At 39.2% G+C, this 144,179-nt stretch overlaps 3 protein-coding genes across 4 annotated transcripts; 1 reads left to right on the plus strand and 2 right to left on the minus strand.

Annotated features, from left to right (window-relative positions):
• The first annotated feature begins 2,781 nt into the window (after nt 1–2,781).
• On the plus strand, nt 2,782–28,876 carry MIER3 (MIER family member 3). Of its 2 annotated transcripts, none has more exons than XM_086479349.1 (13): nt 2,782–2,827; nt 3,603–3,627; nt 5,808–5,953; nt 7,877–8,011; nt 9,417–9,537; nt 11,718–11,803; nt 11,996–12,068; nt 14,527–14,678; nt 15,052–15,133; nt 22,514–22,605; nt 24,402–24,529; nt 24,713–24,858; nt 24,945–28,876. In XM_086479349.1, exons 1-13 carry the CDS (start codon nt 2,819–2,821, stop codon nt 25,400–25,402), a joined length of 1,653 nt encoding a protein of 550 aa, XP_086335475.1. In that variant the 5' UTR covers nt 2,782–2,818; the 3' UTR covers nt 25,403–28,876. The 2 variants fall into 2 exon arrangements, with proteins under 2 accessions (XP_086335475.1, XP_086335474.1); XM_086479348.1 differs by lacking the exon at nt 2,782–2,827 and adding an exon at nt 3,179–3,238 and having other exon boundaries at nt 22,511–22,605.
• A 6,279-nt stretch (nt 28,877–35,155) lies between these two features.
• Nucleotides 35,156–42,804, minus strand: SETD9 (SET domain containing 9). The gene is made up of 6 exons (XM_086479987.1): nt 42,719–42,804; nt 41,588–41,952; nt 39,733–39,856; nt 38,409–38,524; nt 36,986–37,091; nt 35,156–35,243 (listed from the first exon to the last, which is right to left on the minus strand). The coding sequence occupies exons 1-6, from the start codon at nt 42,802–42,804 to the stop codon at nt 35,156–35,158; spliced, it is 885 nt and encodes a 294-aa protein (XP_086336113.1).
• Nucleotides 42,805–49,493: 6,689 nt separating this feature from the next.
• MAP3K1 (mitogen-activated protein kinase kinase kinase 1) lies at nt 49,494–109,444 on the minus strand. Its single transcript, XM_086479482.1, has 20 exons — nt 108,969–109,444; nt 71,905–72,055; nt 69,178–69,384; nt 67,126–67,326; nt 66,128–66,244; nt 65,421–65,569; nt 62,942–63,063; nt 62,159–62,240; nt 61,849–62,026; nt 60,810–61,100; nt 60,262–60,383; nt 59,147–59,238; nt 58,722–58,911; nt 57,138–58,416; nt 56,055–56,207; nt 54,523–54,685; nt 52,861–52,992; nt 51,734–51,876; nt 51,126–51,257; nt 49,494–49,667 (listed from the first exon to the last, which is right to left on the minus strand). Exons 1-20 carry the CDS (start codon nt 109,442–109,444, stop codon nt 49,518–49,520), a joined length of 4,530 nt encoding a protein of 1,509 aa, XP_086335608.1. The 3' UTR covers nt 49,494–49,517.
• Nucleotides 109,445–144,179: the final 34,735 nt, after the last annotated feature.

Raw genomic sequence — 144,179 nt, forward strand, 5'->3', positions numbered from 1 at the left:
TCATGTATATATGCATACACATATTTTGTTCAGCCATCTCTAATTCTGAGTCACTGTAAAAAGGAAAGAGTAATCTCACATTGCCTTCTTGCTCAGGGAGGTGAGGCAGAGAGCAGAAGCACACCCGTGAAAGCTCTGGGATCCTGTGGAAGCTCCATACCAACGCTGTATCAGACTCCACAAAAGCACAAGGCCGTTTGGTTTCCAAGCTACCCTTTAAGAATATACCATGCTCTCACCTGTTTCTGGAAAAAAAATGTTAATTGAGAAAGAGGTGGTACAATGGTATCCTTGTTCCTTTCTAACCCCTTCAAATGAGCTTACCCCAGTAACTTCACCATCCTCACTCTCTGTCTTGATCTGTACTCAGTGAAAACCACTGGGAGGTAAAACATGTTGTAACAGCATAGAACATAATTGCACTGCAGATTTTGCTATCAAAATCCAGCCCCTACTCAGATATAGGATCATAGCAGCCCTTTTTCAAATCTTCAGGATCCAGATTTTCACAGTCATTTTTTGCAGGTATTGGAATCTGCAAATATTTGTGATCTTTTCTGTACAGCTGTAATTTCCAAGTGCAAAACCAAATCTCAAGGAAAGACAGGAAAGAAAATGCTTGGTTTTTTCATTGTTATGCTTTAGAACATGTTAAGTTGTTTTGTTTTGTTTTGTTTTCCCTCCTGTCTTGCAGCCCCCATCCATAACTCTGAGCACTAATTTTTCCAGAATTCTTGCTGCAACTTATATGACAGCTCTGGAACACACCTCATAATCTGCTGCAGTAGAGCTATGAGTTCATAGTATTTTATCAAAGTGGTCTGAATTATAATAAAACCCCCTCAGTTCTAAATCTGACAAAACATCTTCAGTGCCAAATTAACAACAGAAGATTTTTCTGCGAAATTGCACACAGTTGAAAAACTTAATTGTTTAAACAGTTGAAAGACTGTGAAGTAAACTACTTCAGAAGTTAGGAAATAGCTACTTGCATCCAAATCGGGAAGAATTTCTATTAAGAAAATGTGTATTATAGCAAATCTATACTTCCCTGAACTGGGGATTCTTCCCGCTGCACTTTCTGTCCTACATTGTTGATAAGATGAGCAGGCCTGTGAACATGTTACACATTCTGTGTTCATGAGAAGGTATTTTGCCCTACCCGAGCTGAGACGTCAAGGGAACAGGGATAGGAACTGGGTTTGGTGTGTCCAGATGCAACAAAACTGAAAAAGGCTAAGGAGCGTTAGTGGGTTATAATGGCATTTCAGACCAATCAAAGGTGGAAAGGATTAAATCTTCCTTCTCAATTTTTGGGTACATGCAGTGTGCTCTGACATAGCCTATCTGTTTGTCACTGACCATTTTTACCAGATAACTCCCTAATCTGTGCGTATAACTTTGGAAAAAGGCAAAGACTGATCAGGGATCTGAGGATGAGGTACTGCTGGAGCTGCTGATTGTGACAGGTTTCCTAACAAATGCATTTCTGCAAAGTCTTGGGATTTTTATGTTGTCAGCATCTTACCCCAAGTACATCAAGAGCAGGTATGTCTACATCTCAGGCTGCTGTGTAGTTTGAAGGCACACAAACTGTTTATGTGCTGGAATTAAGACTACACTCAGCAGTGCAACACAGGACACAAGTTGCTCAGAGCAACAGGTCCCAGCAGAATAAATTAAACAGTATAGAGCTCCACTGCTCGAGTACTTAAACTAGCTTGACATCTCTGCAAGATCTGCAAACCCAACTTAGGATGCATCCAAAGCAGCCATTCACTTTGTGATACAGCCTTGAGCTGCCGAATTCTCCAGGTGGGATACGGTCTGATGCACTACTGTACCTGAGTGTTGCTGTGACACACGCCACCCCTCCAGCAAAGCAATATGTGGTATAGCGGGTATAGCAGACACTATTTTGGCCTGAAGCAGAAACATGTGACTCTCAAATTAAAAGCATGAGTCTATAGCCTGGGATGAAGAAATCAAGCTGAAAACTGCCCGAATCCTACTTCGTGTGTACTGGGACAAGAAATACTGCTAAAAAATTGGGTATTACTTGCACGTAAAATGCCTCCACTTTTAGATAGAAGAACACACTGCAAAGTAAACTTCACTTTCTTTGTTAAGCCACAGCAGGCAACCAACAAGAAGGTTTGAAGGCTTCGGCACTGTGTATCGCGGTCCAGACACTTGGGGTGTTGGGTGTCAGTGTAACTGCCAGCCCTCCGCCACACCAGCACCTCGGAAGGGGCTCGATACCGAGCGAAGCGCAGGTGACACAGCCGGGTACCGTTCTCGCACAGGACCCTCGGCCCCGGACGCGACGGCAAGCCGCAGCAGTCGAGAGACACGCCGGCCCGGACAACAAGCATCCGAGTCAGCCGGGCTCCAGCCGGCCTCGGGGCCCCTTAGGCAGCGGGGCAAGCGCCCCGCCGGCTCCCGCTCGCCTCGCCCCGGGACGGACAGCCTCTAACGGGCGGGGCGGGTGGGAGGCGGCGGCCGGCGCGGCGCCCCTCCGGCCTCGGCTTGGCGGCGGGCGCCGAGCGCCCTCTCCGGGCGGGGCAGGGCCGGAGCGCGGCGGGCCGGGGCGGGCAGCGCGCCCTCGCCGGCCGGGGCGAGAGGCCGCGGCGCTGCCGGGGGTGGGGTCCCGGCGCTGCCCCTGCCCCGGCGCCGCCTTCTCCGCCCCAGCCCGGTCCCGCCGGCCCCTCCGCTCCCTCCCCGGCCGGCTCCGGCTGGGGCTCGGCGGCTGCCATTGGCTTAGCGGCCCCATCCGGGCACTCGGCGCAGCGCTGTTCCTCAGCCCGATCGTCCCAATATGGCGGAGGTGAGCGGGGAAAGCGGGCTGGGGCGCCGGGGTTCGGCCGGCTCCCCGCGGGGCCCCGCTGCCGGCAGGCCTCCCGCGCCCGCCTCGACATCCCCGTAAGGCGCCTCCGGTACGGCCTGGCGGCGGGGGAGGCCGGCGGGGCGGTGAGGCGGCCGGCGGCGCCGCAGGCGCCGGGGCAGCGGGAGTCTGCGCGACTAGGCCGCACGGCGGGCGCCGCGCAGCGCGGGTGCCGGGTTCGCAGCCCGCGGGCGGCCGACAGGCCGCGGCCGGGCGCGGAGGGGGGCGCGGCCGCCACACCGGGCCCCGGGGGGCACGGGCCGGGCCGACGGGGGCGCCGCCGCTGCGCGGACGATGGAGAAACGCCTGGCGGGAGGAAGGAGGAGCGAGCCCCGGGCTGAGAGCGGGGAAGAGGCGGCGGCCGGTCCGGCTGCCTCCGCCGCTGCCTGTCCCTGTCATGTCCCGGCCGGCCGGGGCCGGAGGGAGCGGGAGCGCCGGCTAAGCCGCTGTGGGGCTTCTGCCGGAGGAGGAGGAGGGAAGAAGAGCGGGCGGTGAGCGACCGAGCGAGGGAAGGAGGGCTGGGAGATGGTGAACGGGTTGGAGGGGCCAACAGGGCGGGACTCAGGGGCCGAGTCCGGCGGGGATCGGCGGACAGGGGAGCGGCGGGGGAAGGGGGCAGCTCCTGGGGCGGAGGGAGTCGAAGCATGAAATGAAGACCCCTGCCTGCTGCTGGGCCGGAGGGAGCCTGCTCTCATCTGGCTTTCTCTTCTCTCCGCAGGCTTCATTTGGGAGTTCGAGCCCAGGTTCGTCCTCGCCCATCTTCTGCTCCAGCACCCGGCCTGCCGCCCGCGCACCGCTCTCCTTCCCAAATTTATCCCCTCGTACCTTTCCTAACGCTTCATGTGCACGCAGTTAACCGCCTGCCAGATTTTTAAGAGAAGGAGATGTGCGTTGTGGAGTCCTTTCCTTAACTCCAGTTGCAGTTAGTAATTGGCTGCTTGGAACCCAAAATGAAAACAAAGTTTTGTAGCACTTTTAAGTCAGCATCTCAGTAAAGCCATATAGCCTGGAGAGAGAGACTGCTTCTCTTGTTGCTGATAACTACAGGCTTGTGTAAATTTTTGACTTCTTGGTAATAACAGAAAATGTTTAAAATCATAATGATGAGCAATTTTTAAAGCTTTAACTGCTGTTAAGGTTCTTGCGAATTCTGTACACAAGGAAGCATAGTTAACATCAGGAGGGCTACTTTCAAAGAAGTATTTGGGGAATATATTTGCTTCTGTGTAACTGCCTTCTGCATTGGCTCTTTGTCATCTTCTTTAGCGATTCTTATGAAATTTATTGAGCTTGTATTTTTGAATATGGTTTTACATGTTTTAAATGGGATATTGAGTGTTCAGAGCTACTAAAGAAGCGGGACTTTTTTATCTAAACTCTGTGAGTGAAATAGAACTTCCACTTGAGTTACTCAAACATAAAATGAGTTAGAACAGCAACTAGAAGCAATAATCTTGAGTGCGCACACACATATATTAGATTAAGGCATTTAACACTTCCTTAAAGCTGGATGAGGATGCAATGGTCAACAGCAGGAGAATTCAACATTTAATGTAATTAGTGTTATCAGCTATACTGAAAGTTTTATAAGACCATAATATGAATAGCATGTGAATAAAAAGCATTTTTGCCATGAATGTTTCTCTGCAGTATATTATGAACTTTCACAGTATTGTCTTAAGTGAGCTAAATAGATAAAAGTTTACTTTGATTTCCTGCATAATTGCCAAAAAATTGCTTAGATGCTCTTGGACTCAGGAGGTTTAGTATATACTACTGTCTCTTTCAAGGCTGGAAGCAGTGCAAAGAGGAATACTGCTTTATTTTTTTGAAGAGGATTGAAAATTTGTAGCTACTTCCTTCAAAACTTCTGTTGGAGTCCTTACATGGAAATAATTCCTAATAAACCTTTTCTTTGCTGCTTGTAAGCCAAGGATTGCAACAGAGCGCTAGTGTGCAAGAACTAGAAAGGGAAACGAGAAGTGAAAGAGAAATATCCAAATCTGCTTCATTCCTCCATCCTGAAAGCCATAAGAAAGTGAACGTTAAAGAACAAAATAACCCTGCAATTCAGTGATTTTCATTGTAGAACACTGACTTTGTGGTGCAGAGTGTTTGCATCTTTAAAACTTACTGAATCTAATGATAACCTTACAGTTGACAAAATGCATTTAAACTAACAGCAGTACTTTTTTGTTGACTTAATGATTATTCTCTTGAGTAATGGAAAAGTATCTGTTGGACCACAGAGCTGTCACAGTGGCTTGTTAATTAATCCGTTAGAAGCATTTTGTTATTTCTGGTATATTTTCCTCAATATTTCTTGAAACTCTGCTATATTTATTCTTTCTTTCTAGATCAGGTGCTAAGAATTAAATTAGTTTTAATAAAAGATCCATCTATGAGGCTAAACTAATCTGAAGCGAGTGTTGCTGTTTACTTTGCTATTAGTAGGAAGCTGATTCATAACGTCAGTTAGCTGTTTACCAGTGAAAAACTGCTGATTACCAAATAAATCACATAAATAGAATCAGAGTCTACAAGTCACAGTCTTGCAGCATCTGAAATCTTGTGATGTGTGTGCTTTGTACCTTAACGGTGATTTGAAGGATGTTAGAACTCTCTCTTATTCAGTAAAATATTAATTTGGGATTGTACTTTCTGAAACTTTGTTGTAGTAGTTTAGATACTTCTCCCAAGTACTGCAAGGGAGAAAACTGCACCTATTACTTAGAGGTACAAAAAGGGAAGGTCAGCTAAAACAGCTGAGTTGGTCAAGTAGTTAGGAGTTTGTTCCACTTGTTCCATGGCCTTCCATATGACCCTGTATATAAAAGAATTCATGCAACTGTATTTTTTTCTGTGATGTGATTTCATATGTTGGTATAGACAAAAAAATACTCAAATTAAGTTTTTTTGATAGTTGGCTCTTTATCATCTGAGGATCATGACTTTGACCCATCTGCTGAAATGCTGGTACATGATTATGATGATGAGCGAACTCTTGAAGAAGAGGAAATGATGGAAGAAAGCAAAAATTTCAGCTCTGAAATTGAAGATTTGGAAAAGGTAAGAGTGACTTGCTTTCTTGTAAATGCGCATACATGTTGTGACTTTTACTGAAAAGAACACTCGACCTGTTCTTCAGTATGTATTGTATAATGCAGTTTCCTGCAACATACCTTTGTAGCTTGTTTAAAAAAAGAAAAGAAAATCTGGTTTAGTTAGGATATAGCAGTGCATTCTCACAAGAAGGCTGAACTTGGCTCCTCAAAGATATTAGTGTTCTGTTAAGTTCATACTCTTTTCATTTAGTTGTCCTTTCACTTTGGTAGAGGAATCACTGAAGCAGGGTTTAGAGCCCTGTCATTTTGTATCACTTGCCACTTCCAAGTTTTGGGAGTTGGATATAAGTTGAAACTACGTTTTGCGTACTACTGAGTGGTGTTTCATTCTGTTGGTCAGGTTTTGCTTTTCCAATATACAAACAAACAGTCCTGGTTTAGGCATGATGGATCACATTCATTTGCTATGTAAATGGTAGTTCTGTGTCTTAGTTTCATCAGCTTGGCATTTGTTGAGTGTACAAAGTGACCAACGTGCTCCCTGACTCCTCCTATTCCATTTTACACTCTCTAATTACATGTTTTTCCTATTTACACCTCTTGTTCATGTGTGGCAGTACATCACCAATTTTAAATGACTGCTGAATGCTGAACAGCCACAAATTGATGCTGTTTGCGTTACTCTTTGGTGACCCACTTACACCACTCAGCATGACTGGAGATTTTGGTTAACAGAGTTCCAGGAAAATGTAATTTTTAGTATCAAATATGAGGCTGTATTTTTGTAGTCCATGTAAAAGCAAATTTTCTAAATGTGGAGTTCACAGTGTTTATACTCCTGATTAATTTTTTTTTGTTGTTCTGCTACCTTTACGATTAGATTTTTGCTGATTATGAACGTGCAATTATAATAGCGAAGCAGCTTGCCAAGTCTGGTGGTTAAAATGGAGTTGTAACTCCAGAAAATTATCTTACTGCTTCTATAATAAACAAACTGAGAGCCATTAATCTTAAATGCACTATTACTTTAGGTCCTGATCCTGAAAAGACTTGATCGCAAGTTTACATTTGCCCATTGTGAAAAGTCTTAGCAGGACTAAAGCCTTAGCTGACTAAAGAAAACAAGTAATTTATTCAGTGTATGAGTTCAATAAGAAATTTTTAAAGGTAATACAGCTTTTAAACGTATAAATACTGGAAAACATTTTTAATATTTTGATGGCTTCAATCAGGTAACTAAAAAAATCTCCACTGTTTATGTGTTTTATTAATTGTATTAGGATGCAAGTATGATGATACTTACTAAAATCACTTGATCAAAAGCTGTTGGAAAAAGCAAGTTATAAATCAAGCTTTTCTCTTGATTTTTGCATTCTGTATCATTAGTTGTCTTTCTGCTATTACCTTCTCAACGGTCATTATAAAATATAGAGTGCAGGAGATGGAAAGGAGGGCTTAAAAGTTGCTATATTGTTTTACTTTTGTGGAGTTTTGCACGCTTGCAGCTGTAACTATGTAGGACTAATGTCTTAGAAGTTTTTCTTCTGTATTTCTCTCTTGTAGAGGGGTTGTTAGTGTTTCTAGGATATCTTCCGTCTCAAAGAAATAAAGGCAAATTACGCTCTACTGTATGAATTGGAGAAGGAGCAGGTTTTTAATAATTACGCTTTAGTTTCATCCAGTAAACAGTTTTCTTCAGTAGCTTAATGGCACTTCACTATATGCCAAGAGACATGGTTATGAATTAATTTCAGTCCTGTTCCTGAAAAGATTTTAAATCTTTAATCAAGATTCCTACTTTCAATTAAGTTTTTGTTTGGTTGGTTTTTTACTTTTGTTCTTCAAAATATGTCTTGTCCTTTTAGGCCTGAACTGTTTACAAGTGTTTGGCAATATGTTGAATTGTTTGTAAATGCTCTTATATTAGGAAGGAAATATGCCACTGGAAGATTTACTGGCATTCTATGGCTATGAACCCACGATTCCAGTTATAGCAGGTGCCAGTGCGGATAGCTCGCCAAGTGAACTTGCAGATGAACTTCCGGATATGACTCTAGATAAAGTAAGTCAGAACCGTTTTCCCCTGTATTATGATTTAAAAACAGAAATCCAGGTGACTTCAAATTGTATTTAACTTATCTCTCGATGTTACAAAGTATGTATCTTTGTTCATTTCAATATACAATATTACTCTGAATTTATTCTTTTTCCAGGCTATTGAGGATTTGATTCTAATTATAATTATCACACTTACAAGTGCATAGCAACTTTAGTGGCACTATATTACTACAAATGAGAAATGAGTAAGTTAACAGTTCTTCTAAAACACATCCAAAGAACTTTAAATAGATGGGGATTTTTAATAGAGGTGGGGTTTTTTGATAATGTGTGCGATGTCCGGAAATAATAATTCTGGCTTCCAACACATATGTCAAGTATCAAAACTTTGTGGGTAACTTTAAAAAGCACTCCTGAATGCTTTGGAATGTTGCTTTCAAATGCGTATCGTTTGGAAGGGTCTGAAGTCTGGAGAGTGAGAGAGATATGCAGCAACTATGTGTGTTGCATTGCTGATGTAAAAACCTGAAACTTCAGGTTTTGTGCTTTGCAAGCTAACTTTGAATTCTGAAATTTTAATCTGATGTTTGGCTGTAAAGTATATGCAGCTAGTAGTTTGGATTATAAGGTATGTTGGTAGTAAGTATATGTCTTTTGGTTTGTTTTGCTTTCTGTGAGTGTGATGTAATGGTAAACTCCACAGAAAGTAGGGTATAATGATGGCTCTGCACATCTGATTCTCATTAGGATTCACAGTTGTGTTGAGGCTACAAAAAATGTAGTCGGTTTGTTGTCTAATGCAGTTCTTTCCCTTCCTAACCTCTATACAGAGGGATTCACACATGTCTGCTAGTGGAGGAAGTCTGCTCTTTATTTCTTAATATCTGGGGGTTTTAACTTCAATTTTTTTGTGTTTTGGGAAGATAACAGGTTGTCTGTTATCGGTAACAGTCCTCTCAGCAAAAGTCTGCAAATGTGCCTGGCTGTTGTTTTTTTTTTCCCAGAGTTTAAGGGGTAGCAGCCTTTTAAAGCTTTGGTATATCTGTGATGCAGAGAGTGAGAGAATTCTAAAGATTTGAGGCAGTTTCCACTGGCATTTTTCATTGGAAGCAGTTGGAGGAATGTCTGAGACTCAAGCTTGCACAAGTTACTTCTTGTGTGTTTATTTTAATAGAAGAGAAAGGGGAAATGAACCCTTGTGTACAACTCTGAAATAAATGGTTATATTTGTTCTTAGATTTACGAGGAACAAACTAGCTTTTTAATTAAGTGAGTATGGTCTGCTAAATTTACTTATGGTGAAATAATTCATTTTAGTTAATGAGACTTACAATTTGCTGGATCTACATGGTCACCAGTCTATACTTAATAGTCAGTCTGAGGTTTTGTTTTTTATTTTAATGATACAGGAGGAAATCGCTAAAGACCTCTTGTCGGGTGATGATGAAGAAACACAGTCCTCTGCTGATGACTTGACACCATCAGTTACTTCACATGAGGCTACTGACTTCTTTCCTCGGCCATTAAGATGTAGGAAACCTAATTTTTTAATAGTACTCAAAAAGTCATAGCGTTATATGTATCTTCTTAGCTTAAAATACCAAAATTGCAGAGTAGTGCTGACTACCAGGAATTGAGAAGCAGTGCTTTCCAGGATGTTGTACATGAATGTTGTCTTTGGTTGGTATTACTGATTCCCTAAAAGACTTGTATTTGGTACTGTGCTTAAAGCACAAGTAAAATTAATTTCTCTACAAATACAGTAACTTCATAATTAATGGGGTATTGAGAGGAACACCCTTCATGATTTTCAGTATGTTAGTGAGTTACGTGAGTATGTAACCTATTTTTTTAAATTAGTGTTTCTCTACAAAAATTTTTGCTGCGGCTTTTAAGCCAGTGACTCTTCCGTGCAGCCTGTGGATGTGAACTGGGACATGATTTCTTTGTGATTATTTCCCTTCACACATTCAACACTTTTCTATAGGACTTCATGGGGTGGGCCTAAGTGGTTTCATATGGGATGGAGCCTATAAACCGACAACCACCAAAATTTCACTAACATGGAACTATTATGGGAAAGAACCAGTGGTTCAGTTATCCAGCCTCGACGGGATATTCCTCACTGCCTATTGCAGCTTATTTGTCAACTGGTGTACTAGAGCTAGAGCAATGTGGAGGATTTTTATCACAGTTTTAATTTGACAAGTGTCTTCAGCTATTCCTGGGGGATTTCATTCTTCTAGAGAAAGGGAGATAATAAAGGGGATGTGCTGCCTCAGTCATCAGCAATTGTAGCCCTTTGTGTCCTGCTGAATGTGTAATAAATGTAAGACATTTGTGTTGTAAGAAATACAAAAAAAAACCCCATGCTTAAAAATTATAATGCCCTTTTTCTAGTTAAGCAAACCCAAAACTTGCTGGCACTTAAACACTGCTGGTTAATGAATATGACACTGAAAGTGTGGCAGCTTTATAGAAAAGAATATCAGCCATTTATCTTACTGAGGATTAAGAAATGGTCATCTTTGTTTTCAGTTATTACGGTTTTCTATCAGAATGTTACTTTCTCTATTAGAACTTCTGGCTGGACATTTTAAAATCGAGTATCCACTATTTCAGGGAGGGTAATATCAGTTTTCAGTGCTGTTGGCAGTTTCATCTTTTTTTTTTCTGATTTCTGTTCATTACTCAGATACTAAGTTAACATTAAATTTTAAGATAAACATTTCTAATATATAATATAGGCTATTTTATTAAATTTGCATTAATTGGAAAAAATAATTGCCTGTGATTATGCAGGCATATTGTTATTTCATGCATTCATGTTAGCTTCTTGCTCGCTACTTCTAAGAACAAAAAGAGATAAACTGGTGATTGTCAGACAGAAGACGACCTTCAGTCCCTACAGTCTTGGATATTGTCTCTGACGTTAATGATTCTGTTCTGTTGCGGTGAAGCTAAAATGTTGCTTCTGAAGTTTGAGAGTACAAAATGGCTTTAATTGTATCCAAACTGTAGATTCCATTCTGCTGGAGATTATACTGCTATTAAACCAGAATTACTTCAGAACCCAGTACCACAGTATTCCAGATTCTAAAATATGAGTTATTGTGTGGAGTGCTGTATTTGAATTCCTTGGAGTGCTCTGCTGTATTTCTTCCTAAGACAAAAAAAAGATTAAAGAGGAATAAGCAGTCTTTTGCTGTCTTTGCTTATTCCATTTTTTATCTCTCTCCTGTATCTTCACTCCATGCTGAGGCAGCCTCGTTTAAAGGAATGTTTTGAGTGCCCATTAAAACTTCTGATGAAAGTTTTGAGCAGGTAATAAAGACATGCCTTCAGCTTTACTTTCTTTGTGATTAACCTGAGGCTAAGTCCTATGAAAAACGTTTTCTGTTTTTCTCACACTTTCCTGTAAGGTATTAAGGATTTATTGAGAAAATTGATGAAGAATAATTATCTGATTTCCTTTTGACTGTTAGAAATACAGTAGGTTGTCTCAGTTGCAGTGATGATAAATGTTTCAGTTCTGCAGTGTACAAGTACCAGAGCCTTCAGGCTTCTGATAGAAACATAGATCAACAGACTCATGATAAGTGTCTCCCAGAACAAAAGCAGGTGCTCCTTTCAAAAGTAAAGGGTATCTTGTAGTACTGTTGGAACTGAAAATTCTTCCTAGCTAAAACCAAACTTCTTTGTGTCTGAAGCAAACACTACGTGTGATGGAGATAAGGAATCAGATGGTGAAGATGTAGAGGCGGACAATGGTAATTCATCTGAAGATTTGAGAAAGGTAATAATTACATCTTCAAACAGTTAAAAAAACTTTACTGTTGAGAAAAATGAGTTAAGATTTATAGTATGTATCAAAAATAGTACCTCAATTCTGGAATTTTATGCCAAATGCCAGCTTAATGGCATTTTTAATGCTTCCATGCACAAAAATATTAATACCTTTCTCTTTTCATTTTTGTTACATCTTCAGGAAATAATGGTTGGTTCACAGTACCAGGCTGAAATTCCACCTTACCTTGGCAGATACAGTGATGATGGAAAGGGTAGGTTTTTCTGACTGTTTTTATTTTATGTTTATACATAACAGTTGATGGAAAAATGTTACTTAAATTTGTAAGGTAAATTCAATGGCTCACTTAGTCTCAGAGACCTTAAAAAAAAAAAAAAAAAGGCACTAGAAAACTGAAGTAACACAACCACATAATTATATCTCAGAAATGTGATTCTTCACCTTTGAGAAGACATTCTCAAGAAAACATTGGAAGGTGAATTACAGTGTTAATTCTGACATATCTAGTCATTGGGAGGCAACAAACCATAGGTCAGGAAGGAAATATTTTCATCAGAATGTCATAACTGGGCTATGAGCGTGTAAACTTAGTTCACATTGAAGATCTTAAAAAGAGTATTTTTCTTTGCTTGGGTTTTCTTGGCAAGCACAACAGTGTGGATTAAAAAATTGATACGGAAAACAAAGTAATAAACTATTTTAAATTTCCGTAGCATGAGTAGAAGATGTAGGTCTGGATACACTGTCTGTTAAAAAGATGAGGAGTTACATATGGTGTTATCCCAGTGTAAATTTCGGTGTAAAACTGCAATTGTGCTAGAGTAGAAAAAATAACTTATTAAATAGTTTTATTTTATACGTTTAGAAACCTTCACTATGGGAAAAGTACAGCACATATAGCTGTGGAATTCAAAAATCAGATAATGAGAGAAATTTGCTCACAGTTGGAACAGCTGTGAAATTAAGGAACAGTCTGGGGGATATGTTAATCTGTAAGTTACTTGTGTTCAAACTGTAACATTTCATGGGAATATTATTCTAGTGATGTATATCAAGTCTTGTCACCATTACTGGCTGCTTTTTTGAAGAACGATCCTTTGCAATAGAAAAGAAGAACGTTTGGTATGGATGGAGCTGGAAGCATTAGCAAGTGAACATCTCTTGTGTTGCTTAAAAGACCTAGGGAAGTCTCCTGTTCGCTAAGATTCAAGCATGATGCTTATGGTTTATGAGAAATGGAGTAGTAAGACCCATATTTATCCTTTTACTATTTACACATCTTGACTTCTCCTCAGCCAAGAACTAGAGAAGTGCTAATAACCAGAGAATGGCCAGGAAGGAGTTAATCTGACAACTTCCTCTGGAATGAGCTGGTGCCAGAGAGAACCAGTGAGATTCTTGTCTGCTGGCATGGCCAAGAGCAAAGAGGTAGCACACATATCGGAGATTGAGGAGCTCCTCTTGCAATTATCAGTCATGGCCTCTAACAAGAAGTGCTGGGTGTCTTGGTTGATAAAGAAGGTTGAAGCCGAGCATCAGCAGTGCTCAGAGAGGTTGGACCTGACTGTAGGGGTGGAGGATTCTGTGAAGGCTTCTTTTGTACTCCCTGAAGAGCTTGTGGTGGCAAGCAGGGACTTTTATTTCTGCTATGTAGTCCCAGCTACCAGAATTGTGGTAGAAGGCAGTTCTGCTGTTTTGTAATCCGTACACTTGTAACGTGTCTGTTTGAAAGCTTTCCACGTTCTTAAGCCATAACAGAACTTTCAGAGGGTATGTAATTTTATTCCTCACCGTAGCTTAATGTTGTTTCCTGCAGTTTTGTGAGAGATCTGAGATCTTCATCTCTTCTACTGTAACAACTGTTATGCTCCTGTGTTTGAATTGAATAACCCTCATTTTGTATCACCAAGAGAGAGTACATGAAACATCATATGCAAAGTTAGTCATATCTGTTGGTCAGAGTAAAGGATTTATAGTTTAATCTAGAATTGAAACATGCACAGACTGGCAAAGGTTCAGGCCAACTCTTGTGTGTTTTCAATATATTGTCTTTCAAATAAGCTACTTAAGAAGTGCACGGATACATTATTTGAGTATGCTATGAAGGAGGACTATACATCCTGATTGCTTGTAAAGTATGTAACACAAGTTCTTAACAGCATTCAGTTGTTAGTGAATGGGAAAACAAATTACCTCATCGAGACTTAGACTTCCTTTCTATTAAGTAACGTTTGGCAAATTTCAGTTGAAAATGACCAATTAGCCACCTCCTTTTTTTATATGTAATATTTGAAATATTAAAATAATATCCTCCACTGTTTTACTGTAAACTATAGTTTATTTTTTTAAACAGCTGAGTAAAACTGAAGGGTTTTGCTAGTTTGTTTATATGAAGATGATGAATACATATGCATAATCTGACTTGAATCATCTCACTGTCAACAAGCTGCTCTTCGGTAAAGAGTCTTTGTCTCAAGAGTTCAGTCCCTTACCTCATCCCGTGTAACCTGAATCTCTTAGCCATATCACGCTGTAGAGTCTGTCTTTTAACTGAGGCTTTTGGGCAAAAAGTGAGCTGCAATTTAGAAGTGGCATGATGGTGCTTGATTTGATTACTTCTGTGTTCCTGTTCTTTGTCTTTGTGAAGTAGCTTTTAATGTTACAGGCTTTAAAACGTCACACCTGCCATTAATGGATTTCTGTTTTAGCAGCCTATGAAAATGAAGACCATTTACTTTGGAAACCTGATGTGATCTCAGAAAGTAAAGTTAAAGAATACCTTTTTGAAACCTCCTTAAGAACAGGAAATGAAAAAATGATTGGCAGAATTCCTGAAGGACTACATACACGGGACAATGAACAAGTATGTTTTATATCCCATTCCATTTGTGACACATTGCTTTTTAATTAACATGTGTTCTCTTTCTCTGCCTTGTATTATAAAGGCAGCAATACTCCATTTCTTTTCTTTTTTTTTTTATTAGATGTTATTGGGGTCAAGATCTTATTTGTAATTTTAAGCACATGCTTAAAATTTTATTTTACACTTTCTTAATTAAACCTTTCCTCAACTTTTGGATGGTTTTATTTTTGATTGTTGCTTTAAATTTTTCATCCTGTATAAAGATAAACCCTCTTTTTTTATATTAGATTGCTCACTGAAAGGCTAATTTTGGAGATCTAGATTGGCTATTTGCAAACTTTGACTTTTTCTAAAGACTTTTTCTATTTTATAGGCATTGTATGAACTTCTTAAAAGTAGCCATAATGTTAAAGAAGCAATTGAGAGATACTGCTCAAATGGAAAGGCATCTCAGGGTAAGTGGGAGTACTTGTTTTATCAGAAATGTGTGTTTGAAAAAAAAAAAAAAAAGGAAAAAAAGATTGTATAAAAAAGCCTTCAGTAAGAATCGGCTTGAGTGCATCATTTTCTATGATGTCTTTAGCACAGGTTAGGTATAATCTGACTGTTGGCCAGTTGGAAATTCCTGCTAAAGTAGTTGGCAACTTGTTTAAAGGTTGAGAATCAGCTTTTCACCTTCCCTTCGTTCCTCCATTGCTGTTACAACAACGGGACAGACTGAGGAGAGGGGTGGACAGAGCAGTGACTTTTGCTGCCGTAAGGGAGTGTATTTACAGTATCTTTTTCAGATCATGATCAATTATAATCTGGTTACATTTATAGCACAATCAGGAGAACATAGCTGGCTATATAAATAAGCCCCATTGTCTTCCTCAATGTGCTAATGTTATGCTATGCCAACCCTAAACTGGTTGTACTGTATAGTATACTGATCTTCAGTAAAGCGTGGAGAGCTTTGCTCGAGTTTACAGTGGAAAACAAGCTTCCGTCTCGTTTGTCCGTAACTTTTACTCCCTTAAATGAAAATCAGAGTTTATCAATTAGTAAAGACAGTTCTTTTTCCTGTATTTTAACATACATGTTGCATAAAGCAGAAATGCAGTATGAGGCCTGGTATAGATTGATATTCTGGCAGATATTCCCTAGAATATCTGGTGACGGCACCCAAAGGGAACTTGAATGTTTACAAATTGGGTGCTGTGAAAGCTAAGTATCCAAGGTAAAGCTGAAGGGGACAATAAAGACTATCGGAGCAGTGCTTCAGAAAGCTTGTGTACAAGAAAAGATTGTGTAGGCCTAAACAATAAGGAAGTATCAGTTGCAGGGTTGCATCCTAAATCCCACACCTCTCTAGGATTTAGATTCCTGTTTTGAGATTGAAAAATATCTCTGCCCTTTTGTGGTTCAGAGCCTAAAACTCTATCTTAAGGACTAGTAATCACACTCCACGCCCCGTCCCAAGTCAGATGGGACTTATTATACCCTCATTACAAATGGTAAAGGATGATAATACTGTCAGGGCTTGTCTCTTGGACTAACTGTTATGCTATGATCTACTTTACTCGGTGAAGTTCAATGCTATTCAAGTTGAGAGTTAAAAGTCCACCACTCCCAAGATAATTTCTCAACAGTGAGACTTTACATGGGGATCTTCTCTTTGAAGCTTGAGAACTCTAGTAAGGAGTGCGAAATTAAGGAGTGAGAAAGAAAGAAAGAAAATGGCTTGCAGTGGAATGATTATCACCTTCATCAGGGAGCAGAAAGGTCTTGGTTTCACTGTCTCTTCCAGAAAGGTTTTGAAATGTGTTTTTTCCCCCCCATTGGCTTTACTTGTCAGCTGAACAGAAGCTTTTTTGGATCATCATTATGAATGTAATGTGCCTGAAATGCCCCTTCTTAATTATATATAGGCCCAAAACCATAATCAAGATAGGAAAGCGACAATACTTGAGACAAAAATGACCTATTCAAATATTTTGCCTACTTTGTTTTGAAAGTCTTACTTGGTTTTAGTTATTTCTTTGTTGTTTGTAAAACTAAAATTCAGTTTTAGAAACTGCAGGTTTTATCCTAAAAAAAAAAAAACAAAACCAAAAACCTGCAGGTTTTATCTTAAAAAAAAAAAAAAAAAAAAAAAGAAAAGAAACTGCAGGTTTGATCTTAAAGAAAAAAAAAAAGAAAAGAAACTGCAGGTTTGATCTTAAAGAAAAAAAAAAAAGAAAAGAAACTGCAGGTTTGATCTTAAAGAAAAAAAAAAAGAAAAGAAACTGCAGGTTTGATCTTAAAGAAAAAAAAAAAAGAAAAGAAACTGCAGGTTTGATCTTAAAGAAAAAAAAAAAGAAAAGAAACTGCAGGTTTGATCTTAAAGAAAAAAAAAAAGAAAAGAAACTGCAGGTTTGATCTTAAAGAAAAAAAAAAAGAAAAGAAACTGCAGGTTTGATCTTAAAGAAAGAAAAAAAGAAAAAAGAAAAGAAACTGCAGGTTTGATCTTAAAGAAAGAAAAAAAGAAAAAAGAAAAGAAACTGCAGGTTTGATCTTAAAGAAAGAAAAAAAGAAAAAAGAAAAGAAACTGCAGGTTTGATCTTAAAGAAAGAAAAAAAGAAAAAAGAAAAGAAACTGCAGGTTTGATCTTAAAGAAAGAAAAAAAGAAAAAAGAAAAGAAACTGCAGGTTTGATCTTAAAGAAAGAAAAAAAGAAAAAAGAAAAGAAACTGCAGGTTTGATCTTAAAGAAAGAAAAAAAGAAAAAAGAAAAGAAACTGCAGGTTTGATCTTAAAGAAGGAAAAAAAGAAAAAAGAAAAGAAACTGCAGGTTTGATCTTAAAGAAGGAAAAAAAGAAAAAAGAAAAGAAACTGCAGGTTTGATCTTAAAGAAGGAAAAAAAGAAAAAAGAAAAGAAACTGCAGGTTTGATCTTAAAGAAGGAAAAAAAGAAAAAAGAAAAGAAACTGCAGGTTTGATCTTAAAGAAAAAAAAAAAAAGAAAAGAAACTGCAGGTTTGATCTTAAAGAAAAAAAAAAGAAAAAAGAAAAGAAACTGCAGGTTTGATCTTAAAGAAAAAAAAAAGAAAAAAGAAAAGAAACTGCAGGTTTGATCTTAAAGAAAAAAAAAAGAAAAAAGAAAAGAAACTGCAGGTTTGATCTTAAAGAAAAAAAAAAGAAAAAAGAAAAGAAACTGCAGGTTTGATCTTAAAGAAAGAAAAAAAGAAAAAAGAAAAGAAACTGCAGGTTTGATCTTAAAGAAAGAAAGAAAAAAGAAAAGAAACTGCAGGTTTGATCTTAAAGAAAAAAAGAAAAAAGAAAAGAAACTGCAGGTTTGATCTTAAAGAAAGAAAAAAAGAAAAAAGAAAAGAAACTGCAGGTTTGATCTTAAAGAAAGAAAAAAAGAAAAAAGAAAAGAAACTGCAGGTTTGATCTTAAAGAAAGAAAAAAAGAAAAAAGAAAAGAAACTGCAGGTTTGATCTTAAAGAAGGAAAAAAAGAAAAAAGAAAAGAAACTGCAGGTTTGATCTTAAAGAAGGAAAAAAAGAAAAAAGAAAAGAAACTGCAGGTTTGATCTTAAAGAAGGAAAAAAAGAAAAAAGAAAAGAAACTGCAGGTTTGATCTTAAAGAAAAAAAAAAAAAGAAAAGAAACTGCAGGTTTGATCTTAAAGAAAAAAAAAAGAAAAAAGAAAAGAAACTGCAGGTTTGATCTTAAAGAAAAAAAAAAGAAAAAAGAAAAGAAACTGCAGGTTTGATCTTAAAGAAAAAAAAAAGAAAAAAGAAAAGAAACTGCAGGTTTGATCTTAAAGAAAAAAAAAAGAAAAAAGAAAAGAAACTGCAGGTTTGATCTTAAAGAAAAAAAAAAGAAAAAAGAAAAGAAACTGCAGGTTTGATCTTAAAGAAAGAAAAAAAGAAAAAAGAAAAGAAACTGCAGGTTTGATCTTAAAGAAAGAAAAAAAGAAAAAAGAAAAGAAACTGCAGGTTTGATCTTAAAGAAAGAAAAAAAGAAAAAAGAAAAGAAACTGCAGGTTTGATCTTAAAGAAAGAAAAAAAGAAAAAAGAAAAGAAACTGCAGGTTTGATCTTAAAGAAGGAAAAAAAGAAAAAAGAAAAGAAACTGCAGGTTTGATCTTAAAGAAGGAAAAAAAGAAAAAAGAAAAGAAACTGCAGGTTTGATCTTAAAGAAGGAAAAAAAGAAAAAAGAAAAGAAACTGCAGGTTTGATCTTAAAGAAGGAAAAAAAGAAAAAAGAAAAGAAACTGCAGGTTTGATCTTAAAGAAGGAAAAAAAGAAAAAAGAAAAGAAACTGCAGGTTTGATCTTAAAGAAGGAAAAAAAGAAAAAAGAAAAGAAACTGCAGGTTTGATCTTAAAGAAGGAAAAAAAGAAAAAAGAAAAGAAACTGCAGGTTTGATCTTAAAGAAGGAAAAAAAGAAAAAAGAAAAGAAACTGCAGGTTTGATCTTAAAGAAGGAAAAAAAGAAAAAAGAAAAGAAACTGCAGGTTTGATCTTAAAGAAGGAAAAAAAGAAAAAAGAAAAGAAACTGCAGGTTTGATCTTAAAGAAGGAAAAAAAGAAAAAAGAAAAGAAACTGCAGGTTTGATCTTAAAGAAAGAAAAAAAGAAAAAAGAAAAGAAACTGCAGGTTTGATCTTAAAGAAGGAAAAAAAGAAAAAAGAAAAGAAACTGCAGGTTTGATCTTAAAGAAGGAAAAAAAGAAAAAAGAAAAGAAACTGCAGGTTTGATCTTAAAGAAAAAAAAAAGAAAAAAGAAAAGAAACTGCAGGTTTGATCTTAAAGAAAAAAAAAAGAAAAAAGAAAAGAAACTGCAGGTTTGATCTTAAAGAAAAAAAAAAGAAAAAAGAAAAGAAACTGCAGGTTTGATCTTAAAGAAAGAAAAAAAGAAAAAAGAAAAGAAACTGCAGGTTTGATCTTAAAGAAAGAAAAAAAGAAAAAAGAAAAGAAACTGCAGGTTTGATCTTAAAGAAAGAAAAAAAGAAAAAAGAAAAGAAACTGCAGGTTTGATCTTAAAGAAAGAAAAAAAGAAAAAAGAAAAGAAACTGCAGGTTTGATCTTAAAGAAGGAAAAAAAGAAAAAAGAAAAGAAACTGCAGGTTTGATCTTAAAGAAGGAAAAAAAGAAAAAAGAAAAGAAACTGCAGGTTTGATCTTAAAGAAGGAAAAAAAGAAAAAAGAAAAGAAACTGCAGGTTTGATCTTAAAGAAGGAAAAAAAGAAAAAAGAAAGATTTGCAGTTCCTCCTTAAGAAGTCTGAAAAGGTTGTTTGTGGGATCTTTAGAAGCAGATGGTTGTTTGGTTTGTTCTGCATTCCCTGATACCACTTGTTTTTCAAAAGCCTGGATCAGACTCTGTGTAGTCCCAGTCAGTTGGCCCTGTATGGCTGCCCGAGGTAGGCCTAGTGCTAAGGCTTTGCTCTGCGGTTCATTATGCCTTTTCTGGTGGTCTGCTAACTCACCAGGGGGTTTATGAGATCGAGGAAAGTGTCGGGGGGTTCTGGGGAGCCTATCTTACTTGCCAGATTTGTCTGCTGCCTGCATCAGCTCAGGATCACCCTGCTGGTGTCAGTTCATCCCACCCCGTTTCTTGACTGTGACTTACAGTGCCATGCATCAAGTCTGTCCAGGTTGGAATAGGCTGGAGGTGGGGTTGGCCATCCTGATCCTCCTGAGTGTTGTGTTCCATGTTTTGTCTTACTTCATCCCTTTTTGCAATGAGGTATGATTTTAAAACAACCCGGACTCCCCTTATTAGTGGTCTCATGGCTTTGGGGTCCTTGGGGGCAGAGGTGGGGTAATCACCATGTGCAGTTCATAGCCTGAAGGCAGGCTGCTTTTGTAACAGCAGTAAAAAGTTCATTTAACAATCTTACTGGAATAGCAGCAGGCTCCCCTTTATCCTGAGGGTCTGTGCCTCCTGCCCAGTCACTAGTCGGTGGGCAGTAGGGTGTGTTGTCATCAGTTAGGGGATGGTCCCTCGTTCAAGATCTCTGTCCCCAAAAGCCATCCTGATCTAACATAATATGATCTCCTCCAGTTTAGGAGACATGCCAGAGACACTCAGTCTTGCTTTTACCAGGCTTCTGTCCATATTTTTTGTGCAGAATGGCCTGTTGAAGGGGGTCCCATGGAGTGGTCTTCATAGTATTTCTCCAGTTGCCCCCTTGAGGTCCAGTGCATACCTCAGTTTTTAATAATAGGGGCTACTTAAATTCTGATTCATCCAATTCACTCTTATGGCTAAGTTCCTCATTGGGGTCCTCCCAAATATCTCCATCCCAGTCTTCTGGGGAAATGATTAGCTTACCAATTTTTACAGGATCAGGGAGGGGGTTTGGGGCCCAAATTATTGTGAGTTCTAGTTTATCCTCTACTTTCCTGCGTTCTTCTCTTTCCTCTCCCAGTCGTTGAAGCAGTTGGTCTGTTCACAGAGGCAGCAGCATTCCTTGTCACTTTCTTTGTTCAACCTTATCTAGTAACATTCTCATTTCTTGTTCTGCAGATTCCTTATACTGGTATGCAGCCTCTAAATACCTCTTCAACTTTTTATGTATTATTATTACCTTCTCTTTACCATCTTTCAGTTTCCCTCTTACAGAGTTCAACTGTTCTTTTATCTTATTCCGACTGTCCTGCTTTTCACACACCCAGTCATCTGAAAATTTCAGTGATGGGTTAACTCTGCCTCTGTAAGTAGTCAGTGATTTAATCTGCCATCCTGCCGTCTATGCCAATTTTTGTTGCAGGGGAACTGTTAAGAAAAGTCATCATTTTGGGGTTAACTAAAAGGTTTTATTAATGATTAAATGATCAAATGTTAATTAATTGATTATTGGTAATCAGTTTGTAATTAAGCAATAGTTGAATAGTAATTAAGTGGTTTAATGATTTAATAATTAATCAATAATTAGCAGTGAAACACTCTACTACTTACTACACTTACAATGATTAAGCTATAGCTTGATATATATACACGTCACTAGCATGCAATATACTTTTAGGCTTAATGTAAAATGTCACTTACCTTGCTGTAGGCTCAGGTGCTGGGTAAGGGGTGTCACAATCCTGAGGGGGTACCATGAGGGCTGTCGCTTGCCTGCTCAAGGGGAGATCTCCTCTGCAGCCTGATGCTGTGCAGGAGAACTCAATGGGCTCAGAGGGGCTGCAGATATTTATAGCATAAAGAGACTGAGTCATAGTCAAACTCCCTCTTTGTTGTACGTGCAGGTGTGTAGCTGTAGCAGTTTTAGTTTTGTCTAGTCCCAGCTCAGGCTGGTACACTTAGCTCCTGATAAACTGTGGCCTAGACTCCCTAGTTCCTCAGAAGATAAGGCCTAGCATGGTTCCAACAGTTTGCACAGCAGGGATATCTCAGTCAGGCCTTCCTTGTAAGTAATGTCCTCATCAAAGTACTGCTCACTCAGTCAGAGCTGGGCTGTCAGTCACAATAGGTTGTTCCTTCACTGTTTTTTCCAACAACCATGGTTCTTTGTATCCTACCTGAGAAGAAATACTCAGAAAAATTCTCACTCACACCGCAGTGATTTTATCAAACCTTATTTTTTTGATTACAAACTTACTAAGAAATAATAAATCTTTTGAACGTCCTTTGCCCTCAAGAATAAAAGTTTCAGAATTCACACTCTTCTATGGCTCTTTATAAAGAAGAATGTTAGATTTCAGGTAGGATATCTGTACAGTAGAGGAAAGAACATGGATCTAAATAACTGAACTATTGTTTTTTTAAAATGCATTTAGTTAGTCATCCATTAGCAACAAATATTTTATTCTTTGTAAAAGGCTAGTGAGTGAAATCAGGTTTATCATGCTACTTTTGTAATTGTTTAGAAGAGATGACAGCATGGACAGAAGAAGAATGCAGAAGCTTTGAACATGCACTTCTGATTTATGGAAAAGACTTTCATCTTATACAGAAAAACAAGGTTAGTATTTTACAGTTAAATGGAAGAATTAGTACATGATATGATGCTGAAAATTTGTAAAACATTTCTCCGAAGCCATGCAGAAGAGTGAAATAAGAACCAACATACTAAAACGAACGTGGCATTTTTTTGCTAATTTTTCCTCAGATGTCATTGGAAAAGCTAGGCATTGCAAGATGAGTCAGCGTATTATCTCTGAAATCAACTTATGTTGACATTACTTCCATTACACATTTATGTTATAATTTAGTTTAAATGTATGCCTCTCCTAGAAGTACACTGTTTCCATACCATGGCTGTGGGAGGGGAAAGTGCAACTTACTTTTGTCACTAGGAAGGTATAATTTTACAGCAACAGGCTTAGCTTTTTTGTGTTTTCAGAAGGTGTAATCATCCATCGGTATTCTGTTTTCTGGCTAGCAAGGCTTCCGAATGGCTCCTCTGTGCCTGTAGAATATGGATTTATTTTTTTTTTTGGTGGTCAAAAAACAATAAGACTATATGGATTTTTTTGAATTTTCTGTATATCTTTATGCTTTGATACCACCTTGAAGGTTTTCTTTTGTTTAGGAGTCTGGTGGTTTTGTTGTATTTCAGGTAAACTTTATAGAGTTGTGGTAGCTGTTTAACAGCAGTCAGCTAGTCGTGCTCAGTACCTGGTTTAACCTGTCCTAAATAATATTTGAGTGGTTCATATTTTAAGTGGACCTTACCAATAAACAGTAATTCATCAGAGGTGCAAAGAAATAAATTTAAAGTATTTTTTCCAATGTGCAGGAAAGTGCACGTGTTGATGTGTCTGTCACTATGGGCCAGAATTTATCGAAGAAATCTGCTGGGTTTTTTTCTAAGTAGATAAAATGCCAGAAAGTTTAGGGGAAGTTTTGGGACCCAGCATAAGCTGGTGTCACTTGTATGTGAATTGTATCATCTAGACAAGGTTTTGTCCTTGGAGAAATTAAACAAGAGATGTTTCCTTATCACTGTACGGCAGAGCATTGTAAACTGGGACTTCATGTCTAGCATATGGACACGGGTTCATTTCCTACCCTGCCTGGTACGTCTCTAAACAAGCAAGGCTTACTGCTACACCCAAGGCATTTTGTATTTTGCCTCTGATGTTTCTGTAAGTTTGATTAAGCTCAGGCACAGTTTATCACCAGACTATATCTGGATAGAATGTATATTCTAGTTGTAAAACTTAAACTGGAACTGATGATGAAGTGTCTAAAAACGGATATAGTTTGTGAGAATATAGGTGGAAGCAATGACTTTTTCTCCAAGAACCTGACTTCACATAACAACCTCCATTTTGGGGAAAGAGATGAACAGTTAACCTTCTCAACAAGACTACAATTTTATTTTGTTATTGGAAGAATTTACTGTTGTGATTATCTGTTGTCAAAGCCTCCACAGTTTTGGTGTTCTCCACAGTTTCCCAAAAGGAATAAGTACCCAAAGTGTTTCCTGCTTCACTTCTCCTTAGGGCATTGATTTGCTCAGCTTTTTCTATCTTAAGAGAAACTATCTTATAGTTTTAAAAAGTCATTATATTATATACATGCTTCAGTTGTAGATACAGTTTCAAACTAGTTTTAAAAAAGCCAGTAATGGATACAGAAGAACAAATGTAACACTAGCTTGAAAGTGTAGATGTCTTTGAAGTCTCCTAGTTGAATTGATTTGTAATAGATACTAGAGTAGTAAAAGTAACAATATTGCAGGAATGGGAATTGGGGAGATGACAAAACAAAGCCTTTGCATTAATCCTGTCAATTCTTCTTGCCTTCTTTTAGGTAAGAACCAGAACAGTTGCTGAGTGTGTGGCTTTCTATTACATGTGGAAAAAGTCAGAACGTTATGATTACTTTGCTCAGCAAACAAGATTTGGAAAGAAGAGATATAACCATCATCCAGGAGTTACGTAAGTAAAACATTCTTGGAATACGTTTTCTGTTGCAAATTGTAGAAGGCTTTTTTTTTTTTTTAATATTCTGTAATTGCAGTGTAATGCTGCATGGCTATGGCAACTGAAATTAAATCCATCATGATATTTAGGCCTTGTTTTCCAGTTAAATAATACATTATGGATGCACTATTCTTTTAGGGACTACATGGATCGTTTGGTAGATGAAGCAGAAGCCCTTGGTGGAGCAGTGCATTCTTCAGCCTTATCATCTAACAGTCGAACAGAAACCATTCCTGATCAACAGCTAAGCATTCTGAACTCCATCACTGCCAATGAGCTGACAGGTAAATCAAGAAAAAAAACAGTATCTTTTTGTCGTAACTATGCAAACAACTATTTCATTTGCATTTGTGTTCATCCTTTTTTCCAGCGTTGACAAATAGTGTAGCTACGGTCTGCCACACTTCAGACGTGAACTGCCTGGATGACACCTTTCCTCCTATGGACAGCTTACCCCGAGCACCAGTTAATCATGTGCCTGTTGGAACAGAAGAATTGCTTAACTTGCCTAGCAATGGTGAAAGTGATTGTTTTAATTTATTTGAGACTGGCTTTTATCATTCAGAGCTAAACCCAATGAACATGTGCAGTGAGGAGACAGAAAGACCTGCAAAGAGATTGAAAATGGGAATTGCTGTTCCAGAATCTTTCATGAATGATGTCTCTGTCAATAACCTTGGTGTGGACTTCGAGAACCACACACACCATATTACCAGTGCCAAAATGGCTGTTTCAGTGGCTGACTTCAGCAGTCTGTCTGCAAATGAGACAAATGGTTTTATCAATACCCACACTCTTCACCAACATGCTGCCCTTCACTCAGAATGACTGTGGAAAACTAAAACAGTGGGTACTTTATGCAGTAGTAGTAGTAAACTTGATGGGAGCTATCAGGTTTGCTTAGTCTTTCACTGGAAGTTTGAACTTTATGACATCAGTGATGTCTTTGTATGTATAGAACTATATCTTGATTTATCAAGAGTAATTTCTTTTTTCAGTCCATAAATGTGGAAATGTCATAGGATGTCTGGCAGAGTTTGGGACTAAGAGAACTCTGCGGTGCAGCTTTAAGCTCTGCTTCAGTTTTTTTTTTAAAGCCTGTAGACGGAGGCCACCATTTCAAAACCAGCACAGAAGTTCTGAACGGATTGGAGTGGCTTTTTAGTCTTAAGTTACTTTTGCCGTAACGGATGCAGTGGAATAACAATGTTTACAGGTACCGATCCTGATCCCTGCTCAATGTAGCATTTTTTTTTTCCTCTTATAAAGGCAGGGATGGGTTTCTTTAATTTAAACTGCACAAACATACAAGGATGTTTTTTAAATGGAACCTTCTCTCATGTGATACTAAACTAGAGCACTTCAGTTTACAAAACAGCAAGTCCATCTTGGTGGAAGCTAGCACAAGGGACTTAACGTGAGCAAAGTGTGAAGACCTACACTTCGATGCTGTTGCAAAACTATAGGCCATGGCTACCTTACACAGAAGTAATTATGCTGCCATAGGTGTCTGTGTACTTTAAACGTACCGGCTTAAGCAGACGTGGTTTAGGCTGCATTGTACTCGGATGGGTTTTGTCCACGACTTTGAAGAGTAACGTATTCGTGTACCGTAACTTTGCTAAGGCAGCTGGTGTTGTATAAAGCTACAGTCTGCACAGCTTAGGATTTACCACTAAACAAACAGTCTTCATTTGGAAAACATCTTAAACTGTTCGGAGCTCTGCAGTTCAAAGCGTTACAGTTTTGAGGGACTATCTAGTTTATATAGGAATAGTAGGACCTTGAAGTATGTATTTGAAAGTTTTTCTTTAGTGTGGATTGCATTTATTTGTTTTGGCAAGTCATTGGTTCAAAAGTGGCACTTCCCTACCTTGGTAAAATAGGAAAGGATGAGCAAAAATGTTTCCCATAAAAGCAATTATTTAACTTGGGTAATTTTTTTATTTTGAACACCGAGTGCAGTTTAGCCATCGAGGAAGTTTGTCTTGCAAAACTTTGTTCCAAATCTTGCAGGAGAGTCAAACCAAACATAGTATTGGCTTGTAACCTGTTGTCGTAGCATACAGCTTGCAGGGTTTTTAAATGAGAATCTGAACCTTACTTCAATAGGATTACCCCTTTCCCTCCGTACTTTTTCTTTGCACTGTTTGTATTACAAATTTAATTGCCACAAATTGTTTTTCATTATTCAAGTGATTTAAGTTTGCGTTGTTGATACATGTAATAGTTGCTTCAAGGTTATGCAGAGTAATTAGAAAGTAGTGACTTTAATATTTGAAAGGGAAGAGGGTATTTATTATGCATACTGTGAACTGCATTGACATCCTGAGTTTTGGGTGCACCATGTGGAGTTTTCTTTACAGCATTGTAATGAAGATTGCTTTGAATTTTTTACACCATAGCACACTTACCATATTAAAAACAAATTAGTTTAGCACAGTGGACAAAAGTATAGTGATTTTGTAATCAGTTCTTAACTTACACATCTGAAATATGTAACTTTAGTGAGTACACGGTAAGTAACGGGTAGCCTGGGCCCTGTGTTCTACTCTGACGTTTTAGCAAAGTTGTCAGCTTCTTGTTGCTGTGTTTTGTGCTGAACTTTGTACCTTGTTTCTTTTGTTTATGAATCAACACATTTTATGTAATGTTGTAAAGTACTGGCCATAACCCTCCATTGTTATGCATTCAAGTTTATCTATGGGTTTACAGTGAGTGGCTGGTCTGTATAAAAATCGTTATACAAAGATGACTGAATGCTTATACCAGTTGCACTTAAATGAACATGCCCATTCTCATTAGCTGATGCAGTAATATATTCAGTTTATCTATGCATTGCTGGGCTCTTAATGTAGACAGAGACTTGTCTAAGGTTTGGGTTGTCAGCAAGATGAATGGACACTTTAGTTATTTAATAAAGACTTTTGACCAAAATTCAGAAAATGATATGAGAGAAAAATGGATTCCGGCTAGTCTAATAGATTTTTAGATGCTGATCTTATTTAGCCTGTTGGCTAGCTAGCTGGTATCGTTTACTTTAATTCCTTGTTAAAATGAGGCAATAATTTGCAAGATTTTGTAAATATGTAAATTCTTCATATCTTTTTAGATATCTATTTCAATATTTTCTGACTACTTCTGTGTATAGTAACATTTTTGTGCATGCTTGATGTGACATTCATAAATTTGTACCACTATGACTTTATCCATGTAAAATAGCTATTTATTGAACTTTTCTTTTAAAAGCTGGACTTACTTATTTTTCTCTCAGTTTAAACATATAAATGGAGAACTTGTTACTGTTTATTAAAAGAATTGCGTTTTGAAAGTTGGCATGAAGATAACGGAATTGCAACCATATGAAAAAATTACATTGCCTTGGTTCTTAGATGGTGAAGCACAATTCTTATAACAAACTGTGATGAATTCTTTGTCCTTTGCCACAGTTTTTCTTCATACAAACAAACCAAAAAATCAATAATGGGCAATTGCAGCGTTGGTAAATGTATCCTTTCTGTGTACAGGGAATCTGAAGAGGGTAGCTGATTCATTTAGAAGTGTAACTGGTGCTGTGATTATAGCAATACTTTTACTTTAGTTAATCGTACATCATCTTCTCATGCTAGGTTTTTAAACATTCAGTTTTCCTCTTGTCATGGTCAAACTGCTGAATTCACTTGAAAGATGTACAATACCGTCTGAAGAGTACTAAATTGTGTACTATTAGGTCAATGATTTGTGCAATTGTTTCCTGTTTTTAATTTTTAAAACTGAGGGTCAAAAATACAGGAAGACTTCAGATCAAGTAGAGCATAGTGATACTACTTAATTTAACCAAAGTCTCTAGTGAACATTTCAACTTTGAATGTAAACTAATGGATAAACTGACCAACAGGGATACTATTTGCCCAGCATTACAAGCACATTGTCTACAGACAGGGAAACTAAACACAGTAATTTATAAAATAATGACAAGGTTACTATTTTTTTTATTCCTATTTTTCATTGAAAGGAGGAGGAAGATACGATCAATTGTAAAATACAGTAGGAATGGTTATAGTCATCCTAATAAAACAGAGATTCAGTTATTCTCAGTTCAAAGTATGTACCCTGTTCATAACAACAAATCTAGTGACAATCGGAACATGTTTTATTTTCAGATGTTCAAGAGGAAGTCGCTGTTGTTGCATTGGTTTTAATATTTGTACATAAACACTGATTTTTTTGAGCATTATTTTGTATTTGTTGTACTTTAATACCTGGTGTACAGTTCCAGAAATAAATGTCTGGAAACCTTTCTTTAATTGTAAAGCTTGTCATTTGCGCTGTGTTTGCTACTTCATTTTCAGAAATACTTAGCAGTAACTCTGCACACAGTTTAAGAACACCACTGAAGTGCACACTACCACACTACCTAGTGTTACACAGAGAAGTGTGAAAAATGGAGCATTCAGCAATGCAGGTACAATAGTAAGTAATGATTTCCCTCAAACATTAAAACATTATGGCTTAAGTATAGCAAAATCTTAGGTGGGACTTAAATGTAGCTTCACAGTAACGCACTGCAGCAGTATAACCCAGTATCCAAACTACGTGGTAGGCTGTGGGGAACACATTCCTGTTCTCTGGTGTAAGAAAACTTGCCCAAATCCTTAAATCCATGTCAAGCTAGATTACAGGTGTGAACACAAAAATCTCACTCGGTTTAGGCCTTAATGCTGAAGTATTTTAAATGCTTTTTGTCTTGGTTTTCCTTTCCCTCAAGAAAATGAATGCTAATCTTGGAACCTTAAAAGCCCTGTATTCTAAATTCTTGCCTACCAAGTCCGTCAAAGGCCAGAATTAGTGCTGTGCCTTCCTCAGCGCAGTGTGCTTGTTTTTGCAAGGGCTGGCACAATAAAGCTTCAGGTAAATAAATTATTTTTTCATTAGATAGGAATGAGAGCCAATATAATTCTGAACAGCAGAAATTGTAATTTGCCAGGTAATGTAATGAGCTTTGCTTCCCCTGATGAGATGCAAGGTGTGTCTTTGTAGTGGTGGTTAATGCAAGATGCAAAGCAAAATACCTGTCCTAAACGCCTTGGTGACAAGCTGCAGCTCCCTTTTTCTAGTTGTTTAGCATAAGGATCGATGCTGTTAGAACAAATCATAATGACCAACCCCATCTAGTCCTTTCTTGTTTCGATGCAACTAATTGTTAGCCATGCAATGCGTCAGTCTTCAAAACTGTTTTAATACGTGTATGTGTATATAATGTAAACCCCCCCCCCCATTTACTTTAACTACTTAGATTTCCATTAATCTCAGGACACATCCACCTCTGCTATTAAAAAGATAAGCAGCCCCTGAAGTCCTTATGGTGCTTGGCCGTTTGGTGCCTAAGTCGTTGTTTTGTCAACAAAATGCAGGGCAGCAAAAACTAGGAGCATAAACCCTATTTTGCTAACACACTTTTTACTAGTTCTTGGATTTCCCTTGCCTCTTTGTAGCGAAGAGTAACCTAGAGCTCCCAGCAAATCTTGGCCCTGTGATACAGGAGGAAGCCGGGATGTCTCCTGCTACCTGTGTGCTATGCTGAAGCGGTGGGGTGGCCTCCTGCCCACCACTTAGCCCCATTTTCTCCCTGGCCTCAGCACTGGCACGTGGCTGCCTGCTCAGATTTGACGCAATTTGTTAGCAGCAGAAAAACATCCCTCCCTTTTGCTGCCGTTACTGACTTGGTTTTCTGTGTCACCAGGAAAGCTCCAGAACAAGCACTGGGAAGGTGCAGGCAGCCAGTGAGCAGAGCAGGCCGGCAGGTAACGAGCAGCTGTCAGGTAAGCACACCGTCACCTCCACAGGCAGAAGTGTCTTAAAGCACGGCTTCCTAAGATCCCTGAGTTGAATTAGCAACTCGCAGCCACCACTTAGAGGCTTCCTGCTGGCTGGCTCGCTTTGGCCCTTCTATGAGCTGTGTCAGCTCACTGCAATAGCAGAAAAGAAAACAAGTGACAAAGCCAGGGGTCCGTGGTGGTGGTGTTACCGTGTTTAGCAAGTCGGGAAGGATGTGCAGGAGCATTTACACACACTCGCACCTTTCCCCCTTCCCTCCTACCGGAGTACCATGGGAATAGCCTGCGGAACTGTAGCCCCCACACCAAGTCCCACATAGATACATGTAAACTTGCACAGAAACACACCTCTCTGTGTGTATGAATATATTCACACACACACTATATGAATATATATATATATATACACACACATATCCTTCAGTAGTTTAACATACTGTATTTTTTTCAGTGCCTGACAAACTTACTCTCAGTCCTTCCAGATTGGAAGTGCCACAGCAGAGAGATGTGGTTTGCCTTGATCACACCATGGCCACAAGCAGTGGTGACAACTAAAACAGCCTCAAGAACAAAGCCCTGAGGGGAGGGTGACCTCTGAGCTGCCACCAATTGCCCCCCGGCCCAGCCCTTCAGGGTGGACACCCCACGTGGACAGGCATTTCAAACACAAGTGTACTAACCCGGAAAGCTGACCCAGGCTATTTCATGTCCACCTGCTCTGGATCATACTGGTCATACTTCAGAAACCTGATTACTGAGTACTTCAGCAGCTTGATGAAGAATTGCCTTTTTAAAGCGAGTTTTTTATTTTTGTGCTGACCCCTTGCAGCTCCTTCCCCCAGCAGACACGTCCCTCTCCTGCTGTAGGCCATCTCTCTATTCTTTCTGGGAGTCTGCAGCGCCCCTGCAAAGTTTGTTAGCTCATAACTTGGACTTTCAAGCACCTCTGTTCTCCTGTCATGCCGAATCAACAGGGATTCCAGCTAACAACTTGACCTCCTGGAGAATTACAGTTGACTGTTACCACCAGCTTCGCCTTTTGAGCTAAGAAGTCAAGAGTCAGAGCCTTGCAGACCAATTTGCTTCAGAAGAGTGTGGTGAGACCACCTGGGTGTCTCTTGATGCAATCATCTCATTTATTCCAAAATCTGATTTCACCATCTGAACAGCAGCAGCTGGCTCTCAGTGTTTCCAAATCAATACTGTAGTGTCAAGGGCTCCATCCTCCTGCTCCTGCTGAGGAGGCACATGGATTTGGCCCAACCTGAACTTCTCAGCCTTTCAACCCCCCATAAACTGGCAAGATGCACTCCTGTGCTTGCAATCAGGGGACTCCCCCCGGCAGTGCCAGGACTACCAGGATGTTTACAACAGGGGTAAGGACTTCAGACACATCCAGGAAAAACAAGCCTAAAACTCTCTGTGCAGTGCTGAACCTTTCCATTCTCCCCACACGCTCCTGGTTTTGCTCTTATGTTGATGTGGCGGGTTGACCTTGGTGGACACAAGGTGCCCACTCAGCTGCTCCATCACTCCCCTCCTCAGCAGGATGGGGGACAGGAGAAAAAAAAATGGGGAAAAAACCCCTTTGTGACTCAAGATAAAGGCAGGTTTATAAGCAAAAGGAAGGGCTGTGCAGAAGCAAAGCAAACCAAAAATATTTATTCTCCAGTTCCCACCAGCAGGCGATGTCCAACTGCTGCCTAGGAAGCACAGCCTCAGCATGTGTAGGAGCAGATCCAGAAGAGAAATGCCTTTCAGTGACGATGCCCCCACCCCTCCTCCTTTCTCTTAGGTTTTGTTGCTGACCATGATGCTGTGCAGTATGGAGTACCTCTGGTCACCTTGGGACAGCTGCTCTATGCCCTCTACCAACCTCTTTCCACCCCCAGCCTGCTGGCCTTTGGGGCCAAGGGGGCTGGAGAGACAGCCTCGATGCCGCGCAGGCACCGCTCAGCAGCGGCCAAGGCACAGGTGTGTTACCAGCACCCTTCTGGCTGCCAGTGCAACGCACAGCACAGGGAGGGCTGTGGCAGGGAAAGCTCCATCCCAGCCAGGCTGGAGGCAGTTGGGCCTCACTGAGGATCACACCCAGTGCATCACAGCTGGCCATAGATTTAAACATAAAAATTCTTTCCTGGATAAGTACGGTATTTTAATGCGGGCAGACTATGGGTCCACATCTGAGAGAGGGAATTTGGGGATCTGGCCTGTCAGTATTGAAACTTCCTCAAATTTTAGTTTGATTTTCCTTTTCTTCTTCTACCACTAAGTGTAGAGGCATAGAGAGATAGAGGTAGCCAAATAAGTCCCTATTTTTAGGGAATTTCAATGAAAATCACCCAGGCAAATAATCTTTCAACAGAAAGATTGTACTTACTGTAATGAATAATTTATTAACAAACTGTAAATAGATTGCATTGAGAATTTTACTGGGTTATTGTCAGATTGCATATTACATCTGAAATAACATCCGAACACATCCTCTTCACAGCTACTGGTGTCAGTTTGGTGGTAATGAACGCGCACACAGGGAATCAGGATGACTTTCACCTTTAATGAAGAGATGGGAATCTAAAGATGACAAGGAAAAGTCTGATATACCTGAAGCCCTTTCACAGGCTGAAGCACTTTCCTGGACCATTCTTTCTGCTCCTCCATTTTCCTTTCTCCTGCTCACTCCCCATGTTTGCTGCTTCTTGCTCAGAAGTACCACCCGACTGTACCTCCTCCTTCTCCTGCCACTTTTTGGCTTTCTACAGCCACCAGCAGGCAGGAATCAATTGTGGCTGCCAGCTGCAGACCGCATCTTGCTTTCCCTCAGGTATGAGCAGTCCCTGAAACAGGCTGTCAGGTTTCAGTATTTCAGCCAGAAGCCAGTCCCACAGACCCTGTGAGTGACAGGCAGCCAGCACTTCAGTACTGCAACTCTCCACCACCGTGCAACACTCGCGTTCAGGAGGCAGCAAGTGCAGGAAAGCAAACCTTTCTCGATCGATGAGTTGTACACTTAAATTCCATAGTCATCAGGCAATTTCAAGTCTGGCCATTTAAAAAGTATTAACAAGCGTGTAACGAGATGGCTGAAGTAATCCATGCCCTCCCATGACAGCATTTCAGCCGGGAGAACACAAACAGCACCTGCCCCCTCTGGCGTGCTGAGACTGGTATTCCCCACCTACCCCTAAACCCTGACTGCTGAGCTAATCAGCGCTGCAGGCGCCCTGACAACCAGCCTCCTCTGCCGAGGTCAAGAGATGCCCAATTACCTCCTCCCAGAGAGGGAGGGAGAATGCCCAGCTCAGGAGAGAAGGGATCCTTGGTGCTGGAGGAGGAGAGTCCTGGTCCTGTTCGGTAGACTGGAGATTGCTGCCTGCTCCCATCTGCTACCACCCAGTGAAGACATGAGGGCTGTCACTAGAAGTTGTCTCCAGCGTCTTCACAGGGCTCGTGCAAGGCATGCTCGGCCAGGTGCCACTACCGCACAGCTCTGCTATTTAAATCTTCCCGAAAAAGCCAGCCTTCTCTGGCTGAGAAGGACTTCTGGATGAATATGAAAGACAAGGTTCAGGCTTGGAAAGAGACCAAGTAACACAGACACCAAAAAGCTTTGTATTCTGAAACAGAGACTAGATGCTTCTGCAGCTAAGCAGGGCATCCTGGCTGCCCCAACCACTACCAGATTTGTTAGAGCACATCGTTTCCCAGCTCCTTCTTTCTCACGAGCTTATACCAACCACAGAATCACTGTGAGGCTTGCTTGGACTTTTGCAGTAAATACTGGGATGATTTTTTTCCCCCAAGTTGTTTAGTCAGACAGAAAGACTGACAAGCTACCTCGTTTAGTTTCTGAAGGCAGCTTGCAGACAGCAGCAAGAATTAACATGGGAATGGCTGGCTCTGCTTATGCCAATAACTCATTAAAAAAAATACACAACACACTTGGTTGGCATTATTTCCTCCAGCTACACTGCAACATGAAGTTCTCTCTCTTTGAGAATAAAGGCTATGAAAGTTGCAACACGCCATTTAACTTTCACTGAACCACTGAACCTAGGATCGGACAGAGCTTCAAGACACATACCATCTTTCCTCCTGCCCCAGACAGGCATGGCTGGAGCCAGCCGCTCAAGTTGGCCTCATGATGATAGTGCACCGTGCAGGCACATCTGAAGTGCGTATCAGCACTGTTGCAATGTGGCTTCATAAGAGATCTGTACAACTGGCTACAATGAAATACTTTCTAAAAAGAAGCAGGTACCGAAGGGACCAACACGAACAAAACCAGAACAAGAGACAGTAATTACCAAGGACTATGAGGATTACCTGAGGAATAGTTCATGAGAGGAAAGTAATTTTTGCTAATTGGGTCCATGATAAGCACGAGAAGTGAAATGGCAGAATATTAAAACTGAGCCCCAGTTAGACAACTGTGCAAACTAGAAGATGAAATGACACATCCAGAACTCAGGTTTTTATTTTATCATCTATTGCATGGACAGCTGAGTACCAACAAGCAATAATAGCAACAACAGTAGACAGCTGAGAACTTGATGGTGTAAATGGTTAAACCTTCACCTCTGCATCAAATGTAGAGTATTTTCAGGCAAAGACAAGCCTGCAGTTTGCTTTCTAAATGGTAAAGGTACAGCCCTCCGATATGTAAAATTGCTCATGATGCTTGAAGTACGCACACAGTAAGTATCTTAATGACACAGATTTCTCCAGCCTTGAGTCCATTAATTCAGCTGACAACAGTATAGTAATTAGAAAAAAGTTCTTCTCCCTGCTTGACGTCCCTGAGAGTGACAAGCACTACGCACCTCGGGTGGCTGTAAAAAAACAGAAAAGCAAAACGTGGAAGTGAACAATTGTATTTCCCTTTGATTTTTTTTTTTTTTTAATTCTTCACGGCACAGAGCTGAAACAATGGCTCTGTCTATATTACTTTTGGGAGTAATATGCATAATGTAGGACAGGGAGCCTGGAAAAACCACACTGAAATACAGATAGCAAATATAAGCAAAAGCAATTACTAAAAAAAGCACAGCCTGGGTGGGTATGAAAATAATGTTTCCACTCACCCAATTATTCAGAAATGAAAAGAATTAATCAAGACAAAGACACTCCTACAGACAGGAGGAGAAAGTGCAGCAAAGTTCAAGGAGCAGAAATCGTTCCTCCAGACACACTGACCCACAGGTGCCAGCTGCCTAAACCTCCTCTCAGCCAAACCACATCCAGAAAAAGACAGCTCTGAACTGCATCAGAGACCTGCTGCCACCCGTGCTGACGGGTAAGTTCTCCATAACCCCCAGGATGAAATCAGTGGCTGGCAAACGGTGTTCTTACAGAGAGATTTAGGAACCCACCCCCCTAAACTTCCTTTAAGTAAATGACCATGTCCTAAAGCTGAAGTATCTATTCTAGGACGGAAAGCACATTCTTCTGATCCTGATGAACATGAAAGAGAAGAACAGCATCAACCCAAGCAGTCCACACAGTTAAGAAATTTAGTGTGAGGCCATTTTGAAACAAATCAAACAACAACAACAACAACAAAAAGGTAAACAAGTACTAAAACCTCTTTTTTTTTTACAAGACAGAAGAATATTTAGAAACAAGATTACCTATGCTGACAGCACTGTGAATATCAGTATCAAAACAAGCAGCTAGAAGCAGACAGGATCTTTCGTCTAGTGGCTGTGCACTGGGTGAACTGGTGACTGGAAGACCATATTTTCTTGGAAAGATTCCAAGGAAGAGAACAAAATTCCCCCTTCCTGAAACGGTCCGAGAGCTTAGCTCTCCTCACTGCTCTTTCATGCTTCAAGTACAGCATCCAGGATTCCCAAAAGTTCAGTCTTCCTACTTCATCTATTAGCACTTATTTATTTACCCGTAGATTACAAGTGCATCTTTAACCTTGCCTCAACAAAGTCTAAGTGTAATCAGAAAAGGCGTTCTTCCAAATTTCAGAGTTTTAAAATAGCTCTATATGACACCAAAGTCTAGATTATCTGCTCTAAAATCCTTACACATCCCCTAGATGTAGAAGATTATTTGGTTCCTGAAGGTAACCAGTGGACCAGAAGCACAATTTCTTTGGTGTGTTAAATTCAGGAACAACATCATAGCTCACTTTCTCACAGTTTCCACGTTATTTTTGACTATATCCCAGTACAGGACACTCACTCACAGACATATTGTCTGTCCTTGTTGTCCATATTGCTCCTTGTACATACTCATCTAATCATCACTGTAATACAACCAAAATATAACTAGTGCTCTGTGGAATTCAGAGGAATCACACTATAGTGTAACCACTGCTTGTAAAAAGCATGTCTTCAGAGCTGTGCTGATCTCATTTGCGAAGATGTGGAAAAACGAACAAAAATAAATAGTCTTTAAATCACTTAAAATTAGTCTACTCAAAGAGCCAACAAAGGTGCACATTATTGTGTAACTCATCTTCATATGGAATAGTATCATTCTTCAAGCATGTTTGTCTTTTTTACACATACAGTATGCTTTGTATCATACAAATCTATGAGCTCTTTGGTTGACTGCTAACCTCTCTATGTCGTGGCTGTAGACGATGTTTGGAAGGTACTGTTTCAGTTCTACTGGAAAATATTCCGGCACATCAAACTCCTGATAACACACATTGGCTGCTTTTTCTAGAAATAAGAAAAAAAAAAAAAGTCTCTGTGATACTGACAAAATCTTAGATAGGGTTTAGAGGTGTGTAAAAATACCAAATGTACTGCTGCAAAAGCACCAGGTGCTTCAACAAGCCTGAAAACCACGCCTCTGTTGGGAGCTACTACACTCCTCTAAAGTCCTATTTGAATTTACATGAGATACACAACCAACTACACGAGCTTTACTTCATCCTTATTGTATTAAACAGGATGACCTAATTATCAGCAAGTCTATGAAAGGGCACAACTTGCATAGTGCTAGGAGTAGCTTATAACATTGCTAAATGTTCTTAATACACAACATTTTACAGTTAAAAAAAAAACTTGAAAAAATTTTCATGGTGGCAAAATGTGTAATAAATACAGCCAGCGAGAAAATCACCATCTGTCCTAGGAAGAAGGGAATTTTCTTTACATGGACACTGGACCTGGAAGAAACAGTTTCATGGGACAGCCCTCCGTCTCCACGCCAGTCAACATCTGGTTCGCTACTCCAGAAACCTTTCTGGATGCTACTTGGAGGCAGGGTATCTAGTATGAGGCAGGTTATCGATATAATGCAGGCTCTGAAATAGCCACTTAAAAGCTAGGTATGGCAGCAATTCACCCTTCTGTACCTCACAGCCATTCCCATGAGGCGTTTATTCCGCCAAACCTTAAGACCAACACAAACTGTGCGAGACAGAATAGATAAATAGTTCCCTTCTTCACGTCCAACAGCTAGATCACACCAGCAGTTTCCCAGACTCTGCACATAAACTTGAGGCAGTCTTAACAAAGTATTACAGTTCAAACTGAGCAGTGATAGAATTTTACTGTACACGTTACTGCGCATGTGCTCTTCTCATGAAGACTGCTGGAACCATACTGGGGAACTTGATCTGCAACTCTGTGTACTGCCTCAGCCCTGTGGTCCTTTGCCAGACGTCCTTTCCCACCATCTCACATTTTGGGATGTGTGCCTTTCATTCGACATACCAGGAGGGAGACTGGGCGAAGTCAGTGAGAGAAGCACAAGGATATTTGAAGCGTTTCTGTGCTGAAGGATTCTAACAGCCAGCTGTCACAAATGGCCTGAGAAGCTCTTTATCCTGTAAGTGCTTATCTTGTTTTAAACAGCACTATTGTCCCCCAAGACCAGTATCTGATTCTGCGTCACCTCCAAATTTGTATCCATGCTCCATCAAGCCTGAAAACCACGCCTCTGTTGCGAGCTACTACACTCCTCTGAAGTCCTATTTTGAATTCACATATTGACAAACTCAAGCCTTGAAAATTTACTTGGCAACTTACCATATGAGCAGTTGTTCACATACTGTCCCACCGCCAGTGGGTTTTGCAAGGCAGCTGTGAGCCAGCTCTCATCGCTCATTTGAAATGGGCCGAGTTGATCTCTCCTGCTGCAAGACCTGGAATGACCAACACCATTAACGTGAATCACTGCTCCTTCACTTAACAGGTCCTAACACTTAACTTCCTCCTGCAGAAATGGCCACAGTCGCCAGGGAAGGTTACAGCTGCCCGACCCACGTGGGAGACAGGACAAGACTGGGGTCGGGGTATGTGTGCACAGACCAACACCTTGATGATACTTTAAAAGGTGCATTTAACCTCCCACCAGCATGTGGTGCCTTTCAGACTGGTGGAAGAACCGCACAAAACCATGTGCAATTCCAGAAATCCAACATCAAACAATACCATTACAGCAGGTTCAACACATCTCGTCCACCTCTAAAGATGTGAAGGCTCATTACAATATCAACTTCAAACTCATTCCCAGAATTAAAATCTGGTATTAATCTATTATTATAATATTCAAATTAGGTATTATTTTAGATCATTTAGCTCGTTTTTATTTTCTTTTCATGTCATATTTAAACAGAAATTACTACAAATTTTATTTTTAAGGTCACATAAACCAGTCCAGGCTAGCTGCACCAGGGGGGGTTCAGACTGGACGTTAGGAAAAGGCTCTTCACTGAGAGGGTGGTCGGTCACTGAACAGGCTCCCCAGGGAAGCGGTCAGGGCACCAAGCCTGTCAGAGTTCAAGGACAACGCGCTCTATCATGTCGTTTAGCTTTAAGTAGTCCTGCAAGAGGCAAGGAGTTGGACTCAATGATCCTTACAGGTCCCTTCCAACATATGATAACAGGAGTAACAACAACAACAATCATTACTTTAAAAAATAAACCAGGGTTACTTCTCCCTTCTTAAGTGCTACTCATCTGTAGACCAGAGTGAGTTACCAGATTCACCCTTTTGGCATTAGCAAGTCCACACAGAGGTTTGGGGTTTTTTTAATCCACTAAGCAGACATCATTACAGCTCAGAAGCATTTAAACAATTTTATGCTACAACCTGCTCCTATCAAAACTATTTCCTTTACAGGAAAGTCTCTGTACATCAAAAGACATCTCAATGGCATTACAGATGAAGACACAAGTCTTCATCTTGTGTAAGCAGCTCTTACCCTTGTGGTGTTTGTGTTATGAGATACACATACGTGGATGATATTCAAATATAAGTCCATTTAAGGTAAGACAAGAGAGAAGTGAGACTATTAGTAACCACTGTTTTAAATCAGTTGAGTAACAATCCCCCGTTTCGACTGCTTACCTGTACACTGATCTTGATAGCCCTTTGTCATTCCCATCAATAAGGACACCATCTATGCACCTAAAAATAAAGGGATTGCCAAGGGACTGGAAAAAGATGGGCTCATGCTTTCTGTATACTGTACCTGTTGCAAGACAGAGATTATTTCAGAAGGAAAGTTAACTGTCAGAGTGGACTTACAATACCACTTAGTCCTCTCCACACAGGAACCCAAACAAGACAGAGGGGGTAGGAGAGAACTCCTCTCTCAGTTAATGACATTAACATTCGTAAATCTACAAGTTTAGACACATCTTTGTGGGATGCAAAAAAAGCCACATAAGCTGAGATATTCCAGAGAGAGAAGCCATTGAAAGGAATCATTAAAGAGAAGTCCTGTGTCCAGTATCCATGTGAGAGGTAGATAAAGCACCACAGCCAACTGGACAGCTTCAGAGAGGAAAAGGCTAAGCGACATTTGTTCAGGAAAGCGCACTAAGCTGTTTTGTTACTGCTGTGTTGGGACTCTGAAAAGCACACACACAGACTGCAGACCTTGAAACACCCCCCTCCACTGTCCTGATCAGAGATTTTGTTTGGTACAGGAGGGGGAACATAACAAACCAAGAACAGATAAATCATTTCAGCAGACTGCTTCCCAAATCTGTGGACAAGATTTAATCTGCCCTGGGTTCCACACACAGAAAAGTGACAGCAGACTGGCTTGCAATTTTTCATGATATTGTAGTTGTGCATCCCTCACATCCTACTACACCTTCAGCAACCCTCTGCAGAAATCCTTCACTGCAATCCGAGTTGCTAGGCAAAGGCCTGCCGGCAGGCTGCTCTCACTACCAACCAACCAGCAGGAGAGTGCTGACCTGCTCTCTCCACAGAGTCCCTTCCCCAGCCAGCAGTTCTGCAGTTACCTTCATACCCCTGAAAAACAAAGGCATTTCAACAGCTCATCCTCTTGCGAGGTGCTACAGGAGACTCTCAGAGAGCCTACGCTCGCATCTAGTATGTGCCTGAAATCTAAAGTGTGCTGTAAGGTCGTGGACTTATTCCCTGTGATTGTCATTTGATGGTTTGGTCAGTTTAACAGTCAACAGTCACGGCCAAACACCCCTGCTGTGTCATGGCAAAACATGCTCTGCTGCCCAATGCTTGGACTGGTCCCGATCCCGCCATGCTGGCACAAGCTAGACACCACATGCAGTGAATGATTCTGTTGACAGACGAAGCAGAAACACAACCAAAGCGTTTCAGCAGAGCTGTCCTAGCTTGGCCATGCTGACAGAACTGCAAATCTTTTTAAGAAATGTAAGAAATACAGTTCCAAGAAATGAGGAGGAGGAACAGAGAAGTGCTGATTTCCCAAATATGCTTTATGGAAGAGAGTTCTGCTAAATAAAGGTTTTATTTTCATCCTCCAGTTTGTATTTTTGTGCTGTGAAAAAGTTCGTTAAGTCTTGTCTGCTGATCTGTGCAGAGACCTCAAAACCTCATTTTTCAGATCTTTATCCAAAACAGAAACCCCAAACAATTAAACCGTATTGTTCAGCTACTGGAAATTGCTTCCTCACAGTTGTGTTTAAAGTATCTGTAACAACTTTTCTAGAAGCTGAAAAATCAGACTTTGAGTACCAGAAGGTTTTTTAATAAATGAAATTATCCCCGCAATGTTACTTTATTTCTAAAAGAAATCTAGTCAGTTTACACAGAAATAGTCTCATTCACTGTAACTTGTGATTTTGTTAAGGAATGATAGAACTAAAACCTGTAAAATAAAAAATTAGTGTAGAACTTTAGTATTCTATAATTAGAAGGTTAGAAACGACATCTAATTTAATCAAAAAAAAGAATGTCCCATTACCAGGATACATGGATACAACTGTCCCTTTCGGTACAAAACCTTTGGTAACAAAGACTCCAGTTCCAGCAGACACCAGGGAACTTCGGTCTCGACTAACAGTGAATCCTAGTGTATTAAACAGAACTTCCTCTGGACTACACACATGTTGACTCCGATGGTTACACGAATTTACTTTTGATCGTTCCTCCTCAATAGTCAGTAATTCCAGATATTTACATTTGATTTCTGGAAGTAAGGCCAAAATATGTGCTTGTCTACTGAAGTCATTTATGAACAGAGCTTTAAATATTTTCAGTAGTGTTTCAAAGACATCTTCATCAGGGATAATTTTGTCTTGGGAGCTTTCAGGAACATATCGGAGGGTTCTGTAAAGAAAAAAAAAACAACATTTTATAGCAGCAACTTGTATGCATTGTTGTTTCTAACAAACCCAAACTCTAAAGAATATTCCTTCATACCTGTCCTACAATAAAACCATCATCTGTGCATCTGCAGCAGGACAGGCAGGTTAAAATGCCACTGAGCTCTTACTGACAAGCATATCAAAAATCAAACAGATATGATTACCAAAGTTTATTTAAAAATCATATATAGCTCATTACACTTTAAACGAGGCAAGGATGCTGACTAGGGAGACTTTAATTTATGCTACTTATAACAATGTCGCACTCATTCAAGAACGAGTTTTACCTTTAAAAAGAGAGCAAACAGAACCTACCGGGAAAAAAAAAAAACAAAAACAAACAACCCGTATTTGGTTTTACTGTTAAATACCATCTTAAAGCACCCAAGAGTTCTGCGTCAGCGAAGCGTCACACAAAGCTCCACCGCTTTATCAGAGCAGCCACCTCCCACCGAAAAAAACCGAGTCAGCTCCTGCGGCGGCCCCGGTCACTCCCGAGAAGGGAGGAGGAAGCTCTCGGCCACGACAGCTCCGCGCCCCCAAGGGGGAGCTCTCACCCAGCTCCAGCAGCCAACTCCAGGCCGAAAAACCCTGCGGAAAACCTACTAGGCGGCACCGACTGCCGCCACCTCACCCCGCCGGACGGCGGAAAGGGCGGCGGGGCGAGTCTCCCCCTAAGCAGCCTCGCCGCTACCCAGTATCGCCCAGGACCTGCCCCTCCGCCTCACCTGCGCTTGCGGCGGAGGTTGAGGGCGAGCCAGGGGACGAAGCGGTACTTGTAAACGTCCCACCGCCGCCGCAGACCTCGCAACATGGCGGCAGCGAGCTGCGCCCCCTCCCTCACTACCGCCCTCCTGGGCACCGCCCTCTCTCGACCCAAGCCCGCGCAACTGGCCCAGCCAATCCCCGCTCCGGACGCGCGACCGTATTTGTGTCCGGAGTTGCCATTGGCCGGTGGGGAACGAGCAGCCGCCGGGGCGCCGAGGGCCGGCCGGCCCCCGCGTTCCGGCCCCTCCGGGCCTGGCCTGGAGCCGACGGAGAGCGGCGTCCGGCCGGCCCTCGGCGCCCCGCGGGGTGTAAGAACAAGCAAAACCCCACCTATGAGATTAAAAAAAAAAAAAAAAAATCACTGAGGAGCATAAATAATGTACATTTTAAAGTAGCAGATACCAACTTCAATGCAACATGGCTGTCTGCTTAACACACATGAAGGCGTAATGGCAATCCCAATGTTTCAACTTTTTTTTCCTTAATTAATTTTTAAAAATTTAATTTTTAAAAATACAATTGACATAGCTCATGAAAAGTGATCTGCGAAAGATCCAAGTGGATTGTGAAGCAGGTATGTTTATTACAGCTCTGCAGCGCTGGGTGCAGCGAGGGTCAGGTGCCCTAAGGATGCTTGCACCCCGGGCCGCGGTAATTGCGTCCTATTTAAAGCAACAAAACGTACATATTTACCCACTCTGTCCCTCTTCGGATGTAAATTAGCGCTCCCCCTTGCGCAGGCGCAGTCTTCCCCTTCGGGGGTCTTTGGGTCGTCTTGGGGAGGAAGTGAGAGTTCCTCGATAGTCTTCATCAAGATTGTCCTTTTGAACCCATCCTCCAGAGTGCGCAGTTCAGGGACAGGTGGGCAGTGTCTCCCCCCGCGACCACAGCTCAAGGCAACATCCCCCTCCGTAGTCACGCTCTGTTGCACAAATACAATTCCTCCCCCATCCCCATCTTAACCTAAAACAATGAAGCAGGCCTTCAAGTGATAAAGACCCTACTTAAGCCCTGCTAAGGGCGGGGGTTACACTCTTGTTTACCAAAGACAAGGCTAGCTAGCAGAGACTAAAGCATATCACATACTTCAAAAAAAATATTTTCAGATATTTTCTACTTTCCCATATCAAAAGAAGCTCGTATATTTAAATAAAGTGAAAAAAAAGTCAGCCCTCAGAGCTGACTGACCTGAAGGTGCTCCCTCAGGCTCACCCTGTGCCATCTTGTCACTCCCTGAGGAAAGATCCCCAGCGCAAGATGGCTGGGTGGGCCTGTCCAGCCCGGCCTGCTGCTGGGCAGGGAGCAGCTCTCACACAGCTAATGAGAGGAGGCAGCTTGCAAGAAACAGGAGAAACATTTTAATGCAAATGCGTAGAGTTCATAGATGAAACTCAAGCGGAGCTGGGACTCCCTACTCTTCAATGGCTGACAGCGTATTGGTTAACTATTGGTAGTATAAAGGCATGGTACATTTGCACAAAAAAAGGGAGAGCTGGGGGCACTGGACAAGAAAACTCCTATCCCCTAGTTGCATATTTATATGTGTAAATACACCCCACCCCCCCACCCCCCCATATCTAAATAATGTAGCATGCCCCTTGGGTGTGTTATTAAACAGTCCAAAAAGGCAAGATCTGATACCAAAAGGAGATGCAAAGATTACGTGGAAGCAGCGGTTGAACCCCACCTCCTTGACAATTCTGCATCCAGGAGCAATCCCAGCACTATGAGATCACCTTTCCAAAATCATCCTGTGCCTGTCTCTAGTGACACTAAAGGCTGTTAGTGCCTCAGATGATCCCACGGAACATATAAAGGAGTGGATCAGTAGCACAGAGCTTAAACTTGTTACATTTCTGTCCCCACTTCTGACTAGTACTTGGCCCTGGTGACAAGGAGATCTGAGTTGTCCTTCGTAGCTGCAGCTTGAAAGGTGCAGCCCACTTACTAGTGTGAAGCAGTTTGCAGCATTTACTACTAATCTGGTAAGCCACACAGAAGGGATATATTACAAATCATGCGCATTTGCGACTCAAGTGCATGTGAGGTGGTGGCATAAGCTCTTTTGGTGCAATATTCTACCATCAATTGTCTGAAAACAAACAAACAAAAATCCAGCGAAGAAAAGACAATTGCTCAGCAATTGATCTTTAAAAATTAACAATGGCCCCCAAACAATTCTTTACAAACCATTAAGAGAAACCAAGATAAGGGTAATGTTATCACCTCCAAGGCCACTATTGTCCCTGTTCTCCCTTTTCTGCTTGGGTACCTACTTTCATAAAACTTACATTTTTGGATGCTGCTCTTTATCTGCAGTTTTAGTTAAAATATGCCAATGAAGTGAAAAATTACTGGGAAAATGAGACAGAACATTGACAGCATGTATCTTACTTTCTTAGGAGACTACTTTAAAAAATAATCATATGGAGCTAGTGTTCGAGAATTTGTTTTGGGGTGAACAGAGAAATCAAGCCTCAAACCACTGTCAAGGCTTATACTCCTACATCTGGACCTGAACTCTTGCCAAAGAGTTTAGGATTTTGTGAGGCAGGCTCACCAAAGCAATGAAATAAGCAGGATTAACTTCCCAACTCAGAGCCTTGCAAGTATTTATAAACTACTTCTTGATTTTCTCTGTATTCACTTTAATTCTGTTGTTGGCCTCGCACATCCTTCCCGAGAACAGGAACGGAGTGATGACACACTGCAAACTGAAGTAATCGAGGGAAACAGAAGGGAATGGCAGAGTGGCTGCCTCAAAACGCTTTCCTGCCATCTTCTGGACTTTCTTGGTTATGACAGGGAAGAAAGGTCTCAATTTACAGATTAAATTCTGGATTTCAGCAGTTGTGTGCCACAATGAAAAAACATGCACATTTGCCACAGTATATATACATATTGTGGCTCTTAAAAGCAAGGCTGTGACATCTGTGATACAGCTCAGCAAGTAAGAGAAATACGATGAGAGAAAAGTTAGTAAGGGAAATACAGTGTCTTGGAAGGTGGGCAGTCAGGCTAGAACAGGCACACACATAAGTTGCCCACTCAGATGATGAAGAGGAAGCCTTGTGACACTCCTGCATGTTCTGGAAGCAATCATCACCTTTCAATGAGAACTTGCAAAGATAAAACATCATCAGACTTCAACCTATGACCGTCATGTAGAACACAATGTAACATTATTCCCACCAGAGACACCAAAATGGGCATAGCTTACTATTGCCCGCAGAAGAACTGAACATGCCCTTTAGAAATGAAGACATTTAGTTCTGTAAGTAGGTGTCTGACATTTACTGCCAACTGCTGGGGACAGGTGATGTCTGTCATCCCTTCTTCCTAAAAAGGAGACTGCAACATTATAATTACCACACAGTACTGTAAGATTCAGGAGTTCTATAGTAAATCACATAAAGGAAGATATATTACACTCAATTATCTTTTATTTAATCCTTGTCATATATATATTCCTCCTTGACTTTTCAGTTAGTACATTACTCTGATTTTAAAAATTAGATATTAGAATTGATCTGAAGATTTCTCCTGCCAGTTTTGCTGGTGAATATGTTCATCTCTATTTGAGAAAATCACATAAGTAATGGAGACTATAAAGACAGTGATCCCTCACTAGTTACAAAAAAAGGCTATAGAACAGTTAAACTTGAATTTTCAACTATCAAAAACTTGATTAATTTCAAAAATGCCAAAAAATCAGAAGACAGACAAGGAACTGAAACAGGCCCTAGCTTTGCAGTATGTATTCAAACTGGCTGAGTAAGGAAAGGCTTATGTTTGCTATTTAAATGATAAGCAATGGCATAATTTCACTGAAAACAAAATAGATTAACTTCCAAGATACACCTCAATGGCTCCAGAAATGATCTAACCAAATCAGCTCACCTGACTTTGTAATTAATAGTTACATTTGCAGTAATGCAAAATTTAGACATTTAATGTTTGATCTAAGGGCATAAGCAAGTGAGATTCATAAGAGAAGTTCCCACCTTTAGTATTGATTAAAAAAAATTCAGTGTTTGTTGCTGCCCTTTATCTAAGCATTCTTTACCAATGTACTTAAGAAATACATGTATCAGCCAATACTCATTCATGCATGTAATTTAATATTAGAAACTAAATCTTGATCTATTGAGTGTTGCATATGAAATCATGTATAAACAGTGAAGTTTACCAGAAATTTTATTCACATCAGTAAACTGAATATGTTTATATTACAATAAACAAAGGACAAAATTTGTTCAAAAACTTTTATTTACTATAAAGACAAAACCACCAAAATAGGTACAAATTATACTATATAAAATTGGTTCAATGGGGTAAAAACTTTTAATTAAAATATCTTGATATATTTAAAATAACAAAGAATACAATGAAGCCAAATTTCTTAACCCAGAGATTTCTGTAAAATTTGCTTGCACAGGAAGGTGCTAATAGAAGTTAGCCCTTAAGCCCTGGAAGTCTTAGGAATCAGTCACATAGCAAATATAATTTCATTGTGAAAGTGAACTTTGGTAGAAGAAACTCTATAGGACACCTGAGGTAGTAGAAACTGGAATAAACAGCAGTAGACGTTATTTACAACTTAAGTACCAAATAACATTAAGAACACAAAAAAATAATTACACAATACAATTTTCAGTCCAGCTTTGATCCAAAGAAAATAAGAATATTACATCACATCTGCATTTTAAAAACACCACAATTACCAGCAAGCTGAGGGAAACGCGAACAAACTCAAACAAATGCATTTGGACACCTAGAGGCAGTTTAAGTTTGAAATGTGGTAGGCATGGTGATCTACAAAGTAATACTGATTAGCTGAGGTTCAATCAGTTTATACAGTTTACGTTTCTGCCAGAAACAGTATTAATCTGACAACTGATCTTCCAGTACATGAATTGGCAAGAGTGCATCCTTTAAAGCTTGCACATAAGAAAGACTAGGAAACAATCTTATCAGAACGAGAAATTCTAAAGTGGTCAAAAAAAAAAAAGGTCAAGTACAAAACAGTTAGAGCTACCAAACTTCACATTTCGGTATTATCTTTTTAACTCTTCAAAGTCTGTCAATCTTTCAAAACAAAGGAATGTAAAATTTCCAAATGAAACACATTCACAACTAATGACACTGCTTTGTTATTAGTATGAGCACTATCATTCCTGTAAACTTATGTTTCAGATGTTTTACTTCCAATTCGTATTGTACATTTTTAATGTACTATAGCTTATTTAGTTTGTCCTGAGTCTTTGAAAATAACCAATTCTATTTCAGTCCAACAATCCAACTGGCTTCTGAAGAGTTAAAACATGAACAGTATTTTTCCAAATGGATTAAACACAATCAGTATTTAAAAATATCCCCTTAAAAAAAGCAAAAGAAAAGCTGCCATTTTCCTTCAGAATTACATGCATCAGAATCTAAAAACCTGCCTTTAAAATAATTTTAAAAACCTGTTTTAAAAAAACACCTGCTAAAAATCACAAGATTTGCACTACAGGTGAAGCTTTACTTCACACTTAACTTTACCTTGCTTTTCAAGTCCAAGTTTGTCTCTTGTTAAAATAAATACCTTTCTTATGGTAATATCTTTAACATTTTCAAATTAAATTATCACTAATGACTACAGTAAATAGATGATGTACGGCAGAAGGAAAACAGCAGGTAAAACTTGTTATCAGTAGAGAATGTGAACACAGTTTTTTTTACACACAGAATGAGATTTCCTCATAGTTGGCACCTGTTCCCACTGAAGTACAGCAAAGTCTCACATAAACTTTAATGGGAGCTGGGTTTGGGGCCTTTGACATGAAACTTCTCTACGCGATTTGCCAGAAGAAACTGCTATATGAAAAGAAGGCTCAACAACTTTGAGCATGATTCAGACCAAGTTGTTTTATGCAGAACAATCTTGATTTTTTTCCATTTTGTTTTTTAAATAACCTATACTGAGCCTTCTACACAGCCCTGTTGAAGATGGCTTTTTTTTTCCAGATTTCCAGCAAATCTGTTTTTAAAACTCTTGTGTCAGCAAGATGTTCCATGACACAGCTCGCATGTTTTTCTAAAGACTATTTCAAAAGATCACCTTTCCCTGAAAGTTAAAAATACAATGAAAACAAACTTTCATTTCAAAAGAAATTACATGGCCAGCAGTAAATGCACAGTGAACCACAACTGCCTACTCTTAAAGGTAGGCAAAATGTTTGTTTTAAAGTATCCATCGATGTTTGGATATGCTACTCAGAGAACTTTATGTAATTAGAAGGGACAGATACAGAACTTTCTTTTAACCAGTGCTGAAAACTTAACTGCAGAACCCTCTGCTTACATCTGCATGATGTGAAATGGAACAGTGATTGCTATATTAAAATAGATCCTGAGCCCCTCAGCTGCTAATATTGCTGAAAAAGTGCTCCAAATAAAATAAAAATCACTTCTCTGCTAAATAATCATGCAGATTTAAGGAAAAATGCTTTTGTGTTCACATAGAGCCAGATGTTTGAAAGGCACAGTTTATAAATCTTTGCACAAGTTGTGAAATGTTGCATACTGAGCTTAGGTAAAGATCTCGATTTGTCAATCACATACTTAGGTAGGGTCTTCCACTGGTCTTAAATCCATGATGTATCTATCATTAAGGCCAGCAGAATTACACAATTTACTGTGCTTAACTGCACTGCAAAACAGTTATTGTATATTCAGTAGCATCTTCTTCAGTGTATCAGCCTTACGTACAAGTAGCTACCATGTAGTACGGAAGACTGGGTGTTTCAGCAGCTCCCTTGATGGGGGTCTGTCCTGAGGTTGAAGTTCTAAACACCGAAGAGTCACATCTTTCAAGCCAGGAGACAGATGTGTAGGGATTGATGGAGCAGTAGTTGCACTAGCAATCTGAACAAAGGGAAAAATAACTTTTTAGAAGTCAGTTACCCTTAAGTTCCCTTTTCTACCCCAAAAACCTTCCACAAGCTGATAATTTTCAGCTGATGAGTTACATTTATGAGCTTTCCTCCACTTAGCAGATTTGCTACTGCTGTTTGGACATTACATTACTGCTTCCATTTTATAAAATGGGTCTTCAGTTGCCCTTATGCCTATTGGCTTTCAAAGTCTGCCTCTCCTTGCACTTCTGTATGAATTTTCTTCTTACTGCAAGATTCTGCAGTGACCATCACTGAGCAGGCCATAAGAAAAGCTCTTATGCCATACATACAGGTGTTCTTTAGTCTACTAGTTGCTATCACTGTTAACTGGCACAAGCAACACAGAGATATATTAAGTTGAGCTCTGTTACATTATGATATGGTAAGCCGAGTATGCTCTCTTGCATCACCTTTACTGTATTTCTGTTACCACCCCAAGGGCAATCTTTCTCAGAGATGCAGATCGCTCCCTTATGACTTAAATGACAAGCAATGGAATCATTTCATTGAAAACAAAATAGCAGATTAACTTCCAAGATACACCTCAATGGCTCCAGAAATAATCTAACCAAATCAGCTTACCTGACTTGGTAATTAATAGTTACATTTGCAGTAATGCAAAATAGCTCTCTGAATCAAATTAAGCAAGATGATTGAGCACACTGGAGTGGCACCACCAGATTCACACAGACACAGAACCAAGACAACTACAGCTCTTACCACAACTTATTTGTGCTTAATTAGGGCATATTTGAATACTGCTGTGCTATTTCTATTTTGTGGAAACACTTTCTTCACTCATGCTACTGAAAACACTAATAATCGCTTTTTTCACTTCTCGCAGTATTTTCTTCATTCATGCCTATAGTTCAACTAGACTTAGAATTAAATATACCTAATTTTAGTAAGAAACATGAAGGCCAAGATGTATGACCTAGAAAAGGGAGGGGCAACATTCACACACAGCATGGCATAATGGCAAATATATTTCAGCAAAGTCTGAATGTGGAACATCAGGTTTTTACGAAAAGACATTCCCCACTATGAAATATAAATACATACATGTTTTATGGTAGAAAACCTCATTTTGCTCCTGTATTTTACAGGATTGTACGAAAGCATTCAAATCCTAATCTTCTGCCCAGAGTCAAGATCAACTCTATCGCAAAGTTTTCTTTTAGCCCGCTACACTATATATTTATATCTTAGAACTTTTTCAATATATTATTGTGTTGGTAGCCTTTATTTTTTTGAACAAGCAAGTATGACTATGTTGGTATCAGTATTGCTTTTGTACTAACAGCTCCAATGCAATGAGCAGCTATTGCCACAACACTACTACTTGTATACTTTTCTAAAATTCACATTGCTGTACACGAAATTAGTCAGTCTTCTGTAGCATATTGGTAGCAACATAATACCTCACCTTAAATATCAGAGCAAGATGATTGGAGTGTTTCTCTGCATTCCAGGGAGGTTTAGCACAAGCCATTTCTATAACAACACAGCCAACGCTCCACACATCACAGCTCCTACCATACTGTTGACCTCTCAGAACCTGGACAGACAGACCAAAGCTCAAATTATCCACTTTAAAGTCTCTTAACTAAGTAATTTAGATGCAAAAAAAAAAAAAGAATCATCAGCCAAGTGCATTCTGATTAACATTTCAGGCTGAGTAATCAGTCATGTAAATGCCATAAGATTTATACAGCTGTGGAGAGCTAGCAAACAAAATGCTTGCTCAAAGGCAAAGCAAAGTACCTTGCAATAGTTAGCTTTTGACCAAACGGTCATTTGGGCTTTAGTAACAATACTTATGATAGCTATAGCTTGTACCAAACTACTTGAAATAACTGACAGCGAGAAAGAAATGTCATTATCACTGTGTTGGAATTGTACCTATTCTTTAAAACAGATACACTTAAAACATATTTGAGGCATTTACAGTGATTTTCTGTTATTTGGCTGTATGAATTAGCTTAGAGAGTTCAAACAAACTTTTTGAAGTAACTTCCAAAACTGGTTTCTTACCTCTGGTGCCATAAATGCAATAGTTCCCAACAACTGTCCCTGAAACTCCCCAGCACCAGTTCCTTTTGATGCCAACCTGGCTGCAGCTCCAAAATCAGCAATTCTTAATCTATGACCTGTGCTGTCAATTAGCAAATTGGCACCTGTCAACAGCATAATAAAAATACTGATAGTTGGCTTTCTATTAAAGGCAAATGGATGAACAGACACACTTCCTCCCTCCATTTCAAAACTATAAATAGGTTGATGTTCCCCACCCCCAATTATCAAGGAAATCTGAAAATCAAGGACAAAGCCTAATAATGTAACTTTTCTGTTATGCCTGAATGATACTGCACACAGCTTGAGGCTGTCCAAGAGATTTAGGAAAGCAAACTTTCAAAGTAGGGCAAACACAGGATTCTGGAACAATGCCTGGAGATGGAATAATGAAAGAAAATAGTGACCTAAAACCCTGGAGGTTTTCATTGCCTGCAGCTCCCTGTGAAATTTAAATTTATTTCATCCTTAAGCAACTTTGAATTGTCTTGAAGAGAATTATAGAGCAATTGAAAGTTTTCCTATTTTAAGAAGAAATCATAAGATAAATATTTTCCATTGCTACATTGCTACTTATCTGGATATCTCGCCAGTTCAGGGACAGCTATAGTGACTAAAGGTAAAACTTCAGTAAGACTGGTATTTCTCAATAAAGTCCATATTTTGCTCGAACACAGTACAACTGTATTTATGTTCGTTTAGGAAAGAGGAAGAAAACTCATCACCATACTCCTATAAATTAGAAATCCGACTGCTTTATCTTGGCTTGTTCACAGATTTTACTATCATTTCAGTGTAAATATTTACATTAACTAGCAATCTTAAAATATGAAGTTGCCATATAGCTTTAATTTGAGAAGACTGAGAAAACCAATTTTTCAAAACTATCAGCAGAAGTAGCAAACATCCCCAAGCATGCTATGAACATTCTGATTAATTCCAGTAATTAAGGGTTCTTCAGAATGCTCAGACAAACCCAACAGAAATACCACTCTTCAGATGGTATGAGAGAAGCAATAGGTCTCAAGCTAAAACAGATGCTGCTTTCTGAATATTTCTTTTTAGAAGACATTCTAAGTAATTCTCACCTTTAACATCTCTATGAATTATCTGATTCTCATGGAGGTAAGAAAGGCCACGTAACAGTTGTTCTGTGTAATTAATAATAACCGATTCTTTGAAGGCTCCATATTTACTTAACAAGTGAGCAACTGAACCACCTAGAAGATAAAAAAACATTTTATCAACACATTTTGTATTAATAGAATGAAGCACTGCTGCTTAAAATTGGAACTTGGTATTGGTATTCCTAATTTATAACTATATTCCTCCCCCTGCAAAAAACATTAAAACATTTCATAGGCAAAAAGTAATATACTTGGTTACTTAGTTACTTTGTACCTGGAACTGTAAACATTAAAGACATAAGTTTTCATGCTTCCTAATAATTTTATACTTCCTTAAAAGAAGGTACAAATCCCTTCAGGTACAAAGTACTGTTGCTGATAAAAACCTACATATATTTATCCACATTTTCCATTAACATTTAAGCAGCAGAACGCTAGCTTTCTTTGGGGCAATAACTATACACAGCCTCTGGTAAGCATTCCCTTCAAGGATCTTAATTTAATTGTTACCATCCAAGTAACAATACATAGAAGCAAGTAGACAAGAAAGGAAAAGCAGTATTTTCCTCTGTTTTCCAAAATCTGTTTATAGATCCTCAAGATTTTGGATTTCCATTGTGCCTCTCAAAGTAGTCTAACACAACTTGGGCTTGAACGAGGTAACGACAATTCCTGACATTAGCTAAATAATAATATTTAAAAAAATATATACTTAAAAAAGTTAAATGATTAGTTTTGAGAAAATATTTTCTCCAGTACTGCTTGTAATAAGACATACTTGGGCTTTGCTTGTTAGCACTCTGGTATTGCCAAGTGGTTTCTGCCAAAGAACGCAAGTTAAGTTGCAATGCTTTCTTTTATAAGTAAGGATGTATAAAACACTAAATCTAATTCTTGGTAACTGGATGACAACAACATATAATCCCATTCATAAAATTAATAAAGCTCCTTCTAAAAAAAAAAGGATATAGACTTTGTTGTCTCTGGTCTATACAATAATGAAGAAATTTCACTATTTGTTACTAAATTACCACTTAAAATATTTAACATGTGACCACTTTTTTCCCAGAGCATCCTACTTGCTACCTATTATTAGAAATTTACTTCAAGTTCTTAAATGTCTTTGCATGTCATCTTACACAATTTTTATGAAAAGTGCTTGGGACAAAACAAAGTAAATGATATTAGAGTCTAATAAAAATAACCAGCAGAGTCTAATAAAAATAACCAGCAGAGTCTAATAAAAATAACCAGCAGAGTTATTTTTAACAAAGTTACACAGGTACACTGAAAATGCATCAGTTTGAGGTATTTCCAGCTGAAGTGCCTGTCTCAAAGTTTCTAACTCCTCTTTTAGATTCAGAAATTGAGGAAGAAGTAGTACAATTTTTGTTCAGGGCTTCCAACTGTTTTAACTGTAAGACAGATTAGGTATGGAAAATCCCAAATCAAAGGATGCACCAGTAAGAATATTGCTATGACCACTTAAACTGTTCTGTATACTGGTTACCAACAGCAATGAAAATACAAATTTGCGAACTGAAGTGATGCAGAATGCAGTATAAAACTACACAGTTCAAGACAATTGACATTTTAATTTTCTTTGGCATAGTAGTTGTTTACCTGCCATCCATTCAATAAAGAGATTATAGTTGCTCTTCTCACATGTAGCACCCAACATTCGAATAATGTTAGGATGGTTCAGATGACTCATCATCCGTATTTCTTCTCTTAGTGCTTCAACTACCTCTTCTTGCTCAGCTGATGTGTTCCTGACATACGTCACCTGTTTTAAAATACGGTGTTCAGATTTACTGCATGTAATTACCAGTCCTGTAACCACCCCTTCAGTACAGTAACAAGAACAGATGGTTTTCCATCCCTTTTCACCATCTGGAAATATCAAGTATTCTTTTATCTCAAGCCCCTTCAGCTGAGAATGTATCTCCATGTGAGACAGTCATAGAAAATTAAGAGTGAACTTCTAGGGAAATACCAACAAAAGCCTCTCCAATTACGGAGTGGGGAAACTTCCCTTTTCACTCTCCTCTGCTTAAACTAAGAAAAAAATACTTTTTTTCAGATGTTGGAGAAAAGGAAGAAAGGTAAGCCCTGAAATAGGATTCTGACAGTTGTTGGTGGTAAGGTTTTTACCAGTTTAGTCATACTATCTGTTTCATAACTAAACCTCTTATTCCAGAAATTTGATGGCAGCAGGGTGTCAGAAAGCAGATCAGAAGTCCTGTAACGGAACTGGAGCCAACCCCAGCTCTGATCCATACTCAATCTGAAATAATGGTATGCTGCAGAGAATGCTCCCTGGGCATCACAATCATCATCATCATCTCCTCAGGAGGAGTCTCAAGGACTACATGGACAGTCCTACACTTTCACAAGCAAGAGAGTTTCAAAGGAGGAATAGCTGATGACAGATATTCTTTCCCCAATTAAATGTTTTGAAATTGCTCAACTCTCTAGGTGTAAGTTCATTCTAGAACTAGTACGAAAATATAAGGGCTAAGATTCCCTCTATGTTGGTATCAGACCTAGGGAACCTTAAATGTGAAAGATTTATTCACATCTAGAACCTTAAAAAAAAATCTTGAGTGGAACACATGCATTTGGGCCTCTTTTCTCAGTCACACTTCTGTACCTATTAATTTAAATATTTAAAATACTTGCCTCAAAGTTGGCTGTTGAATCAGAGGAATCAAGCATTAACTACACTGCTTTGATTAAACTATTTTAGGAAAATGTCTTGACAAGAAAGGGGAAACTGCTTTTAATAGCTGCCTTGCAAATAGCGCATTAATTTGGAATCGAGATCTAGGCTCCGTTCCTAACTCTGTCACTGATTTATGGACTTAAAAACATATTTGAAGAACTATGAAAGAAAATGGGCATATAAAAAAATACATTTTTGGTGTTTTTTTTTTTTTGTCATTTTAAGGAGAATTGAAAAAAGCCTGAAAATATTACATTACTACCATGCCCATAAAGACCTTTTATTATATATTATGTGAGAACACATGACAGGGAGCAGAGGAAGCAAGGAACACAAGAAGTCTGTGAGAGCAGAGAGTTTTAATACTCAAAAAAAATACTGAAGAATAAACACAGTATTTTCAAGAAATTGAAGTATTTGAAGTGTTCACCTGTTTCACAGCCATTAACGTCCCCGTTCCTACATCTTGAGCTTGGTAACAGGAAGAGAAAGCTCCAAGGCCAATTTGCTGACCTTTAAGCCATTCTGCATCTTCTCTGTAATGGTGTTTTGCTTTGGTATGTCCAGGCAGAGTTTCTGGTGTCTGCAAATTAAATTCCAAATAAATTCCACGTTTATTAGTAGGCATCTAAACTGTAGACATTCTGGAAGCTTATACACCTCTCCGCTCCCTTACAGCTCTTTGTATGGCACATTACACATTTCAGCTGAGACCAGAACGCCACTGTATTCCGTAATCCACATACTCCTACTTGTACATAAGAACAGAGAGCATCCTCTACGTTACTACCTGAAGGTGAAAGGCAAGATTTACGGACACAAGGAGCAATACTCTTCTTTATTCCTGATCTCACATCTAGTTAAGGTTTTAGTTAGCACCTATAGTAAACACAACCAAAATCATGTTGTTTCCTACTTAATTTATTTCTCCCGTGTTAGGCTTCACATGTTATTACCTCATTTATAGGATCACAAATAAAATACTCCTTTCTCTACTCTTCTGTGCTTTTGTCTATTTACGAACAAATATTTTTCTAATATTTTATTAGAAAATTTTCTAATCTGTTTTCTAATGTATCTCTTCTAAAGTATCTTCCCTCTCCAGATGTGCCAACAAAAAGATCTCTTCCAACTCTGCCTTTTCTTTCAGAAACTAGTTTGGTTTTGTACAATTGCCTTCAAAGTAAATCAGCATTAAGACTCAGTCCAGTTCTACTCCTGCTTAAAACCTTTGTTCTCATTTTCTCATCTCCTCACTTTTACACTTCCTTCTTCACTATTTTAAATACATGAGATAATATTTATCTTCCAAATACTTTCTCTAAACTTGTTAATAGCCACAGAAGGATTCTGTTAGCACCCACAACTAACAGACTGTTTATACTCCAACTCCTAGGAAAAGGGTATTGAGTACCTGTGTGTTTTATGTAACTTTGGAAATGTAACAGCACTGCTTTATAAATTCAGTGAACCTCAGTTAAGACTTATGCTAAATTCCCATAGGTATACTTACATCCTGCTGAATAATTATGATATCTTCACCATTTTCAACCTGTAGTTGGGGAATTATTGGCAGGGCATCTTGAGACGCTGACATTGCCATAGCAATAGCTAAAGCTTCCTCCTCTTCAGCTTCCATCTTTTCCTTGCATTTTTGATTATGACTTACATCATCTTTGTAAGTATCATCATTTTCTGCCCGCTCAGGAGAAAGAACTGCAACTTCAGACTTGAACGTAACTGTGCCATCACTCGTCGGCATGGAGGCCTCGAGTAGGTCCTCAATACTGGAATTGAGCTCTGCATTAACATCCAATCGACATTTTTCATCTACTGGTGTGAACACTGTCTCTTCACTTGGTATAACTGCACTGCTACTACTACTACTATTGCCATCGCACTGTGAAATATCATTCAGGTCAAGTGTCATACTGTTTTTTAAGGTTTCTCCCTGCTTGTTCACATCACTTGGGGTGGGTCGTGATGGCTTTGGCCTGTGTATTTGACTGGATGGCAACGGCCTGGCTTGAGTAAAAACTGGAGAAAGTTTCTCTGGTTCTTTACTTTCAGAACAGTTTCTCTGAAACTGGAGAGAAAGTTTTCGCTGTGTTTGAGGAGAAGGTGAGGGGATTTTGCAGGGAATGAATCCCTGAGGTCTGAGTTTAGAGACATCTGTTACAGTGCCAGCTGGTACAGATGGGTTTGAAGGAGACAGAAGTGTTGGGAATAGTGACTGGGAATGACTGGATGAGGGAGAAGAGTTCAAACACTGACTGTGGGGTTTTCCTTTTGTTTGAATGGCTGGCTTTGGTTGCTCAGTGGTTATTGATGATACAGGAAGCCCCACAGCAAGGCCAGCCAGCACCTGAGAAATGTCCTCTGGACTGGCACTCAGTTTTTTATCACTTAAGCATCTCCCGCTTTTCCCTGATAACTGGACAGTATTGTTAGGAGTATTACTTTCTGTAGCTTCTGGAGAGTTATCTGGTACAGGCAGCTGCAAAAAGTCTTCATGTCGGCATTCCCCAGAGAGCATTTCTTCCATGCCTAGCTGGATGGCTTCTGCAATTTCCATTTCATCTGCTATTGCCATCAGACGTCGACGCATCCTTGCATAATGAGTTGAGCTTGTCACACTCAACATTTCTAGCAGCTTTACAAAAACATGGGGCACTCTTGCCACCATTCTTGCTGCACTCAAAAATACTCTCCGCGATAGTTTACCAACCATTGAGTGGGAATTGTCAATTGACTGCAAGGCGAAAGTTAAGAGGGAGAGAAGTTTCTTATACCTACGAAAAAGAAGAGAGGTGGTTTATACACTGGTATGTTCTAGTTAACTAATGCCAAGAAGGCCATGTAAAGATAATATGTTTAGCTGTCAGTTCTGCAGTAGAAAGGAGACTTATTGCTGCTCTAGTGCTTCAGAATTGATCCACATGTCAGAAGTTTTTTAAAATGGCAACCGTTGACTCCTTAAAGTAAGTGCACTTTTGCATATAAATATATACTGTTTGTTTACAGGAATTTTTTTCAAGAAATTACCAACACCACATTCAATTACAAAGAGCAACAGTCACATAGTGTAAGCAAGTACCTGTCTACTACAGTATCAGCCTGTAAAACATCTCCACAGACAATGTGGGGATAAAATTCACCAGGAAATTCCAACAGGAGTCTGTCTATTAGACAAAGTCGCCCCAGTAGTGCTTGCCAGTTGCTAGATTCAGTTTGGGTTCCAAGGATACAACTTAAGACATAATCAACACCACCAATGCCAATGGACCCTATAAAAAAAGTTAATAAAATAAGGATTAGATATGTTCACAATCTAAATAAAGATCAGAACTGTATCATACAGAAATACATGTTGTGTGCTGAAACTATCCCCACTCCCAAACTGCTGAGAGAAATACTCTTCTCTTTGCCATGCTAATATTGGATAAATCCTGTTAAATGTAAAAGACTTCAGTATATTTGCCTGTAATTGTAATTCAATTATATATGAAGAGCTACTATTACCAGATTTAAGTATTTCTCTCCCAACTGCCAGCTCGCCCGCTTGGCCTTTACACATCTCCAGTAGTGTTGAGACTGAAAGTTGACTTGTTCGACTATAAGAAATTAAAACAACAAAATAACTCTTCTAGCATATGCTCTCAAAGAAAAACATTCTAATAATTATATTTCAATAATCATTAGCTTGGAATTGTGTGTGGAAAATTATTTCACATCACTTTATTCCGATACATTTCTATGATCCTCTATCTATAAACTACCAATAGTTGTGACATTTTTTACAAGGGTACTTCCAGAAATGTAATGTTTATCACTAAAAGAAATAAAAACCTGAATAGGACCTCAGCCTCTTGCAAAAACAGGCCAATCCAGGAATCCAGAAACACAATGAACACTTCTATTTCACTCATTCCTTTACTTTAGATAATCTATTGCTGGACTACTGCTTGGGGCATCTCTAGCTGCAGTTTCAGAAGAAATGCTGCTTAGGAGCTAAACCTGAAGAGACAAAAATCAAGCTGGTGGACTTTTGCATCTAGTTTACAGTACAGGTGAAGAAATGGTTGGTCTGGCAGAACAAACAGGGTAGCTTGGGACAGGAAGACAAGGCCTACTCAAGCCAGAAATACCAAGGGCATTCACTCAGAATAGCCATCTCCTAACATTACACCGTGAAATAAAAAGTAGAAGTGTTATGTTAACACTTCATGGCACAGATGAACAATAGCTTTTGTTGAATTAGGAAACTTGGTTTGATTAGTACTTGCTGAAGGGTACTGGCTGACTGCTTAAAGGCCAGTCATGAGAATTAGACTAAAGCAGTATCAACTGAGATGGAGGAGACTGTTGATGACCGCACCTAACATCATCCTTTATCTTAAGGGAGGAAGTGTTGGAACAATACAATCAGGTGCCTTCAAAACCTACATCTTTCAAGCCAGAAGTTTGTTGGTAACAATTAGACTTGAACAAAAACATGATATATTTACACTTATGATCCACATATTTAACCACCAACCATAAATTGTCTCCTAGTTCCACATAAATAACAACAGATGAAGCTTCAAGACATTTCAGTAACAATTTAAAATCAATCTGGAGTTCATGAGACACCGTACCTGTTGGCATCTGCACATTTAACTAATATTGTCTCTACAACTGGCTTGAGAAGTCGCTGTAGTTTAGTCCTTTCTGCCAAAGTATGACAGGGAGTATATACCAGCATGGCTCTTAAAGTTTTCTAAGAGAAGGGGGAAAAAAAATACACACGAAATCAAACTAGCTACACAATTTTTATTTTTTTAAAGAGTTGTAAATAGTTTTATATAAATTGCATTCAAAATATCAGTGAAATGTTCAAAGCATAAGTAGCTTACTTATGAATTTGTCGTGTATTCTTTGAGATTGGAAAGAACCTAGTCATACAAGTACTGTTAACAGTTAGCAAGCATTTCCTTGCATTTGGCCAGTGGAGTTGTGCCATTTCACTCTTGTGGAGGATTTTGTTCACCCCACTTTTCGGTGACAGTTAAAAGTTAAGTCATCAGTGGTGCTCAACAACAATTACTAGGATTCCTGACTTCACGTATCTCCTCCCTTTCCCTCCCCTTCAAAAATAAAGTAACATCAAAATTACTAGAATAAGTACTAGAAAACAACTACTTACTAAAGCAGCAACATACACTTTGTAGACAGGGTCAGCACAGACCATGGACAGCACACTGCAGCAGGATTCCACCACCACGTCTCCTGAGATACTGGTCTGAGATGACCCACTAGCTGCTCCCAGAGCTCCAGCACTTGTGTTGTTTCCACTGCTACTTCCAGAATTCCCAGTGCTTTCACCATTAGCCAGTAATAGAGCACCACTAACATCATGGGAAAGACGTCTAAGTGCCATCTCTCGTATATTCCAGTTTCGAGAAAACAAGCAGCCAACTAACTCCATTCCAAATACCTGCCAAGGAAAAAGCAACATTAGAGGAGTCAAACTGAATAATATTGCAACTTAAGTACCTAAGAAGAGCAAAGAAATGTTTCTGGTGAAAAATCACCTTAAGAAGTCTGACAGAAAAAAAGTGTGTCAGAAGGTAGTGTCTTAAAAAAAAAAAGATTCCATGGTAGAAATGAAACATCATAAATGCTAAATCATCAGTTCTCCAAAAACTCTGTTAAGAGAAGTTTGAGGATGGTTCCATTCACTTTGAATTTTAATTATTCAGCATGGGGTTTGTTTCTAGACATTGATATAAACAACCCTGAAACCAAGGTCCAGCTATACCAGACAAAAATTACAGCAGAAATATGGGCAATACAAGTTCTCCCACTTTGAAGTGTGCTCAGCTGAACCCACCTGTAGACTCTAGAAGTTATTTAGGTCATTCAGCTCCTGCAACACAGCCTGGGTAACAGTAAGTACCAACTCTGTATTTATATGACACTTGCAAAACCAAAACTAGAGTTAAGAATACTACATTTATTTACATGGACCTTTAATATGAAGCCTGAGATGAAGTTCAAAACTGAAACCCCAGTTAAAACAAGACTAGAAAACCTTCTCTTCTGATGCAAGTTAAGTATAATTCTTTCCAATAATAATCAATCATAAAGCTGGTGGGATTCAGAATAAATTTTTGAGTTGTTGATCTGACAAATCTAGCAAAACAGTTCGAAATATTTTTTTACATTTGAAGCAGTAAAAATACCTGAATCCATGGCTCAGCTAAATCTTTATAGGCAGAAGGGATCTGCTGGACCCCATAATGAGTAAGGTTAAAATTGCTGTCTTGGGTTCTTCTCTGTGATCCAGCTGTGGATTGCTGCTGAGTTTGTTGCTGAACCACACGGAGAACAGAAGAATCCACAGGGCTTGGCAATTCATGACTACAGATTGACAACAAATAACATGGATTTACAAATGAAAGATTTACTGAAGTAAATACTTCAGCATATTCAGGTAACACTGACTAAGGATCCAGAAACAGATAGTTTGTTATACACAGTCTAAATCCTTACCTATAGAAATCATGAGATCTCCATTTAGACCTACAAAGAGGACAGATAAGTGGCTCTCTGTTTCTTCTACATTCTTCTGCCCCTGGAAAACAGCAACAGGGTAAAACATACTTCACTTTTAAAGTGTATAAAACCAGAAGATGGCATTACTGAGTCTTACTGAAGAATGTTAGTTTCATGATAAATGCTTCTGAACTGAGCCATCTGCAGCAACCTGATAAATATGGGCATATGAACATTTTTGCCTGCAGAAATGCTTCAGTTTAGCAAGAAAATTAAGTTATGAACCAAAATGCTATTGTTTTTGTACATCAAACACAGGCGACACTTTTTCAAAAGTAATATGGGAGATGGAATTTATTTGTTAAAGCAAACTGTAACTATTTATATACGTTATTAAACGTAGTATGTAAACATACTCTATAATTTGCTATATAATCCTAGCTGATGATGACTCTCATGCACTCTAATGGCAAGTCATGGGACTAGAAGTCTGTTCCTAGCCTTGCTCTAATTGGACATAATCTTTTTCACTCAGGTGAAAAAAGGCTCAAACCTCTAGTTCTGCAATTAACTTCCTTTCTCAAAGCATCAAATTACAAACTTGAATTGCATATAACTGATAAATTAAGGCATATCAATAGTACCCAAATGATACCAAACTCTCACAAAGAGCTACCAGCCATCACTTAAGAGCAGGTTTCTCTTTACTTTTAAACCAAATGAAAAACTCATATCAAAACAGAGTCACCAGAACTTAACAAGACAAAGATGACAACATACATATTGACATGCAGTGGTGGTGTAATTTGTTCCTGCAGCCATCTTCACACACAGTTAGGCTCTCTTCATCCAGCATGCCTAACAAACAAATGGGGCACATCTGTTCTTCTTCATCCTTCATACTATAAAAGTAGATATTTGTGATTGTAAAGGTGGCATATCAGAATTCGGAACAGGCTTTAACAGTGAAAAAAAGATTAACTTCCAGTTTGGAACAGTCACTTCTGAATAACTATAGGCTATTCATGAATCATTCTCCTAAACCTTGGTCTGAATAAGTAAGCAACAAAATTTTTAGAAGCACTGAGTACAGACACCACTTTGTTGAAATGAAAGGGAAAGTCACAAAACGCATGACATCTTTTCAAACTAGGTCAGATACCAATTAGAGATTGAAAGGCCCAGCCTTGGGCACTTACATTTGTTTTCCCCTAAGGCTTCTTTAAACTAACCAACATTCGCTTTTTTTACTTATCATTTCGTTTTGAAAAACTAAGAAGTTTTTGTATTTTGAAGCTACCCACATTTTTTTCCATGACACTCCTTTCAGTTTATTGAGTCACAAGGAAGTCTTTAGCCCATAACAGGAAACCGTATATACTATTTGATGAATATATGTAAAACTCAAAGAATTAACAGAAGACAAAAGCCACTCAAGAATTTTCTGCCACTAACAGAAACAGATGCAACAGATTCACATGAACATGAACATACCTACATGTCATATGCAGATTTAAAAAAAAATCCCTCATTTAACCTGTTGCTTCCATTTCATTTACCATCATCTTAATTTTTGAATGAATATAAACATTTTGCCAGAAAATTTTTCTGAACTTAAACAACACTTAGTGAAAACGACAAATTTTGCTCTTCTGTAATATTGTTTAAATGTGCAAAACTTATTACTACCCATAGCAAAAAATTAAGTAATAGCTGGCGTGTGTCCGAAGTTTGCAGGAACCTTGTATTTGTTCACCCACAGTATATTTTTAAAATAAAATTAATTTGTATGTACATTATTTCTATACACGTATATTCACTTCTTCCTTGCAAATGGTTAACACTATTTTTTCCTTGAAAAATCCACAATAAGCTTTACCATGAAAAATTCATTTCCACAGCACATATAGAAACACAAATATTAATTTAAAATTTATTTTTGAAGAATTAGTAGTAAACCAAAAATAACTGCAAGTCACAGTAATTATCAGAGCTGAGTGAACTTTTATCTCAAATGCATCTGATACTCAAGTGTTCTCCAGTATTTACATCACGCAAGATTAGACTTGCATAAAACAGCACCGTATCTCATTGAACCAGTAGGGCTAGGAACTAATCACCAGGTGTACTAGCAAACAACTGAAAAACCTTTTCTCCTGTGAAAAATTAGAACTGCAGTGAAGTTTACAATCCAGTGAAGCCAACTCTATTAAAAAAAATACACAAGGTGTATTCCATTAAAGGAACTGGCTTGCCAGGTAAATACATAATCTACCCCGGATCTACTTAACTGCTTTGTTTATGTTTATTTATTTACAGTGACACAATTTAGCAATTTGGAAAAATAAGTAAAAGACGATGGGAAACGAAGGTTACAATCTGTACATCAGAATTATAAACCTCTGTATATATTAATATTTACTATATGCTTATTATCATAAAGTAACATATCAAGGTACTCCTGAAGTCAGGTTTCACTTTATACAAAAGAAACCTTCAGTTTAGGTTGCCTTCTGTGGTTTGACCTTTCTCAAGGATGTCTAGTTCTCCCACTAATGCATGCACACACAAATCACTTGTTTAAAAAATTAAGCATTATCTTTTCAAAAATGCAAAAGTGCTCAAGTGGTAGAAGTCAGGAGAAAAAAAAAACAACCAAGAATCAAACATCACTTAAAATTGATAAGGCATCGTGTAATATAGTATAAACTGCTCCCTTAATTTAATCAACCATTTTACACTAAGTGTATTTTTTAAACATACGCTTACTTATATTTTTATATATAATTTTTTTATGTATGGTTGCACAAACAGAATGCATTTACCCCAAAATTTTTCAGTATATCATCATAGGCACAAGCATTTCTCCAAAGCAGGACAAGAGAAAAAGAAAAATCGTGTTTCTTCATTTGTCAACACTTGCACAAGTGCTGTCTTTGAACAAATGCACACAAATAGGTTTCCAAAGTTAATATATGCTTGTCTTGCACTTATATTTCAAAAGTTTCCCAAATTAAAGGGTCAAAAAAATTCTTTTCACAACTCTACTCAACATTTTCCAAACAGGAGTTATAAAGCACATATGCCCACTTGCTCCCACAGTGACTAACGTATGCTTGACTCGATTGCAAATACAGAGACTTAATGTGGCTTGAAATGAAAACTGCTTCAAACAAAAAGAATGTAGGTGATTCTAATCCTCCAAAATTAGAAGAAAACTACAGAATAAAGCTTTTAATTCCTTTAGAAAAATACTAACCTGTTTTCTGAACTAGATGTAGAAGTACTAGATGATGACAATGTATGAGAATTTGACATGCGTGAGACAAACTTCTGGATGGTGTTACGAGATGGAGCTTTGATCCTCGAGCTACGCCTACTGTGATATTTCTGGAACAAACTCTCAACCTAACATCAGAAAAAGACAGCAACAGTCGTATTTATGCTATGAATAGCTTGTAATTAAGAGTAATATTACTGAAGCTTAATTACTGCTAAAAAAACATCTACTCATCTTCAGTAGCAGCAGCAGGGATTTCAGAAGTTTTACTAATAAATAGATCACAAGAAACACTTTACAACAAAAACTTACTTGCTTATTAAAAATAACAGCTTTAAGTATACACAGTATTACTTCTGAAGACCCTCACTCACTTTACCTTTCAGGTAATCAGCGTGACAGATACACAAATTTGAGTACAAAATCCCAAACTCAAATTACTCACTAAACTACAGCTCTCTACTATACTTTCAGTTATGTCTTTTATTGGCAGCTATTTTTTTTTCTTACTTACAGAGCTCTAAATTAAGGATATAATGAGAGACTGAATTAAAGATATAATTAAAAATATATATTCTTGTTGCTTTGAAAAACAACAGTTTCCAGCACTTTTAAGATACTGTCCTAGAGACTTTTACCTGGAGCGTATTTTAGATTTGCTGTTAGATCTATTAGAAATTGATTACCTCAAAGTTCTTCAGTGTCTTTCTCCAGAGCATTGGGTCTGAGGGTTCAAGCTGGAACACCCGGAGCATAACAAACAGTAGATGAATACAAAACGTCCCACGGCCACAGCTACAAGTCTGCAAGGAAAAGTATATGCTGAGGCTGTACTGAATTGATAATTACATAGATAATTTTTCCACATTTAAGTGCATCATAGAACATATACCACTACCCCCTCCGCCCAAAATATTTGATATATAGGCATAATATCTTCTTATATGGCCTTATACAAAATGTGAATTCCCAAAATAGTATTTAGGAATCTATATGGAAAAGCAGACAATTATTGCACCAATTTTCATTTTACTTTTTCTTCCCCACCCATTTTTTAACTTTTTAAATATCAACTGAATATACTGCTATGCTTCATACTGGAGTCCATGCATATAATCATTGTATATGCATAACATGACAGCAAACTTAAATGAGATGCTTCTGTTTACTCAAAACCCTAGATGTCCCCCAATGCAGCATCACATTAGTAGTATGAAAGTCTATGAAAAGGACCTCACTATGGGTGTTAATGACATTATCACACCATTAAAGGAATTATGTCCTGTGATTGTCATTTATATGTATCTCCCATGAATAGAAGAAAAAGTGTTTCAGAGTAAGAAACTAGAAAAATGAAGTGGCCAAGTTTTAGTCAAAATACTTAAGAACCGTAATTCGGACCCACTTCTAAGAATGAGAAACAGACAGGACAATAGTAATTACTTCCAAAGTAGCCCATTTTTTTGTCTTTTTTTTTTTAAAGTGAGTCTTTAGACAAAACTAATACACTTGCTACATATTTGACAAAGCTGATCATTATATTACATGAGTACAGATTACAACATCACTTTATAGAACCATTATCATGCATTGGCAACTAACTTGATGTAATTTAGTTTTGAACAGTTTTCCAAGATTAACTATAAATTAAAAAAAACTACAAACAACAAAAAACATTCTCTACCTGAGGCCCAATAAACACTCTGTATTTATTATCAGGGCTGTCTCCTCCAATTAAGAAAGAGTTGGGTCCTATCTGCTGCAGCAAGTACAGCCTGGCTCGCATAACTTTGTTGACACGACGGTTTGTTTCCTCAGGGCTGTATGGAGAGAAGCCATCTGGAGATGGGGCTCGTCGAGGTGGTGTTATTCGTCCACTCTGGAACTACATAAGCGTTTCCAGGACAACAGTAAGTTTAATTAGGTGTTGGTTTTTCATTGGTTGGTTTTGTGGTAGGGTTGGTTTTTTTGGGGTTTGTTTGTTTGTTTGTTTTTTTTGTTTTGTTTTTGTTTGTTTGTTTGATTCCTCCAAATGACATAGAACATGATAGTCCCCAAAACCTGAAACTACTACAACCTGCTTAAACTATGTAGCTTTAAAAGGATTGCTTTTCTTCCATGCCTGGAACTCAAGGACAGAAGAAAACCCAAATTTCATAACTGAAATTTTGTCTGACATTATGACAGAAAAGGAGTGCTTTAAATAGTTTCTATTTTCAAGTCTTCATTGGTTGCCTTACCATATTATGACCGAATTAGCAAGTATAATTCAATCAGTAGATAATAATATTGTATTATTATTATACGTATGAGATTATAACGCTAATATATTCAATAAATTAAGAAATCCTGTGACTACAGTTTACAAGAGGGAATATATGGTCAAAGAAGAACCAAAGCTTAAGAAATTCCAAAGAAAAGGCAAAAGGACACAACTTCCTCTCCTTTGCAAAATTAAAGCAACCTTAAAGCTGGGCTAACCTAAAAGCCCAGCTTAGGATGGGCTCTTTTGTTTTGTTTTGTTTCCTCATGATCAAAAATTCAGTGGCCCAAATATTTTATGAAAATTGTCTTCATTTAAAATTCTTCACACTTCTAACATTACAGGATGCATTAGTGGCTCTGTCCAATTCCAAATCTTCTGCTTTGATTTATATCCACTCTGAATTTCATGTTATGATGCAGGTTGTAATTGACTCACTGTCCATCAGTTAAATAAAAGACAGCCTGAACTTCTAAGGTTTTTCATGTGAAAGATTAATATAAAACAAAACAAAACAAAAAAATCAAGAAAAAATGGATCAAAGGCTAAATTAGATAGTTGGGTGGGTTGTTGTGGTTTTGGTTTGGGTAGTTTTGGTTTTTTTAGCTTCTCTTATCAAGAGGAAAGGAGCTGTGCTGCAGTGCTGTAAGTTGTGATACTCATCCCTAGTTCAGAGCAACAGCAGTACACGTTTTAATCGATTTTTGAAACCTCGCTTAGAGCATTGGGACAATAAAAGCAATTAGAAACTATTCGTACTCTAATTGCACTGTGAAGTTCTAGACAAGTCAAGTGAAGCTTAAGTGTGGATGAGCATTTTTATAACATGCAAACCCATTAGATACTATGGGCTCAAAACATTATACTTTATCTTTTTTATGAAGCCAGTTACTATTGCTCAACACATTCTATTCCAGATAGTCTCAAATGTAATGACAGAGATTTTAGTCTTCTAACAATGCACATATTAAAATCTTTCCTAATCTCTATAAATATATATATATTCAGCTGTGGAATAGAGGATCACAAATAGCATACTAGTAACACTTTTCTGAAGGAATCTTAATCCAGTCAACAATCCTATCCCCAACAGAATATACCTGCCTGGAGAACTGACATGCAAAACTACAGGAAAAAAAATAAGCAAATCAAACCTCTAGCACCTCTTCAAGCAAATCAAGCTAAGAGAACACACATATCTTCATAACTATCTATATTTCATCATCTATTTCCTAGAAATACAAATTGAAAACAGGACTGAATTAAAAAGAAAACACACTCCTAAGAGTAAAGAATAAAATTCCACACATGAGAAACGTGACATGAGATACGCTTTGTGTGTCTAAAGTGATACCCTGTCATAACCCCTTTGTATCAGCATCTTGCCCTACACAGGGAGGATTAACTGCCTCTACAAGCAAAAGATTGCAGGATATAGCCAAATTAAAAATTACATAAGAGCTTGCAACTTACAGGCACTGGAGATACCCTTTTTCTTCTGACACCTGGTGATTCAGATTTAATAGTCCTAGAAGATGATGAAGAGGAGCTACTAGGAGAAGGACTACGTCTTCCTTTCTGTGTAGGTGAAGAAGCAGTGCTTTGTCCTTCAGCTGGAGGTTCCAAAGAGAGTTTGCTCATTTCTGATCCATCTCCTTTCCCGGGGATGGGCTTCACCACCTTGCAGGAATTAAACCATGTTTTAGAATTACAAATTGATCATTTTACACTAAGGCAAAAGAAATTAATCAAAACATGTTTTTCTAGCATTATGTAATTAAGCCATTACACAGACAGCCAATGTTTGCGTATTCCCTAGGTTCTAATATTAACATCTAATAGCGGTTATCTTGTTAATCTATACACAAAACAAAAGCAAGAACCTTTTTTCCTGTCCAGTTGTGCTGCTTATGTTAGTTGTGGCAGCAACTGATTTGATTCTCAAAGTACTTTCATAATTGTCATTCATAATATCTCAAAGGACAGCCTTTCCTCCATTTGGGTAGTAGGACCTAAAAGAATTTTTTTCTACAGGCATTGTCTGCTTATTAAGAGCTGTAACACTGGATCCATCTGTTACATACGGTAAGTATCAGTTGAGAAATATCAGAGTTGCTATTTCTACATCACCTGTTGCAAAGTAAAAGTTACTTCAAACCTGGAGGCAATGAAGCAAAATTAAGGTGTGTGGTGCCTATAAGAATCACACCTGGGTTTTCTGCCTGCTGTACAAGTGAAACCGCTACAGCACATCTCGTATCTGAGGTAATCACTGTGTACAGTGACGCGCTACATGAATAGACACATGTGCTCAAGCAGAGTGAGTACACACACTTCTAATACAGTGCTTTGTTGCATGATAACTGGATTTTGACACTGGAATACCTCAAGACAACTTTCAGCTGCCTGCCTCTCAGACCCACATAATCCATGAGAAGAGTAAGGCCCCTGGGAATCAAAACTCAGTCACAGCAGTCAGATTTAGTTTTAGTTCTACATTTCTCCATGTCTTAGAGGCTGGACGTGTAGCTGGAAGGATGGTCCAAATAACACTTCAGATTAACAGCACAGACCCTCCTAGAAAGTTCCAGAGGTCTCTGGTTTAGGCAAAAAATGGGAGAGGCTTGCCCTGCTCAGGGTATGGGCAGGAAGAGACATCCAGACTCAGTGCCTTTCTACCTGATAATCTGGACTGCATCCACAAGGTCAAATGCTATTTTAAACTGAAGCACTTGACTCATCCAGATGAAGCTATTCCACTATCCAGGAATGCAATTCACCTTCAGCAGGCTACAGGGAGAAGGGGACAACGAGGTGGTTATGGTCTAGCAGTTAGGCACTGCTAGAAGTGCAGTAAAATAGAGAGAAAAATCTGCATTTACAGCCTTGATCCAAGTGCTGTTCATTTTACTCTAAGAAGTTATCATATTTAATGTATTGCAAACCTGAATTTTTGTTGCTATAGTTTTTAAACATACTGCTATCTGATTATGAAAGTGAACAAAATAAAGGAGAAGTATGAAAAGCAGTACAGCCTTTTTTGCCCTCCTACCAATTACTGTAATGCGTTTTCTTTCCTGGAAGGTCAGAGTGCACATTCATGTGCCTATGGACAAGTTACACTTACCTGCTAGTGCCTGAAACTTTTAAAATGTAAAATAGTAGTAACTGAGAATTTGGAACATTGAAAGTTGCATTAAAACCCCCAGAAATCTCAAGGGAAGTAGGCTGAGCAGGGAAAGCTATGCAGTAAGCAAGTTAAATTTAAAAATGTTTAAAGTAAGAACTGGTTTGTGTTATTTGACCCTTTGAGGTATGACTTTTTTGGTGCACTTGTATTTTCAATGTTCTTTCTCATCACAGAAAGTTACCAACAGAACCCTCTTGTTTCTGTTCTAGAAAAGCTGTCCTCAAACAGTTGTTTACTGCATCCGACGATCTTAATTTTAAATTAGCACTCCCATCAAGTGGTACATGAGTCAGATCGACTAATGCAACTACACTTACAAGGAACTAATGGCTATTAATTAACCAGCATTATACTCAATAGAATTGTAACTGTGCTTCAGAAGTTTCAGGTTTGATCTGCCCACAGCTTCTCAAATCCACTTCCAAGCCATTTATACAAAAGCATTACCCAAAAGGCTAACAGAATACTCTGGCATCTAAAGTTTAGCAGAGTTGAGACTTGCGTGAAGGAGTTACTCAGCTGTCGTTTTTTCTAGTTTTTGTAAGACTGCAGTTTGTTTTCTCATCTAGCAAAGAATTCCACACACTTCCACTACAATACATAGAAAACTTTAACATTTTCAAACTAAGGAAAAGTGAAGTCATGAAACTCCTAAGAATCAAGGGAGTAACAAAGCACCACAGTGCAGTTTTACACTCAAGCTGAAGTTTTCACCTAATGAACAGGAGCTACTTTTGTTGTTGACATTAGAGGGCAGTATCATCACAGTATATATTTTATACTACACAAAGCAGCAACAGCTATATGCCTTTTTCTTAAAAATAAAGCTTAATAAACATGTACACTTCAGAAAGCCAGCCAGTTTCTTGTTAAACAGCTCAAAAAAATGAATAGGCGGGCCATCATTAAGAGTATGCAAATTGCTGAGAAAAAGATGTTTCTAATAGAAAGAAATTTAAGGGATTTTTATTTTTAGTAGCTTTTATTGCCCTTCCATCAGTGCTACTTACCACAGGGCCCCTCCTGCTTCTTCTTTCCAGCCATTCATGCTTCCAGGCTGGCATACACGTTGCTTTAAGTTTCTCCCTGATCATGCGCTCTTCTGGGCGGTCATCCATCTTCTGCAACCCCCTGAGGGTTTCTTTATTCTCCATGTCACGACTACAGCAAAGAAAAAAAATACAGTCATAAGCAATTAATTTTAGTTAAAGAATAATACCACCACATTCTTAAACTCTCTGCCATCCTATTGTCACTCTCCTTACAACACAGCTGCTAAAACATTACTTCCAACTGACTGCAGCAAGCCTTAAGAGTTATGACTAATTTGCTAGTCTGTCATTTGCACCACACCTGTTTTGAAGGCTATTTCTTTAAAATGTGTATACTGCTTGCAATATTGGACACCCAGTAAAAAAGGAGGGTCTGGGCAAATATTAAACCAGTACAAAAGTTATCCTGTATGTCATGTCACTCACCAAAGGTTTCATAAGTGTTGTGATGATTCATGCATTCCTTGGCAATTCAAGGCTTGCAACTTCTATTTTAAAAAAAATTACAAAATTAATATAAATTAATGGTGAAAATTTTCCATCTTCATGGGATGCACAAGAATGAAACTATATATGTAGTGCCTCTTCCTGTACAGGAACTCTCCCTCAAAAGAGAGGACTTGTAAACTAATACACAGTAAGTGCGTTTAAACTAGACACAGAAGTCATGAAAGTAAGGCTAGTGGCCTTGAGAGTTGCTTTCTGAGGGACTGATGACTCAAAAGCCCTTCCAGTCAGCTAATTATAGCACGATTCACAGCAAGTTCGTATCTGTAAAATGAAAGTGTAATCCATCTGGGCTTGTACTTTTTTGACCTACAGCAAAGTAGCTGCTTCTGATTGCTGGCAACAAGCAAAAAATACTGTCAGATACTGAAAAACAAATATGAACAGCTTGGAAGATTTCCTGATTCAGATAGATTGAGCTATCTGCTATATCACCAAGAAAACCACATTCTTAAGCAGCAGCACATGATCCCCACCCATCTTCTTGAAGGTAGTCATCTTTAAAAAACAAGTAAGCTCAATTAAGCCAACTCTCAGAATGGAATTTTATTTCAAAAATAAAATCACAACTTGAAGTGGAAGTTAAGGCTATATAATAATTTAGTTACAAACACTGCTTTCATGCACTCAGCTTCAGCTTCTAACATATTCCCTGTACATTCACTGCAATAAAATGATGTTAAAATTACAATCCATACCTTCATCAGCAATGTACTAACGTTCATTTATCACAAATCCCTGCTTAGAAAAATGAGAATTTTTTGGTGGTCAGGAGTACTCCTGTTATTTTTTTTCCTCTCAGTGTAGAGACAAAGGAAACAAAGTATTGTGAGGCAGGAAGTAACTCTTCCTGTTCAGTGCTGAAGTGTCACAAGCAAATGGATACTGTAAACAAAATACATTTTCTTGCAAGTGACATCTAAACCTACTGCTAATAACTGGTTTCAGACACTCAGAACTGTGTCTAGCGACTGAAAGCTTAAAAACATTTATAAATAGAAACACAATCCACCTAAGAACGAATGTTTTTTCAGAGGTTAAGCATTAATGCCTGCTTAACTTCAAAATTATTGCAAGTGACATAAAAATTACTTCTGTCCCAGCACTGAATTCTGTACTATTGCTTTCTAGAAACAGAGACAAAAAACTAGTGATAATTAATGAAAAACAAAGGTGATACAGCAGCAAGTAGAGTCCAAATGGAGAACGTGCCTGAAAGTTTAAAACAGGGGAAAACCTATTGTGTAAAAAAGGTCAACTTTACATTTTTTTCCCCTCGGTCAAAAGAATCCGTTCAAAGACAAAAATCTTTGCATAAGAACAGTACAGCTCTGAAATAATACAAGTGCGAGTTAAAAATATAGAGTTACTCTGTTTTTTGTTAGTTATTCCACGGCATGAACCAACTCCGTTACATGAATACTTTGTATACAAGACAGAAAACACTATCCCAGCAGTGAAAGAATGACACAGTATTTCATTTGCTCATATAACCATGATTAACTCCCCAACTGATACAAAAAAAGTCTTTTAGAAGCCCGTGGACTTGAATTTATGAACAATGTAATACAACAGTGCAGGCTTCACAATCTGTGCTTGTTCTCTAAAAAGCAGAAGCAGCTATCTTCCTCTCATGTGACAGCAAACCGATCTACTCTCGCCTGCACAAAGAACTCTTGTGCTTTTCCTCCACGCAGGTGGGAAAGACCAACCGAGTCTGACAGCTCTTCCCTAGTAAACCACGGTTATCTTTTTGCAGAATTTAAGTATTATATTTAAGTGTATTTTTATAGAGCACAGTTTCTGAAGTGCTCTAGAAAACTTCCTATTTTAATTCAAGCTTGGCTAAAATATTTACCAAATATTCTTATACTGTTGCGTCTGTGGAAAAAATATTTTTTCCTGTGACTGCACGGCACTCCTGCATACTGCAGGACATCCTCATTCTGTGGCTCCGAATCTGCAGGGGTTTTTTATTATTATTATTTTTAACCTAAAGCAGACCCCTTCGTCTATTCCAGGCAAGCTGAAGTTTTACTACATTAAAACTGGCTAGGTTGCCAGTCTCCATGTCACTGCACCTCAGCACAAAATAAAAAAATAAATCTAGAGCATGTTCCACCACAGACTGGAACCTACATGGTACAGAGCATTCTGATCTTCATATAGCAAAACCCATTCAGGATTCAAGGTAACCATATGCTTAAGTGGCTGCCAGGTGGTGCTTTATTTGAACAGCCATGACAAAGCTAAGGAGTAGGTCAAAAAACACATCTCAGAACATGCTAGCTCGGACCAGGAAGCCTGACATTTCGCAACAGCCCACCCCTCTGCTTCACCAGGAAGTAAAGATTTTGCTCTTAAATGATTCAGCTTCTCATGAATCAAGCAAAAAATATACAAGATTTTTTCCCAGATAAATTTTAACTTTTGAACTTTGGGCTCCCAAAACGGCAACACTAAGGATCTTTGATTTTTTTTTTTTTTTTAAGTAGTTTTAAACCAACAGACATCAGGTCCTGTATTATTAGTCAAGAAATTCTGAAGAAACTGATCCAAAATGTAATTCTAAAGTACCAAGCAAGCACAACACTGATGACTACCATTTTTTAATGCATAAATCTCAGTGGTCTTCACATTAATAACTGCATTATCCACTTTGGATTGTTTGCTTCATGAAGTATAAAACTAAATACAATAAGATTAATGTACTGCATAGTAAGAGTCTAACTGCAACTTCTTGTGCAACAGAGAAGGCAAAATACTCTCCTTTGTTTCTGCGTCTTAATTTTGAAGACTTGCAAATAGTAATTGAATAGCTTATTAACAACTTGTTCTGTATGGACCAATAATTTAAAATTTTAAAACAAAGCATGGAATATATATGTTATTTATCAAACCATTGTGAAATACATAAGCAAGATTTACTTCTTAAAAACTCAGTGAATTTAATACTAATTCTCTGCAAGTATTTTTCTTCCAAAAGGCAGACAATGGTATACGAAAACTGAATCATAGCTTGAGTTCATTTTCCTGTGGTTCTCAATGTTTAGAAACAGTTAGATGTCTTCGCTTCTCTGCTATCTTATTTGGGCAAACAGCATTATCCAACAGCCACCCTGGACCAGATTTTATTAGCAGCAGGAAAACAGGAAAAAGGCAAGTTCTGAAACAGGAAAGAGTCAATTCACCAGTAAAACGGAAGCCGTTTACTATATCCACAAATATCCAATCACAGGGAGGAAAAAAGTTATTAGCTGATGAGTAATTTTTTTTTTTTAAGCATTTGTCTGAAGCAAGCTAGCAAAGGTAAGTTGCATACCAGCAGTGGTCAAACCATGGGTGACCACAGAGAATATTCATGAACAAAACTGGTCACACAGTAGCGCTATCAGAACAATCAATGCATTCAAGAACATCAGGTTGTCAGGAGAAGAGCCTGGGGTCTGATGGAAAAGCACTGAATGAGGAGGAATGAATATGGGAGATATTACATATTCTGCTCAGTGCAAATGCCTTATATGGTAGCAATCAACACTGGGGGAGCTTAGATGGGACGTACAGAGCTCATTTGGGGGACCTTAAGAACCAATTAAAAATAGGGGCACCCAGCCACCTGCAAACCAAGCCTAAACAGGTCCTGAGAACACTGGGCCAGTCAGCTGGCTTGGAGGCACAGCAGGAGCAGCCCTGAGTGTAGCGAGCAGGGACAAAAAGACTTAGACATTCACTGAATTAAGGTCAGCTATTAGTGTTTTAGATAACTTCTTGCCACTAACAGTTCCAGCACTGCTCACAGTTTTCACTTGCCATTAAGTATTAATGACATCAAGATCAGTAAAAGAACCAGATCAAGATGGGCAAGGCATGGTCTGTCCTCCTACCAGTCTCCCATTCCTCCTCCTCCTGATCCACCACCATTGGGATCTATCATCTAACCATTTGTGTCCATTCTAACAAAGCAAAAGCTCAGGTATGGCACGTTCTATTAAAATGAACATCTTAACAGGGAACTTTCTCAACCTGGTACTATAGGGCAGCAACTGCCACTTTTAAAAAGACAGTACTGAACACACTACTTCATAGACAGCAATGGCTTCATAAAATAGTTACAGGGATTTTAGCCAAAGGTTATGTAAGTGTGAAATTAAGTTCTATCCTTCTGTTAGAGTACCTGACAAACACAAAAGGGAAAACAATAACCCTATGTCTTTTTTTGAGCTGCCTCAGCTTCTCCAACAGCTCTTCATCTTCCTTTCAGAATAACATCGGCTTTCTTCTTTTGGCCATCCACTGAAGCTCACAAGGAGTATACATGGAGTGGTACTGTTCACCTTTCACTCACATTAAAAACTGCCATTTTATTATGTCATTTAGATGAACAACTAAAGCATACCACAACAGAACATTCTTCTATTTACCTTGCACCTTCTACGTATATTTTGAAACATACTTATATATTATAAATACATTTATATATTATAAAAATACAGAAAAAGCTTAAGTGGTGCCTAAATGTAGTTAAACAGAGAAGCATAACACCCAGCAGGCTCCTGTCGAACCTCTGCTGCGCTGGGGATCACAGGCTGCAGTGCAAGAGCCCCTGCTGGAAAACACCATCAGGTGACAGCTACTCCACCTTTACATCAAAGTAGTTTTAGAAGCTAAACCATATACCATTTCTTCCAGCATTTTTCCTGTAAGAGAGAAACAAACTTGTACAGAATGTGAAAACATGAAGGAAAACCCATTCTGTTATTTGGCCCTAAAATGAGAACTACTGAGCCTTACACTTCTACCAGTTTGGTAATAATTGTTACTTAGTCACGGTTTGATACACCCCTTGTCTTCTCTCCCTGTAAAGTCATTTTACCAAGGATGTCTCTTGAAGACTACTATGTCAAAAGGTACATTTGTCAAAGAGAATATTTCACTGCTAACAGAACAATATTCACTGAGCTATCACCTTCAGTGGAGCCTCAAAGGCCCTGGTCAAGAAGGATCAACCCCTCAGTGATGAAGGCTCAGATCTCCAAGGATGGATGTCTAAAGTCACAGAAGTAAATTGCCTGCCTGGATTTTCTAGCTCCCAGGAAGTCAAAACCACCTACTTGAAAAGTATTGGTTGGATTGCTTGCTCTGAAGCCACCTAGCCACACTGAGATTTTGGCACTATTCAGTAGCCACTGAAGTCCTCCTACAAAAAAAGCCAAGAAATACCAGCCTATGTTTGCAAAAGATGCTTGCTGCAAAGCAAATGAAATGGGCTTCTCTTCTGCATGTCTCTTAAGGCGGCTATCAGACATCTGAAACAAGTATTACAAAAGCTCCTAGGGCTCTCTAATCCTTCCTGCTGTTATTTAGTCTCCCAGCACCAACTAACATGAATCAACATATACACATACTGTGGTATTTTCAAGATGTAAAAATTGCAGTTACATTACACGATCTCTCAGACTCTTCACTTTCATACTCAAAGGTTTGCAGAGAGAATCTGGCACTTTATCTCTATAAAACTAAAAATTTATGCCATTACTGAGCAGAATTTCTAGAACTTTCAGGACATAGATAATTTATATTGCTGTGTGAGACCCAAACCTACTAATAATTGTGTAGCTTAATTATTTTCATAATTTAGTGTTTTTGGACTAATATATCTGAAGTGCAATAATACAGCTTACGCAAAGATTATTACTATATGACAAACTTTAGTATACCAACAGAGAACAGAATCCAGTATGCCCCGTTCACATTTCAGCAACTGAAGAGAATACACGTCCTGACCCCATCCCGGTGCAACATACTACTGGGCCTTACTCCAAACACAGTAATAATGTAATTAAAAAGACGAAGACTGGAATATTATGCTCACTGACTGTTAACTATGTGATTAGTTAATCTGCACCAGGTTACAGGTTCTGAAGTGTAGGTGTTGTGAAGTGAATTTTTTTTCCCCCAGGTTAGCCCACAAGAGCCCTCCTCTATCTCTGGCTGAAGTATAAGGCCAAAATTTACTTGATCAGATATGACCTAAGTCAACTGCCTGTTTAACAGAATCAAATTCTTCACTTGTAGTATGCAGTTTAATCTCTTAGGCACCAAAGTGAGCTTTGAATTCAGATTCTTTAAGCCTGTCATACCCCAATACAGGAGCATTAGGTGAAACGCAATTAGCCAAGACGTAGAAAGCATCAAGTCAGAACAGATATGGTCTTTGCTGATGTAAATGTCTGAAACCATTAACAGGAAGATGGGATTAAAAGCATGATAAAACCCAAAATAGAAGTCCTAAAACAAAGTTATCATTGCAGATTATTTTTATATGTCCATATATTTGATATATGAGAACATTCATACGGTTTTGAGTTAAGTGTCTGTCCTACTTTTAAACATTAAATTGCTCAATGCATATTGGATTACTGTCAGAGCAGAGTAAAACATCTCCACACATAATGCCTAGCATAAAGAGTTTCTTCAACAATTTAACTCCCCTATCCACAACAGAGAACATCATCAGATATTTTATACAAAAAACCTATACTTTGAATCAGCTTTAGATAATGGGGATAGCAGATAAAACTGTGCACACGACATTCTCCACCTCCAATTAGAATGGTGGCATTAAGATAGCATATAAACAAGTAACTAGGACAGGATGAGCCTTGTAGAATTTCAAAAGCTACAACCTATTAAATCATTTCTGGAGGAGTTATAAATGAGAAAGGGCATTTAGATCATTGTGGTACTGATTAAAACAAGATAATTATCAGCTGATACCAAATGTTCAGAGATCACTACTGGAAAGAGAATTTTAAAGTTACCTCAGCAAAAGATGATCACAGAAATAAATGACATAAGGAAAATAAAAAATTAAAGGCTTATAAACATGTTATTTCTAGCAAGAAGAAATATACTCTAAAATTTTTAAGTCTTAGTGACTGGATAGGCAGTGAATCGTATGTAAGGCAAATGGAGAATGAAACCTACTTTTTCCAAAACAAATAAAGTCATTAAACGATTTAAAGATAAATCAAAGGTTTAAAACGCAATAGTCTCTGCCCTTACAGAAGGGGACCAGGGACTCAGAAAGATTGCCATGCTTCCATGATAAAAATCATTATTTCTCACCAGGGTTATATTTGTTTCTTAGCATACACTGCTGACAATTGTAACAAATTAATATTGTCATCTACTAGTTGTGCTGAAACAGCATTCAGGAGTCAAGAAGCAAGACTCTAGTATGCTAATCATCCCAATTTGGATTTTTATTTATCTTGTCTAAGTCTGGTTTACTTGATATTAATCTATTTTAAGCTTAGGCTCTACTTTGATGAATATGTGGAAAAGAAATACGAAAAGAAGAAAAAGCAATCATAAATATGCTTTCTAATGATATAGGAATAATAAGCTGAACTAAATCAGCACTAAACCTTGCTAGAGAGATATCTGTCTTGCTCATTGACACTCAAGAGACCCATTCAAAACGTCCTTGTCCTGCAAAGACTCATGCATATGCTGGATTTTGCTCCAAAAGCCAAAGAGGACTAAACTTTTCCACACCTATTTCCGGTTCTGGCACAAAAACAACCTTCCTGTGGTTCAGAAATAAAGTGAAAAATTCCTTGCAAACTTATTTTGAGTAACTGCTAGGTGAATAAATACAGCCCTATAGCAAGACGCTAGAACCCTTCACCCACTTACGGTAGATGCATAGTGGACAGCATATTTTGTATCCGCAGAAGGTCACAGGAGAACTGCCTCTCACCACGAAGACCCAAACTTAGGCTCTTCATTTCCTTAGCTTTCACACATATAACGCCCTTGCACGTATACAGAGTGCTCTGTGCTGTGCAGGGAGAGCACTGTCTCCCTGTGCAACAAGAAGACCTTTCGGTGATATCTGTTAACTAATCTAGCCACAGGCCAAGCATAGAGTAACTACACCCACTTTAACAATGGCAACTACTACTGCAAATGCTTATTTTTGTAAGATAACAAGTTAGCATGACAAAAAAAATGTCAGGAAAAGGCGTTCAAAACTTCTTCAAGCATATGTCTAACAATGGTTGCAGTTTCAGTAATTCCTCTTTCGGCCTCTTTAAAATCCATAGCATAATGAGAAAATAAGCACAGGACTGTTATTGGATGAGGAGGGGAGTATTTGGTGAGGTAACAAAAAAAAAATCAGCGTAGTTAGCAAACAATAAAAAAGCAGCTGTACTAACCAATAGGTCAGTGACAACAAAGCAAGGAAGCCAGTTACAGGATGGCAAGTATATACACTACTCCTTATCAAAAAGATACCATTTTTTCTTACCATCCTCCGCGTACTCTTGACTGAGATTTTATTTCAAATTTTTGCTGCATTCATATCTCACTTAAAACAATGTACTTAAGTTTTTAATTTATAGTAATGCATACTTCTTTAGAAATGTAATTCTTGATACTAATTACAAATTAACATACTGTCAGAGTAAAAATGCAGTGAGTTCACAACCCTTTGATACAGGCCTGGCTAAAGAAAAAAGGGTATCTTCAGTATTTGCTTAAAAATTAACATAAAAATTGCGGACACATTCACATAGCACTGTAAAAGCATAATACTAGAGAAGCATCACTTCACAAGAGCTCCAACTTGTCCCCAGTAATCTAAGGAAGAACAGAATGTTCCATGTGAACAGAATTTGATCAGAAAGGTTTCGCATTCAAGTTTCAGTTTAGTCATTCCCTCCAAGGCTCTTAAGCACAATATATTCTCCTGTAAGCAAGGACCTGGGAAAAATAGTTTCAAAAACCATGGGCACCCTGCCATAAAAAGATAAAAATAAAATTGTATGAGCACGAAATTATATATATAGATATTACTCTCAGGCAAAACATTCTAATATACGAAAAGGAATAGTCTAATTTCATCAAGATCTACCATGCGACAGCAATAAGAAGTATTAAGCATTTACGCAGTATTTGAGAGAGGTTGTAAGAAGTAAGAGCTATTGGGTGAGCTGGACATAATTTTTCCTATCTGTGAAACAATCTTAAATGAAACAAGCAAAATTAATTTACTGTTATCTACTGAGTTGTATGTGGTCCTACTAAATCCACATTCATGAAGGAGTAGCAGTATTTGACATAACACTGGTAGCTAATAAAGATGCCTTGATTATCTTCAGATTTCAGTTAGAACACTGACTTCCAGTGGACTACTGCCAACCTTCAGCCGGTTTTGTGGGCCAGCAAGCACTCTTGTCATCCCTCTGCTTACTAAAATCAGTGCTCAGTACATACAACTCTACACACCGGCTCCCTGCATCCCACTTTGACCACACTCCTGAGTTCTCTAGATCAATGACTTTAGTAATCATTCCAGGGAAAGTAGTAAGTGAAAAAATAAAATAAAATAAAAAAGCAAGCCTACATTTCCTACAAAAAGTCATCAGAAAACATTTTGAATCCAAGTCAAGTGAATGCTATGGGGGTGCAGGGGGTGGTGCCTTCACTTCTACCTTTCAGCAGTCTACCAGAAATCTTTGGCTATTTCTCATTTCTTGCACTTATTTTTAAAATTAACCAGCAATTTTTTTTTTTTTTTCAAGGATAGCACAGGATTTCCATGCTTGCCAGCTACAAGGAATCTTTTCCTTCCACCAAGATTCTATAAAGTGATTGTTTTGTAAAAATTTGTAAAATGTCATCACTTTACTGATTACACCACCATGCCACTTTACACACTGAAAGCAACTCTGTATCTAAGGAAGTATAGAAAGGTTAAAAGACATGACTGACAGGACAAAATAAACCACGCTGTAGAACAACCCCAAATCTACACTGATATTCACCCATCTCCCACTACTGCATTATTCAAACATTCTGGTATACGTACTTATATGGTAGTTGGAATAAATCTGTCTCTAACCTCATGTGGGACTTTAAGATCACAAAATATATTGAAAATAAGTAATAGGATCTTCAAATAAGTAATGAACTCTAGATCATGCCAACTGTATCTGTGTTTGGCAGAATGATGAACAACTTCTTACTGCTGTTAAAAAACTCTTTGAAGAATGGAGGAAAAAGTTTTCCAGAACTGGAGAGTTAATCTTTCACTGTGTTTTCTAATCAGAAGCACAACTGAATAAAAGAGTAATTCCAGTTCGTAACTCCATTCTGAGATCTCCTCCCCAAGGTAACTGTATGAGTTTTGGCCAGGAAGGGGTTACAACAGTAACTCAAACTTTCATATACTCTTGTTCAACAAAATCAGAGTAGCTAAATTTAGCAATGTCATCTTTTTATTGATCCAAAAGAATCAGGGAAGGAGGAAAAAAGTTGTGAAACTGATGGTATTTATAAACAGGAGTAAGTACAGACAATCATGGTACACAAATTTTGTGTACATACAAGAGAGTTCAAACAACTGTAAAACGTCAAACAATTCAAACTATCAAAAATCCCAAAAACAATTACTTCAAAAATATCAACAGCAGCACTCAAGCAGTTTTCTTTATTGCCATGCATAGGCATCACATTAAAGTGACTTGTAAGAAAGCTTTTTCATTTATCCTAACTCACAAGCGCAGAAAAAGAAGTGCCCATTATCTTAGAAGAAGAAATCTTACATTGCTGAAGCTTCAAAATAAGCATGATTACCAAAAAAAAAAAGCCTTCACTTGCTTTTTGAGAGAACTGTATTCAACAGCACTGGTTATAAGATAAGTAGCAAAGGTATTTTCAGTGGGATGCATGCCAAGTATGTCTGTAAGGTAATTATCTAGTCCACAGGAATATAGAGATACATGCATATTTCAGGCAGAGGAGACGTTTTCAATGACAAAGATCTCTCCCTCTCACACACACATACTAAATTCCTTTAAAAAGTTAACTGAAATGGAATTACAATGATGTACTTAAAATTTGAGTTTGGCTTTATTTGGGACTCGATGTCAGATACTTCTTTTAAACTATCTGCCCATTTAAAGATCTTACTTCATCAGAAACTTACTGTCAGCATTCAAGCTAATAGGTTCTGATTTCCTGGATGTTGTTGACCAGTTAAGATACCAATTACCCTTTAAGACCAGTGATACCAATTTTTCTTCAATCACATATGACTTAAAACTACCCTGATTCACTATTCAGGTAGCTAATAGAATGAGCCTGAGGCCTACTCAAGCTTTTCAATTAAGATAGTTAAAGCAGAACTGCAAGAAAGCCACAAACCAGCAACCACAAAATTCAGTTAAGAATTGCCATAGAATTCATCCATGCTAAAGGTATAGATAGGATGCCACTATTAACCATTTGTGCAGTACCCTCAAGCATTGCTTCAGCTGAGACAGCAGCACTCAGTGAAGTCCATAGCTTCAGGAAAAAAAAACAAAACAAAAACCAAACAAACCCAAAGCATTAACACACAAGTGTACTTTCAGATTTTTAAATTGCTCTCCCACATAGCCCAAAAGACAAAGATTGTGTTTGTTCTGCAATACTATACACTAGGCTTTTGTGGACTACTCCTGTAAGCTCATCAATGCAATCCTCAAGCATCATCTTCTGTCCACAATTGTGTTCGCCCTCTACAAATCAAGTCTGAAATTTAATGGAGCAGTTCTCTGGAATTTTGACACTATCCATAAACTTACATTAAGAAAACTAAAATAATAACAGCAAGGCCCTTTAACAAATATTCCCAATATAAAGAAAAATGCTGGGATGCTCCCACATGAAGTTCACAATGCCTAAGTATTCATGTACAGCAGCGACAAGGTTTCCTTGCAGCATCCCTGACTCCCCACCCAAAGAAACTAATTTAAAAACTGATATAAAACCTATGGTCAAGCCATCATTAATGCATTAAAGCTTACCTGAGTTTTACAGTGAAATGAAAGCAGTATACTGCTGTCCTGAGACCAGAAAAACAGAATGTACTAATGCTTTTACAAGACTAACTATAATAAAAATTAAGGTATTAAAAAAGTAAACTTTATTCAGTGTACCAAAATTATAATAATTTAAAACTTCTGATAGGTTAAACAAACAGTTACACATATGAAGTTCCACAGTTTTCTCAAACTTCTCATAGTACATGTTCAAGAAAGTTGTATAAACAAAAGAGAAACCTCCTACCATCCATCTGGAAGATGACATTTCACTATCACACATGAAAAGCAAGGCCATATTGAATAGAAAATGACAAAGAACGAAGTTTTCTTTAGAAGGCTTTCTTGCCAAGCCCTAATTTACAGCATGGTTTTCAAACACCTTTTTTTGCAGACTTTATGTTTAATTTTTAAAATCATACCTTAGTATAGAAAAGCCTCGCTTTTCTTATTTTTATGGAATTTGTGAAATATAACTAAGCCATAAACCCTGCAGAAATGTGTAGGCCCCTGGTTCGGGAGTGGCTGCTCTAGAACATAAAAACAAGAGTCAAATATCAACATGCACTTTTTTTTCTTTTAAGGTATCTTCCATCACTAAGCTAATTTGGAGACTAATAGTATAACTTACACGGCTGCATTTCATTCATTTATATTTGACCCTTGAAATCTTTTAGCACAGAAGTCCACTGACAACAGCATAATCAACTAAAAGCACTTCCTTGTCCCAACTATTATTTTTCTACATTTCTCAGCATGGCTCCCTAAAAAAGAACATGCACCAGATTTACCATCTGGAAGACATTTGAAGTAAGGGAAAACCAAATATTTTGCTTATATACCTCTGCTTCCTAGCTGTTACTACCACACCACCTGATTAACAAGAACAATTATCAGGAATTAGTGAGATTGATTCAGGCAGCAGTAGAACTGAAACATTTTTGCATTTTATTTAAAATGGCTGAAGAGAAACTTCAGTCCCCAATAGCAAAGTTTTTATTCAAATTATCCCTGCATGCTTTTGGTTTTGCAAAGTGAAGAAGCATCAGTGCTTTGAGTTTCAGTTTCACATATATTAGCACTGTCCTTGGAAATTTTTTTTTTTTTTTGAAGAAAGGTCTTGCAGGGGAAGTTAAAGCTATATGGGAAAAGCATGTAAACTGCATCAGTCCCTGGAATAAGTGTCTCATTTATGAAGGGCTCATAAGTACTTCATCTTAAATTTTGTTGCTGCCAATACATTAAACATTCTAGAAATCCACACGCTAAGCAGAGAGCCTGCTGCACAAAGGTCTATATACAGGATAGTATTTTCACAGCTCTGTCAAGTTTCGAAGAATTTTGGATGCTTCTGCAAGCATATCACATGTACCCCTCCCTACAGGAAACTAACACAAATACTGTTTCAATGCACAGATTGTTTTACTCATGACCTGTATCTGCCTACATATTAAGCTTTAACACTGCCCCCCAACAATGTTGGATTTCGGATACTTTCAATACAATTAATTCACAATCAACACTAATGACAAAAGGTAAGAAAATGTGGTCTTGCTTATGGCAACACTTACCTGCTCCAGAGGGATACAACAAAAATTGCAGCCCTAGCCTCCTAGAGCTGACCTGTTTTCAACTTACCACTTAACACTGTCAGGGCAACCAATGTAACACAAAATTCCGAGCTGGGTAGACTCTGCAAACACACAGTTAGACTAGGAGTCCATCCTACAGTAAATGCCATCCTTAAATCTAGTTCAAGTATTTATGAGAAAATGTAGTTACAGTAGCTTGTGACAGGCATTTAGACTCACGAAGACTGCTGTGCTCCCCTTTTCAGAGAAGAGGCCATTAGAGGTGATATATTGTTGGCCTAGAGCTAGGTACTACATGAAAGCAGCAGATTTCAAACTGAAACCTCAATTGAAAGCTTTGTTTTCTATGCAGTTCAGTCCAAAATAACTACTTCCTGGTGGCAATTCTTAAATTAATCTTCCTAAAGTTCAATTTATTAAGAAATACTAATTTAGGCTACTAAAAAACCTTGTATAATTAGTTTTAAAGCCTGCCATTCAGAAACACAAGATGCAACATTTTCCCTAGTTAGCTCACTAGAAAACACAACAGCAATTAAATAGAAATGTTGAATTTTAGCTCAAAAGCACAAGTAAAGCTGGCCATTTTATTTTTAATATTCCAATTAACGTACTGATACAACAAAAGGGAAATTGGACACATGAAGTCTACTTTATAGGCCAGAGTTGAAATAGATCATAAACCAGAAAAATCAGAAGCCCTGTATTTTTTTGCAACATAGATCAGCTCACAGTAGGCTGCAAAGTTATAAAACCTTCCCATCTACTGTCAATATGGGACAGAGATGGTAAGTTATTTTAACATTATAATGTAGTCTTTTAAAAAAGCTGAATCGAATCCCAGAGAATGCTATCAAACTGAAGGTCATAAGAGAACATCTGTAGAACTGGAGGTTCAGCCACATTAGTGAAAATTTATTCCATGGGACAGCACAGAAAAAATGGCAAGTTTTTTGTTTCCTTACTAAGCAGTTTTCAAAAACCCACGAGGAATGTTAAGCAAAAAATTTAAAACAGTTTTTCAGAGTATTCCTCTGAAAGCAAATCTACTTAAGCAAGACATTCAAATTTCATTTCTTTTCACTCCCCCATCTGCCATTCCACGTTCACTAAAGAAAAACGAAGTTACTGCTGCCATGGGTACTTTAAGTTTTTTGGTTTGGTTATGGAATTAAATCTCAACCATAACCACTTAAGTTTTATAGATGAAGATGCTTTTTAAGAATGAAAAATTACACCAAGTATTTTAAAAATAATGATCAAACAGTGAAGAGTTCATAAAATATTTATATGCAAGTAGGATCTTGAATTCGCTGCTAGAATACTCTTAGATCCAGTACTAACATTAGAACTAGAGTGATAACAAGCCTAGAAACACATCAGGTAATTTAAATATCTAGACTCTGAATAAATAGCTAAGTATGCCACTACAGAGGATGAAGGGGCCAGAAGCTATCCTAACTTGGGCAGGTAACCTGTTGAAACAGTTCCATATACCATCTTCCCAGCAGTAATGTCAGTTTGAAGAGTTCCTACACCTCAACTTGATTACTCATTCCTATTCCCCCCTATTGATGTGAATCTGACTAAAAAAAAAAAGCACCCAAAAAACCGATACCACACATTTTGAAACTTGGAGAGGAGAAAATGGAACACTGTTGAACTGGATTTGATATCCAATCCAATTCAGAACATGGTCCTGCAACAATTTCCCAAGAAAACAGACATGATGGCATTTCTGATGAACAGCTTCAATCAGCCTTTTAAGACATAACAGTAAGATCTTCCATTTTTACAGTACACATGCACTGTAATACAGATTTATGCCCCACATGCAGCAATGGAATTTATCACACTAGAAACTACAGTTTTACAGGATGAAGAAAGTTTTATTATTAAAACGAAACTGCTGAAGTAGGAACAACACCCCCATATCTGAAGTTTGTTCCCCTTCAACCTGAATTTACTCATCAAGGTAGCAGGGGTTATGACCTGCCACCATGAGGTTAGATGTATTGGAAATCTTAACACTCTGAAAGCAATTAATAACTACTTTAGTTTTTTCTGTTCAAGAGGTTACTCCCCAAAAATAACTACTTTCTTTGTTTCCTATTTATAGTAGAAAGAAAATGCTACTTTTTCAGGACAGAAGGGAAGCACAGCAGTATGACTCGAACATAAATATAAGAATAGAGCTTACAGGTAACTGTAGACCCTGTGCATTCACAAGGCTCCCAGCTGCATAGTCTGTCACTCCACAGGATGCCTCCATAAAAGCATCTTTGAAGACAAAACCAGAAGTCCACCTAGCTCAGTATCCTTTGTCAAGCAGCAATCACATGTGCATGCTGTGGTAAAACTACAAGAACAACATCTGAGCAACTCCTCCCCCTACAGTCTTCCTCACATTCACCAGCAATGTGTGGCTTCAGGGAGGAATCAGAAGAGGATGTCTCTGCATGAATTTGCCCAACTAATTTTTGATCTGCTGTAAGCTTTCATCTGCCCATTTGTATGTAGATCACACTCTAGAAACAGAAGGCATGTCACGTGAAATGACCTGAGATGTTTAAAAGAAGTTGAGCTGACCTCAGGGAAAAAGAAAAATTGATGTTTATTCAGCACAATACAATACTAAAAAAAAGTCGAAATGACAGCTGAAATTAACTGTAGTACAGAAAGTTATGTTAGATACACGTTAAAGATAAATGCACATTGTTTATTCCAATTTATATGCCACCTTTGTGTACAAAGGTAGGTCACGGAACAAAACCCCCTGTTAGAAAAGAGGAAAACTGAAGGCCTGGGAATACAGTAACTTAAAAAAGAATTCCCATAAAGACACACACAGAGACCCTGAGCTCCCCCCTTTCTTTTAAAATCCTGAGGCAAGTTTAAGAATAGTAATCATCATATCTGCTCCAGTAGATAAGTCAAAAAGGAGGAAGGTACTTGTGTACACTCCCAAGTATTGAGAAAACTAATTGGTCCACGAAGTACAGACTTTGCTTACCTTAATTTTACTCTGAATAAGCTTATCTTAAGAAGGTCTTTGATTCTCTAGGTAGAAGACATCGAATAGTTGCACTATCAGCATTAATACATGAGAACGATACAAGAAAACCCCCTGTTTCAATGTTCAGGAAATCTTACACCAGAAATGCTATTATATACAACTGCATTTAAACAACAAAACCCAAGTAATTCTCCCAATGCGGAGAACTACAGACTCTAATATATATATACTACCACAAGTTAGAGACAGCATTTCCTAGCAATACATGTAAGCCACTACCTTAGTTCTCCTTAAAACTTCTCTCCCCTTTAGGGAGGGAGACGGATGAAGAGGCAGAGAAATACTACTTAAGGTTAGGACATCCAATCATAGATGAATCATAGAATCATTAGGTTGGAATAGACCTTTGAGATCATAAAGTCCAACCGTTGACCTAGCACCACCCTGCCCAATAAACCATGTCCCGAAGAGCCACATCTACATGTTTTTTGAACCCCTTCAGGGATGGTGACTCTACCATTTCCCTGGGCAGGAAACATGTTCCAATATTTGACTACTCCTTCAGTAAAGAAATTTTTCCTAATGTCCAGTCTAAACCTACCCTGGCGCAACTGGAGGCCATTTCCTCTTGTCCTGTAACTTGTTACTTGGGAGAAGAGACCAACCCTCACCTCACTACAACTTCCTTACCGCCACAGAGTAAGTCTCACTCAAATCAAACTGGCAGACGGAAAATCCCAAATTACCTACTTGACCTTTTTGGGAGGGAAGAAGGAAAAGCCATACAATTGTATTTACGTTAAAACTCTAAAAGAAGCTGCCCATGCAAGCAGACATTCAACGAACAGATCTGTCAGTGTTATCATGTACATACAGCCCAGAAGAGGAAAGCAGGGAATGCTTTCCCTGAGGTAACTACACTAGCAATGAATTCTTAGAAATAAGGTCTGATTACACCATGGCTTTTTAAAAAATTACTTGTCAGTCATACCTGAACAAATCAGAAGATGATTATCAGTTACTAAAAACTATAAAAAAAACATGAAGAAAGAGTGATCAGTTAAATTGGCTTCCTCACAAACAGTGAAGCTAACAGAAACACTGTGTGTGTATCTTGGAACATGTTCTTAGGGATCTCAGCAGTTCTTCCTGCTCTAGGCATTGAAATTTCTGACAAAGAAAGGGTAAGAAGTCTGCAATTTCCTGCTTTGCAAAACTATTAAAACTGTCACTTTTTCAACATTTAACAGGCAGACAGGAACGGATTACTGTACCTAGATGTTGATAGGGTTTTGTTAGCACTCTGAAAATGGTACCCGAGCTATGAAGGCAAGTTGGCAGCAGAATTAAAGATAAACAGAACCGAAAAACAACCTCAAATTTCTGAAGGCATCAACAACAAAAAGGCAATCTCTTCAAGTCCTAGATAAAATGTGACCAGACATTAGTCAAGAAAAATGCATTCTCATGCTCTCTGAAACATAAATACAAATACGACAGACATTTCAACACACATATTAAAGTTACATTGCCATAACAGATAGCATGAAGACAAAGATAATTACTAACAGAAGTTAAAAGCAGCTTCATAAGGACTCCTTCCCTTGCAGAAGTGGGGAATGAAAAAAACATTTTGCAGAAGTCAGCTGCAGGCTTTCAGTTTCTCCTTTCTGGCTAAGAAATAACCCTTCTCTTTTCCGTAGTAGCACGCAAAAGTCTCTGTGAAATTCACTTCATGGGAGGCAGAAATCCAGAAAACAGAAGTTATTTTCAAGTGCTGTTCTAACATATGAGCACATTTTATGAAGTAACTCCTTTTCTATGGATCATTACATTCAAAAATCTAAACTGGCTGGACAATGTAGAAATACAGCTGTTTGTTTCAGCAATTCTAAAAAGGGAAATGTGTGTGTGAAACAGTCTTACATGACTTTTGCACTGAATTGTTATGAATAGCACAGTACACAGTTAACTCCATTTAAAGTACGTAACAGCTAAATAAACTTAATAGATATGATCAGCACAGAACTGAATTTTACTATACTATATGATCTGTCACAATTCAGCTGCTCCTTAAAAGGCTGCTTTAAGTAATAAACAATTTACTATGATAGAACTATTAAGAACACAACAGGTAGCATTTCACTGGAGATCAGGACTCTCCCCTTGCACTGCAGGACACACTCACTTGGACCGTTCTTTGCATCGAGTTCACAGCAAAGTCACCATCTGCTAAAGATTCAGTTGCATGCAGTAAGATAAAAAAAACAGTACAAGGCACTTGTTACCTGCAACTTATCTCAGAAGACTTTTTACAGCAGTATTTTTAAAAGTTCATCTAGGAGCCACAAACTCAGATCTGCCTTTTATTTTTAAGGGTGAGTTGTTTTACAGTTCACAAAATACAAATATTTCTCTTATAAAATTATTCTCTTTACAGCAAAAGAAATCTTGTGTCATTCATATATAATACATCTAGTTGAAAGTGGTACAGTAAAGAAAACATTAGCTGACGTGTGAGATGTTACTATGCAAGTAGCAGCTGGCTGTTCCATTTGCAACTTATCAGCTCCAGTTTCACAGTGCATTAGAGAATAAAGCACTTACATATCCACAGGACACCACATCATACTCTCTCCTCAGTCCAGGACCCAATAAGCAAAGAGAGGTGTTCACATCCATGTAATAGCATTAATTTAAAAGCAATGTTCTTACAGAGAAGAAAGCAGAGCATGAAATCTAGCCCATGCATGGAAGTGTTGCCAACAAAAATTATGAACGTGTGAAGCAAGTTAGTTGTCTGGATTTTTTATTTTAGTTTACTTCAAAATATCTGTAGTTTTTCCTCACTTATGAAGGGCAGTAGAATTCAAATTTATGAGAACAATAGGCAAAAATGTCTATGTCTAATTTAACACAATGTACAAGTGCCACTAGTGTCTGGGGGGTGTGGGGGAGAAAGTTATCTTTACCTGAATCTTTTTCTGGTTTCATATATTCACCAGTTAGTACAAATATAAGCCAACAAGATGACATCCCACTGTACACCCCTGCAGTGCTCCACAAATTGATTTGATCATTAAAAGCAAGGCTTCTAGAGTAAAACATACTGTTAATTTACCATCAGATCAAAAGACATTACAGCTATGCTTTTATTAATGGCAGCCCCACAAATCAATCAAGCAATTCTATCTAAGCAAGGAAGCAATTAACACTACCTCTGGAAGAAGAAAATGCAAACAAAAAAAGTCTTGAAACAGTATCAGAAAAAGTTAAAAGATATCACTCCAGTATCTGTTATCAATTCTCCACCCCCTGCCTCAAAAAACCCCAAACCAACCCAGAACCAACTTATACATTCTTTTCTTGCACTTTATTCCATGTATTCAATTATCTCATAACCGTCCCTTGTTCCACAGAGGTATGTGCCCAAGATTGCTGGAAAATCTATTAACAGGCAATAAAATAAAATTCAGAGAGGAGACTGAAGCACTGGTTTTCCAGGAAGTGCTGAAAATCAGACATGACAATGATCCTTTGACAATATTCAGCCATTTTTGTGAAGTAATTCCTGATGTAGGCAATCATGCCATACTATCATAATTATTACGCTATTCCTCATTCCCATGAGCTGGAATGGCACTACTCGGCAGTATCTCACTTATGACACCAACCATACAGCAGGCCTGAAAGGCATAGTTACTTTTGAAGGGTCCAAAATTTTCCCAACTGACACTGACTATATTGCTGTCTGGAAGCAAGAGAGATCTGCTTAATTTTTTTTTTCCCTCTTTCATTTGGAATAAAGCATTTCCAATTAAACTTGTTCCACAGATTCAATCTACTATTTACTCTTTCTTTTAAAATTATAACTTCCATATTTGCTTCCCACTTTTTTTAATCACTGCTCTTTAGAAGTGGCTTCCAGATTTCTCACTTCATAGCAAAACCTACATGGTGGTTTTAAGTCAGTGTATCCAGGACATGTAACCATTTACTGCATTTCATACGTGAGTTATCTGATGAAAAATTTCATAACCTTCAGATTGGTAAGACTTGTGCATCTGCTAAGAAAGCAAACTGCATAATTCTACAATTTCTCTGATTTTAAAACCTTAAGAAAATAACACAGAAAATAATAAAATTAAGTACTTCACAGGACGTCCTTGGTAGTAGACGCTATTGAAAAATATTTAATAAATTTAAGGGGGTTTAAACAACAGTATTAGACCTAGACATGGGTGTGATTAAGGAAGAATATGCACTTTATTTTTAGCTTTTATGTTTGAAAGCCATCTACATAATTTTGCACCTACAAGAACAGCTTAAACTTAGCATTCCTTGGGTGTCTGTGCTTTTAGGAAAAAAGCAAAAAATCAAACACCCACCTCCCAAAATCTAGTATAGAACCTAATTAGAGAAATATTTTTTTCCTTAACTTTCACCCTACTATTTAGTGTAGCGAAGAACAACGAATGGAAAATCAAAGAATCACAGAATCACAGAATGTCAGGGGTTGGAATGGACCTTGAAAGACCATCTAGTCCAACACCCCTGCCAGAGCAGGACCACCTAGAGTAGGTCACACAGGAATGCATCCAGGTGGGTTTTGAATGTCTCCAGAGAAGGAGACTCCACAACCTCTCTGGGCAGCCTGTTCCAGTGCTCTGTCACCCTCACAGTGAAAAAGTTTTTCTTCATGTTAATATGGAACCTTCTATGCTCCAGCTTGCACCCATCACCAAAATACTTGAAACATATGCATACAAAGGCAAATCCAGAAGAATAGGCCATAAATGACAATGCTGAACTAGCTTCAGAGTTTCAGTAAAGCCAAGACCTGTGTCTCTTCCTCTCCACATCCCACTGTCAGACAAATCCCTATCAACACAGCCTACAAGTTTTGAGGCTGGCTGAGAAACAATCTTCTTTTACAAAGGTCCAAAAGCCTGATCATTTGCAAATGTTGCTATTTCACTTTGGGACTAACCTAGAAGAGTTCCTCAGTCACTTCACAGCACTAAATTCACCAGCTGAGATACTTTCTGCACTGCAGTTTTAACAGGAATTTCTGAAACTAATGCAGAGATTCCTGCAGCAACTTTTTACTTCAATTTATTACCAGTTTCTCATTAAGATTCTCCAGTAGTTTTGAAAACCATAATGCCTTAAGATAAGAAAGGCACTAAGTGAATCTGTGCTTTCAAGTGTATCTTAATCTTGTTTCCAGAGCTTTTCCAGTTCATTTTATTTCATTGGTCTAAACGAAGGTTAAACTAACATTGACTGAATCTTGTATTTCTGTGCAAAACCATCTTACAATTTCTTCATGCAGCAACAAATTCTGGTCCACTAAAATGATGACCTTAAAAAACCGTATTGGTTTTCAAATTGGTGGATAAAAGCCAGCTAGTCTCTCTTCAAAAACATTTAGCAAAAAGCACCTCAAGCAAGTTATGTACTTTGAGAAAAGTAAAATTTTGGCATTATTCTCACAAGATTCTTAACCACTTCCAACTTCAAATTAATAATGCAAATAATGTTTAATATTGTGAACTCAATCCTAAAAAAGTCAGAATAAACCACACCACTTTGAGCAAACTGGCTGAAAAACGTCTTCTTCTGTTAATTTGTTCCCATTGACAGCTTCAGAAAAAGAGGGTATTACATTTCTGAAGTGAAAAGACTACCATGACTGCTGCTCTGGATTGTTCCCCTCCCTGCCTTCACATTATGAAAGCTTCCCAAATCATATGGAAGTATCCATAGGAGCAATTTCTAAACATATGCCAAGCCCCCCAAAGCTGTCACCAAATTTAGGCTTCAAATTTAAGTAAGTAATTCTATATTTCAGCTGTATTTAAAATCCAACCTTCACTTTCTGCATAAGCAATTCTAATCAAAGAGGGCACAGTAAAGAAAAAAAGAACAGAAGATGCATTTATCTCCAGAAAACCATAGATCAAAAACTGACAAGAGAAATTCAAAACTATTAACTGAAATCTAAAATAAATTTGAGTAACTCATGAGATTTTTTTGTATGAACATTCAGACAGAAGTACATCAATTTAGAAAGCAGCAACAGAAGACAAGAATACGTTTTTAAAACTGTTACTTTGGAAAAAAGGCCTAATGATGAGGAAAATGAGACTACATTGAATGAGAATCCAACTGGATATGAAAAAGTGACGAAGTTCCTAGCTAGAAGTTTTGGTATGGTTTGTGATCCTATTCAAGTACCTGCACACATCTTAGGCAGAAGTGAGGCCGAACTTACCTAACCCTTTTTTGATTTTGGATCTGATGAAGCACAACTCACTTCTGTTTTAACAAATTTCTGTAATTCTCTGTATCCTTAACCAGGTTAAAGTATCTTCACATTGTAAAAATCTAAACTCACACAACTCAAAAGAGTCTCTAGCTTTGTGGCTTTTTTTTTTTCCTTCCTTCTGAGACAAGTTATTCATTGCTCACTCTTTGTACTAGACTCACTAGACCAATTCAAAATTTTAAAACTGATTTATTTGCAAGCAGCCATAACTGTTTTACTCAAAATTAAGTGAAATGTAAATGAAGAGCTAATTATCTTCAAGAACATTCATTCTTATTTGTAAACATCGAATTGTCAAATCTACCTTATAAAGCTTTCCTCCAAAAGTTACACAGGTGTTTTTTGCAGAAACGGCCATAAGTGAAACCTCATTAAGTTGCATGTTGTCCACACTTCCACAAACTATTTGAGAATTTAAAACCTGAATCCATACAAAAATCAGTAATAACCTAAAGCAGAGTAGGGCTTTCTTAAAGAATACCTTTAAAGATAAGAAACTAAAACCACAAACTAGGACTGTGACTTGTAGTAATACCTACTCTAGTAATGAAACAGTCATAAAAATGTGGAAAATAAGAGTGCAAGATTTCACTGAACCAACTTAAGGAAGGGGAAATTATCTCCCTTGTTACAGAGTAAATATCTTTCACCCAAAGGAAATCAGTAACAACGGAATCTGAAGTAATTCCCTGAGGTGCTACCAAGAAAGCTTTTACTCATCATCTGTCCTCCATTAGCATATGAAAGAATAAAGCAGCATCATATTAAACAAGTGATTGCCAAGCAGTCTGATGCAGTCATCATGGCAGCTGTACTAGTTTATAGTTCCATTTGAGACCACCCTGCTGTATTATGGACTCCTCTGAATGGACCTTCAACCTTACTTAAACATTTTGTGTTAACGTGACACAGTAAAAAACCTATCCCAGAATTTGTCTGACTATTACAAATTCATAATCCAACTTCATTTTCTCTACTTTGCTACACAATGTATGTTTCACTTTGAAAGAATAAAAGAAGTGGGGAAAAAATCCACACCTCTTACAACTCTGGAAGGGGCTCTAGTATAATGGCATTGCCATGTACTAAGAGATTACAAAAGGAATCTTATGTTAAATCAATGCATGATCAGATATCTTATAAGTCACTGAAACACGCTTGCAATATGCTGATTTTAAGGTCAATGAAAAGCATACTATTTTGAAAGACTTTCACAAGACAAAAGTCTAAGAAAAGGGGACATTAAAAGCATTTGCTTTAACACACAGATAAGTTCCTTATTTAAAGCTAGTAAAATATCCAAAGATTAAGCAAACATTTGTGATTACTAAAGATGTCAGACTTATTTCACTTCTTATCGTGAGGACTTATATCACAGTAGCAGCCTCTCAAAAATAGGACAGTAACCAAGAAAGCAGTCTCACTTGTTTAAACAGGTGTGCAAGTGCTTTTCAAATCACTATGAAACTACATCACAATGAAACCATGTAGAAGACCAGAGAAAACCTAGTTTCCAGGTAACACTGGTGAACTAGAGTTGCAGGAAAGTCTGTGTGTGAACCAAGTCATGCCCTTGTGTCTTACTAATGAACTGTTTAGGGAAATACATTTCTGAACAAGTTAACCTTATACTAGGTACTGGAAGTGACCTGGCTGTGAACTAGAAGCTGAAGACTGATGTCACCCATTGAATTAATCACAGAATGGTAGGAGTTGGAAGGGACCTCTGGAGATCATCTGGTCCAACTCCCCCGCCAAAGCAGGTTAGCCTAGAGCAGGGCACACAGGAACGCGTCCAGGCGGGTTCTGAATATCTCCAGAGAAGGAGATTCCACCATCTCTCCAGGCAGCCTGAGTGTTCCAGTTCTCTGTCCCCATCAGAGTAAAGAAGTTCCTCCTCATTTTCAAGCGGAACTTCCTGTGTTCCACCTTGTGCTCGTTGCCCCCTGTCCTGTCGCTGAGCACCACTGAGAAGAGCCTGGCCCCATCCTCTAATTGCTACACTAAACTGACAAGCAATCTGTGACTAGCACGACAGAGCACCAAGTCCATGCAGATGTCAGAAGGAAGACATGCCTTTGAAATGGAACAAGGAATAGGCTGACTTCAGCCTCGACTGCACAGGACCAGCGAAGGACACAGTCACGTAACTAATCCTACCCTGGAAAACTAAAGGCATTTGCACAGTCAGCTTCAGTCATATTCTAACAACAAGTACTATGTCAACATTCAGACGCAGGACCCAAACTGCATCTCTTTGAACACTGCAGACAGGGAAGGTCAACACTTTCAGAAGACAGCCTTCCCAACTACTTGCTTAATATGTCTGGGTTAAGCATTAGCCAGCCTGCCATGCATCTACCAAAGTTAGAAGAAAGCTGCTGTACAAATATGGAATAGTCAACTGTTACACCCCAACCTCCCATTTGCAGCTTCTGAAGGACTAATGTAACTAAACTGAAAGAGTTAAACACTTTAAATCCTGTAATTACAGATAATTCTAGTCACTGCATATAAGTATACAGTAACTCAACAAATCCTTATCAAAAGTCGCCACGGTAAGAACCAGCTACACTAACCACTTCCGTTGTGAGAGCCAGCTTTATCCCCTCCCAGTTATAAAAACATGCCATTTATTTGAACATGGAAAGGGAGTAACAGTGCTAGACCCATATTGTCTCATTTCCCATTTCCTTTTAGGTATCAAAATGTCACAATAAGGCTCAGAAATGCAATGAGGCAGACATTGGGCCTTCATGACAGGAGATGTTAATTCTCTAAAGGGAAGTTAAGGGGGAAAAAGAGCAAGTTCTGCATAGTATTTTTTCTTTTCTGAAAGTGATTGTAAAGAAACCTGAGGGAAGACTGGATAGACTGACTGTTACTGACAAATGCCAAAACCTTGCCCAGTTGTAACTGCAATGAAAACTTCGACTGCATTCTATGCTTACGCACTAATTATTTGTGGTTTCAAGCAAAAAAAAAAGTTCCCAACATTTCTTCAGGGCAAAATCCACAGGCCTGCTTTGTGCCTCTACCAAAATATAAAACTGTTTGTCATCATGTTCGCTGCACAAGAAAGTGTTTTGAAATCCAGAGGCAACAATGTGTTCTCCCCCAGAGATCAACTGAAGTACTTAAGGGAAAAAAGAGCCTATCCTTCTTAAGGTACCAGCTCCCACAACACAAGCTGTGTTCTCCCCACAGAGGGGAGACAGAGCACAGCTAGTCCCAACTAGTATAGCCATCAGAGCTCTTGCACAGATGACAACATTTCACAGTTTGGAAAACACTGCAATTGCATAAATCAGTCCTCCACATGGTTTTGGCTTTGTTCCAATCCAGTTTACCTACTTACTAGTTGTGCAAATTGAGATGTAGAGCCCTTTTCGCTCTACGATCAGAGAAACTTAACGTACATTTTGTACCAATGGTAACCAGAGAAGGTAAATTTATTCTTTCCTTACAAATATCAATTGGAACAGAGCTCAATCATTTCCTAATAAGCTGGAAAAAGCAAACTTGAGTATTTTTTCAAAGTCTTATGGTTCCTTCTGTATATCTATTTATAGTTAAAAGGTCCTACATATATTAAAAGAATTTAAAAAGGAAAAAGTGGTATTTTTACTTTTGACAACTTGCACTGTCACATCCTTCGAATCAGGGTTTTAATCATGACAAACTCAACATTTTTAGCTATTTCACAAATCAGCACGGCCTAGACAGAAACAACCCAAGACTGCTAAACATAGGTAAACTGACACCCACATTTATATGTGGAGAACCTCTTAGAATCAGGTCTTCGCAGTTTGTAACACATACCAGACTACCAGATCTCGCATCCTGCTTCTTCACCAAGCCCTATAGGCATCTGCTGCCTGAAGCATCAGAGATGGTCTACCTTGCTAACCTTATATGTCGGTGCTCTACCAGGTTTTATGTAGCTGAGGGCTGCAAGATGCACAGCACTTACCTAGTCATTGTGAGTACAACAGGTTGCATACTAGCACTGCCCTGCTGCCAGCAGCTTGACAGAGTTGACAAGCAGTGAAGCTGCACTCAGAACCCCCCAAGAGTCACGTGTAACTCCAAGGTGGGCATAATGGCAATTCAGGTCACGATTTTCCTCTGAATTGCTATTCATGCTTTGAATGAAACCCAGATTACAGAAGTTTCACCTACTCAGTAAATCAAGGTTTATTACTTTAGCCTAAGGCACCAATACCACAAATGGGATAGGTACACAAGAAGTGAATACCTGCTCACAAAGAATACCAATAAAGCCTATGAGGTTCCACCATTGCATAAGGGTTTTACTAGAGGCTCACTCACAAGATTAAAACCAGTATTTTTGTCTAAGTCCTAGCTATTGATGGTTATTTAGGTCTCAACTACTTATGCACATGAGAGTACATTAAAGACAGCAGAAATACTTACACATACAGCTAAGCTTCTGCATGGAAAGAAATACTTTTTAAAAAAATATTATTTGTCAACTCAGAAAAAGTCAGAGACCCATTTTGATGAAGCTCCTATGGAATTTTTGTCTACGTGGTAGAAGCTGGCAGATTTCCTACTAGTTCCTCTTGCTAGGTCCTCGGCAGTCCACCTTGTGGGCTGAAAGGAAGCCAAAAGCCTAAAAGTTCTGGCTGTGCTCTCCCCTGCAGACTGCCCAGGGTCTACAAGTGTCCTGCCCTGGCACTGGACCTATATTCCCATTTGTGGTCCATTTTAAAATACAGGAACGTTATTCGTACATAGCTGATTTCATAATGCTGAAGCAGTTGTCCTTCCCCACTTGGCTTTGCTGGGCATGCCCACTAGCAGCAGAACTGTAACATACTGCCACAAACAGGCGGCTCAGAGCAGGTCAGAACAAGCAAACAGTAGAGCACACTAATTTTCTGCTGAGGTACTAAGGAGAATTATATACTTCAGCATATTTACCAGGACAAGATGGTTTACCATCGTACCTGAACATGCCGGAACTTAACCACATACTTAAAAGACAGAACTGAAGATATGGTGGCACTGTTCCTCTTACTACACGTAAACACAACTTTCTAAAGAGCTCATCTATACTTCAAAATTTTCAGTGTAAATAATTTCAAGACTAAGTATAATTATACTCCAAATCAGTTTGGAAAAATGAACATTAACCAGTTTCATTAGTTTAATATCATTAGAGAAAATAGGGGAAGATTTGGTTAAAGACAGCACCTTTCTGAGAAATGCAGGACCTTTCACATAGGTTTGTGATATTATTAATAAACACATTATACCAAGTATCCAAAGAGCAACAGCCAAGGAAAGTTACTGACACTGATGTATTTGGTACAGACAGTAAACATTTGAACGAGATGTCATCAAGAACTTTCTCATGGACATCTCATAGGGCAATTTTCAGTTCAAAGCCTTCTAACAATTACTTTTTTTTTTTCCTTCAGAAAGTGAAATCCAGCTTCTACTGTAGCAAAGAAACAGAATTTGTAGGAGAGTTTAGGAATGTGGTCTGTAAACGCTGACTTCTCTTCTTTTGTGGATAGGAAAAAGCTTGGCCTGAGAAATTCTTTTGGACCGAAATAATGAGCAGCCCAGGTACAAGAAACACTTCACATTTGTTTATTTTACTGATCTACTGCTTTCTAACCCTTTCCTCCATGGTTTCCACTCAGAAGAAAGTCACTTAGACCCATCTGGCTTTGAAGTACCTATACACGGAAAAACCTTTCTTTTTAAGAACTGAATCCTTCACTACCAACAATATAGCTGAAATGAGTGACAACAGTAACCATTTTGAATGGAGAAATGCTGACCTGCAGCAGAAGCCAAAAGCAATGGTTAGGCCATTACACCACTGTAACCCACTGCAGCACTTCTAAATTGCCCTTTATCACTTAAGCCAAACACTCTGCCAATCATTAATATTTCTCCTCATTCAGCTTGCTGAGGGTATTAGCTTATGTTTGTTTACAAAACTTAAAGCATCTTTTCATGAAAACACCTCACAACTTTGCACAGACGGAAAATGCCTTAGTTTAATCCAAAATATTTTACTACACAGCTCCCTAATGGCAATTACCTGTCTTCTCACAAAATGAGTGTCAGTCTGCATGTCAATCTTCACAGTGAGAGAAACCAAACAGATCCGTCATCCAATCTTTTTTATATCAGTTTGGCACAATGCACTTCTAAAATGACAACCCTGAAGACTATCTGCACTGCTCTCTGCCAAAGATCTGCACGGCTTAAGGAGTTTCATTTCATGCTTTCTTGTATACAAGGCCGGAGCGAGGGGTGGCAGGGAGGAAGGAGCTCTTTCTCCTCCCTCTTCCTGTAATACTGGCTTAAAGTCTGCATGTCTTTAAGATCTCATCCCCATGTACCTCTTCTCCTCCTCACATGAATCTCTGAGAGGGATACCAAACAGGCAGTTGCAACTCAAAAGTAAATTCTTTTCAGGGGAAGAAACTGGAACTCTCAGTTAATTTTAAGATGTTTGAAGAAGGTGTGTACGAGCCTGTGTGGAGCAGAACGTGCCAGTGCAGGAGATCCTGGCTGTAACCTTGGAGGTTCAAAGAGAAAGCTAGTTCTGCTGGTTACAGTGACCTTGCCAGAAGCCAGCAGCCACCACTACAGGGCAGGCAGTGAAGCGTCCGGCTGCATTTGCTGGGCAGTATAGAAGAACTAGTTTCTACACTTACCATGGAAAACCTAATAGAAACCCCAGTGCCCCAGCGCTTCCTACAGGCTGGGGCATCCAATGTGCCTGCAGGGATCAGGAAACCTACTGTATTGACATGTTCACTACAGATAAATGCAGAACTTATAGTCAAAACCCCTACAAATTAACATCTGTTCTATATTTACAGAAGCGCTCACTTTTTGCAACTATGTGCAAAAGTTGTTGAAATAACTTTTTAAAAATAAACTTATGCATATTAATACAGTTTTAAGAGAAACTCCATCTCTCTGCTCCATTTAAAAAGCAGCTGCTCACATTTCCATTTCAAGGCTGAACTGCCTGAGAATTCTACACAACTATAGGAGCCATCACCTATGTTTTATTTGTATGAACAATCTAACAAAATTAATAAGGAATATGGATCCTTCATATGGGAGATCCTTTCCAAATTTTTAAGAACACATTAGCACTGTTTCAGTGAGCTGCCATGCTAGTCACAACTGTGACATTTTCTTACATTAAGCAAACGAGTCTTTAGACATAGGCTAGGCATCTGTAGAGGTATTTACTTTAGTAAAATAACAAACATTTCAGATTTATTTTATGGAAACATTTAAGATACTGATTACATATCTGGTGGTAAGGTTAAAACTTGCAACGAGAGAAAAAAATGGAAAGGAATATTAGTATCATACATGGCAACTCCACAGCCTAAAACACCGAAGAAGTAAAAAAGTGTAAGATATCAATAAACTGAGAAAACTGTGACTACACAGGAATTCAAAGTACATATTCAGCAAATAGAAATTAAGGTACTGTCATAATTCAAAGCAATTAGAATATTCTCTTAACCATGACAATAAACAAACACTTGCCTCCTGGAGTGTATTAACCTGACAAACTCAAACTCTACATGAACAGCAAACTGGCAGTCACCGCACATTTTACCATACATTTCAGATATCTGCATTTTGTATGCCTCTCCGGGTGCAGAACTTAAATATTACCTGAAGGTAATGGGGAGAGCCTATTATCTGCCAAGCTTTGAAGCTTCCCTTTTACAGAATACAAAGATTTAATAAAATAAAATTCTGCAGGTATTGACTGGCAGTAGAATGGGAGGTAACACTGACAATTTGTTAAAAAAAAAAAAAAAAAACCAGTTTCTCAATTTAGTATTATCACAAATTACGGGGTTTTTTTCTTTCAACACAGAAAATATTTATACCAAAAATATCTGAAAGAAACAATCCTGAAGATACAAGTATGATGGTCACACAGGACATACAAAAAATTCTTAGGGTGTAAGAGGGCATTTGAGAGAAATGACTAGTAAAATAAAATGCATATCTGTGGGCCAAAACAAGGAGTATTAGTTGCATACCTTTGAGGGTTAAATACCAGGTCACAAAAGAACCTGATCATCACTGCTAACAGCTGAGCAAAGACTGATTTCAGTTTGATCAAAAGCAAGATGACTGGATGCTCAAAAAAAGGATGGAAAAGAGCTCAGAAAACAAAATGTCAGACATGATCAGATGTCAGCGCGGTCTAGCAGATGCAACTCATTTTTCCAGCAATCTACTCCCACCTTCCACAGTGACCCTGGGTAAGTTACAAGGAGCTGCAGTGTCAACAGCAGTGTGAAATCTATTGATGAGAAATACCAGGGAAGAACTGAAGACACCCGGTGTGAAAAGCATATTAGCAGTCATTCCACTACAAATCAGAATACTAGGACAAGAGAGATGAGAACAAACAGTATCATGTTGTATTTCCATGAATGATGTGAATGATTTACAACTCAGCAACACAAAAGAAATACATGGAGACAGCACGAAACGGAGGTAGACTGACTTGAATTCCAGTTTAATCTCATAGCAGAGGAACAGGAATACTCAATGACATTCCAAGTTTAAAGAAAAAAAAACACTTTTTGTAAACACCTTCAAATCCTTAGTCATTAGATGCTGAGCGCTACCAGAAAAAAAAAAAAAAGGATGTTTCTGAGCAAAACTGAGAGGGAGTGATGGCTCTATTGGCCTTTATTAAGACAATTTGAAAAGCATTTAATCAGTTTCTAGACAGAAGGTAAACAATTCCCCATTTCAAATTACTCTTAAGTATCAAGTAAATAGAGCTGCTCTTTTTTTCTGGGCATTTTTCAGCTGAGAGCCAACAAAACTCATCTTTCAATAACAACAACAACAAAAACACCAATAAAAACCCCAAACCCCACCCCCTCCTAAACCCACAAACCAAGAAACAAACAAAAAAACTCCAAAACACATACAATAAAAACATCAAAATCCCAAACATCTCTTATAAAAAAATTAATCAAGACCATTCACCACTGAGCAGGATTCTCCAGTTTTACAGCGTGAGACAGGAAACTGGAAGCATCCTGCAGGCAAAGCCTCCGGGTAAAGATAAAAAGGGAGGCAAGCAAGAGAAAGCAACTTTCCACTTAACCACGTTCTCCTAGTCACCCAGAGACAAGTAATGAAGCCCTCAAAGGCTTACTGTCCACTTTGTCTCAAGCAAAAGAATGAACTGTAATTCTAGAATTTTAAGTGAGAGCAGAGCAGATAAAAAGTAAAACAAGACACCCTTGGGTCTTTGCAGAGAATCCTCCGAGAACATCAAGATTAACATTAGAAACTCAGAACTCAAACCAGATCTGTTCTCTTATCATCACTTCTGCCGAAAACTAGCTTTACAAGTTTGCTTAAAGAACAGCTACATGGCAACACATAATTTCTATTTTAAACAAGCTTAAGCCAAGTTTCACCAATACTGGAAGCCAGCAAAAGCCAACAGAGGCATTCCCACAGTCACCCCACCCCCAGCTGCTTGCTTTCACTCCTGTCTCATCCATCCTCTCCTGCATCAGGATAAACTTGCGCACAGCTGCATTGCTACCTTTACTCCAACTTCAAACAATGACAAATGTATTGGCACCCTAAAAGATCTCACGAAATTCAAATCCATCGTACAAAAGGAAAAACTGATCTTCAAATCTTGTACTCTACATGTTTGACCTTTGGGTAAGACACAATTGCACATGTCTACACACAGGTATCACACTGAGCAGTACTTAGATTCCACTGAGTGACAGTGGAGACCGAATCTTTAGTATCACTAAATCCAATGAGACAGAAAGCTCCAGATTAGTTAGTTACAATCTATTTACTTTGCATAGGAACAAAAGAAACTGCCATACCAGATCAGACCATTTAAGCAGAACCCTACCACTTGCAATAACTAAGAGTGATAAAAATCAGACACGGTAGAGGGTGACCCTCTTCCAAAAGTACTCTCAAGCCACAGAGCACAGAAGAGGTAGGAAGTGAATTCTGTCTCACAGTAGTATCCAGCTCAAACTGGAAGTAGAAAATGTGGTGGGTTATTTAAGCAGCCAGTTAAAAATATCCAGCATTATGGACTTGGTTAGAACACATAACATTACATTTTACCTAGGCTAAGAAAAGCCAAGGGCAATAACAAGCTGTACTTTTTACCTTAGCTACATTTTGACAATACAAACAGAGAAAGCTATCATCATTTCAGAAAAAAAAAAAAGGCAAGTGAAACCTTGGCCATGCTGTGCCTTCACTGTATGTGCTCTCCCTCTGTTCCCACCCCGTTGCCCAGTCCAGTGCTCTGTTAAAGCATTCATGCCTTCCTTTAAAAGTCAAAGGTGCTACAAATTGATAAGCAGAGCTAAAACTGCTGAGATTTTACTAGTACATTTGTACATATAGTCAAAACTTCAGTTTCACGGACTTTGGTGTCTCTAGCAGGTTCAAAGAGCAACCGCAGAAAATACAATATAAATATCTTCAAAGGTTGTCTTGCAACTGAACTACCTGACAAGTCTGCCTTATCTAGCATATATATTTTCAAATGCAAATACTTAATTTTCACAAGTCACATAGTACATGGTTACTATATACAGAAGAGATGAACTGCAGCATTTACTGCTTTTCATTTTTATAAAAACATGGTCATGGCAGTATAGCTAAAGATGTACTTGGGGATGTAGTAAATCACCTACACCAATTTCAGACACAAATAAATATCACTTGAAGGGTCTGAATGTTTTAAAAGAACATTGTTAAGGTCTCAGAGAAGGAGGTGCATTTTGCCTTCATGGATTTCCCTCAAGTTACAAGAAATCATACTACAGTTATCACTGAACTCACTGTTTGGATCTTTTTATATAAACCAAATCAATATACTGTCAGTATAGATACGGGATAAGAGGTCTGAAGTGTTTTGTGTTGAAGCTGCATTTCGTAGTAAAACAACTCCCTCCTCCTCTTACAGTGATATAAAAAGATAGCTTAGAATGTTCACAAGCTTTTAGTGAAAATATTTGCTCTCCAATGACAAGCAGAATCTTGAGAGATTAAAGAGAAAAGGTAACATTTACATTTAGGACTTAACAGAGACTATTTCCCTTCTCAGCTTTATTCTGAGGCTCATGCAGATCTTCCAGTATAAACAGAAAATCAATTTAAAAAGAAAGTAACTGTAATACCAAAGAGACTAATAGGGGGACTTTGGAGCCAGCACAGTATCTTTTAACTAACAGTAGATCCTTACAGGAAAGCATAGATACTGTATTTAAAAACAGAACAGAAAACCTCCACATAATACATTATTTTGATTCAGTTTGCCTCTTAATAAATGTCTGGGCAACAGCCACACACACAAATTTAATGTGTAATACACTCACTGTTACTCAGTTACAAATTAACCTCCCTCCTTCAGCTAGAACAAGTCAATTAATATTACAATAAGGGCAGAGAGATGTTTTAAATTCTTGATACGTCCCGACAAAGTAGTACTTTGTCCAACATCTGTTTACTGGTAACATGACATACAGAATTACGGAGATATCCTACAAATGCTCATGTAGAGTATTTCTGAAGAACAATCACTATTAATATTGCCGTGTATTTTCAACTGTGCTTGTGACAAATTCAAAGTAGACTATCTCAATAAAATACCAAAGAGAAAACCACCTGGCATTTAGTATTTTCTGTGATTTGTTAGCATTCCTAGTTAAATGTCAGAGTATTTAGGAGAAGGGTTTTAACTTGTACACATACTCAAAACACTGACTTGTCCAAATGCAGGTACTTAAAAGTAAGCAAAACTGTCCATGTGAAAGGAAAAAATTCCACAGCTGCTCTGTCACTGCTGCTGTAGGACTGACTAGCAAGGATGGACTCAGTGTTTCAGCATTGATGCGACATATATTGATCTTCTTTAACGACCAGTATCAAGCCTAATTTCCACTTGCTATCAGCATGAGACTCTGAGTTGTTTTAAACGTGTTTTGATGCTGATTCACTATTTTCCTTGAAAGCTGGCTACAACCATATCATAAGACACAGTACATTACAACTTCATTACTTAACAGAGACAAGAACGGTGGTAAGAGTCCTAAAAAGACAAGTTACTCAAATTCATACATTATTTCTCCCCCCAAAACCACTTAAGATTTCCCACTAATTCTTCTGTAAGTACAGAGGCATTTCTTATTTGTTATGACCACAGCATATCAAGTATTTTTACACTGCCCTAGAAACACACCAAAATCCACCTGAACCGATGAGAATTCATATAAACAGGACATAGGTCTATAAAACAGTTCTTATTAGTCTCATGATAAGGCAACCTTTAAAAAAATATCCTTGGTGTTCGACTGACATAAGACACAACTGAAAAGAATACACAAGTCACACGCCCAAACTGGAACTAGATTTCTTATGAGGTTTAACTAGTCAGCCCGACAAACCGTAAGGCAGCATTAAAATAGGTCCTTGGATGTTAATACTAAGTACTTAGGCTGCACAGTCCTCATCATATAGAACCTTACAAGAAATCCATACGAAATTGTCAACTTCACATCAAAATTACACCGTCACTACTGCAGTGCCTTACCACACACATACCAGTTAAACCCAGCAAGTGCACATTAAAGCTGAAACATGCTCTGAAGTACTGAAACTGCTTCACCATGGACGTGAGTTTGTTTTCATCCCACATACTCCTACACATATCAAATATGCAGAACATGGGCAGTTCTACAAGAAAATGGACTTAGGAAGACAAATACGGGCTACAAACACCAGGGCACTAAATGAAACCACTGAAACGCATCACCTAGACTGAACGACTATAAAATTACTTTCTCTTGGGAAAAAAAAAAAAAAAAGGATCACGTTTACGTTTGAAAGCCTCTTTCCTCCCCTTACTAAGAATTAAAGAAATCGGTTCTGCAATATCACGACGCTGCAAATCAGAGTTAGGAGATGTCCTTTAAAAACAAAAACAAAAAAAACCACTCAGTTTTGTGCAGCAAGCTGCTAGGACAGCGCAGGAAACGGCCAGCTGCTCGGCGAGCACCCGGAGCAGGACCGCAGCCGCCGCCCGAGCCGCGGCGCAGCTCGGCCCCGGCCCCGCAGAGGCGCGGGCAGAGCCAACGGGCTCTGCTCGCCCCGAGAGCCAGCGGCTGGCACACTCGGCCCCCGCCGCCACCCCCAACTCACACCTCAACGCCCGTCGGGACCCGAGCGCAAGTCATACACAAAAGCACGCCCCGCAAACCCACACATCGCCCCCCGCGGCTCGGCTCCTCCGGCGCCGGCTCCCGGGCCCCGCTGACAGCTGCGGGCGGCCGGCGGGGCAGCCCGGCCCGACGGCCGGCCTCGCTCCCTCACCCACACACCAGGTGCCCCCCGCGCCCCGGGGGAAGGCGGCGGGCGAGGGCTGCCCGCCGCGCCCCGGCCCTGCGCTCCGCGGGCACCTCCCGCCGCCCCCGCATCCGCTGCCGGCCCGCGGCCAGGCGGCGGCCGGGCGCCGGCGGGGAGGGGAACGAGGCGCCGCAACCCACCACTGAGCCCTCCCCGCGGGAACAGCCCCACCGCCACCGCTGTCACTCGCCGCCGCCCGGGGTCGAGCCCTGCCCACCCACCCACCCCGCCTCGCGGCGCCCCCTCACCTCGCCGGGGGGGACGCCTCCATCCTCCGCTCCGCGGTGGTGTCGGTCCCCGCCGGGCTCCCCGCCGGCAGCGGCTCCAGGAGCTCGGCGCAGCGGCTGGGGGAGGCAGCCGGGCTGGCGGGGCTGGAGCGCGGCGGCCCGGGCAGGCAGTGGAGCAGCAGCGTCTCGAGGGGCTCCGGCGAGGAGGAAGAGGAGGAGGCGGTCGGAGCGGCGGCGAGGAAGAGGGGAGCCTCGGGCAGCCGGTCCAGCTCCACGCTCCGCACTTTGCGCAGCTGCTTCCGTCTCCAGTCAGAGCGCTGCTCCCGGCAGCCGCCGCCGCCGCCCGCCTCCCGCAGGAGCCCCCCGCCGCTCCCGGCGACACTCCCCGCGACCGCGCCGCCCTTCAGGCTCCCGCAGGCGGCGGCGGCGGCCGCCTCCCCGCCGCTGCCCGAGGATAATCCCGACGACGAGGTGCGATTCCCCGCCGCCGCCGCCATTTTCTCTGGCGGGTCACATCGGGCTCCCGAGGACCGGGGGGAGCCAGCACTCCGACCCACTGCGGAAACAGCGCTGCCTGCGCAAACGGCGTAGGGAGGGGGGCGGGAGGCGGGTGCGGATTGGTGGCGGCGGGCGGCGCGGGGCGGGGCGGCCGCGTGTAGGTGCAGCGGGGCGGGGCCGCGCGGCGCCCCTCCCCGCCCACCCCCGCGCAGGTGTCGGCCGTCGGAGGGAGCCGCGCCCGCCGCCTTGCGCCGCACCCGCTCGCGAGGGGCAGGGCCTGGCCCGGGCCCGGCCGCCCGCGGACGCACGGGCCGTGCCGTGCCGTGCCGCGCCCGGGAGCCGGCGGCGGCGCCGGGCGGGGAGAACGTTCCCGCCCCCACGCGGCCCTTCCCACGTGTGGGAGAGCGGCGGGGTCTCCCTCCGGCGGCCCCGGGGCGGGGGTCTGCAGCGCGGGCCGGGCGCTGCACTGTGAGGAGCTGAGGCGCGGGGGGGAACCCCTTCCCGAGCACTCGGGCCGGCTCCGGGCGGCGCCGCGCCCCGGCTTGTAGCACCCCGCCTGTGTCCCCCATCTCCCCAGCGCCCCCAGAACTTCTCCCGGCGACGTCCTCCCCGGGAGCCGGCCGACGAGGGACTAAAACGCCCGCGGTGCCTTGCCGCGCTGCAGCGAAGGGCCGGGGAATGGCTGCTGTGCCCGATCTTACCTGCTCATTCGTCTCCGGGATTAGTGCGAAATGCAATGCACATCATTGCTCGCAGCCTCCGCGTCCTCCTCTGGGCCGCCCTCACTTGGCAGGCGCCGCTTCACCCGTTCCCGAACACTTTTCCATGTCTGTAACTACTTAGGAGCGTTAATGTCTCGTCGGAGCACACCCGTTTCCATATGTGCGTACGTACGCACATCGAGTTTAGATTACAGCCTGCCACATATACCTACCGCTGCGGCTGCTTCCCGAGGGACTGGGAGCGAGAAGGCAGGCAGGAGGCATCACATGACCAGAACCTTGGGGAGGTCCAAGTAAAATTTGCTCTTGGTCTGGATTTCCACTCGACCACAATTGGGTGTTTTTTCTTTCCACCTCCGAGCTGCAGAGTAGGGGCTTAAAATTTTGCAAGAACAGAAGGGGCATACGATTCTGTAGTTAAACAAGCCTACCTACTTCAACGCGGCTTTAATCTGAGATGAGGAAAGGAAAACTAAATGTCACTGTGCATACTAGGTTCTTTTCAGGATGGTGTGATTTTGGATACAGTAGAAGTCACATTGTTCAAAGCACTTTTCTTTAGCTGAATATCTTAGGCATATTTCTCAAGAGTTTGCTCTGTATCCCCCAAGTAATATTAGCTAGGCATCTCGACAGTGATTATTAGTATGGTCACTTTGCTGGCATCACTGCTTTGATCTGGAGCACTTGTTCAGTGAGAAGTACCTCCTTACAGAAGCAAATTCTTTCATGCCTTACATGTGTGATCAGATGCTGACCTAAATGTAGAGTGTTCACTGAAGGACGTGACGAGCAGGTGAGAAGAGGTCTTTTCTTCTGGACTTGCAAGAGCGAAAGCCCCAGGAGACAGTTTGTGTTCTGTATAGTTGCAGAATATTATCCAGTACACGCATGGCCTCAAGGTCGCACTGAATCACTTAGGTGCTCTGTCAAGATGCCACGCTGTAACTACCCTTATGTACTACTTAAGAAGGTTTTTCAGTGAAGGATGCTGTAAGAAAGTCGGTTGCATTGTCATCTTGTAAGTAGGGTACCTTTGGGATAAGCAGGCCATCTAAGTATCTTCTTGTAATGTACAACTCAGGGATGTACATTTAAATTTAAAGATAAATTAATTCTGAATTTCATAAAGAAAATATTTGACACTTATTCAAAGCCTCTACTATAAATTAGGGACAATTTTCTGGAAGATTCCTAAACCAAGCCTCATTGTCAATATGAGGATGTTACTAAATGCAGGGAAGAACAGAGCAAAGTATGGGCTTTGTGGAAATGGCATGAGATTGATTGCATGCAAATTCTGAAGCAGATGGTTGAAATTAACTGAAATTATTACTGGTATGTTGACAGTGTAACCTACATGTACACAGGATCCTCTAGTCTTCAATAGGAAAAAGAAACCCCAACAAACAGCACACTATTATATCTTCCTAAATATTCCTCTCTGCCATAAAATCACATTCACAGAAAAAAAAAACAAAAACAACCCCCCCCCCAAAAACCCCAAAAAACCCACCACGAAACCCCCACCCTATGCTTTTAAAGTATTCTAAACAGAAGAAGATAACAGCTTTAGGAATTTACTAAACACTTGTCACATGAAGGAGGAATATAGCTTTGAATAGCAATTGGATAGAAAAGGATACAGAAAAGAAAAAAACAAATCTGTTACAGAAGTCAGTCTAGGAGATTAGAGTGCATACACATCCTTTTGGTCTGACAGAGTCCTAGGGGACACCTCTCCCAGAGTCCCAAGGCTCCATCAAGGCTTAAAGGAGAAGGAAACTTGGGAAATTCAAGGCAAAATGTCAGACTGGCAATGGGGTATTGAGGAATGTACATGCGCACTGAGGTGAAATGCTTTCTGGAAGGCGGCTACAAACAGGGCAAAACATGAAATCCAGGGAGAGTGGGAGGCACCAGTGTAAGAAATAATTAAGCGCTGACAAGTGCTGTCGCCATCCCTGTTAAGGCATGACTTTGCCTTTTGAGTAAGGCCAGGACTACCAAGGTTTTGAGTTACTTTTGGGTAAGATGGAAAGCAGAAAACCTTCACTATTTAGTCGTTAAAGAATACATGGCATGCCTTATAAAGGCTGTTTATCCCTTGATTATTGACTGAAATCCAATTGTAATAAACTACATTTTGCCTATGATCCTTATATTCACCTTGTTGTTTCAAACAGATGCTTCTCCGCTCTGCCTTCACCAGGGCAGCACAGTGGCAAACAAGAAAACACCTGCCATGCCTCACTCCAGAACGCTAGGTAATGCAATGCCTGTAAGCAACACAGATTTATGCACAATATAGAGGCTCTACTAGAAGTACTAAATTCTGAAATTGGTGATTGAACATGCTGACTGATGTGTGTGTTTTCTTGTGATTGCTCTTAAAAATCCTTTTAATCAATGTGAATTGACCTGGCTGTAAAAAGCATAAAACTTACTGAAGAGCTCAGAAAGGTACTCAGTTAACTCTTGCACATATTATTTCTCAGTCTGTGTAAAATACAGCTCTGACGGGTAACATGAGACTTTTCGCAGTTTTCAGTGGGCCTGTTTCCCCTGTCATAAGTAGCGGCACCCAGGGTTTGTTATGAAACAAAAGCCTTTGGCCTCAAATTATCATCGTGCAACATTTGGAACATCAACTGTGGTGCACAAAGAAACTTCTGTTCGGGAACACACTAAGTTTTTGCAAGCCAAGGAGTTTCCTTGTTGCACAAAACCTGTAACAGTGTCATGAATAACGAACAATTTTCAACATGCTAGAGATAGGAATCTGCTGTGCCCCTGAATACATAACCTAGGCATCGTCATCCACAAACAGAATAAATATGACAGATAACATGGTCTGTAGCTCCTGGTCTTGACTAAACATGCAAAAAGTGCTTTAATACTGTGTACAAACTGGATTCTCCCCATCTTGTTCTGTGTAGAAAGACTTATCCTCACCTTGATCTTCCATTCATTCTTTCCATTGTGAAAATGGGAAAACAAACCTGCTCCTAAGCCATAATCCTTTCCTGTTTACTTCTCTGTGTAATAGAGAAGTCAAGCAACTAAAGGAGGACATAGAGTGTGAGGTCCTTTTCATTTTGTTTTCCTAGGACCTGCTGAAGATCCACTGGTGGCTCTGTTGCGTGTAGAAATGCTTCACCATCTTACTGGTGCTCAGTTCTTACTCTATAAGGTGAAACATGTGCCTTTTAGAAGAAATTCCACCTCAGAAAATCAGGATGCTGTGTGGCTTTTCAGGAGAGACAAAAACAGGTGAAACCAGAATCTGCTACAGGGAATTCTATGGTTACTTCAGACACTGGAAATTACTAGTCTTACTGTTATTTAGGTATTTTTCTTACTGATTTACTTATTAATTTCAGCATTGATTTCCATGGAAAGGGTGTTTAAAAATTTTTTCCCTCACATTTCAGTTCACACAAAGTTGAACGTGTGTTAAATATGTGGTTTGGATCTACAAAATTTAAGATTACATCTTGACCTAGGTGTCAGACACATTATATAAGAAAAGAGCTGTACTTCAATCTTTTTCTGCGAAAGTGCATAATAACAGTTCTGTTTCTTTTTAAGAACTAACAATACCAATATTTCTTCTAAGAGCCCTGCACTGTCTAGTCACATTCATCACAGTTATCAGTTTTCTTCCTGTAGCATCTACTCACAAACTGGGGAACCTTTTGCTCTATCCGCCATATGATCCAAAGCAAAAAGGTCGTCTCTCTCCAAAGATTTTGCAATTTAAGAAGGAAAGACAGATAAGGAACTGAGCAATCAGCAAACCAGATTGCAGTCCTTGTACAGCAGAAGTCTACCTGCTGCCTTGAGTTTTTTTGTCACTAGTTTGTATAGCTTGTGTTGACTACTAAAATCAGTTCAATTTGTGACCTCAAGTAGTCTTTAAAATATCAATACTTTGATGTCTGATTTGGATATTCTTCCTGGCTGTGCTACAGAGGATTTTTCTGACTGCAAATAAGTTACCTTCCTTTTGTGGCTCAATTTTTCCCAACTGTAACTGAGTAACTAATATATTTACCTACCTTGGGCCTGACTCAAGGCTGAGGGATTTAATATTATTGAGTTTCCATGTGCTCAGAGGAAGTGTAGTGATGAAGCGAGCAAGACCTGTTAAACCTCTTCTTGTACATCACTTACAAAAAGCTATGAAAATGACTGCAGCCATCAGCTCTTTTTCTTATATTCTTCCAGACTACTACACTGACAACATAGCTGTCACCTAGATCAGCAGGTCCGTCTCTTGTAAGAACCACTATCTGTTCCCTTTCCAGGGGAAAGCAATTGTACCATTTCAGACTCAGGAGACCAGCAACAGCTTAGTCTTCCTTTACTGTACTGCTACCACTAGCTGTTACATCTCTTTCAGCCTAGGCACTTATTATTCCTTCGATTTTGTGAAACCAAGACATGGGGCATGAGCATAGCTGTTAAGAAATTGTGGAAGATTTTCTCCACAGGAAGCTATGGATTTCCAGATTACAACGGAACAGATGCAAGAGTTTCACTCTTGTTTTTGTCTCTAAGGAAAATATAGCAACCTACTGAAACGGAGCGTGAAGGGTCAGGATGGAAGAAAGGACCACTTCCTCAATCCCACCAAAGAGGACCGCACAGTTATTCTTTTCCTCTGCCTGCTGCTTGCTCTGTCATCCTTTTTCTGCCAGCAGCAGAATCATCATACAACACAAACACTCAACCATCAGCAAACATGAAAACAAGGCCAAGTCTTGGTGTGTCTCAACATGGCTGTGGGCTGCGAATCAACAGTCCTGCATGATTTGTCTCTCCAATATGTACTGCACAAGCCTTATGAGGATCCTGTAGAAGAGGAGCAGACAAGAGCAACACAATTTGACAGCTATATCTGGATAACTGCCTCCCTAAATAATCCCCAGTCGGACAAGGAACTGTAAAGAACACCTTCCACAGATTACCCTGCTTGCTTTCACCGTAGCCGGTGCATATCTGAATAATAATTTCTGGGTGCAGTAATGGCGTCCAGCCTGACACATTCTCTCCCTCCTTTTAATTTGTGTTTCTCCCATCCTGTCCCTTTAGTAATACTGTCTGCATGCTTTCATTCACGATGGCTAGCAGTGGTGGCAGTACTGTTCCTCTTCCTAAATCCAGCAAGCAGACCTGCCAAGGCCCTCACAGCTGTCAGAGGGAATAAGAAAACTCAGCAGCAACATTAGTTTTATGTTTGCCTAGTTCATCATGTGATCCCTTAATATTAAGCGTGCTAATTTTCTGGCACCATTGCAGAAGTGAATCAAATAGCTTTTTGCTGTACTGATGGCAGGGAGTCCACAGATCTTAAAAACTGTTATGCGATCTTTTATGTCCTTGCAGTCAGATCTTTATCATACCCACCTTTTTGGAAAATGCAGTATTGTTTTTTCCTAACTCTTCAATTTAAGTTATTCCCTCCAGCAATTACACTTGGTGCAACACTACTTTACTGCTTGTGTGCCAGTGACAGTCCCTGAGAATGGTGTTTCCAAAGCCACTTAATCACAGTGTCCCAAGCTATCATCTAAACTAAATATCCTCCAAAGCCTCATGATCTAGATCTGGGTAGTAGGCATTTGCCTATCCTGAGACAAAATGTTTTCAACATTGTGTTGCTTCAACAGTCTTCTACACTGTGCATACATAAGTAAATAAGGGCCCAGGAGTCACAAAAGGGTTTCCCAGGCAGCTTCTGGAAAAAGGAAAGTTGCACTGGAGAATTCTAAGGAAAGCAACTTTTCAGTCTCAGTATTTGGTTGGTGTTAAAACCAGACATCCTACCTTTACATTGCATAAGCAACTGGCTCAAAAAAAACCCCAACAATGAAATAAAGTGCATATTTGCAAAACAAATTTCTTACCTTTTTTGAGATATGATTTACTGATAGAAAAGATATTAAAAAAAAAATTTCTGTCTATTCCACAGCATAAACCTATTTCTTGAATTTGGTTGTTGTTCATGGGTTTTATTTATCCTTCATAGGGTTCTTGCTGCTCTATATCATAGCTTCTTTTGTTACACCCAGTTCATTTACATATTTTATGTTTGTAGAGACTAATGAGTCTCACCTACCAATAAATCATGGGTAGATGAATCTGCTTTCTGCATAAATTCCTTCTCTCAGATACTGAAATCACAGAAAATGGATGTTGGATTAGTTGATCACCTTTGACATTTGTAAAGTTAATTTTCATGTAATATAAGTACACATATGCACTATAAATACACGTATAACACTGCTTCTTTGATAGGTTTGGTTTATATTTTGCAATTTTAATTTCGATTATTTAATTTCATCCTACTAGTGTCACCTAAAAACATTGTCAGGGTACAAAACTGAGCTGAGTTCACATGCTTTATATGTTTGCACTATGAAAGGCCTTGAGAAGCAAAGAATGACCTTGACAGATGACGTTTGTGTGGATTTGGGGGAAAACATTAATTTAATGCTTGCCAAGGTAGCATACTTGATTTATTTTGACAGATTGCCTATCTTCCTTGCTCTTTGTGGTTTCAGCCAAAACTTTTCAGATTTTTGAACAAAGGCTTGCTAGTCTCAAGAGCATAACTGACCACTTACTGTTGAAGGTATTAACCATGCAAACCACTTCCAGGGAGTTGTGTAACTGCTTTTCAAGGACAGTGCTTTAATCAAGTTTATCATGCATGATACTAACAGTGCAAGTCAGATTGGCTCAAAATTACATGTCACTATTTTCTCTTGAATTTCATTAACAAATGGACACTGCTGAGCTGCTGCTCTTAGTTTCCTGTTCTCTAGACACAAGATTTGGAGGTGATTTTATTTATAAATGTTAACACTAGCTTCCTTACATTAATTTCATTAGGTAGTCTCTAACATCTTAATCATAAAGCTGCATGAACTATCTGCTTTATGTGGAAAAGAACAATCTTCCTTTTAATTTCTATCCAAGGTAAGAATGTCTATTAATGAATTTACATATTAGTTACAGAAGTCTTGAGATTGTAACTATTTTTGCTCTGTTTAACCAGAACAATGGATCCTTCTCAGGGTGGTAACATACCTTTCAGTCTACAGTAAAAACTACTGCAGGCCCCTTTGTAGTAACTTCTGGATCATATCCATGTATATTTTAAGTATGGAGAGATATCAAATGTAAAAATAAAATGCAGGGTGAAGAAGCTAAAAGAAGAAAATAGCACCTCTTATTTTTAAGTTCCTAAACCCCGAACTTTTGGAGTTAGTCCCAAATTCCTTTGTATATTCTAACTCCCCATGTTTACTATGAATTGTGACAATGTATGTTCCTTCTTTTTCACAGAGAACTCAGAATTATTTGGGTTTAGTTCGGTGGAAGTGCTTACATATACTTGCAGCAGCATTTTATTTTAAGCGTGAGGAAAGCCCAGCTCTCCATGTCAGTTAAGCTACAGGCAGACGTTAAACTCATTAAACCCTTAGAAAAGGTGCTTTTCTCTTCATATGTTAAAACAGCCTCATAGGTCAGGTTAATCCTTTATTCTTTTATCCTACCAGTTAGATTTTAAAAGAGTAGATTGCCATACACTCTATCATTAACCAGTACACAGCCCTCTTCCCTCCCTGACTAGTAAAGTCCCTGTTCTTTTCAACATTTCCAAAAATCCCCCCAGATTTTTAACACTCAACTTTGGTTTTGGGAACCTTCAGTCTCGACACAATGGTCAGATACATACTTCTATGGTGTACTATACATGTCCACCAGAAGTTTCTGGTTTAGATATTGAAGGATTTGGTGTAGTATATACACTACTGTGTGAGAGTCTAAATATCAAAGAACATCACAGCTCACCTTTTCACCGTTCTAAATTATCCAATGTTTGAAGGAAGCTGAAGAGCATCAGAAAAGTATCACTTGAGAAAATTATGAAGGAAGAATGTGACCGATTGGAAATTCATGCAGAAAGACAAAAATTCTATTTTTTAAACCCAGAATTTCCCCTAATATGAGTGGTATAAAGCAACTTATTTATGTTTAAGATAAATCAGTACTATTTATCTAACTCATGTGAACATGTGTTAATCAGTCACTTAATAAATGCAATATCCTTTGTACATAATTTTCATTCCCTTAAAATTATCTTTGGTTCTTATTTTCATTCTAAAACTATTACTAATGACAGCATATTAGAGAGGTATGTAACATAAACTCCTATCTCCTTCCTCCTTCCCTCTTTTTTTAAAGAACTGAAAGAAGAGATGCTGAATTCCAATGCATTTTGATGATGTCATGAAAGACGAAGTTGTGGCTATAAAAAGAAAACATTTCTATTTCCCCTGCCCCCAACAAAGCATGAGATAAATAGCTACTATTTAGAATAATAAAGATTTGTATCTGAGACAGACTAGTTTTATAAACCTGTCAATTAATTTGTTTAAAACCATAACCAAATGTAGATTTGATGTCAGACGCATGTTACAGAACTGCATGAGGGTGTTTGTAGTCTGTGTTGGCACATGGAAAGGCATTCCAACCATCTTATTTTAGTAATTGTACCATACCAAAGACAACAAAAGCTGTCCTGAGATCGAAGGGTATGATGCTTTCGAAGCGGGTTCATTGTGAGTATTCAGAAGGTCATAGGTCTGAATTCCACTGATGTCTTGCATTCTAGTCTTGCTGCAGAAGATGGGAAAGTATGAATGAAAATTTTGATAGTTAGCCCAACCTTACCGTATGATTTTCTGAGTATTTTGGCATTCCGTTGGTCTAGAAGAGGATATACAGAGTCTCCAAAGAGACAAAATCTAGGCACTTCTCCTTTGCAAACTCAGTTAAGCTTTTGTGGAGCATCAGTCATGGTCCAGATAGTTGGTTCAACTCTAATGATGGGGGAAGGATACCGTTACCATCCCTGCTAAGGTCCCTGGGCCCAGTGAAGGCAACATCTGCCTAAAGTAATCTCTTGCCCAGAGCCCAACTTTAAGGGTTCTGGATCTTGTCCCTGTGAGAAGTTCAAGTTTAGAAGAACCTCTTAAACAATGAAAGGTATTTTTGTCTAAATGAGATAAAGACAAATCAAAATACTGTGTGTCATCCTCCCATGTGTCTAATGAAAGGTGTGTGGCATTTTGTATTAATACTGATATGAAGATCTCCTTAAGCAAAGCATTCATTGCAAGGTAAAGTGTTAAGTTTTCCCCACACTTTTGACACTGTAATTCTTTGAATATCCAGACTTTATTTGTATAACGGCAATTTCTAAAGCAAAGACAAGGAAACAACTTACCATCACACAGAAAACTCATGACCTAGCTGGAAGTGAAATCGGGTGAGACTTATCAGCTCTTGTCACTAGGCACAGCCACATTTCCTTGTGGAAAGAAAAAAAACTTAGGGGGCTTCCATGTAACGGCTTGGGCTTTCTCTTTGCCTCAGCAACAAGTGTTTTGAAGAGGGAGATCTGGTACTCTGTTCAGTGCTTCTTAGTCTAAATGCCGTTGATCATGGTTCAAATAGTAGACTCGGTAGATACTCTTTCTCTTGGATTCAAGCATCAAAATACTGTTACCGGAATCCTTACAGGCTTGTCTAAAGCAAAATATGTTTAACTCACTTTATTGCAAACACATGTACTTCTCCCACAAATTAATAGAAAGTTATCCAGGACTGAATTAATTCATCTAGGCTGTTGCATTCCACGTCACTTATTCCCTCTTCTTGCTACAGTCAAAAAAAGCCACATTAATATTTTTAAGATCTAAAAATTTTTTTATAACATGAGTCAGATAAGGGGGTTTGTGGCAGCATCACAGTGAATCACACACAGCTTTTTTGTACTTCAAGAACATGCATAAAAATTACAACTCTTACCACCAGGCACATTGGACAATGGACATGGTTCAATTTTCACTAGGTCTAGGTAGCAGAAACCATGACAAAGGGGCTAGGAAGTCTGCAGAATAAAGAGACTGCAGTGGTCACACCCTCCTCTTTGCCTGCACTGGGCTCAGCAAAAAGCAAATTGAGCTGGCCAAGAATGAGTTGATTCAGCATGCCCTGCTGAAAAGGCTCTTAAGCTGTTCCAGGCAAAACTATGAGGAAGGATGACAGCGACAACACCATCTATCCTTCAGGCTGCGTCCCCCCTGCCCAGGCTTTGGACTGCTGCCACAATGAATCATCTCTACTTCATAAATACACTAGGAAGTCCGTGTCTGGCACAGGTTGTTCCTTAGTCCATTTTAATTCTCCTCTGTGGCTGCACTATCTACTGAAAGTTGCAAGTATGGTTTATATTGCGGCACCGAATAAAGTGTGGTTGATCTTCAGGTAAAAGGGCTGGATCTTGTTTGCTATTACATTCATTTGTATAGTGTGATCTCAAGTTGAAACACAAGGAGGTGAAAGCTAGTGAGAACTGGTTGCGACTGAAGTGCTTGCTTCAGAGAATTTTGCTCTGCTCTGCTTGACCTACAAATACACTTCTCTTTCCCCTGTACTTATTGCTTCAGGCTTTTTCTTTGATCTTGTCTGTATCACAGAAGTTTCAATGATTTAACTGAATCGGGTTCTAAAGGAACATATTTAAATCAGACCAATCCTCTTGTATGAAGACTCAGAGCCTCCTTGAGTAATTCCCAGAGACAAGACCTTTTATTTAGTATCAGCAAAGTCTCTCATTTAGTTTTTTTTACCAATAGATCTCAAAGCACTTTATAAAGTAGGTCACTGCCATTTACTCTGTTTTGCAGATGTGGAACAGATGAAATAATTTGCCTTCTGTGGGCAAGTAGAAAGCTGGGAATAAAAACCTATGTCTGCCCAATTCAGTGTTTCAGCCACAAAGCCACATGGGGTTTCCAAGTTTTCCTGCCATGAATGTGCTTTGAGGATCACATTTCTGCTAACCTTGTAACAATATACCAGTGATTTCATGGTAATCATAGTCAACTTGAAAAAATACAAAATAATACATCTTATTTGGTGTAAAGTGTTTTTCATACAATGTTAGCACCTAACAGAGCCTCCATCTCTTAGAACTTACTTTTTGCCACGCGAAAAAGACAGACATTCCAAACAACATTTCAACAGTCCTGCAATTTTAAAGTTGGTGTGAATGCAATGGATCTCGCGTTTGGGTTGGCCTGCAGTGTCTGAAAAAAGGCATGAGAATGGATGAGCACTTGCAGAATTGCCAAGTTAGTAAAATTCTTTGTCTCAGAAAATGGAAACACTTCATTTGCTATGGTATGCTGTCTGTTATGGTAGGAGAGGAATTAATCAGGTTTTTATGTTAGCTAAGTCTTGTATTATGTATAAGGAGAAGCTGAAGCCTTTTATTAATAGGTCACAGTCATTAACCCCGTATTACAGATGAATAAGAAGGTAAGTTCCTGTTACAAATGATACTTAGCCCTTTTCTGGATTCTGGTATTTGCCTTTCCCTTTGCAATAAAAGAGAGAAAATTGCAGATTGGCGTAGGTATTGTGATCTGTAAGCTTTTTCTTTGTCCTACCTTTTTGCCCAGTACTTCTAAAGGCTACTTACTTGCAAGAAGGATCCGATTGCGGGAAAGGTACCACAGTCTCATTTTATTATCAATACCTTATTAGAACTGGGAAGACACCTACCTTTTCTGTCACAGGGAAAAAAAACAAAGCAAGAGAAGTACAAACATCCATGCTGTATACTATGTAGGGCATAGCTAATCTGAAGCCACCATTTTCACGTATGTACTATGCATTACTGCTAACTAGAGCCAGGCAGAGTTAAAGGAACCATTTTTCTGCCTAGAAGTGCAATTGCATCTCAAACAGTGTTTGCATATATTTATTTGGGTAAATTTTTTTTGGAAATAAGCCCTTTTGGGGCTGATAAGATCCAAATGTCGTGTTCTGTTTTCTACTTTTTTTTTCTGTGCATTTTAAGTTATTTATTTCATATTATAGTATATACATTGATCATATAGCAGTTAGACTTGAAATGAAGTGTCTTATCAGAACAAAATGCTTGTGTTGATTTCAGTCAAGTTTTTTTCCTCAGACTTTTTGCTTGAGTGTTAATTACGGATTCAAAAGGAAGCCAGATTTTGAAATGAAGAAATCCTTCTGCCAATGGATTTCTGTGCTCAGGTCTGTTACTAGTCACATGGCGAGATTCTGAAGAGTTCTTAAAGACATGTGAAATCTTGGCTTCCTTTAAGTCATTGGGAGTTTTTACCCTGACTGCAGCGGTAACCTGTTATGAACAAATGAGGTGCTTATTTTCAAGATCTTTCTTTGGGGACACCTAAAATATATTTGGTTTCAAACATTTCTATATATCACTGTACAACTGTGAACAATCTTTGTATACTACTGAGTTTTCCCAGAGCAGCTGATAGATGAACAGTTGCTGGAGCAAGAGTAAAACAGAATTAGGAAGGACATTTATCAAATCTATCAAAGTTATTTTGCTTAGGGTGAAAGTTAATGATATTTATTCATTGTCTCCTGCTAAGCTCATTCACGGAATATAGAAGAAATATGCATAAATCAAGTCAAAATCAGAAGCAGACAGTATCAACATGAGTACCTGGGAGTTCTTGTTAAGCACAGATTCATTGTGGTTATTCTACGGGTCTAAAAAACATCACTGCAGATACAGGAAAGTAGCAAGATGCTAAGAAGGCATATTCAAAGTCCTGGTTTTTTTCTCTCCAATTTTTTTTTTGTGCTGAAAAATAAAATTTTGTACATAGCCACAGATATATATTAGGCATATTTTAAGATAAGGGTTAAGTCAAGGGTCCTGCTGATTTTTGTGGCTACAAAAATTGTATGTCATCCTTTTATGTAACTGCTCACAGTACTGTCAAATGAAGAACAGCTGACAAACCATCAGCTCATGCATCTGACATGACTTGATACATCAAGAAAAATGGATATGTAATAAATTAAGTGAAGTTTCAAGTTCAAGAATCTTATTTCTGCTGGAAATTCTGAAAGATACTTTAAAATATCTTCAGAAGGGAAGAGGACGAGCAGGCTTTGTGACAATGTATATTTAAAAAGAATGCAGTACAGGAAGTTAAGATATACACGTGGAAGAACTTGCTGCAAACAAAAATTTGCAGTAATAGGCCGTGGATTTGTAACTTCACATTTAACATTTCCTAAAGTGTCGGTGACATGAAGAAAGACATTTCATTGCTTCATTTTAAATTAAATAAACTTATGTGTCTTATTAGTCTGTTTTACTTGAGGTTGGGGTTTTTTTTCACCACATAAAACTGAGAAAGTTTTGTGATCATAAACCTCCAAACACTGGCACTGGAGAATACATATATTCTCTTTTTATAGCCTTCTGAATCACAAACTGTGTCACACTGAAGTCCTTCACTCTGATCTGGGTTGTCTCTGTGTCCTAACTGGATTCCCATTACACATGACTAATCTGCTGGGAGTATATCTGTTCAAAAGATTACCAAAATTCTGAGCCCAGCGGCTTGGTCTCAGCATCACAAAAATTTTCTGTCCCCACAGTTGTGTCTCTTCTGTTTCTTATATGGCTTGTCTAAACCAAAGTTGTGCAATGACCCTGCTTAAAAATCCAACAAACTGCCAAGAGCACTGACTCCTGAGCAGACCGAGGCTGGTGACTCAAGACACGGCTCTGCATTCATGGACAGCTGAGCTGCTCACAGATCAGCTGCCAAAATACTGCAGATTACAAGGTTGCATTTGCCTTCAAATTCTGCTGTAAACTGTCCTGCTTCAGCAGCTTGTCCGTGTGTATCTCAGTCATCCCTGTAACTGGGGAGTGGCAAATGAAATTGTCAATAGCAACAATGTCAGCTATCCCGAGGTACGCCTTCCCCCCTGGTGAATTGAAACCTTTTTTTAAAGACCACTTTTTTTTTGCTATTTTTTGAGTCAGATCATAAGCATATCCGGTTTAAAGAGCAGCCACAGCAACAGCTACTGGCACAACAGACTAGATGGCAGCTTCTAGCCCAGGAGGCAGAAACAAGGGGTCATGTCTGATAGCCTTGAAACCCACATTCTGTCTCGACAGGGTCCTCATGTACAGCCACACTCCCGCTCTGATATGACCATCAGGTCCACTTACTGCAAATACTCACATGCAGTCATTATCTTCAGGGAGATACACCCTGCTGTCCCCACCTTGTCACCTTCTGTCAGATGGGCCCTACAAGCATTCTCATCCTCCGTGGTAGTTCTTCCCGATGCAAACCTTACTGGTGCCCATGCCACATGTGTGGAATGGGCACAGCTTCCACAACTGCAGGAAGTCCTAGCATGACTGAGTCACAGTGGAGTTCAGTGGAGAAGTTGGTGGGACAAGGCTTGGGGGCTCTGGGATTTTTCTGGAGCTCTGTGTAGACTCACCCACTTCGCCTTGACATGCTTTCCAGGGAGGGACTGTCGCCTGACATGCTGCTACTTAGCTCTTTCTGTCATAGCTGGCTGTCTCTGCCACATTAGGGAAATTTTGATGGGCAGGGTTTGAAAGCAACTGAGAGCAGAGTGTGCTGACAAGGACTGTGTTAAGTAGCCGGGTCCCTTCCCTCTGAAGAGAAGAGCCAACACAGGCCAGCAAAAAGGCTGGACACAGCCCAGCCTGCCCTGCAACCAAGCAGTGGGACACTGAGACATCACCCTCATTTCTGTCCAAACCACTTCTAAATGTCCTTCTACCCAACCACAATAACCAGTAAACAGAGGTAAGAAACAGAGAGTCTGTTTGCATTTTATGAGCCAGTCATATAAGAACCATATGTACAGAGTTTTAATAGAGCAGTGGCAGAGCCTTCAAGATTGGAAGAACCATTTCTTCCCTAACATCTGAAGTACGTAAATAAAGGCCATGACTACATGAATATAAATGTAGAGCAAAGTCATACTGACTTGAAGACATGATGCACGAAGGAATTAGTTTATCTGGGACTGGAATATCAAAGACCTTGAAGAAGACAATACAAATGACTGTAGCTAAAGTACTGTTCATATTTTTTACTTCTGATGTTTGCCTCTGTAAATAAAAAGAATGAGAAAACAATCCAGTTTAATGTCTACAGACAAAGAAATCATCCTACCTGCATGCTTTGGAGTGACAGGAAATCCTCTGCCCATGGCAGCACAGCTCACTGCAAAGGATAGACAGTAGACAAAGGCAGCCACTTGGCAAGCCCATTACAACAATCAGAGAATGTGTGTTTTCCAGCAGCACATGCCATTATTTGGGTTTTCAACTTAGTGATATGGTCCTAGTCACCTAAGCCCATATTTGTCACCTGAGCTATTCTGTCTACCTCCCACAAGGTGACAAAACCCAAACAATCATATGTACTTGCTGAGGAAAAGCTTGAGACATTTGAAATCGCATCAAGACTTATCAATTATGCCTCATATTGAGTTTGTAGAATCATAGAATCACAGAATGGTTTGGGTGGGAAGGGACCTTAAACACCATTTAGTTCCAACCCCCCTGCCATGGGTGGGGACGCCTTCCACTACACCAGGTTACTCCAAGCCCCATCCAACCTGGCTTTGAACACTGCCAGGGAGGGGACAACCACAGCTTCTCTGGGCAACCTGTTCCACTGTCTCACCACCCTCACAGGAAAGAATTTCTTCCAAATATCTAACCTAAATTTACCCTCTTTTCGTTTGAAACTGTTACCCCTCATCTTATCACTACACTCCCTGATCAAGCGTCCCTCCCCACCTTTCCTGTAGGCCCCCTGTAAGTACTGGAAGGCCACTAGAAGGTCTCCATGGAGCCTTCTATTCTCCAGGCTGAACAACCCCAACTCTCCCAGCCTGTTCTTATAGGGGAGGTGCTCCAGCCCCCCGATCATCTTCACGGCCCTCCTCTGGACCCGCTCGAGTTCTTGCAGTTATAGTCAGAGGAAGGCATTAGTCTCATATTCAACTCGATGGCAATGATATTAAAACGTATTTTTACAAGAACCCCCCTCCTCCCTTATTTTCCAGCAATATTTAAATGGAAATGTAAATAGATAGCAATGCCAAGGCAGACTAGTTTGTTGCCTCAGCATTGTGAAACTGATGTTGTGAAACAGCAACTGAAAGAAGCTTAGCCTGAGACAAAAAAAGGGAGATTTGCGCTACTAACTTGAGAAAGAAAACTGTCCAGACACTTTAAAAATAAATAACAGACTGGGATCTTTTAACTTATTTCTGTAATTACTGCCAACTGCATACTGATTTCAAATCTTTGTACTAAACAAAACTGCCAACAGTGAAACTTGGCAAGGAATTAGCAGCTCAGAAAGAGAAGATGAATCATGATCATATGGATACAACACTTCACATACTTAGCACTGGAAGTTTATATTTTGTAAATATAGAGTAGCCATGCAAAATGTCACCATTCTTTCAATTACAATGCATTCACGTATTTTAACAACCTGTATCACAAGAGCAGTTGTACCACAGCTGTTCTGGAGATCAAATTTGAGGATCTGAAGGGGAATATGCGTTATAGAGTCCCTTAGAAAAATCATTATCTTGTAAGTAATGTGTAAAGGAAGCATCTTATGTTTAGACAAGCTAAATTGATTTCAACAAGGATTAAATTGGTTTAAACTGATCCATGCTCTAGGTCTACACTACTTAAAATTAAGCAAGTTTTAAAGCCTACTAAGTTCTATATGATCCGTACAAACACATGTTAGCTGGGTGCTGTCTCTCTCCCAGAAGCATAAAATGAAGGCAAAACATGCTTTTAAAAACACATGAGAATGAAGCTGTGTCTACATGTGATACTTTCTTCACTGTATGGAGGAAAAGATCAAGGGAGTTGATAATCACAGAATCATAGAATGGTTTATGTTGGTACGGATCTCAAAGATGATCCAACCCCCCGGCCATGGCAGGGACACCTCCTGTGAGACCAGGTTGCTCATGGCTCCATTCAACCTGGCCTTGAACACTTCCAGGGATGGAGCATCCATAGCGTCCTTAGGCAACCCGTTCCAGTGTCTCACGACCCTCAGGGTGAAGACCTTCTTCCTTATATCTAGTTTAAACCTGCCCCCTCCCAGCTTCCAACCATTACCCCTCATCCTATCACTACAGGCCCTTTTAAAAATCCCTCCCCAGCCTTCCTGTAGGCCCCCTTCAGGTACTGGAAGGCCACTAGAAGGTCTCCCCAGAGCCTTCTCTCTTTCCAGGCAGAACAAGCCCAACTCTCTCAGCCTGTCCTCATAGGAAAGGTGCTCCAACCCTCTGACCATCTTGGTAGCCCTCCTCTGGACTCACTTCAACAACTCTATGTCTTTCTTGTGTTGGGGGCTCCAGAGCTGGATGGAGTACTCCAGGTGGGGTCTCACGAGGGCAGAGCAGAGGGGCAAAATCACCTTCCCTCCACCTGCTGGCCACAGTTCTCTTGATGCAGCCCAGGATACAGCTGGCTTTTTGGGCTGCAAGGGCACACTGCCTGCTCATGTTCAGCTTGTCATCCACCAAATGTATCCTTTACTCACATGAATCACTCAAGACTACTTACTTAGAAAAAATAAGTTCAAAACATGTCTCTAGCATCATGTTCCTCTTAAAGAAAATGGCAGTAAGTTTTCTTCTGATTTCACTTATTTTTGTCATTTAAAGCTCTGTAATTTTTACAACCTGTTCAGAAAGTCCGTGGAAATATGCCCTCTAACACTTGTAATAGGAAGAAGAGGAAAAAAAATAATTAAAAACATTCCATGCATGGATTTAAACTACTATTTGTTTTCCTCTTTTATAGCTTCACACAGAGGTAGACAATTAAGTAAATTGTTCGACGAAAGTCAGTGATGGCTTACCATGCCTGAAAATAAAAAGTAAAAGGTATTGGTCATATTGTAGATGATTAGATTGGGTTAGAATAATTAGATTGGTTAGAATGATTTCTAGCTCAGTTCTGGGGTAGATCATGGTAGTAATTAAAAAAGACTACTGTCTGCTTTCTAAATATTCATCTTCTTCTATTTCTAAAGGGCTACCTATCCTCATCTCTACTGCTATATACATGACCATCTGCAGCTAAGGAATGATTACAAGAAGAGAAAGAATATGTTTCTAAATGAGAAGTCAAGAGACTTCCAGGGCAGGAAAGGATTGCAGCAGTAGCACTGTATTCAGAAATTGGTGCTATTGTCATGTAACCTGTGATGTACTGCTTAGAGAAAGGAGTTTTATAGTTGCTCCAGTCACAATCACAGAGTACTTCTATTAACTCATGAAATGGTTTTATCAAAAAGAGATATGAAGCCTAATGTAGTATGTTTATTTTCTGCCAAATGATGTATGGTTTTTGGCATAACAGGGAAAATTTCAGGCTTAATGCAACTCCTCTCTATTTGTTTCTCATTGTACCTATTGCCCCAAGACAAAATTGGGGGAATAACTCTCATCGTGTCTGGAAAAAAAAATAATTAAAGAAAGGCGCTTTTTTTCCCCCAGGAAAACACTTGAAAACTCTTTCTTTCTGAGGCAGTTTAATGCAAAAGAAAGCCTTGTGTTCAGGTAAAGGAATTTACAATTTGTCGAAGCATGTGGTGCCTTGTTTGAACTCTATTATTAGATCATACCGGCTTCAGCTCTGCTTCTCTATAATTCTGTTAGAGGCAGAGGGACAGATTAGGGAATATCTGTCTTCATTACAAAGTTTGTAATAAAATTTGCACTGGAATGAATGTGAAAACATATTCCTATGGCACTTACATTAAAGGCGGAGGAAGGTCAATTTTCATTTAAAAACATAAAGTAACACATGGATATAGACATGGGAGAAGGCAGCAGTGTTTAATCTAAATAGAAGCCTTTTTTATATTAATGTGATTGCTCAAGGTGAAAAATACTCTCCTGGACTTAAAAAGAGAATACAAAATTCAGAATCTTCCATTTGGCCAAGATGTATTTTGCAAAATACTAAAGACAGCTTACAAAAAGTTTTATCACTGCCATATGTTGTTGGAATGAACTAAATTAGCTGTTGCTCATGGTAATATCTGTGCTGGAATGCCTCCTGATGGCCCACTGTTTGGGGAACATTGGGTAGGTTACTTGTCTGGCCATGAAAGAGAGTCATATCATATTTACTCAGGAAGTACTTACTACGTAAGCATGTGCAGAGTTTAAAACAACCCTGAAAAATCTTTAAGATTGTCTATGAATCAGTTATGGGACTTAGATCATCAGGTCCTGAAGGATTACAAAGCCCATTATATCTGGATTTCTTTAGTGTGGTTTGAAGGCTGTCCAGTTAGCTGGAATTTCAGTGCAACAGACTATTTGTTCTTTCAGGAAGACTCATCACTCTCATCAGGTTAAACGTTCTCTGCTGAAAACACTGCTGAGGACTTCAGATGCAGCCATGCATAGGATGTTCCTAGCAGCTGTGAGCCAAGAGGAACAGAGTCGCTCTCCTGGACTTTAACTTACCTGATGCACATGAATGATTAAGCATCATTAATCCTTTAGTTGACTTGATGTAAAACCTTATGTGTTTGCATATCAATATATACAATGAAACAAAAAGTCTGGAAGCACATTTGAGTATATTTATTACAAAGCTACACTTCAGACTATGTTCTTGCAGGCTTGTGGACCTGAACCCTGGAAAATTTGATTCAAGATGTGTATTCAAGATGATATGCTCGTGCGCTGCTGTAGATGCAAGGCTGTAGCAAGGGCATCATGCACACTTACTAGGACATTGTGCACTGATCACAGAGAAGATGGGGTAGCCGTACAAACAAGAGCTGCAGGATCGCTTGCCTATGCTGTGTTCTGCAGTTCATCTTGCTCTGTCCCTAGAAAAGAAGTTACCTCAGGGCCTTCAATGCCCTAAGCTACCCAGGACCAAATCAATGCTTAAGGGAGAAAGAAAAGGAAGAGAAAACACAGTATAGATAAAGGTGACTTTGAGGTGATAAAAGGCCAAGTCAGAAAAGCGAAAATACATGACTGGAGACAGAAAGTGAGCAGACCAAAGGTCTGAGCCTTATCTTTTATAAGTGAACATGTATTATTTCTACATGGTATGAACCCCTGTGCTATGACCACAAATATATGCTTACAAAATTCAGGGTGTTGTTTTCCTACTCTTTGGGGAGCAAATTTGAACAATAGTAAAAGAGAAAAGTGGTGAAGAATATATAAAAATGTATCTTATTCACACCTATTGTGTATTTACTACTTTCCTTTGATTGAGCAGAGGATGCAGTTAAAAGTGTTAAATACTTTCTCTTCCAGAATTTAGTAGAAGAGTTGATCATCACGTATTATTTTTAAATTGTGGTAAGAGCTCACAGAAAGTCTTTCAAAAATACAAGTGCCTTCGGAAAATTTTGTTACACGAGCATCAGCAGTAAAAGGTGTAAGCACTACAAAAATGCTGTGAACAATCCTTATGATTAGTTAAAAATGTTTTGTTATATGAGAAAACACATAGTCTACTGAGGATGTCAAAACATGAAAGGCTTATATGTTGACATTTCTCACTTAATACCGGCTTCTTTTACAAGAATGATCTACTTAGCTCTTACAGCGGGAAATCTTATAGTCTAAGTATCTCAGGCAGGAATTTCCTCTCATTTCAGTGACTGGCTGTGGAAATGTTAGCCACACACTTGAATTTCCTTAGACCTGTCCTATACATCTTTACATTAATTTAGAGACCAGTGACGTTATGAGAACAGCAGTAGTATTTCTACATTAATAGAAATTGCAACTTTTAGACTTTTTTTTAAAGATCTGCAAGCTAATCAGCCTCACAAAATGGAGACAGCATTGTATTTCTCTTCTTTGAGATTATTTATGTGTTATAAAATATGAAGTAGAGCTCACATTCATCCTGGGCTGCTAGTATGTAAATCAAGTCCCTCAAAAGCAACTAGGATAAAACAAAGCTGCACAACCAGTGATAGAAATTACATGTTTCTGAAATGTCACCATACATTATTGTTTTGTACACTTCAAAAAGCAACATTCCAGCCTTTACAGGATGAAAAATAGAGACTTTTTTTGGCTTTCAATGTGACATTTTCAATTCCCATCCATTAAAAAAACCAGAAGTTTTAAGTTAGTTCAGAAAGGCATCAAGTTTGCCTTTTAGTTGACACCTCTTTGTCAGACAACAGCTAGAAAATATTCTGGCCCCTGGAAATTGTCAATGAGAGGAACCCAACAGCCTGACATCTACTTCTATGTCTTGGATTTATGATATGAGAAAAACTGCCTTTGCAACTCTCTGATTTCAAACCACTGGCTCCTAGAGTGCTCATTCCCTGCTATATTCTGAGAGATAAGGGAAGGTGTGGAAACAAATCAGATCAAAACTGCAAATCTGTAATTTCCTCAAAAAACCCCCAAACGTCTCTTATTTCACCTGATACTAAGATTAAGCTGGACCTTTTAGAGGCCTGCGCCTGGGACCGGCAGGGACTCCTGGCCTCAAGGCAATGGTTGGGTCACTGGCAAACATGAACCAGGGCCACACTTTGCAAAAGAAATGAAATTAGGAGCTTATCCAGCATCAGTACAGCTGAACGGATGAACTGCTAGGAAGTAAACAAGTCCTGATTATTATTTATGACTCATTCTTGTAATTAGGTAAAAATAATAGCCTGTCGTCCCCTTAAAAGTCATTTGGGGGATGGCCAATTTTGTACATACACAGAATAATTGCAAAGCACACTAAATAGGATTGAAATACTTTGTACCCTATGGAAATAAAGGTAAATCCCAGGTGAGAGCCTGCTGTTGACTCTCTTGTGCTCAGCGGGAGTCATTCAGCTGTATTTTTCGGCTGTTATCAACCATGCCAACATTTTTGGCTGCCAAACCAGTGACTCCACTGATGCTTTCCAGCACATGCAGGCACTGAACTAATGGCAGCTTTACAATGAGATCAGACCCAGGGAATGAGATTACAAGGCACACCATGAAGGCCTATACAGTAGCTGTCCTCTCTCCTCATGCAAGTATTGGCCTATTTGAGCTCTTCTTTAACGTCAAATGTGCTGCTGCAGCCTTTCCTGAAGGTAATTGAGGCACATGATTTCCTGACCACAATTTGACCCATACCTGAATAGGTCATATTATTTAGAATTTTCAGATCTGTGTTTACATTCATGTCCCTAAATCCACATGTAGCAATTACATAAGTAGCCTGATTTTTAGAAATTAATTAATTTGATTTGTTGCTCACAGTCTGTAGCCCTTGAGGTAAATATCTTACAGGGGAAGAGCCTGTTTTTAAAAATAACTGTTGTAAGTCTCTGTAGATTATATTTCAAGTGTTTTGTTCATTATTAAATTTAGAGTTAGGTGGGATTATGCATAATATGGAAATCCATGACAGCCTTTGGTTAGATTTAAGCCTATAGTACTACTTTGATTCAAATATCTTAAAATGTTAGTACAGGCAAGTCTGCTCCATTCCACTCCTCACTCAGGCATGTACAACTAGACTGTTATTTGCATTTCTCTGTCCTACAAACCAAAAGCAGGAGGTTACATCGCTTACAGCTTCACTTCTGACAAGTACATTTAAAACAGAGGTAAGGACAGAATTAGCTAATTCCCTCTTAATAAAAAGTCCACTCTGTGTATTTACCTGCATAAAAGTTATCATTAAAATGCAGTTTATTTTCATTAACTGAAAAAGTAAGCTATAATGAATTAGAGGCCAAAATAAGTGATCAGAGTTTATACTTGTAACGCAGCATGGAACTAATAATCCTGGTGCCTTCCTTGAAATAGAGTCAGGGATTCAATGGGTTTATGGGAGATGAATGTCGTTATTTGCTTTATTGTGGTGCCTGAGGGCTCCAGCTGAGATCTGAGTCCCACTGTGCTACCAGAAACAGTGAGACAATCCCTGCCTCAAAGCACTTTCAATCTCAGATTGCAGAGGTACAAGGACTGGGGTGGTCTGTGCTTCCACTCCTAAATCCTTGGCTCCTCATATCACAGGGTAGCTGAGCTGAGTTTTCCCAGGTGTCCTTCGCTGTCTGTCTGATTAACAAGTCTCTATGGTCTGGGTGCCCACATCATTGCTTGATGTCTGCAGCCCAGGCTTTCTGGGAGTCTGACCAAGCCAGTGCTTCAGTTCATTACTTTCTCACTCCAGGCAAAAAACAGCTGACTCCCATAGCATGTTAAATGGCTCAAGAAATAAATAAATAAATCGAACAACAACTTCTTTCACATTTTCACAAACTTGGGTTCAGCACTCCGAGATTGGGATCTCCACTGACCAAAGACTTTGGGATCCTTTCTCTCTCACTGACTGTCTGAACACAATTTATCTCCTCAAATGTGCAATCTCTCTAATCTTTTCTTCCTCTAAGAAATTACTTACCTTTCATTATCTTAAATCTTCAGATGAATCATTACGCTCATCATCTGTTTTGTGGATTAGTTACTTCTCCAGAGAAGTTTAGATCCAAACTTCATATAAACTTCATTTGTTTCAAACTGCCTCTTTAAATGAGGTTATTTCCATGTGAAGAAAGATCTCATAACTGCTCACTTTGCACATATCCACTCAGTATGTATTCTAGACCATTTCCACATGATACCGAAGCCTCTTCATCAGGAATTAAAAGAAGCCTTCTAGTAGTTCTTTGTTAGAACAAACCTCATCCTCTCACAAGCTGGGCTCACATGAGGACAACTTATTTTACAGTAAGTAGTCTAGCCCATTGTCCTTTTACCTTGCAGATCTTTATCGCACATTATCACCTTCTAAAATTATGCTAGAAATCCAGACTCCACAGTGACTGCAAGTGACAATGCATCTTTCTATAATAAATCTAAAGCTATGAAGCTACATGCTTACGTGAGTGCTCAAAAGCAGAAAAAGGCTCAGTGATCCCTTCCTATAGCTCTGATGAAAGTTCAAACTGAAGGGAGAAATTCTGGGACAATTTCTGTCACAGCCTGGTTCCAGCACAAAGCTGAATGGTCTGTGTAGACACATTTAAACCTGGGGCTATGTTACGGAGCATAAAAATGTTTTTTGTAAAATTTCTTTTAAAAATGCCAATCTGTGATGCAAGTTTTCTTCCTTTCTTCTCATTCCTTCACGCAAATCTTCAATTTCCCTGAGCAGCATTGTGTTGTTGGGAAATACTTTTAAGGATGAGAGTTTCTTATCTATCTTACACACAAAAAGAATCAAATTGCATTTTAAGGCTGTCTAGAGAAGCTAAATAGGAGATGGTATTGAAAATGACAGTAAATAATAATGTTCTATTTCCAAAAAAGAGCGCAGTGGCTGCTTTAATACATACAGATTTTGGACTATCAGAAATTATTTGTGTGTCTCTTACCCAGACCAAGTGTTTAAAATTTTTTTAATAATCCATGTAAATATCTTTATACAACAAAGTGACTATATGCTAAAAGCCTTCCAACTTATTTCCTTTCAATTTCTCTAAGCCATGTTGACATAATTGCTAATGAAATATTCTAGGAACATGGAGATACAGAGAAACGGAAAAAAATACATTTAAGTGTAACTTCAAAAGTTCTCATTAACCAAAAATAACCAAATATTTTAGTAATCAAGCTTGATTACTAATGTTGAAGGCTAGAGGGTCTTCTGTGGAAATTCAGTCTAGCAAGAATCTTTTTTTGTGATTCACCCTGGGAAGGAATATCACAATTTCTCAAAGCTCGGAGAAGCAGGACATTTGTATGCAAGAAATAAATCTTTACTGAATATTTATGGAAGAAAAATGCCTACAATGTAGATGCTTCCTGTGCTTGAATAAGAAATAGTATTGGAGTCTAAAATCCCTCCAAAACCTGAGATAATGATTGTGGAAGTCTAGTCCTCTAAATACGTAGGAACAGATATGCAAACCAATCAAGTCTCATGAGTAGGGAAAGATTATGCATGGGTGATACTTTGATTATCATTTATGTGAAATATCTCTGAGAGAAATTTTATCTTTGTTTTCTGATATACAGAGGCCTGAAATGTAGATAGGACACTTACTAGATAAAGTTGGAGGGGAAAAAAAGAGATAGAAACGGACATTATTTCCCCTTATATTTTAAAAATAAACAAATAAATATTCTAAGATATAAATTGTTCAGTAGGTATGGTCAAATTATACACCACCATTCAGCAAGGTCATAGCTATGTAACCGCTCAACATCAGAAGCCATGCTAGCTAATACTGAGAATTAAGAATGATTGTCGGAAATAGATCATCTCAACCCATGATGACAGGAAATATCAAATTAAGTATTGTTAAAGCTGTATAGCAATTATCCAAGAAAAATCCGAATAACTGTCAGAAGATACAAATACGGCTTTTGTTTGCAACAGCTTAAACATGGAGGATGTTCGATCATGCTATTGCTGAAAGAAATCTTTTCAGTGGTTAAAATGCTAGTAACTGAGGTCCTCACTACAAGACATCATAAAGAACCTGTGGTGTTTCCAAGTTTCTGAAGAAAGAACCTCTGTATCAATGTCATAGTATAGCAGTTACTCCTATTTTGCAAAAGACAACTCAAACATAAGTACATTAGCAAATAACTTTTTTTTTTTTTTCTGGAGTGTTTTGCACCCACAAGCAGATTTTCAGGGGCTTCCAAACAGAAAGAAGTTGACAAGCATTACTCCAGCTAATTTCCCGCTACATAATTAACATTCTTTAGACTTTAGCTGTCCCCAATCTCCACAGTGTTTCCTGCTCCCTGTCACAATGAGCAGTGTTATTTTGTGGGTAAATACTTTTAAGGATGAGAGTTTCTTCTATATCTTGCACACAAAAGGAACCAAATCACAATTGAAACAATATTGATCCTGTCCTATTTCAAAGCAACACAAATCAGAGCCTCACACAAAGCTTGTAAAAGATACTGAAATTAAATGCTAATAGTGCAGCCTATCATGCTAATAAACTGCTGCAGTTACCAGAGCTATCAGAATGTACAAGCTTAGCCACAAGTACTGATTTTTAAAACAGCTCTTAAGAGCCATCTGGGTTTATATAGATCACCCCAAGATGACTTCAGCTGGAACTCAAATGGGAAGAGATGTTCTCAGTTAAAGTGGTGTTCCATAACTGTAAACTAGGGACCTTAGTTTAAGTTAAACATAGCTAAACATAAAAAAACTCAAAATACATAAGAAACCATCAAAATACATAAGAAACCATGATTATTATATTTTTTTTCTTTCTAGTGAAGGGCTAAGGAGAATCAGTATCAGTGTTTCCGACCTGGTAATGTGGGTTATTCCACTGAGTCTAGTTACAGAGACTAGTGCTTAATACTCTGAGCGAGATGAAACCACCCAGCATGTCACAAGATTTGGCCCTCAGACTCCAAATTTCTGTATGTACTCCTGCTAACCTTATTAGTCTTGATACAGAGCCATTGCCAAATATTTTTTTTGTAGAATAGAGTGTATTTTCCAGTTGATCTATCTAATGACCCTAATGGTATAACATTGCCTCAAATGCTTCATTATTCTAAGCATTCTCCTTTCAACACCCGTATGACTAAAGGAATAGCATGCTACGAAAACTCCTTTTTATGGATGGTGGTGGTGGCTCCTGGACTCCAGGTGAGGTACATGGCATTTCATTTGGGCAGTAATTATACACCAACTTAAGAAAATACCACGTGTTGATGCTTTCTGTGGGAATTTGGACTGCATTAACTTTGTTAATAGTATGAGACTATTTTTGGTAGCTTTATTTAAAAGAATCCAGGAAATTTGTTTCATTTTAGAAACAACATCTATTGATGAAATATAAGGGATTTCACTTTGGTCAGCTATCTTGTACATGAATACTAAATGGAAAAGCTTTTCAGGAGGTGGACAGTTTACATCAAGCCTAGCTAGCAGAGCTGGCTTTCCACAGGTAGGCAATCTGTATGCCTCCATGTAATTAAGGCATTTCTTCTTCAACCATTGCCAGGCTCTAGTCACTTCTGTCTTCCTTGTGACCTTAAACAAGATTATCTTCTTGGGCCTGGAGGTCAGGACATGAGTAGCTGTTTATATAAAACACAATAATGCCCTGCAGGGTCTGCTTTCTCTCCTAGGTTTGACCTCAGTCAGGCTACAGGTCTATCACACCCCTGCCTACTGTTACACAAGTTACAAGTGGGCTTTTCCTCACTCCCCCATTTTTTCATACTTTCCAGTCTTTTATGGCAGGTCTTTTTATAAGGGAGCTTGCTATCCCCTGTGCTTGCACGTCTGAGATCTGTTTGCAAGGATGGGCATGAAATAGAGCAGCATTACTGAGAATATCCACAACTATAATCATAACAACATTACCTTGGGTCTTTATTTCAGGATCAGATAAATGACTTCTCTCTCTGCCATGTGTTTTTCCTTATTTGTGAGAGTGGAGAAAGTCAGTTTAGTCTGCTTATGTCCTTTCATACACTGGGAAAGACTGCCCAGTAATTTACAGTGAGCTGTGTTTAGATTTGCATGAGAGTTTGTTTGTCCTTACAGCATTAAAATAGTTTGCTTGTGCTTATGTTTCCTTCAAGGACACTTTCTACTAAACCTTTAATTGAAATTAAAATCAGACCAGGAGGTATCTTGCACTTCAGTGTGTTTGTTTCAGGGTATGCTTACAATTGCTAATACTGATATGTTTAAACTACTACCAAATGAAGATTGAAATGCTGTACGAGCAAGAAAAATGTTGATTACTTACTATAAGAGGAAACAATGCAATCAAGTACCAGTCATGTATCTAGCCAGAATAAATAAATAAATAAGCCTAATTTTAAATTCTATCCCAATCCCAAATATTTATCCCCAGGAAGGCATCCTGGGAAACAAGTGTCCTCTATATATATAAAAGGAAGAATAACATAGCCATTTTTATTAAAAAAAAATAAAAATCAGAAAATGTTTCTGTGAATACCTTGAGGTTTTCATATAGCAATTTTTAGTATTTGCTTTTATAGTAGTCTACTCTAAAATGAAGTATGTTTTGCTTACCATACTGTGAGACATAACACTGTTTTCCTTTTCCCACAAGTAAGTAACTAGGACTCAGTAAGAGCCATTTCATAGCTATAACATTTTTAGAGCTGTGTGGAGGCCTTAGCTATAGTACCTCACTCTGAGAAGAGGGACTTCTGACTACTTATGAATAGCCAGAAAGCTGAAGAATTTGGGAAAAAAAAAAAAAAAAAAAAGTTCTTTTTATCTCTTCCCTTTTCATAGACTGCTGCCGAGTATGTCGCTTAGGTGCACCAGGAAATCCAGGCAAGTACTATGCAAGGTCATGGTAAAATGTATCCAAGCTAACCAGAGGCTATATTTGCAAGAAGCTCTCAGGTATTGTGGTAAGTAGTTTCAGTGTATGAATAAAGTCAGTGCACTCACTGCACCAGAGTCAGCCCAGACTGTTCCCACAGGACAAGCAGTGAAACCTGTGAAGGTCAACTTGCTGTATTTGTGAGGCTGTAAGGGGAAGAGCTAAGGATCATTGTTCTAGCATAAGTTGTCTGCTGGGAAGCAGTATCTTCCATCTGAAATGCCTTGTCTGAGTGTGTCTAAACCAGATACACTCTTTTGCTTTGTCTTTCTTTCACTGTTTTTCAAATTTCACCCCACTGCCAAGACATGACAGCCAGTAGTAGGTGCTTACACAAGAGACCTAAGTCCTCTCGCTGGCTGATTCAGGTGGATAACCTGACTTCTCATTTTCCATGTCCTAGTTTGGCACATTGACCACGGCTGGTGGATCCTCTGAACTGCACCGTTTTGCATAGCGAACATAATGTTCCCTTTGGGGTGGGACCCTAATACCACTGCTTGTCATCTCAGCCCATGGCTCTAACCATGTAGACCTTCATCAAGGTCTCAGCTGTGAAGCAATGTGGCTTTGTAGCAGGGCACTAGTAGGAGGTGAGGTGTGCACAGAGGTTCGGGTTTGTGCATCTGTGTGGAGGCAGTGAGAGACAGACGTGGATGCAAAGCAGCAGTGGTAGCCTGTGATCAGTTCCCTCTCTGTCAGAGGGAGGCAATAGTACTTCTGTACCTCTGAGATTCATGTCCTGTGATTGGCACTTCAGGGAAAGTGCCCATCTTGTCTTTATTTGTGCACAGACTCCACAAAGCTGTACATGCTTTTACCTAAATAATAGTAAAATACCTCTTCTCAGCAGCTGATCTTCAAGCACTACAAGGAAACATTGCTAGCCATATTTGAGAGCTGGTGAAACTGAAGTCTGAAGAGGTAAAACGGCTTCACAGGAGATGACCCAGCCAGCTCCCGGCCAAGTCAGCTGTGAAGAAAGCTTAGGGCTTTTGAGCTGCATCCCACTGCTAGATTATGTAAATGGTGAACTAGCATGGCAGGATTTAACCTGTTACAAAGGAATTGATCTCATGAGCTATCTCCTGATCGCAGACGGTGAGACCCAAGCTGGTTCTGGTGATGTTCTTGTGATGTTTCTTTCGGCCTCCGAGCTGAGCACTGTACTGAAGGGAAGGTGCTGAAGACTTGTATCTTGCATGCATGCTGTGATGTTAATTCTCCTGTTTCTTCAAAAAGAGGCATTTAGTTGCATGGGAACCATTCATGCGGCATTCTGAGGTGTGTTGCATGTCGCTCATAGTTTGGCTGTCTCTGTTCTGTATGGGCAACACAGGCCTGACGATTTCCCCACTGCTTTCAAGGAAGGTTGAAATTAAGAAAGGAAGTGCACTGTATTATTAGACACAGTATTCCCGTAAAGACTGGAGGAGGAACTATCGCACAACATGGAACTAGGTTGGAGTAAGAGCAAAGGAGGCCAAAGCTATGGCAATGAGCATATTAGTTCTTGCAGATAAAAATGCATCAGGCAAAATCCAGGGGAGACTTGGTGCAGGCCTACCTATTCCAAAGCATGGTCTGAAACAGGCTCGGCCACAGAACGTGACCAATTGCACAGAAACTTCCCTACAGAGTGAAGGCGTATATCAGGGACCAGAAGTTTACCGGCAAATTCCTTGCAACTGGTACTGAAGAAATATTAGAGGTCAGTGGAGCCATTGCAGCTCAGCATACCTAGGTGATACACGGTGTCGTCCACTGAGATGCACACATGAAAATACGGAATATGTATATGAAATGTGCACTTAGTACTATCGATAGATTTGTGAGAAAAACTGATGTTACCAAATATAGGAAAATATCTTCTGTGCACTATCAACTCAGTGAACCAAAGGTTGGACACTCAGCCAAGATTCTAAACAAAAGTAATGTGTCAAGGTGCACGTACTATTGATTGGAGCCAAAAGCTGCAGCTTCTTTTAAGGACTACATGCCTGCACAAGCTGTGTGGCATGAGTGCAGGTATCTGTCATGTCAGTACAATATGACAAGTAAAACTGTGTCCTCTCAAGTATCTAAACACACTGTAAGAGCTTAACCTTGAAAATGTGAATGTCCTAAAATCTGCAACAGTAACTTGTTCTGTGTCACTGGATGCCTGTTGGACATAATTCACCAACATCCAGGCAAATAGAATGGTTTCCTCAACATATTTCCATTATGAACTCATTTCAATACAATGGCTTCCAGAGCAGTGAATATTTACAGTACTTTATGTAAAAATGTATTGCTTAATGTTTAAATGCACTCCTTGACAGTCACCATATTTTTTGTTCTCCCTATGCAGTGGGTCAAATTTTTAAAGTAGGTCATGCTCTCCCATACTCAGTCCTCAGACACAGCTGGAAAGTACTTCCAGAAGCACTTGCTCAACACCTAACCACTCTCACATTGGAGCTGATGGAGACTTTCCAAAACACCCCTGACACTCAGCTGTCCTGAAGACCTGGGAGCTAACATTAAAGTGCTTTTGAGAGCCAATCTAATTTGAAAATTTTTCCAAGCTCTTGTAGACATTTTTACCTGTATTAGTACAGTACACCTCAATGAGCATTTTGTGAACTACTTTCCTGATGACTAGGATTTAACACCATTGTATGTCTACATTGAATATTTCAGGATTTTATTCACAAGGGAATTTTAATCACCGGTGCTAAAACAAACGAAAAGAAAGCAGTTCAGCTGAAATGATCCACAGGCATAGGACTAGTGTAAGTAGGGTAGTAAACCTAAGGGTTGCTGATGAAGTGAAAGCTTTCTGACTTCCTATTTCAGTTTGATAGTTGCCTAAATATTCACTGCAATGTGAGTATTGCTTCCTAACTGTGTGACTCCATCTCTTTACTGACAGTTGTTCTTAGCTGTTCTCGGGCTTCAAAGGTTTGCTTTTCCTGTATTTGGTAGCAGAAGGTGAATTTAGATCTTCGTAATCTCTCTTGACTACTAATCCATGCTCAGTAAAAGCAGTGCAGTTTTAGATCTCTCTAAGTGCTTAGAAATAATTTTTGAAGTCTGAAAAGCAGATTTGTGGCATGAAAGACTGGTCTGCCAGTGAGCTCGTATTCTTGCACAACCTTGTATTGTATTCTTACAATACCTTGGTTTGAAAACATAACTGCAAAAGTGAGTAACATTAAAATTGGAGATGAAGTGTTCAATTTAAAGCCTTTTCAGATTAACTGGAACAAAATTAGACATGGTCAATTTAGAGCATCAAATGTATAGAGTATATTTTGAGTTTGAATTTATTTTTAGATCTGTTCTGCATAATAATATAGAGGAAAGAAGCATATACCAAAACTGTGTGTTAAGGTCTGGGTCATATGCTGAAAACGACATTATTTCAGTGTTTTACATAATATCTGGGAAACCTGATAAATACTGTTTTCTTTACATATTGTCCCAATAATATATACAAGCCCATTTGATCTCAGAGGGGAAGAACAAGCTGGTAACAACACAGTCCATACCAAATTATTTCAAACCATGTTTTGGAAGAGATTTAAAACCCCCTCTGAAGTATATGCCTGAGCCTGAGACGGGGATCTGATGGCAGATGTGCACTGAGTCGGGAGGCAGCTCCTGGCTCCCTGCTTTGGTTTGCAAAGGACCCAGGATGCTGCCACCACTCCTGCGAGGTGAGAGTGGTCAGGGTTGGTGTGGCTGGCCATGCCAGCCTATCACATCCACACTGCACTAAGACTTGTCCAACTAAACCTCTGCTTCCACCTTTTGCTGATAATTTGCACAGTCACCATTTCCTGGGCCAAGAAGTGATGAAGACTTGCCGTTTAGCTTCAGCGGTGTTCTCTGCGCCTATGCTTACCCCTTGGCAAGTCAGGAGGCACTTGGGAGGCATTTGGGAGTGGTTGTATTGCAGTGGTGTCTCTCTGGTGGACTGTTTCTCTTTTACTAGACCTTGTCAGGTGCTCCTGAGAAATTGTTCGGACAGTGATTTTTTGCCTTTTTTTTTCCTTAACTTCAAGAAAGGTTGGATAATGCCTTGTAATATGAAGGTTTCTCTGCTGTCATCTGTGAATGTCAAGTACAATTAGAAGTTTGCAGGAGCAGTACAAAATCAAATCCATTTGGAGTCCCCTTGAACACTTGACCTCCTTTTATCTTGGAGCAGTGAGCTTCACAGATTAATGAAGTGTTTCTAGACTGTCACTCTTCAGCATCACTGGGTGACAGCTTCCCTGAAGGACCAACTTATTCATGGTGTGAAGACCCTTCTTTAGTGTGCGTGGTTCAGCTGCAAGGCAGCAGCACATGGCTTGTAGGCCAGGATCACTGGTGAGTTGTGCAGTCAGCCTGACCTGGGTAAAAGACTACTATTGTTTGAGAATTTTCATTCAGTAACATTTTGGGCGAACTTTGCACTGGAGTAAATGAGATGAACAGTCCACAGAGAATCAGAAATCTATAACATTCAAGGCATTCGAGGCCACATTTCGTTCTCCTCTGTTTGAATTCTGACTTGGCTACATGAGAAAAGCCCATGTCATACTCTGGCAGCCTCAAGTTATTTCAGTTACGCCCCATAGAATGCAAGAAATGCAGAAGCAAATCACTAACCCCAGTGAAAAGCAACGACCCTAAAAAAATTATTAGTCTTTGAGCCCAGTCACCCCTTGTGCATCTGAAGCCTCCCCAAAAGCCCAGACTAATAAATGGGCTGATTATACTGTGCCTGAAGGTCAAGAATTTGGAGATATTTCTGGCCACAGGGGAGGAGGAGTGAATTCCAAAACCCAGGACCCCTTAACACCATGCAGCCTCCCAAAAGTCCTCCTTCAGCTGAAGATGCACCAGCCCCAGCTCCCCGCCTCAGCAGGTTATTAGCATCTCTGGGATTTCCACCTTCACAGACTGGCAGCTAGAGTTTTCCTTGGGGTTGCTTTACTTTTGCAGCAGGAGCTGGGTTGTGCTCACAGCCAGCCTGTGTTGTGGGCTATGTTTGGGCTGAGCAATGGGGCTGACACAACCCTTTTGCGTTTTCTGTTGCACGTAACCAAGCGTTTGCTCCTTGCTCTTTAGGGTGAGGGAGGTTGCTTAAAGGAAGAGGTGAACAAGTTTGAACAAATCCATTCATCTGATATTTTCCACCTGGGAGTGATTAATGAATAATCATCATATTCCAGTAATATCAGAGTTGCAAATCTGTTGAACTAAACAGTGAAAGATTCAGTGGGATTTTTTTTAATTATTATTTTGATTTTTCTGAACTATCATTCTGAATTCATCTTTAAGTAATGTATAAAGGGTAAACATAGTACTCTTACAGAGGGCAGTATGTTCAAGGACTAGTGGATCCAGATTTTATTCTGAAAGTGAATACTGTACATCTTAGGTCTAAGCAAAAGCAATTCTAGCGGTTTGTCCAGTTTGTCAACAACAGCCTAAACTTGTCCTGAGAAATCTTGGGAAGCTGCTTTAACCAAAGAGTTGAGCAAAACAGGCTAAAGCATGGAATGACTCCTTTTGAGATACATTGAAGCACTTGGCAGCTTGAGGTGTCCAAAGCAGGTGCTGGATTTGCTATAAGTGGACAATTTATAAACAGAGCTGACAACTGGGAAAACAGAGCAGCA

This window comes from Leptosomus discolor, chromosome Z (genome assembly GCF_034619465.1).
Source record: "Leptosomus discolor isolate bLepDis1 chromosome Z, bLepDis1.hap2, whole genome shotgun sequence".
Lineage (NCBI taxonomy): Eukaryota > Metazoa > Chordata > Aves > Leptosomiformes > Leptosomidae > Leptosomus > Leptosomus discolor.

What these genes read in the sequence shown, in the direction of transcription:
- MIER3 (XM_086479348.1), top strand. Translation starts at nt 3,179, where the DNA reads ATGGAGAAACGCCTGGCGGGAGGAAGGAGGAGCGAGCCCCGGGCTGAG. An exon ending in CATCTGAAGATTTGAGAAAG is followed by an intron (nt 11,804 to 11,995) that starts GTAATAATTACA and finishes TTACATCTTCAG; the next exon opens with GAAATAATGGTTGGTTCACA. An exon ending in AACCATCATCCAGGAGTTAC is followed by an intron (nt 24,530 to 24,712) that starts GTAAGTAAAACA and finishes CTATTCTTTTAG; the next exon opens with GGACTACATGGATCGTTTGG.
- SETD9 (XM_086479987.1), bottom strand. Translation starts at nt 42,804, where the DNA reads ATGTTGCGAGGTCTGCGGCGGCGGTGGGACGTTTACAAGTACCGCTTC. An exon ending in TGTGAACAACTGCTCATATG is followed by an intron (nt 37,092 to 38,408) that starts GTAAGTTGCCAA and finishes TCTTATTTCTAG; the next exon opens with AAAAAGCAGCCAATGTGTGT. An exon ending in TACAGCCACGACATAGAGAG is followed by an intron (nt 35,244 to 36,985) that starts GTTAGCAGTCAA and finishes GTTTTTTTACAG; the next exon opens with CCACCCGAGGTGCGTAGTGC.
- MAP3K1 (XM_086479482.1), bottom strand. Translation starts at nt 109,444, where the DNA reads ATGGCGGCGGCGGCGGGGAATCGCACCTCGTCGTCGGGATTATCCTCG. An exon ending in GAGTGTTTATTGGGCCTCAG is followed by an intron (nt 66,245 to 67,125) that starts GTAGAGAATGTT and finishes TTTTCCTTGCAG; the next exon opens with ACTTGTAGCTGTGGCCGTGG. An exon ending in AATTCATAGAGATGTTAAAG is followed by an intron (nt 51,877 to 52,860) that starts GTGAGAATTACT and finishes TGCTGTTGACAG; the next exon opens with GTGCCAATTTGCTAATTGAC.